At 42.4% G+C, this 144179-nt stretch overlaps 2 protein-coding genes, 1 long non-coding RNA gene and 1 pseudogene across 5 annotated transcripts in view; 1 reads left to right on the top strand and 3 right to left on the bottom strand.

Moving 5' to 3' along the window:
• LOC147610873 (nuclear pore complex protein NUP50B-like) overlaps positions 1-704 on the bottom strand; it is a 3227-nt gene extending 2523 nt beyond the window's left edge. Inside the window, exons 1-2 of one of the 3 annotated variants that reach the window (XM_086785512.1) lie at positions 503-704; positions 1-367 (exon numbers count right to left, since the gene is read on the bottom strand). The exon at positions 1-367 is cut by the window's left edge and continues 2523 nt beyond it. In XM_086785512.1, the coding sequence (XP_086641638.1) occupies positions 1-367 (367 nt within the window). In that variant the 5' untranslated portion in view covers positions 503-704. Of the gene's footprint in view, positions 430-502 lie in introns of all 3 variants that reach the window. The other 2 variants (XM_086785514.1, XM_086785513.1) reach the window with 2 other exon arrangements.
• A 17580-nt stretch (positions 705-18284) lies between these two features.
• On the bottom strand, positions 18285-20713 carry LOC147610872 (uncharacterized; annotated as a pseudogene).
• Positions 20714-57659: 36946 nt separating this feature from the next.
• Positions 57660-123673, top strand: LOC147610871 (uncharacterized). Its single transcript, XM_086785511.1, has 15 exons — positions 57660-58205; positions 98993-99395; positions 99501-99678; positions 99849-99988; positions 100327-101293; positions 101429-101529; positions 101628-101772; positions 101964-102032; positions 102120-102165; positions 102441-102910; positions 103036-103115; positions 103224-103359; positions 103505-103685; positions 122676-122758; positions 123208-123673. Exons 1-15 carry the CDS (start codon positions 58097-58099, stop codon positions 123328-123330), a joined length of 3231 nt encoding a protein of 1076 aa, XP_086641637.1. The 5' UTR covers positions 57660-58096; the 3' UTR covers positions 123331-123673.
• Positions 123674-127746: 4073 nt separating this feature from the next.
• On the bottom strand, positions 127747-131276 carry LOC147610870 (uncharacterized). The gene is made up of 2 exons (XR_015263920.1): positions 130222-131276; positions 127747-129367 (listed from the first exon to the last, which is right to left on the bottom strand). It is a non-coding gene; the product is annotated as an uncharacterized LOC147610870 (long non-coding RNA).
• Positions 131277-144179: the final 12903 nt, after the last annotated feature.

Raw genomic sequence — 144179 nt, 5'->3', positions numbered from 1 at the left:
CTGCACCTCCTGGTCCCTCCTCATCAACTTTATTTGGTGTTGCAGCTGAATCCTGACTACGACCCTCCTCTGAAGTCACGGATGCAGATGCAAGGGGGGGAAATGGAATTAGGGGTGTACCCACTGCAGTTGAGGGGGCCACCAGACGGATGGAAGCAAAAGGGTTGGGTGCAGCCGCCGCGGCAGGGGCACGGCGTGCTTTCACAATTCTGCGACTGGCCAAAACCTCCGCCGAAGCTTTCCGGAAAGATCCAGACTGTAGGGGAGCAGAGCTATCACCTTCCGAATCAGAGCCATCATCCTTAGAGATCTGCCGCGAAGCTCCTCTCTTCTTGGCAGGGGGGCCAGCAATGCCATTGTCACCCATCTGAAACGTCTGCAGTTAAGATTTCTTCTGCTTGGAAGAAGTAATTATGCAGATCTAAAACCCTAGCAAAAGCGACTACATCAAAACCACAGAACACAGAAGCCCAAGAACACAGTAGAAAACAGCAACAAGTACCTGTGCTGAAGAAGGGCGGACGCAGCCACTCCATCACCTACTGCTGCGCATCAAGAATGAGGTTTGTGTTTAGTGGGTTCTTAAGAAAGGCCAAACCCTTGCTCGGATTTGAGTCTGTATACATACACCTTGGAAGAAATGGTGCTAAGCTATGTACCTTGGAAGAAACGGTGCTAGGCTACACCTTGGTTTTTTTTCTCTCTTTTTTTCCCTTTTTATTTGTGTTTTATAAATGACAGCTCATGGGATGCTTGTGGTGGGCAGGGAGTTGGATGGGCAAGATTGTTCTCCCATGCCTTATCTACATGCATCCTAGATGGTGGATAGATACACGCATTGTTCTATAACCAACCTTATGCTCGATTCTATTCACCTAACTGAGCTCTAGAACCTTGCAAAGGAGGGGAATGGAAGAAATGCAAGGGTTGTTTGGGGGTGTACCTTAGCTACATGAGATGCAACTATCCATGTGCTGGACCGCTAGGGATTTCACTAAAGCCTCCCCTCAATAGGTGCGTATAGTAAGGGAATAGAGCTATGGAGAGCTCCACTCAACCTTGCTACCACCATGCCTACCTTGCAAGGAGGGGAATGGAAGAAATGCAAGGGTTGTTTGGGGCATAGCTTAGCTACATGAGATGTAACTATCCACGTGCTGGACCAGGAGGGACTTCACCAAATCACTCAAGACTAAATGGAATTGTCAGTACTCAAAATGTATTATATACAAAGCAAGCATGCAAACTTCAAGACAAGAGCACAAGAAACAACTCAAGACTAAATGGAATTGTCATTACTCAAAATGTATCATATACAAAGCGTAAAAGTTTACATTTGGCTACCCATGAAATGTCCAGGTGTCTTATTAAAAAAATATCACTACTTCTAGGCTATGTACATTACAAGGATGATTGTCACTTGTTATATAAGCTTTTCTAAGCTCGACATTCCATAATATCATGAAGCATATTTTATGAGTACAAAGTTGGAAACATATCGCATGTTACAAAATGATGTTAGCCAAAAGTGGATAATATACCCCCTCCCTAATCTAGATTCCATCCTCAAAAATCATTCAAGGAAACAAAGATATCTATGAGAGCCTGTGTGATTGAGGAAGAGTTATTGGGGAGAGCAAGCCATGTGTGGTTTTTTTTAGGACTCCCCATGATGGCCACACTGTGCTCTCGAATATATTCTCGAGTGTGATCAAGTAGAGGCCAAGGAGGTATTGCACCCTCTTGTAGTGGCTAAAGCAAGAGCAAAGTTTGGCCCCTTGTTGACGCCAAAGGCCATTTAATGAACCGATCATCTAAACATGAAATTTGCCAATCAGTAAAATACAAGCTTGAAGAATCTAAATGTCACTAGTATTACTGGATCAGTCATGTCTGTGTAATTTATTGAAGCCGTGCATCACTTTTAGCATCCATTGGTCATCAATGATTTCTGGTAGTTTTGGTAGTGGGAAGTACATAAAATTTTATATCATGTTCGGGTGCTCAACGTTTTGTGCATAATTCTCTGTATTAACAGCCACCTATGCTCTATGGGGAGGTAGTTGGAGTTGATGCTCTATGGGGAGGTAGTTGGAGTTGATGCACTTGTAAACTAGTTGCTAGTCATATAAGAGGTAAGGACTATGCCACCCATGTTGTATTCCCATGGCCTTCTTTGTGATCACATCAATGTTTTCAACATGGAGAAATAATGAATAGCACAAGCAAAGAGACACTGTACTACTAAAAGTTCCAGCTTGTTACATTGATTGAGAGCTTCTCTTATATGCCAAAACACAAGTGCAAGAAGATGAAGATGAAACGCCTAATGGGTAATCGAATAATCATGTGAGCTATAACTCCCTTTCTAAGGTTAAACATCCTTACAAGAGTCTTATCCCATACCTTTTTAACACTTGTGTATATGACTAATGTTTAAGGGTGCATTCTAAGGTTGACACATGACTAATGTTTAAGGGTGCACTCTAAGGTTAACATATGACTAGTGTTTAAGGGTGCACTCTAAGGTTAACACATGACTAATGCTTAAGGGTGCGCACTCTAAGGTTAACATATGACTAGTGTTTAAGGGTGCACTCTAAGGTTAACACATGACTAATGCTTAAGGGTGCATTCTAAGGTTAACACATGACTAATGCTTAAGGGTGCATTCTAAGGTTAACACATGACTAATGATTAAGGGTGCATTCAAGGTTAACACATGGCACCTAATGGGTTGGATGCTTGTGTATATGACTAATGCTTAAGGGTGCATTATAAGGCTAACACATGGCACCTAATGGGTTGGATGCAAAGCCAAAGATAGAACCAATAAATACATCACTTTAGGAGTATATCCAACACTAAGCAGAACCCATAAATACATCACTTTAGGAGTTCACTTTAGGAGTATATCAACACTAAGCACCCATCTAGTACACATAGTACCATGAGAGATCATACAATATGAAAACATAAAAACTACATTAGAATTGAATGCATGTTGATATTCACTAGAATGCATATCTGCAAAGAATAGATATCTACATAAAGATCTACATGAAATTGGATTATATGCAGATCGATGAAGGAACTATATAATATATAAAACTTCCGCCCATGTGAGAGAAAACCATTTGCTGCATATAAGCATAAATATATAGATCATCACATAAGCATAGATCTCGATGAAGAATATCCATCAAAAGAATGATCATGCATTACATGAACAATCATAAGATCAGCAAACAAAAGTATAATGCTTATGCATGAATTTCGCATCCTCCAAGCATCCCAAAAGAAATGGAAATACTGACTTAAATAGGCATAAAGCCCCCGCTTCTAGATCATCAAAGTCTAGAACATCACCAAGAATATCACCACCCCATGAATGAATAAGCCATCCATAACATGACCGTCAAGCTTATCCACAATAAGTACATCATCTTGAACATAAGAATCAAGCTTGTCCACAATATTTACATCATCTTGAAAATAAGAATCAAGCTTATCCACAATAATTACATGATCTTGAACTAAGAATCACTCACATCACCAAGTGACTACAATGAAGCATCATGAAATCATCCTAATGACTAGATTAACATGTGCATCACTATCCTTCATCGTAACAACTCACATAGTAATCTCTTCATCACATACATAGCAACTACATGTGATAAGAGGAACATCATATGAAATCTCATAATCACATGCAAAGCAACTGCTTGCGGCGGCGAGGAACATCATATGAAATCTCAACATCAGTGCATGAAGGGCATGCATTCTCAACAAAATCAATGGGTAAAGGACTAGCATCGTGAACAAGTAGGAGTAACACCATCATTCTCAAATATAATCCTCGACCATTCACCTCATTCTTTGTAATGGGAGCATTTACCTCATTCTTTCCAATGGATAAAGGACTAGCATCATGAACAAGTAGGAGTGACAACTCCATTCTCAAAATGCATAGAATCCTCGACCATTCACCTCCTTCTTTGCAATGGTAGCATCTGCAACCATTTTCTTAGCCAATATCTGATGATGCAAATAATCCACTTTGTACTTCAAATCAACTATTTTCTTCACTAGTATCTGATGTAAGTGTAATCCACTTTGGACTTCAAATCAAGCAAATGACTCAAAATGCACAAAGATCCACTATGTCCTCCACTGCCACAAAAAGCACAAGCCCACACTCTTGATTCCACTTAAAAGCTTCATTTAGCCTCTGATCAAATTTGCCAACACATTAGTAGAGCAAGAGCATGGTGTAGATGGGACAGTGCCTAGGAAACAAAGTTTCAAATCCGTGGACAATTATGACAAAACTTCGATTAGGTTAGCAAAGCAAACCCCAAAGTGTGGCCCACCAAATGAACAAACAAAAAATATCCAATGAAGCCCTCATAGTGTAAAAAGTAAAGTTTTATATTCATCGTCGATAATTTGCTTTATTTTATATTCATCGAGTTACTGGTAATAGCGATCGATTGCATTATTTGTTTAATCGTGGTTATTCGTAAAATAACAATCGATTGCATTCTTTGTTTATACTTCACGTATAATGAGTCATTCGTTTTTTAGTCTTACACTTTATAAAAAAAGGGAAAAAATAGAGAAAATGCATTTTTTTAAAATAATTCTAGTTTTAACAAAAGAGTTGTGTTTTATTGTTTGGTGTGCATACTCACACTTTTGTTTAGTGTGCATTAATTTAATGCCACTTACATGGCATTAAATCGATTCAATGTCAGTATATGAGTGGCATTAAATTAATTCAACGTTAGTATATGACTCGAAATAAATTAATTTAACGTCAGTATTTTGTTTTAATTTTTGGTCGATTACACACAAACATATTGTTCTATCACACAATGTATTTATAGGAATAAATTATTACTAGTCCTACACATTTTCTTTTGGGTGGCAGGGGGACATAGTCTTATCCACTTATTATTGCCTCTTTGAATATCGAGGTTTTTCTTGAACAGACAATTAATTTTCGATGTAGTCTGCTTCTTCAGCGCCTTCCTAAGCATTAACAACAATGGGATTCCGAAGGTTGCCTTTGTGATTACCTTCTTCATTTAATCTATCATCTACACCATTTTCATCTTCTCTGTTTCCTCCATAAAAATACCTTCTTGCTAGTGTATCCATGTAGAAATATGTTTATGTAAGAACACTGCATGAGGTGTGGGATTTTCATCACCTTCCAGATCAACGAAGCTCTTTTTCTATCCATACCATTACCTATTTTTTGTATTATCCAAGATGCTGTAGGATAGTACTTTACGGTTCGCACCATTCGAAGTAGAGTGTTTTCAAGTGTCACACCAAGCTTGTTTGGAATGTAATTTTCCATTTTGCTGCAGGCGGCAAAAAAAATCACCACCCCCCATAAAAATTTTATATAAGCTTTATATTAAAGCTTATTAATATAGTTTTTTTAAAATGAGTTTTTTATTTTAAAAAAAGCTTTTGAAAATGTAAAAAAAAGCTTGAAAAAAGCCTGAAAATTATGAGAAATTATGGGATTTGAGGAAAAAATCTATGGAATTTTTGGAATTTTTTTTCTCTTTTTTTTTTGGCTTTTCATCTTCCGGAAAACCTTTGGCTTTCCGTTTTTTCCGAAACCTTTTGGCTTTCCAAATTCCGGAAAATCTTATGACCTTCCGTATTCCGGAAACTTTTGACCTTTCACATTTCGATTTTTTTTGTCTTTTCATTTTCCCGAAACTTTTGGCTTTTCGTATTCCAAGAAAACCGTTGGGATTCTGAAATAAATTTTGGGAAAATGTGGGGTTGGTGTTTGGCATGTGGTGTGTCTATTCGAGCGCCCATGACCATTCAAATTCCTTTAAAATATATTTTTTAACCCAAAAATTTTAAAAATCCATTAAAATTGTAAATTTTCATTGGATTTGAGAATTGTTGGGCGGAATTGGAAATTTTGTGAACGATGGGATTCTCAGGAAAAATTAGGAATTTTCTAGGAATTATTTTTTGAAATCCTAGAAATTGGTATTTTTTAAAATATCAATGGTATTTTAGCAAATTTATTTGCTGAAATTTTTTTGGAAAAATATAGGTTTGGAATGCCATAAGATAGGTTTGGTGGAATTCAAAATTATCATATTTTGAGGTCCTAGAAAATTAGGGAAAATTAGAAAAAAATCATGATAATTCTTTTTCTCCAGAAAGTAATATTTTTGAGGGTTATTTAATGTTGAAGTACGTTTTCTCATGCTGACATTAGATAGATGCAGGGCTCAAGATTGTTGCTTTGCTTACATCACTTAGCATGTTGACCTCAACATTCAAAGACAGACTCATTTTCTAAATTCACTAGAAGTTATAGTGTGGGTATTCTCTAGATAAACTTCTTTTATCTATAGCCTGCATGTTTTGATGAGTGTAATCTCGTCGGCATTTTCACTTGTTGAAATCTTTTTCTTTAGAAGTTCAACGAGTTTATCTTGTTGTGTTCGGATTAAGGAAATTTGGATTTTTCCTTTGTTGGCATTTCTTTCTCTAGTTTCGTACTTTAGGTGATTTATAAAGTCAACCTGATGGTTTACGGATGGACATATGTAACTCATCGAGACGCTGATGACTCCCTATGTTGATATGGGTAACTCGGGACGTCGATTATTCCATATGCAGATGTGGGTATGTCGGGGCACCGATGAATCCCTGGTTTCTGTTGTTATAATGCCATGTTTTCCTACTTTATTCCGAATGGTTTACAACGAGGAAGTTACTTTGAATGTGAATTGCTCTGATCATCCGCCGCAGTCTGATGGGAAAACAGAGTGTATGAATCAGATTGTAGAGTATATGCTTCATGCATATGTCTCTAGAAAATCATCGTATTGGGAAAAATATCTTCCAATGATGGAATTTGCCTATAACAGTTTTAAATATACGGCTATTGGTTTTAGTCCGTGCATACTTATGTATGGGTATCAACCTAGGGCACCTATTGATGTCGATCTTAAGGACATCGAGCTTGATGCATCGAGGGATTTCTTGCGAGATATGCAGGGAATGCTGACCGAAGCTTAGGATTCTATTAAGAGTGCTCAGGATAGAGTACGATTTTATACTGATAGGGGACGCTCATCTCGGTCTTTTGAACCAGGAGCGTTGGTTTATTTTAATGTTCCTAAAGATTCTCAGACTTTGTCATTAGAAAAATGCTCGAATTTATCTCCTAAATATTGGGTCCATTTTCGAGTTATACGTTGGATTGCCACGGTTGCGTTTGAACTATAAACTACCTCCACATGTTAGAGTTTATCCAGTCTTTTATATCAATAGATTGAAAGGGAAACTGGGAGGTGGGGATAACACAGTTACTCCTCAAGAACTCGTTGAAGTTGAAGAATTATCCTATGTTCCACATGAACCTGATAAGGTACTTAAATTCAGGGAAAGGAAACTTTGTAGTTGATTAATCCCTGAGGTTAAAATTAGGTGGAAAGATAGGGAAATAGAGGATTCGACTTGGGAGCTGGTTGATATTGTTCAGTGCAATTCTTCTTCTTTTCATTGCAAGAGTGCAATGTTTTGAGAGAGGGGAAGTATGTTATATGCACATTATGTGTGCATATACCAGGAGGCTAACCCACATTAGGCTTGTGAGCATGGGAACAAGCTCTAGTGGAACATGGGCTAGGACTAACCTTAAGGGTTAAGGTTAGGGTCAGGCATCCAAGGGTCACACATGGGAAATGGAGAGTCAAGAGTCACTTGAGGGCCCTCCTATATAATAGGGGCATGGGGCACACTCAAGGGAGGCTTGGGGGCTTGGAGGCTTGGCTATGGTCTCTTGTGTAGAGGTCCATATCTTCTCACCTACCATTTCACACTATAGCTACATGCTATTGGATTGGAGTTATACCTCTTGATGGTATGGGACATTAAGATAGAGGTATGATGTATTTCATTTATAATTCATGTGTGCATCCCTTGGGCTCGTGGGTGGTTGGGTGGATGAGTTTATGCATGTTTATGCATAGCAATTATCTAGAGAGATCTTAGGGTTTTAACAGTTATGTTTTGATCAATCAATGTTGGAGATGGATTAATGTAAATCAAGTCCAATGAGCATACATCTTAAAGCTTTTGGCTCAAACTTTGTTCGTATCTTATCTGGCACATGTGGATAACATTAGCATCTAAAGATCTTCAAGTTTACCACATTAGGATTTTGTGACCTTCTCTTCAAGAGTTGTGTTTGGATCAATCAAATGTTGGAGATCGATTAATGAATAAAACTGCTTAATTATATGTCTTTGCACAATAGTATGAAGAAACATGCGTTCCAACCGCCATATCGACAATCCACATGTAAATCATCAACACAAATCAACAAAATAATATTTTGATTTAGTAAATATTAAAATTTAGTTCAAAAAATACCAAAAATTACAATAAGAAAGAAAAAATAACAATAATTAACTAGAGATCGCTCTGATACCACTGTTAAAACCCTAAGATCTCTCTAGATAATTGTTATGCATAAACATGCATAAATCAGGCATAAACTCATCCAACCCGACCACCCCCAACAAGCCCAAGGGATGCACACATGAATTATAATGAAGTACATCATACCTTTACCTTGATGTCCCATACCATCAAGAGGTATAACTCCAATCCAGTAGCATGTAGCTATAGTGTGAAATGATAGGTGAGTAGATATAATCCTCTATACAAGAGAACATCATATCATAACCTAGCCTCAAGATAACATAGCCGTAGCCTTCCTTGAGTGTGCCCCATGCCCCTATTATATAGGAGGGCCCTCAAGTGACTCTTGACTCTCCATTTCCCATGTGTGACCCTTGGATTACTGACCCTAACCTTAACCCTTAAGGTTAGTCCTAACCCATGCTCCACTAGAGCTTGTTCCCATGCTCCCATGCTCCCATGCTCACAAGCCTAATGTGGGTTAGCCTCCTAGTATATGCACACATAATGTGCATATAACAGGTGCTATGAGAGCGGTTAGGTCATCTTAAGGCTCTTCCATAATAGGCTCTAAAGGTGGCATAACCTCCTCCATTGCTAGTTCAACTTCTCTAGTACTAATTTGTGCAACCAAATTCTCATCATGTCTCAATCCCCTAAGATTAGCGAAATCCTCTCCACATATTGCCGTACCATAGGCATGCCTCTCAGCCATCTCCCTGGGTGCAGAGGCCTAAGCTGGTCTTTTCTTGTTCAAGCCTTCTAAGTTGGGCTTGTTCTTCTCTCATTTTTTCCTCAATCTCTAGCTCTTTAGAGGTGGGAAAGTAGGCTTCCCCTGTTCTTTGGGCACTCACAGGATCCCTTCATATTCTTGGAGTATACTGTACAACGAGTTAAGGGTTGCTCATCCCTGGTAGTAACGGTTCCTCCCTTAGTTATCGTGTTCTTCTAGGTCTCCCAGTACTTGCTTCTCGGTTTGAACTTGATGGTTGTCCCTTGGCAACTTGTAGAGATTCTCTTTTGGGTTCTTGTCCATATACAAGGATTCCTTGGGCTAAGCCCATGAACCCTCCAAACAGTGTTGGTGGAGAAGAAGTGCCGTTCTCCCTCGCCACCTCCTTTTAAGAAGGTTTTCCATGGATTCCTCACTACTTAATGAGTTAAAAGAGTCAAGCCTCTACAAAGTAAACACACTCCTTTGTGCTAATTATGCAAGCTGAAGGCTTCTCTGGTAGGAGGATCCTAGTTGGTTAGACGCACTATCATCACAAGAAATGTCGTTTCACCAACAAGCCTTATCAACCTTAAGTGCATGAAATTGTTTTAACTGGCCAAAATTTTAGATTTGTGCACACTTGGAGTTTTCAAATCTACAATTGATAGTTTTCTACAGAATCATGACAAGGGTCTGAAGAATCACGGGCGCGACATGATTAATATAAAGAGAATGTGGGTGAGAGAGAGAGCTTGAGTTCCTTGCAAAAGAAAACACACACACAAGAGAGTGCAAGACACAAGAGCGAGAGATGGATGGCTTAATTTTCTTCTATCTTCTTCTCTTCTCTATAACCATATAACTAAAAGATTAGAGTACATATATAAAGGAAAAGTACTCTCCTACAATAATAACATACAAATGCTCTATCCATAGTGTGAACCCAACTATATGAGCTAGAGCTATAACTATGCCATAACTCTAGTACTCCAAAGTGGTTGTCACACACCATGCTATCCACTCGCGACATATCAACCATAATCTCACCAATCATGCCAGTGGCATAAGTACGGAAGCTATCACCTAGGCGGGTCATCAATGTCCACCATAACACTAGTTGAGCTCCATATCTCATGTCACCAAGTAGCTTCTGAAACCAAGCTACCTCACAAGATGCCATAGCAGCACTCCTGTACTTTGCCTCTGTACTCGACAAGGCAATTGTTGGCTGCTTCTTACTTCTCCAACTCACATCAGCACTGCCAAATGAGAACATATGAGCTTTGCAAAGGGAAGAAAAAGGTTGATCAACCTTTTTCTTCCCTTTGCATGATACATGTGTACCTATCTATCCTCAACCTGCCTGACCATGGATGTTAGATACCTGTAACACCGCTACGGGCGTTACCACAGGAGGGGACGGCCTCTGGCTCACCACCCAGCCATAGAGGAAGAATGAGGATTACCTCCTCATTCCCGGGCTATAAAGTGTGTGGCCTGCCGTCCACACTAGCCCGACCGCCTATGTCTCCGCACGGGCGTCCTCTCCCACTGAACCCCGGATGGCCTCGACACTTCGGCCGAGCGCTGCCATCCGGTCCGCCGATGGTCACAGGCATTACAGCCTACGTGACATTACCCCCCCTTAAGAAGAGTTTTCGTCCTCGAAAACAAATAGGGAAAATCTCTTGGAAATTGCACTACGGCGTTCCCAAGTAGCTGATTCTTTGTCTCTATCCTTCCATTTAACTAGTACCTCAAGGTACAATGTATGGCGGGTTTTGTCGATCTCAATACCCAAGAATCCTTTCCGGTTCATGTGGTATCTTTGGTGGAGTGATCAATTCCACCAAAATATCTAGAGAAACTACGTTCTCTAACCCGTGAACTGATTTCTTCAGTTTACTAACTTGAGAACTCTCCGGTAACTCAAGTTTGTAGGCTACGTCCCCAATCTTCTTAAGGACCTTGAAAGGACCGCAATATCTAGGAGAAAGTTTATCACACTTTCCCGTTTTCATGGTTGCTGACTGCGCAGGAACCTTTAAAAATACAAAGTCACCTTCTGCAAAGGTCACTTGTCTGCGTCCTTTATCGGCAAATGTTTTAGCGCGATCATGTGCGCTACGAATGCTCTCGCGTGCAGCTTTGAGCATATCATTCATATCTTCAAGGAACTCCTTGACAGATTGAATCTTCTTCTTATCTAGGCCTACAGCCAACGGAGACCTCGGCTGAAAACCATACATCAACATGAATCGTGTAAAGCCAGTTGTTGAATGCTTGGAGCTGTTATAAGCAAACTCCAATATGGGCAAATATTCTTCCCAATTTGATTGCTTCTTACTTACATAAGAACGCAACATATCCTCGAGTATTTGGTTAACCCTTTTTGTTTGACCATCAGACTCCAGATGGTCCGCCGTACTCATACTTAGAGTAGTATCCAGCTTTTTGAAGACTTCCCTCCAAAAGTGGCTGTTGAACTTTCTATCTCTATCTGACACTATATCTGCGGGCAAGCCATATAGCTTGTAGAGATGTTCAATAAAGAGTTTTGCCAACTCTGGCGTTTTTACCGTTTTCTTGGTGGCAATAAACTTTGCCATTTTAGTTAACCTGTTCACTACCACCCACACCGAGTCATTCCCTCGACTGGTCTTAGGTAAACCAGTAATGAAATCTATGGAAATGCTTTCCCATTTCCCTTGAGGAATGCTTAAAGGATGGAGCAAGCCCCCAACCTTTAGCCTTTAATGCTTATTGACCTGACACTTATTGCATTGCAGCACATAAGTCTGGACGTCCTTGAACAAACTAGGCCAATAAAATTATCGTTTGACTAGTGCATAGGTCTTTTGTATCCCGGGATGACCAGCACTTGGACTATCGTGACTTTCTCTAAGATTGCATGCTCGAAAGTCACCAATAGTTGGTACACACACCCTACCCTTGTAGAGTAAGTACCCGTCGTCAATGGAGTAGTTAGCATACTTCTCCCCCCGACGAAGTTTAGCATCAATGTGACGTGCGTGTAGCACCACTGCGGGTGCCCTCACAACGGAGGGATCGGCAACTAGTTCACCACCCAGCCATAGAGGAGAATGAGGATTACCTCCTCATTCCCGGGCTATAAAGTGTGTGGCCTGCCGTCCACACTAGCCCAGCCGCCCATGTCTCCGCACGGGCATCCTCTCCCACTGAACCCCAGATGGCCTCGACACTTCGGCCGAGCGCTGCCATCCGGTCCGCCGATGGTCACAGGCATTACAGCCTACGTGACAATGGACTAACATTAGATCCACTGCTAGAGAACTCTCAAGGTCCACTAAGAACCTCTATGATTCTGCTTCTCTTCATGTGGTGCAACATCAACACTTCTTACATCTACATCTTCTATTGCCTTCATTACCGGTGTAGACTAGCTACATCGGTGTAGACCAGCTACTCATCTCATCAAAGATAATATCTCTACTTACTCGCGTCTCACAAGTGGTAGGGCTATAATATCTATAACCTTTATGCTTCATAGCATAACCAATAAAGATGCATTTCTCTGCCTTTAGATCCAACTTTGTTCTTACTTCGTCAAGAACATACACATATGCAATACACCCAAACACTTTCAAGTGAGACACATTTGGTCTTATGCCTGTAAACTTCTGTTCAGGCATCATACCATGAACAGTTACAGTGGGTGGCCTATTCATAATGTACACAACAGTTTCTACTACTTCTGGCCAAAAAATAATGTGCATATTGTTTTCATCCATCAAGGCACGTGTCACTTGTGTAATGTGCCTATTTTTTCTTTCTACAACACCATTCTGTTTGCAGAGTGTACCTACATGTAAATTGTCTCTTGATTCCTTGTTTTCTTAAGGAAAACATTGAATTTATTAGCGGGAGAAATATTCTCCCCCACCATCTGATCTCAAGAATTTTATTTGCATGCCTTTTTCCTTCTCTGAAAGTGAGCAAACACCTCACTTTTCTCCTTCATGAAGTAAACCCACACTTTCCTAGTGTGGATAATACTTGCAACCTGTAATTGTTGCAGTCTTGGTCAGTCCCCATACATTTGAATGTATAAAATCTAATGGCCTTGCACACTGACATACTTTTCATGTAGGAAAGCATGTTTGGCCTACTTATCGAGCTGGCATGCTTCACATACTTTATGCATACCATCAACCTTAAATTTTGGCAAACCTGCAAACAATATTTTAGGCCTGCATAGACTTCAACTATATTCTCACATAACCAATGTGCTTGTGCCATATATCAGTATTTGACACCTCTTCCATGCGCAAACATGGCTACCTTTACCTCAAGCATGTTCAAATCCAAATTAAACATCGTGCCATTTATGTTACCCATATATCAGTATTTGACACCTCTTCCATGCGCAAACATGGCTACCTTTACCTCAAGCATGTTCAAATCCAAATTAAACATCGTGCCATTTATGTTACCCTTTCCAACCAAGTGACACTGATTTTGAAGTCTTCCACAAAACATCCTTGAGGATTAAACTTCATTGGTTTGTAGACCCTGCTCAACCATATGTCCAATAAAAAGGGGGTCTTTGTAATATTTGGAGCATGAAGTACATTTGCCAAGTACTTCATTTTTCCATCCTCCATAGACTGGCACTTACCACCAACATGTGCAATGGGATGCACAGTATCATCACCTGTTTCTACATAACCTAGCTTCTCCATTTTCTACATGTCTCTAAACCACTCACCATGATTGGTCATGTGGTTAGAGGCACTAGAATCCACATATTATATATCTTGAAATCTTGACACATCTCCTATTATGGAACTCAACATGTGCTACATCCCAAACAATTGCTCACTTTTGTCATCACCACCCTGTTTACTAGTAGATGATGCATAGTTTCCTTATTGCACCTTTCCACTTTTAATGTCATTCTGCTTTTTATAGCAGTCCTTTGCTATGTGCCGTAGTTTGCCACAATAATAGCACTCTATGCTATTTGCACTCTAGTTTCTTTGCCAACCACCTCGGCCTCTTTGGCTCCCCCTGCCTCTAGATTAGCCTCTTCCACTTGTGTATGAATGTTGCTGCTGTGAATCATTAGGCTATTGTTATCTAGAATTTTGGTTTCCTTATCAACCACCACCACCTTGGCCTTAACCACAACCTCTACCTCTACCTGAATTAGAGTAGAAGGCATATTTTCATGTGTTTTTGCTTTGTGAAGTAGAGTCCTCACCTAAAGACTTTTCTCCAATGATCAGCATAGACACCAAGTCCCGAAAGTTGGGAATATTCTCTCTGATTGCAAAATGGAGGTATTGAATGGTTTGTACTCTTTGCCAAGCCCATTCAAACAAACACTCACCAAATTATCATCTTCCACCAATAAATCAATAGGTCTAAGGGATTCAACAATTCCCTTGATCTTTAAAGCATACTCATTGATAGACATACTTTTCTTTTCCATTGTGTGCAGCTCTTATTTTAGCTGCAATTTCCTTGCCTTTATATTAGTTTGGAATATTTGAACCAGGTTTTGCCATGCAATTGCTGGAGTGTTGGCATCGTGTATGTGTCCTATCATTGTGTCTATGACACTCATTAAAAGCCAATACATGACTTTCCTTGCACCCTAATTCCAATCCTTGAATGCTTTTGTATCTGTTGGAGTGGCATTCTCTTTAGACAACTCTAGAGGCTCCTTATTTTCTCCTTTGACATAGTCCCAAAATCCTTTACCCATCAAGAAATTAGCCATTCTGAACTTCCAGGCATAGAAGTTGTTCTTTTCTAGCTTCTCATTGACAATCTAATTGAGTCCATTTGTCGACCAGAGATAGTTCTCCACCCAAAAATACCTTGCAGTGATGACGAAACGGAAAGATAACTCCTCAATCAGAGATGTGTAGCTTTCGAAGCTGCTGAGGGGGTGTTGTACCTAAACCAAGAAGGGAAAGAGATGATAATGCTCTTACCCATGTACCGCTTCCTTACTTGCTTGTTTTTACCTTTTGCTTGCCTCCTTAGCTCTCACACAAACCAGACCTCTGATACCATAAAGAGAATATGGGGGAGAGATAGAGGTTGAGTTCCTTGCAAGTAAACACACACACAAGGAGTGCAAGAAGACACGAGAGAGAGAGAGAGAGAGAGAGAGATGGATGGCTGAATTTTCTTCTATATTCTTCTCTTCTTTACAACCATATAACTAAAAGATATAAATATATACATAAAGGGAAATTACTCTTCGACAATAACATACAAATGGTTGATCCATAGTGTGAACCCAACTATATGAGCTGGTACTATAACTATGCCATAACTCCAGTACTCCAAAGTGGTTGTCACACAGCTTGTCATCCACTACTGGTGACTTATCAACCATAATCTCACCAACCATGGCATAAGTGTCGAAGCTATCACCGAGGCGGATCATCAATGTGTCCACCGTAGTTTAGCTCAATATCTCAACATAATAATCACGGGCATCATTTTGAAAGAAATCATGGAATCTTTTATGGGTATTATCAAGTGTTTACCACTTGTTGTGGTGTTAGGAATCTCTTAAGAACCCTCTTGCACAATTCTCCTTTTGATTTGGAAAGTAGCCAATCAACGTGATTTTACAAGGTTGAGAATCACGATCATGATTCTCTGTAGAATCATGGCTACAGTTTTTTCCCAAAATGGTCCAAGGATTGTTTAAATGAGTCTTTTGATACCTTTAGACTTGTTTTAGAGGTTTATCTGATCAATTGGTCAAGTTTTACTACCGTGATTTTGGGTGATGTGGTAGTCACGCGTGAAGGCATGATTCTTATCATTCTTGGGTTGTGGCATGATTCTTGGGCCATGGTTGATGACATGTCAAAAATCACATCGTGTTTCTTAACCGTGACATAATTTTTTGGTAACGTGGTAGTTGGCCATGATTCTTGTACTATGATTTACGAATGGATAAGATGGAATCTTCCAAAATAAGGGTGCATTTGATGCGTAATCCCTGAAATTTCAGATTAAGTAAGTTATTGGACAAACATGCCATGAATAGAAATCATAGTGATTTTACAGTTTGTAGATCACGCGAGTGTGATTTTGCAAGTTTTGACCCAAAAATCAATGTTTCCTTACAACATGGATGTTCCAATGACAATAAGCAATGGAATCAATGGCTCTTAATTTTTGTGATTTTGAAAAATGCAGCAAATGGGTGTTCCCTGCATAATCACGGCTATGATTATGGAGTTCTCACCATGAAAATATTGGTGGAAATGCTAGACTGGTTGATTACCTAACCTACAATTATCATCAAGGGGGGATGCAAGAGCGGATATTTCAATGATGCAAGAGAGATTTTCAATGCACCCTTTGATGTTTCTCTATTCGTTGACCATTGTACGGAATTCTTGCATGTAGTGTGGATAAGGTTTGAAAACCTCATTGAGCAACATACAATGACTTTGGACCATGGTATTTATGTGCACATTTCAGCCATAGGTGCTACCCCATCAGTAAGGGGTAAGATTATAAGGAGATACAGGACAATGGCAAATAACGATATGCTAATGCCGATTAATGTGAGATTCCCATTGCACACAAAGTCTTGCAGGTTAGTTTTGAAGTCCCTTGCCTTCATTCTGTTCCTCTATGCACAAATCGATATGAAAGAGAGCTTTTATAGGACAATACTGCAGACGAAAAGGAACATTTTTTAATCATCAGTGAGCTAGAGGAGGGGGGGGAGTCTGCAGATTTGGAAGAGACTATTCAAGTCAATGATGAAATAAAATCTAGTACTACATTAGATGTTGCTATTTTCAAGGCTTAGATAGTCATTATCGCGAGCCATTTGCTAGAGAGGAGGAGGTCGAGATTTCAGAGAGCTCTTTCACCCTTCCTTCCTTACCCTCATTACACATCAAAGGGAAGGACTTCATATCAATTCCCCATATTCAGGGTCTCTTCAACTTCAAGGAGGACTACTGCTTGTCCATTATTGCAGAGGGCTGTGAAGCTACTTCAGGGCTTATTAATATGAAGAACGAATCTTCGGAAGAGTTTATTATTTAGACACAGAGAAATCCATTGACAAGTTCATAGATGCATCTTCGTCTTTAGCGCTATGTTTGAGAAGGGCTACCGAGGAAGATCCAACTCTGTCGAATGAGGAGTTTGAGGAGAGGTTGGAGGAACTCAGGATTGCTCACATTGGGAGAGAGAAAGGTAGAATACGTAGAGCCTAAAGAGAAAAACCGAGGCTCCATCAATTTATGGAACAATGAAGTTCTAGAGGAAGATGAGCATCAAAAGGTAATACTTTTGTCCATTGTTGTGTTACTTCTTTTTTACTATGGTTGTTTAATTAAAATCCTATTTTGAATGTCAAATCAAGATAGAAGATGTAGATAACTTTTTGGGCAAGGGGAAGGGGTCTAGAGAAGAACAAGACATGGAATCAAACAAAAGGGATACTGCTCTAGCTCATTATTTGCCATATCTTGATAACATGTGCTTATCATCTACCATAGTGTTCTCTTTGAGAATCTTGATATCTCTTTGTTTCCCTTGAAGGTACTTTCCAGGTTCATGGGATACACATCCATTAAGTGGAATGAAAATAAGCTTATGCTCTTCGAGAAGACAGATGCCATAAGGATCTTTGGTTATGGTCCTAGATTCTAGCCTTCATGGGCATGATACTTTTTATGCCCTGGCAGATAAGAAGTTAAATATAAACCTACTTGGAGGATACAAGAGAAAGAAGTTTTTGAGATATAGAGGCAAAATGCATGTTGACACCACTGTGAAGAAAATCAAAAAATAGTTTTGTATTAAAGAAGTTTGTACATTGTAGGGATTTTTAAGCCATTCTATGTTGACACCACTGTGAAGAAAATCAAAAAATAGTTTTGTATTAAAGAAGTTTGTACATTGTAGGGATTTTTAAGCCATTCTATGTTTTTCAACTATTTTTGTATTTTCTCTATATAGCCATTTGCCGAATTTTTGTATCAAGATAGTTGGTTGATGTATGCCTTTGATGAAATATAATCAGCTTCCTCTCTTGTTTTTGTGTTTATGATTGATAAATAGCTAGAATTCTTTGAAGTTGTCTCCTGTAAAACCAGTTGAAGAGCTCTTTTAATGCATTGCTCCTTTTTCTTCCGCCTCCATGTTACGTACTTTGAAAGAATGATGTTTGGGCTTGGTAATGTGATTTCTCCATGCCTTGAGTACTCCATGTTGCAAGTGGTGGTTGGTTCTCAACAAAGAATAGCCCATGAATATAAAGTATATGCTACATGAGCAATGGTAGTATTTTAGTTTTTTTATATACATCAATAAGTTGTTTCACAAGTGTAAACTAAACAATATCTTGAAGGCCTTACCAGGTAGTATGTGATGTCCTTTTCTCCCCGTGCAACCTTGATTGGCTAAATCAGACGTGTTATAGTTTCTTTGTACTCATGAGCATATTTATTTGTTCTCACTTGTTTCCCTTAGAAGCTTCAAAAAGTCGTCAAGTACCATCCACACTTCCATTCTTTTTTTGGCTACTTGAGGATTGCTTGAAACATTTGTTGTTATTTGGCATAGCTCTTTCCAACACTCCCACATTGCATTTACCTGTTTTTGGTCATGATTGCTCAAAAATTTTCTTGCCTTTGATCCTCCCATTGAAACATCTGCAAGAAAATCACTTGTTTTCCTAGAAAGATTAGGGTCTTTCCTGAGGTGCACTTGACCACCATGGAAACCCATGCTTGATAGCAAATTTTCACATTTATCTATGAATTCATTTGTAATTTTTGTAGGCTTCAATGAATATGCATAGTCTAGATGAAGATGAAGAAGTTTATCAAGTATTCTAATTTCAGCATGCAACGTGCAAATACGAACATTCATAAGCTGAATTGGGAGTATATGATCCCAAATCATTTTAGTGTTTCTGAATTTTAATAAATCCACATTGTTTCTTGTTGGAGGCCTACCAATAGCTTTTGTGGTACACCACTCATTTGTCCCCATACTAGCCATGCAATATAGGCAAGGATACATAGAGTTAGCACCACCACTAATACTATACATTGATTTTAATGCCTTTAAATCAACACTCATATGCAATTCAACTGAAAAACTACCAACACCATCAACATTCAAGCATTCACCTACACTTTGGGATTTAATAATGCTAGGAATTTTAGTATGAGAGAAAAGTGTTTAATGGCTTTCAACCAGTACTTGGGCAGAGCCAATCCACCATAGCTCCATCTCTGATTGGACACTATGACCAGGAACATCCCTCATACCTTGGTTGTACTCTAATAATGGATTCATAAGAGAAATGCTCACTTTTTCCATTTTCTACCACTTCTAAATCCGTGCTTCATCTAACTTCAAAACAAATTTAAGTTTCCCACTAGACTCATCTACAGTTATTCCATACAACTTAACCATAGCAACTCATCTACAGTTATTCCATACAACTTAACCATAGCAACTCATCTACAGTTATCCATCCAAATGTTATTAAATTCATTGTATTCAAAAACACTCTTTCTTTTTTGTTTTTCAAATGCCATAGAGCCTTCTATATGATAATAGTTTCCAAAGTAGTTAGGAATTTCAAGATTCAATAGGTTTCGTGCTTTAGGGACCTTATGTGGCCTTGGTAAACTGAAAGGCCTAATTTTTTGTTGTTTTAACTTTTTGAGCCATAATTTGGATAAAGCTCGATATCCATTTCTACTTACCCCAACCGTGTCACATGTCTTTACAATCTTTGATGGGTCTATGGTAGAGTTAAAATCCTTAAGCAACTCTTTAAGAAAAAAAAATCAAAGCTAAATTTTTTGGTAACTTAAGAACTTTAACAATATCCAACTTATTCATTGTCTCGTTAAGCAGTTGTATCCTATCTTATGAATTATAGATATCTAGACCTAAAATCTCAGCTACGTATTACTTAGTAAGTTTCATCCTCCTTTTTCTTGTCCCACATGTCTCTAGAAAATTATTAATCTACTTCGTTTGCTTTAATTTTTCTCTCATCCCAATGGGTATGTTTTTTAGCCTATTTAGCATACTTTGCAAGTGTTCATTTGAATCTTCAAGAAATTTTACTTTCTTCTGAAGTTCAAAAACTTGAGTTTGAAAATTTGATATAACTCTATGTAAGTTATAGATATGATTAGAATGTTCATTATAAGACTAGCATAATCTTAAACAATATCTTAGAAAACCATTATTAACACCATCTCCCACAAACCTTATTAGATCATGAAAAGATGTAAAGGAAGGACACCTACCAGTTAAGGGATCAATAGGGTAGAGATTACCATCCACCGATAAGTCAATGTGTTTCCTCCCTCCATTTCGAAGTCGGTTTGCTTCAATTGAATCTCTCAATGACCTTTGATTTACACTTCGCCAGGTTGCGTATTCAGAGTCAAGCTTGATGTTCATATGAAACCTCCTTTGAGAGGGGATATCTAAAGTGGACATGTCTAAAGAAAGAAAGGAGAGCTTGTAAGGGAGTAAAACTATGATGGTCATAGAAATAATGAGCGAGAAAATAAACGTAGAATAGTGCATTGAGCAAGAATAGTCAAGCATAAGGTTGAGGTAGAAATAATGAGTGAGAAAATAAATGTAGAACAGTGCATTGAGCAAGAATAGTCAAGCATAAGGTTGAGGGAAAAAGGTAGGAGGGAATAACGTTGGAGGGAAATGAGCTGGGATGATTCAAATTATCCAAACTACAAGAAAGGTACGATACACAACATAAGGAAAAGTGACCTCTGAAATAAATGTATCTTTGCAAAGATATGCTTTATAGACCAAAAATATCCATGAATCCAGTCAAAACAACCGTATTTGGAGGCATTTGACCCCTAAAACCTCTACTAAATTAACAAGTTATTCACTTTCATTCAGCCCCCTTTTTTTCATTTTTGGCCCTAATGTGACTTTTCTAGCCCAACTCCTATAATGTCATTTTAAGGTCTAGGGTTCTCCTTATGTCCTTGAAGCACGTATGTTCATGGGATAGTTTTATGGAACTTATTAAGCTAGGTACACCCCTTCTATAAATTCTAAGATGATAAAAGTACCTCTTTTTATATTCATTTTTTATTTTCAAATTAAAAATCCACAATATATTTTTTGTAACTCCACATGAGAATTAAACTCCTTATACTGAACTCATGTGATATCTTATATGTTAATCACTAACCCTCTCCCCCCCCCTCGTGAGACGGTCCTCATAGGCTTGTCAACATGGTACCTTTTAGAGCTTGGAAATTAACAAGTAATCATGCATCTTAGAATCTCATACCTCTCTTTGGAAGTAAGGTAATAATTTCTCATTAGTTAATCTTTCTCTGGATTTACACCTAGAGTTGAGATTTTTTAATCGAGAGACATAATACCTTATTGATTTGTGTTCTTCTTGTTTTATGTTGTATAGTTAAGCTACTGGACTCCGTTTCCAAGTGGGTTTCAAACAAGATTGAACTAGATGCATATCTATTCCCAAACCACCCTTGCCTCCATCATTCGAAAGTTCTTCTAAATTTAGCTAATTCAATTCACTTGGAAATTTGTGCATCTCTTGCTAAGTATTGACCCCGATGCATGTCTAACTTACATGGCTTGAAACCTCATGTCCACATCAACTCAACTTGCTAGTCTCCATCAATCTAAAATAGAAGACAAGATCCCCTTTCTTGGATCATGTGCAGTATGGGGTTAGTCAATTATGTTACATGTAACACATTTGTGAGTAAAATAGGTTATATTTTCTCCAAAAAAAAATATTTGGCATCTTTGTTTAAGGGTTTTTTTGAAAACATTGTACTCATAAGTAAAGCATGTCCAAAAAATGACATACTTTTGGGTACTGTTTACAAATTTGATATGATACAAAATGATGAATAAACTCAAAAATTTGAGATTTTTTGACAAAATGTTATTGTAGACAGCTTCTCGAATGGGTCTTACATTAACAATTGGAATGTCAATAAAAACCACACTCTGGCCAGTGGAGCTCCCACACTACTTATTCTTCACTACTACTAAGTCCTCTACTATCACTACTAGTGGTAGTCTGATCCCTTGAGGAAGTTGATGATGCGTACTCCTCACTATCCATAAGTATATTTTCCTCCTCTAAGTGAACTCTTGGAGGAAAAACTCCACTACTTCGTTGGTGTGTCCACGGCACATTTGGTGATGAAGTATTTGCATGCTCCCCAACATTCAAAGCAGGAATTTTTTTCTTGAGAATTGATATTGATGAAATAAAAACTCACTTATATCTTTTTAGGTTGAGTTTTGTGGAAATTCGGATGTTGTACATCCAAATTGCTACAAAAGTTCATGAGAGGCCACAAACCTTTTGACATAAGTCAATACTTAACCACCATCACTTTCCAAGTGAGAAACCTAGTGCTGACAAACTTCTTAATGTCCTCCTCCTTCGACATCGAAAGGACGGTAGAGGTGAATGGATGAAGCTGGGCTTAAATATGGAAGAGGCTTAAAAAAAGATTATCAAGAAAAAATATGTGCTTTAGGTCAAAGAGAAAGCCACCATATGAACATGGCTTGTAGAGATTTAAAAATAGATTGTATTTTTTTAATAGCTTCTTCATAAAAGCACAAGAAATACAAAATACGAACATGGCACCACATAGCTTTTTCTTCCTTTGTCTTTCCTTTTGTTGGTTGTAGCTTGGCGTGCATCATCCTCCATAGCCATGTCTGTTGCAAGTGATGAAAGGTAAGAGTCTCTCTCAGTTCGTCTCTCTTTCCACGCTATTACAGGACTAAGGTTTTAACCTTAGTCCTGGGCTAGGTTATCTCAGCTCTCTTGTATTCCTTTATCTCCAACCTCACTTAGATCAACCCTTGTTCACTCATTGCTTGCTTGTTTGCTTGCAACTACCAGGCGCAATCGAATGCCAAAACCATGGTCAAGGGAGTCAAACCCAACCTTCTCTTCTGACAGACGCCAGCGCTAGTTTGGAGAATTGCAATCCAAATGTTAGTAGCGGCTCACACAAGCATAAGATGCATAATTTCCCCAAGCCCAGCGCAACCAGCTAACGCCACAGACACTTCTTCACCATCCCAACATACTAATGGGGCTGAAACTACTCATCTTAGAAGGGCCCGGGCAACTTCACCCAAATTTATGTCCCTCCAGAGGTACTCCAGCACACAATTCCGTTAGTGGATGGTTCTAGGCCGGTTAAACAAAGACCAAGGCAATCAAGCATAAAGTCAACAAACTTATCAATGTGGGTTTCATTTATGAGATTAAGCTTATAGATTGGGAGGCAATCAAGCATGAAGTCAACAAACTTATCAATGTGGGTTTCATTTATGAGATTAAGCTTATAGATTGGGTATCCCTAGCTATGATTATTCCCAAGAAGAATGGTAAGATTCACGTGTGCTTTAACAATAAAGAGATTATTACCTACTACCATACACTGAACACATTCTTGAGAGAGTGGTAGGAAAAGAAGCCTATATCTTCTTAGATGGATTTTTTTAGTACAACCAAGTATCCATAGACCCAAGGGACCAGCACAACACAGCATTTGTTGTGTAGAATGGGAAAGATTCACATATAAAATAATGTTGTTTGGTTTATATGCATAGTGTACAAAGATTTCCTAAAGAAATTCTTAGAGATCATGTCTACGTGAACTCAAAGTTGAGACGAGAGAGCATACCTCATCTGAAGCTAGTATTGGAAAGGTGTCGATGATATTCATAGATAAAGAAAAGATTCAATTAAACGTGGAGATTAAAATACCTAAAACACTAGAAGAAATTCACATATTTATAGGTCACACATATTCACGTATGCAGAAATTACTAGACTGTTATATGCCTTGTTGGTATGTTTTGCATGGAGTGAAGAGTGTGAAGGGTCATTCCATAAGCTTAAGGAGTTCTTGATAATAACTTCTCTAATTCTCAAAGCACCAAGGTGGGATGCCATCTTCCATGTACATATAGATGCATCAGCTTATGCTATACGATACATATTAGCCCAAACTAGCAAAAAGAACATGGAATTTCCTATTAGTAATGTCAATAGATAACTCAGCGATCCTGAGAAGAATTATACCACCATAGAGAGGGAAGGCTTAGTAATGGTTTATGCAATTAAGAAGTTTTGCCATTATCTTTTGTGATGAATAAATTTATATTTTTCTCTACCTTGTGAACAAACCAGGCGCCATGCACCACATGGAAAATTATTCGGTTGTTATTACTTCTTCTTGAGTTTGATTTTCACAATGTCAGTTCACAAAGGAAGGTCACATGTCATAGTTGATCACCTGTTTAGAATTTCCACCAATGGGGAGGGACCAACAAGGGTCAAGGACAATCTTCCAAATGTGTCCTTATTTCAAATAAGCTTAATGCCGAGTTGGAGTTTTGAGATTGCTGAGTATTTGAGAAACGAACTTCCCTTAAATGAGACCATGTCCCTAAGAAGGAAATGTCAATTAGTGAAGGTTGCAGCCCTGTACAATCTCATTTCTGGATAACTCTATAGAAGAGGGAAAGATGATGTCTTAAGACTTTGCATATGTGAGGATGAGTATGCTGATATTCTAGAACAAGCTCATGTAGGATTCACTAGAGGAGGGCACATCAAAGGAGACATCATAGCAAGAAAAGTCATATATATAGGACTATTGTGGTGGACAACACTCTTTGGTGATACAATGGAGTATGTCAAATGTTGCAATGAGTGCCAACACTTCACCATTCCTCAACAAAAGGATAGAATTCCTTTATAGCTAATCATGTCGGTAAGACATTTTTCCAAATGGCACATTCGTAGTAGGAACCATTATCCCTCCCACCACCCTAGAAGCACACTTATGCTATCTATCGCCCCTCTCTGACTCACCATAGTTTATGCATGTATGAAAAGATAGAACCGCCTCAACCCCTACCTTTGCCTACATTCTGCACCATGACCCTCATCAGTCTTCACACCCCCAATCTTATCAGCTCTATTCATGTACACATGATCACTTTTGGCCCACCTTAAGGCACCCCAACCTGTGCTATCTAGACCACAACACCACCCTCGCTCTCACTATTACACCTATGCCCATGTACTATCTATGTTCGCCCATGCATTGTCACATCCACGCTTGCGCTTGCCTCCTCTGCTATAGCTTGCCCACACTATCACCCCACCTGGGCCATAGCTCATGGCTTGCCTTAGTAAAGGCTCCCTCGCCTTACACCACTAAAGTTGGTGCAATGTTTAAATATTGTCGCAGCTAATGTCAACCAGCCTAAACAACGCCTTCTTTGGTATGCTCTACAACCCCACCTATGTTGACTAGTTGATAGTAACACCATCAACCTGCTGATAACTATGCGACCCTAGCTACCTACAATGTTGACTTACTACTCTTCATGCCACGTGCTCTACACCTAGCACATACTGTCAGGATCTTATGACACTTTGGAGAAGAATTACTCAAACTCAAACATAAAAATCCATAGAACATATACTTTACACAAATTGAAGACCAAAACCTTACCTAAACAATTCAACAAAATAGCATAAACCATGAAAGATTGAAAGTAGAGAAGTCACCCATCGACACATGGTTGGTTTCAATCTCCCCTGGGGGTGAGTGTGGCCCATCGTACCACTCACCCATATTTATATATTGATGCTTGCTTTTACAAAAAGATACTCCAAAGATAAAGCCTAATAGCTTTTTGAGTCTTTGGGCATACAGGCTCCTTCCAAAAATATAGCAAGCCTGATTATAGAGTCTTGGGCAGAGTCTTGGGCCAACCAAAAGCATTAAAATACTATTTGGTATGTACAAAGGTTTGAGGCTAAGGTCTTCGAAAAAAATAAAAATGCCAAATATGAAAACCTAAGAGGTGATCACATGTCTTCCAAGATATCTCATTGTGGTCCAACATATGTTCCACCCATGACTAACACATAGTCTGCCACTCAATCATCGCCTACACCAAGATAATATTAGTTAGTGCACGTAGTCAATATGTACTTGCTTATGCTATCATCACTATTATGTTTCACCTTATACACACACTCACATCTAATAGCTTTCTTGCTTTCAGGCAATGGCACCAAATCCCAAGTCTCATTTCCATATAATGCATCCATATCCTCATCCATAGCTTTTCCCAATACACATTTCCAATAGCCTTATCAAAACATGTGGGCTTTACAACTTGCACAACTTTTGCCATGTAACCATAGTGATATGCCACATAACCATCATAAGTCAACCTCTGCACAGGGTTTTGACTCTTCCAGATCTTCATAACTTTGCATGACTTCCAAAGCCTTCTTTACACCAAGTGTCCTCATTGCTGGAATCCCAAGCTCCTCTCATCAAGGCTCATCTCCAAGCCACTAGACTCTCCATCAACAAGAGAATGCCCTGCAGAAATATCAAGCATACCAAGGGGCTCAATCACTTTCCCTTTGCATTTATGTGATGTACCAACTATATTTCTAGCATTGGTATTATAACGCAACTTGCCACTCCATGGTTTATCAATAGAACCGTTGCATGAGGACTCTCCTGGTCCATTCAATGACTATGATCTAACTTGCATTCTATGCAACCACATTTCCACTTACATCAGCCCCAATAACATCTTTTTCAGCAGCATACCAACTACTCATCTCATTAAATACAACATCCCTGCTTACTCTCAATTTACGTGTAGTAGGATTATAACATCTATATTCCTTTTGCTCAAGGGAATACCCAATAAATACACATTTTTCTACCTTTGGATCCAACTTAATATGCAACTCATCTGGCATATGCACATATGCAATACATCCAAAACTTTCAAGTGAGACAAATCATGTTTCTTGCCAGTAAACTTCTCCTTTGGCGTTAAATCATGTATGGCTGTAGTAGGAGTCCTGTTCGTGATATAAACTATTGTAGACACAACCTTAGCCCAATATCTATGTGGCATATTCTTCTCTGCCATCAATGCTCATGTTATCTCTGCAGCAATATGCCTATTTTTCCGCTCAGCAACTCCATTTTTTTGTTGTATCTACATGTAAGTTATCTCTGAATGCCATTATTTTGCAAGAAATCGGAGAACTTATTAGAGAAGTATTCTCCCTCTCCATCTGACCTTAGGCACTTCATATGCTTTCCTGTCTGCTTTTCTGCCACCATCACTCTGAAATTCTGAAAATGAGTGAAAACTTCACTCTTCTCCTTCATAAAATACACCCACACTTTCCTCGTGGTCAATCAATGAATGTTACATAGTACCTGCAAAACCACCCATAGACATAGTCTTTGCAGAACCCCATACATCTAAATGCAAAACATCTAGTACATTCCTGCTCACATTTCTGTCATGTGGAAATACATGCTTTGTTTGCTTTCCAAATTGACATGCTTCACATACTTTCTGCATACCTTCAACCTTAAACTTAGGCAGCCCTATCACAATTTCTTTAGTCAGCATAGACTTCATTCTTTGCACATTTACATGCCCAATTCTCTTATGCCAAATGTCTATATCTGCAACAACTCCTGAACCATTTGCAAACATTTTAGCACTCACTTTAGGCATATTTACATTCAGTGTAAACATTCTTCCCACTTTGTTCCCTTTTGTGCAACCAATTTGCACTTATCTTTAAAGTCTTCTACATAACAACTATCATGGTTAAACCACACCTACAAACCCTACTCAATCATCTGGCCAACAAAAACTGGATTCTTTGTAATGTTCGGAACATGAACTACATCTACAAGTTACTTCACCTTACCATCCTGCATAGACAATGGCACATCTCCAACATGGGTAATTGGATGAGTAGTGTCATCCCCTATTTCAACAAAACCTGGTCTTTCAAGACTCTTCATTTCCTTGAACCACTCATTATGACTTGTCATGTGGTTTGAAGCACTTGAATCAACATACCATACATCATCCTTAGATGCTGCTACATCATTTCCAGACACAGCATTAGCTACATGTTGCATAAGGAACAACCTCTCATTATCATCATTATTTCTGCTAGAGGACACATAGTTATTTTGCTGCACTTTTCCATTTTGCATGTCATTCTGCTTCTTATAGCAATCTGCACATGTCCAAGCTTACCATAGTAAAAACAGCCTCATGTATCATTATGCTACCTTTGCTAATTTTACCACGACCTCTTTAACTCCCCCTGCCTCTAAACTGACCTCTTACAACTGTGTATTGTTGTTGTGATTCATGGGACTGTTGCTGCTGTTGTGTTGACCATAATTCTGATTACATGTTTGGCCACCACCTTGGCCACGTCCATAACCTCTACCTCATCCTCTACCTGAACTTGTGTAGAAGGCTTGCTACTCTGAACTGTTTTTGCTTTGTGAAGACTGTTGATCTTCACCCAAATTCTTCTCTTTAATGATCAACATTGGCACCAAATCTATAAAGTTGGGAATGTTTTCTTGAGTCTGAATAGATGTCTTGAATGCCTTGTATTGTGGGCCAAGAACACGTAGACATACTTTCATCTTATCATCATCATCAACAGAAACACCAATAGATGCAAGGGATTCCACAATGCCCTTGATCTTCAAGGCATAATCATTCACATACATGTTTTTCTTCTCCACAATATGAAGCTTATTCTTCAACTAAATCTTTTGTGCCTTGGTGTTAGTTTCATACAGCTTCACCAAGGTGTCCCATGCCTTCTTGGGTGACTTGGCATCCTGTATATGCCCAATCATGGTGTCCTATTTGTATGCTAATAGAAAGCCAATACATGACTTTCCTTGCTCCTTGATTCCAATCCTTGTATTCTTTTACATCTGTACATTTGTTGGATTAATCTCTGGTATCTCTGGTGCCTCCTCATGTTCACCTTTAATGTAGTCCTAATAGCCTTTTCCCATCAAAAAATTTGTCAATCTAAACCTCCAAGCATGGAAGTTATTCTTTTTGAGCTTCTCTGTAACAATCTGGTTAATTTCATCATTTGATATCTTGCCTACAACACAAACTCACCAAAAAGAGCACTCTTGGTTGACCTACACTGTTGTATTCTTTGTAGTAGTGCTATGCTACACCTAAACTGTCACAACTAGTGACCTCAACTTGCATACATACACCCAATAGCACCTGTAAGACCTCTTTATAGTACACATAGTGTCTGCACAACCAACAATCGCCCTTCCTACAGTACCAAAATAAAATTCTACAGAGAATCAAAACTTACTCACAGTGCCTGTGAACGCCTACAAATTGAAAAACGGAGGTCCTAACGCGCCCAAAATGCATTCTTGACCTAGAAAATCAAGTCCAACAGACAAAATTGTTACCCTTAAGCCCTGATCCCGCCGCAAAGAAATCTCCTCTCATTAGAGTTCATTTACCGGTGCCTCCGAAGAGCTCGTGTGACAAGGGTGTAGTAGCCAACACAAAGGGGGAAGAGTAAATGAAGCTCTTACCCTCGTACCGCTTCCTATGCTTCTCTTGCTTACCGCTCAACTCTTAGCATGAAACCAGGCTCTGATACCATGAAAAGATGCAGGGGAGAAGGGAGCTTGAGCTCTTGCAAGCACACACACACACTCATAAACCCTAGAAGAGAACACATAAGGTGAGAGGCTGAAAATGTTCTTCTTCTTCTTCAACAAAAAGAGGCCTACAAAGGAGATAAAGTGACTAACACACATACTAGAGTATATACAAGCAGTCCATAATGTGAACACGCTAAAGTGAAGTGGGTAGGTGTGGACTAGTTGGTGTAGTCGAGCTGTAGAATCTCTGGCGAAGATATGTGCCAGCTACCAAACCCGCCAGTAATGTAAATGTCAAATGATCACACATGCGCCTCATGATGAGTGTCAGCTGATGTTGAGCTTGACATCTCAAGATTGCATGTTGTGGGGGCGGGCTAAAGGGATATAGCAAGAAAAAGGACTTGTTCTTGTCTTAAAAAGGCACATATGTATCCCCTCCTTACCAAACACACTTCTTTTACGTGTGTTAGGGGATGCACAAGAGCGAGTGGGCTTATTCTTGTTTTGAAAAGCCACCTCCTCGCATAGGATATCCACTCCTTAACAAATACATAGGGTGAGGGGATATAGTAAGTGAGAGGGCTTATTTTTGTTTTTAAAACCCCCCTCCTTGCATTGTGTATCCCCTCCTTACCAAACACACTTCCTTTACGTGTTTTTTCACATGTTGTGGTGGGATGATGGGATGCATCAAGTGATACAGCTTATTCTTATTTTAAAAAGCTACCTCCTCGCACGGTGCATTCCCTCCTTAAAAAACACACTTGTTCTTTACGTGTGTGTGTGTGTGTGTTATTTGAGAGAGAGAGAGGGAGGGATAGGGAGACCCTTCCTAATTTTGCAAGATGAAAGCATGGAGGCCATACCACCTACTCAAGACTTCCTAGAATGGGCTTCGGAGACAAAATCCCCAACCTGAATTTTTACAATGTTCAGCCATACTTTTGACTTAGAGAACAACCTCAAGCACTACAAGGAGGAGGTCACTGACATAGACAACGATTTCTATGAACACATCGGTGAGACAAAGCCTTTAAGTGGCTGGGCCAAACTTTGGTACACCTCAGCCACATATGTAGTGGTTTCAATGCCAATAAGAAGAAGAAGATATCTTGATTACACAGACTTTAACCAGGCAGTACTACCAAACCGTAAATGGCTTGTGCAATGACCACCCCTCTGCCAAGTCTCCTTGCCACCTTGTGGACATCAACATGACAAAAGTTATTTTCATGCTATGTTTAGAGGTAGAATGTGAAATCCCAGAAGAAACGGCCAAGGATAAATAAATGACTACCAAAGGAGTGTAGCTCTAGTAATGCATGCATTGAAGAAGAGGACATTCACACTCAGTGTGAGGTGGAGGTCACAAAGGCAGAGCTAGAAAACTCTGAACACATTGCCTTAGCAGTAGAGCCTTTAGAAGTAAGGCAAAGAAGTCTTAGCACCATGAAAAACTACCCTGGTTTTTTACATTGTGAAAAATTACCTTGGTTTTTCATACCACACTTTTGAGAGAATTTAACATCGTCGCACCCACTTCTATATGACTTATTGAATGTCTAGATCAATAATAAAAAGGGGAAGAAATCTTAGCACCATGAAAAATTACCCAAGTTTTTCATGCCACCACTTAAGCTACCTAATGTTACTGATCTATCACATCACAACTATGTTATACTAACATGGAATCAAAGTTGGTTCACCATAAAAAACTCTAGATTTTTAAATCATAAGATGGTACACATTAAGCATCAAAAGTGCATCTACATGGCTTTCCAACTTCATCATGGTGGGTAACATAAAGCCAAAATAAATTTAACCTTGACACCATGAAAAACTCAAATGCTTCATGGGTACCACAAAGCCAAAATAAGCTAAACCTTGACACTGTGAAAACAGCATGAAAAACTCAAATGATTTTTCACACTAAATTATCGGCGATCAAAAAATACCATGTTGCAAGGATGATATCTAACTTCAAAGCCTAAATTAGCTTAGCTTAGACACCATGAAAGACTCTAGTCTTTCAATGAAAAACTCAATTGGTTTTTCATGCCATAAAGGGTCTTCCAAAAAATCAACATACTGACATTATCAAGACACAAGGTGAAAAGATTAACGAAGGGGAGTCCTAACATTATCAAGACACAAGGTGAAAAGATTAACGAAGGGGAGTCCTAACATTATCAAGACACAAGGTGAAAAGATTAATATTTGACCACATGATATCACCATAAAAAGGTCTTAATTTTCATGCTCGTGAAAATATCTTGGTTTGCACGCTCGTGAAAAAGTTACTTAAATCATGAGCCTACAAGTAGGAGTAAATCAAATACTTTATAATAATTTATTAAGCTACTAAATCATTAATAGCTAGGCATATCAATAAGTAAGCTAATTAGCTTGATATTCTTCATTTCAAATAGTTATTAGATTAGGAAATAACCCTTAGTGTTATTAGTCACTTATACATAATTCATTTATACCTTAGCTTAGGGATAGCTTAGGACATAAATGGTCATGACAAATCGTAGGCAATGCTTTGTTCATGTAATATATTGTGCTAAGCACTCAAGATTGTAAGAAGAAAAATAATCATTATCAGTATAATTATCATCACAGAGAAATAAGTAGTTATGTGTAATTCATATTATATATTATCCTATTGTTTTTGTGGTGTCTAGTAAACTGTGCATAGATGATTCTTGAATATCTAAATGATAGCTTGTATGTAATTATGTTTAATTTTTAATTGGTAATTTTTGTGTTTGTTTATCCCTGCCAACACTTTTAGTGATCTTGCTATCACTCGAACATGCTCTCGTCGTTGTTGTGAGCATCATGTAATTTTTTGCATGGATTTGGCTTGGGTGGATCATCTTCCCTTTCCAGTTAAGTTGTGGATTGATAAGTGTCTCCTTGGTCATCCTTCACTTTGTCTTTTCTATTGTTGTAGATCCTATTAATGGTTTTCAACATGTCATCTCCCCTTACATGTCAACATGTTCTCTTTATGTGATGTTATTTCACCTATTTTGCATGTTTCTATCTTGTTATCCTATTTGTGGTGCCTTGTTGACCGCGTTGAAGTGGTCAATTTTCATGGGTGTTCCTTCTAGAACAACTTTTATTTTCCAAGTTGTTCACGGGTGTTCCTTCTAGAACAACTTCTATTTTCCAAGTTGTTCATGGGTGTTCCTTCTAGAACAACTTCTATTTTCCAAGTTGTTCAAGACTTTTCTTCACTTTTGTGTGACTCGCCGGTGCCATTTCTAATAAGTGTTCATTCTGACATGGCGGGTCTACTTTTTTTGGAGACAGGGTGTGGAATAGTAGTTTGCATGCCATTTGCCAACCAGATATTCTAAAAATTTGCTACATGGATATCTGGATCCTCCTTCTTAGCATGAAACTTTGGGTACTTGAGGGATACACGATGAGCCATGATCAAAAACTATAGAGGTAATGAAGTGCCCCCACAAGACCAACTGGACCTGAAGATACTAGTAGAATAGCAGCTATGCAGGACCAACTAAGCTAAAAATCACCAAATATTGTGGCAAAGGAATCACTCGGATGTGGAGTTGGATTCAAAATCCAAGTACAAGAACCAGAAGAAAAAAAGCCAAAAGCCAAAGACAGTTAAAGAATGACTGGTGGTAGCATGGGTGAAGATTCAAGGTGGAAGTATAGGAGGAATTGAATCTTGACCTATGACCAGATATCTGGTGCACAAAGTGTTTGAATCAAGGTCATACCAAGGAGGAATGTAGGTTATACCCTAATATGTTTTATGCCAGACCACCACTCATCATGTTACGAAGGTTTGTTGTAGTCCTAGTTCAATAGATGGCACCACATAAACACAAACATACTGCAAGCTTACCCTTATGGTCAATGGTCATGGTTTAAAGAGAATGTGCGGAAGAGGGAGGCTTGAGTTCCTTGCAAAAAGACATATATACATAAGAGAGAGCAAGACACAAGAGAGAGATGCATGGGTAAATTTTCTTTTATCTTCTTCTCTTCTCTACCACCATAAACTAAAGAAATAAGAGTATATACTATAAGGAAAAGTACTCATAAACTAAAGAGATAAGAGTACTACTATAAGGAAAAGTACTCGTCTACAACCATAAACTAAAGACATATGAGTACATACTATAAGGAAAGTACTCTTCTACAACCATAAACTAAAGAGAGAATACATACTATAAGGAAAATTACTCTCCTACTATAATATTATACAATGGTTGGTCCATAGTGTAAACCCAACTATATGAGCTCACGTCATAACTATGACATACTCTAGTAATCTAAATATGGTTATCACATAGTCTGTCATGCACTAGTGTTGTATCAACCACAATCTCAACAATCATGCCAATGGCATGTGTGGAAGCTATCATCCATGTGGGTCATCAATGTCTACAACAGCACTAGTTGACCTCGATATCTCAATACTCCTCCCTGAGCTCAACTCCATACATTGCACTCCAAGTAAGCTCCTAAACATGTGGAGCTTCTCTCTATCCAATTCCTTTGTGAAGATGTAGCCATTTGTTCCAGTGTGTTAACATATACCAAATCTATATCACATACATATACCATACATTGCACTCCAAGTAAGCTCCTAAACCTATGGAGCTTCTCTCTATACAATGCCTTCGTGAAGATGTAGCCATATGTTTCAGTGTGCTGACATATACCAAATCTATATCACATACTAGAACCTTCTTCCTCACAAAGTGATAATGCACCTTAATGTGCTTCATCCTAGCATGGTATATTGGGTTACTGGAAGGTTGTTGGCCAGTTGTGTGCTACTCGTATTGTCACAATAAATTATAATAATCCTATCCACCATGGGCTCACCTATATCACCAATTAGTTTTTGAAACCAAGCTACTGCACAAGCTTCCATAGCACTGTCCATGTACTCTCTGCCTTTGTACTTAACAAGGAAATTGTCGGTTATTTCTTACTACTATAACTTATAGATAGTAGCACTTCCAAAAGAAACCATAAAGTCACTAGGTAGATCTCCTATTTGGTGACACTACTAGCCTAATCAACATCTATGTATTCATTAATCAATTATTGACTTTATGTACCTAAGAATTCATATGGCGACATCCAAGTGTGGCTTCCTAGGGATCTACATAAAGTAACTCACAAGTCTTACAACATAGCTCAAATCTGGCCTAGTAATGTTCATATAGATCAAGCTACCCACTATAAACATGTACATATAGATCAAGCTTCCCCTATGTTCCTATATATAGTTGTCCTCTAAAAGCTCACTTGTATTTATGGAAAGCTTTATGTTATGCTCTAATGTGACATTGAAATAGGCTTACAACATGTCATAAAATACTTGGACAATATGTATCTGAAATCCAATGGTAATAAGATACTCCCCGATCTTATTTGACCATGCTCTGGGTGCCTGCATTAAGCTATACAATGCTTTGCATAACTTACACAATCTAGGTGCGCATCACTCTCATAGCCCGATGATGGTGGTTGTATCATGTATACTTCTTCTTGTAAATCACCATGCAAGAAAGAATATCCATCTAAATGTAAAGACCAACCCTTCACAACCATAGTAGTGATATCTCTCATGATTCATCATTCTTACAACAAACAACTGGGTTGAATGTCTCCTCAATGCCATAGGTCTATGCATAACCCTTGGCAACAACCAATCTTACCTTATACCTTCATCATCACAATTGTCTTCTTTTTCTTAGGTGAAGGCACTAACTCCCATGTTGCATTTGTATCCAATGCTGCCATCTTCTCATTCATAGTATCTTTCCATTTTTTATTTCCAAGTGCCTGCTCAAAACAAGTGGGCTCCAACTCTTGTATTGCTTTAACCATGCAAATCATAATAATGGGTTATATATCCTTCATATCTCAACTTGTCAAAACAAGGTATCTAACTATCATAGACCTATGTCCACTTGGATCACTGCCAAATGCCCTCAAAACAACCCTAGTTCTCCTTGCATCAAGAGTAACCACACTACTAGAATACCAAGGTTCTTATCAAGGCTCTATTTGAAGCCATTAGTGTCACCATCCATATATGAGTATCATGTTGATAGATCGTGCACAAAAGGTTGATCAACCTTTTTCTTCCCTTTGCATAATACATGTGTATCTACATCGACCCTTAACCTACCTAACCATGGACTAACATTTGATCCACTGCTAGAGAACTCTCCATGTCCACTAAGCATCGATGAGATTGCTACTCGACAATGTGGGGCAGCATCATTACTTCTTATATCTACATCTTTTGTTGCCTTCACTAGTGTATACCAACTACTCATCTCATCAAAGACATCTCCATGACCACTAAGCACTTGTGATTGTTGTTGCTGCTCTACAATATGGGGCAGCATCATTACTTCTTACATCTGCATCTTCTATTGCCTTCACTGCTGGTGTATACCAACTACTTATCTCATTAAAAATAACTTTTTTCTCCAAAACATAATCAAGGACCCTCCAGGACTACTTCACAATGTGGGGTAGCATCATTACTTCTTATATCTACATCGTCTGTTGCCTTCCTTCGTGTATACTAGCTACTCATCTCATCAAAGACAATGTCTCTTCTTACTCGCATCTCACAAGTGGTAGGGTTATAACATCTATAACCTTTCTACTCCAAATCATAATCAATGAAGATGCATTTCTTTGCCTTTGGATCCAACTTTGTTCTCACTTCATCAGGAACATACACATATGTAATACATCCAAGCACTTTCAAGTAAGACACGTCTAGTTTTATGCCTATAAACTTCTATTCAAACGTCATACCATTAACAGTTACAATGGTGGGGATCCTGTTCATAATGTACATAGCAGTTGCTTCTACTTCTATCCAAAAACAATCTGGCATATTCTTTTCAGACATGAAGGCACATGCCACGTCTATTTTTCCTTTCTATGACACCATTCTATTTGTAGAGTATGCCTACATGTGAAATGTCTCTTGATTCCCTACTTTCTCAAGAAATCATTGAACTCATTGGAGAAAAACTCTCCCCCACTATTTGATCTCAAGCATTCTATTTGCATTTTTACTTCAAACGCCTCACTTTAATCCTTCATGAAATAAACCCAGACTTTCCTGGTGTGATCATCAAATGAATGTAACATAACACCTATAACCTACAATTATTTAGTTTTGGTCAGTCCCCATATATCCAAATGTATAACATCTAATGGCCTTACACTCACATGCTTTTCATGTAAGAAAGAATGTTTGGCTTGCTTACAAGCCAAATGTTGAGATATCGAGCTCATCTAGTGAGGCGATGGACACTGATGACCTGCCTAGGGGGGATAGGCCCCACACTTACACCACTGGCATGGTTGGTGAGATCATGGGTGATTTAGTTGGGTTCACACTATAGAGAACCCTAGTATGTATTTGGTTGAGTACCCTTTCATATTGTGTGTACTCTTATCTTTGTATATAGTGTGTTGAGTGTTGTGTGAAGAAGAAGAAGATTTTCAGCCTCTCGTTCTCTTTTAGGGTTTTGTGAGTGTGTGTGTGTGCTTGCAAGAGCTCAAGCTCTCTTCTCCCCTGCATCTTTTCATGGTATCAGAGCTTGGTTCATGCTAAGGGCTGAGCTGCAAGCAAGAGAAGCACAGGAAGCGGTACGAGGGTAAGAGCTTCATCTACTCTTCCCTATTTGTGTTGGCAACTACACCCTTGTCTCAGGAGCTCTACGGGAGGCACCGACAAACGATCTCTGACTGAGGAGCTTTCTTCATGGGAGTAAAGCTATAGGGAAACTATACTGTCCTATCGAACGTGTCTTCTCGGACAAAATTTTTCTTGCCGAAAGCGCGTTTCGGGCGGGTTAGGACCTCCGTTTTTCAAAAAGCAAGCGATTTCGAGCACTACGGGTAAGTCATCGATTCTATGCAGAACTCTGTTTTAAGAACTGCAGGAAGACAGATTGGTTGTGCAGACATTGTGTGTGCTGCAAGGAGGTCAATAGTTGCTATTGGGTGTATGTATGCACATTGAGGTCACTGGTTGTGACATTTGAGTGTAGTACAGTACTGCAGCAAAAAAATACAGTAGTTTGCTGTATTTTTTTGCTGCGGTACTGTACTACACTCAAATGTCAGTGGTTGTGACATTTGAGTGTAGTACAGTACCGCAACAAAAAATATAGCAGTTTGTGCAGGACAAACCAGAGTGATGTTTTTGGTAAATTTGTGTGTCTGGCAAGATGTCAAATGATGGCATAAACCATATTGTTGCTAAGAAGCTTGATAAGAACAACTTCCATGCTTGGAGGTTTAGGTTGACAAATTTCCTGATGGGAAACGATTACTGGGACTACATAGAAGGTGAGCGTGAAGAGGCACTGGAGATACCGTAGATCAATCCGACTACTGCAGATGTGAAAGTCTTCAAGGATTGGAACCAAGGAGCCAGAAAAGTTATGTATTAGCTCAGGATACCATGATTGGGCACATACAGGATGCCAAGTCCCCCAAGGAGGTGTAGGACACTTTGGTAAAACTCTATGAAACGAATACCAAGGCACAAAAGATACAGTTGAAGAATGAACTTCATATTGTGGAGAAAAATAGTATGTCTGTGAATGACTATGCATTGAAGATCAAGGGTATTGTGGAATCCCTTGCATCTATTGGCATTTAGTAGATGATGATGATAAGGTGGAAGTCTGTCTACGTGGTCTCGGGCCACAATAGAAGGTGTTCAAGACGTCTATTCAGACTCAGGAAAACATTCCCAATTTCACAGATTTGGTGTCTATGTTGATTATAGAAGAGAAGAGCTTGGGTGAAGACCAACAGTCTTCACAAAACAAAAATAGTTCAGAGCAACAGGCCTTCTACACAAGTTCAGGAAGAGGACAAGGTAGAGGAGGCCATGGACGCGGCCAAGGAGGTGGCCAAACAGGTAATCAGAATTATGGCCAGCAGCAGCAGCAACAACAACAATCCCCCCTAGAATTCACAACAACAACACGCAGGTGGAAGAGGCCAATTGAGAGGTAGGGGGAGTCAAAGAGGTCGTGGAAATTGGCAAAGGCAATATAATGATACACGTGGATGCTTTTATTGTGGGGTAAGCCTGGACATGTGTAGGCAGATTGTTATAAGAAGCAAGTTGACGTGCAAAATGGGAAATTGCAGCAAAACAACTATGCATCCTCGAGCAGAAACAATGAGGATAATGAAAGGTTGTTTGTTAAGCAGCTGTCGTTAATGCCATGTCTGAAAATGTTGAAGCAGCACATAAAGATGATGTATGGTATGTTGATTCAGGTGCTTCAAACCACATAAGTCATGGGAGTAGATGAAAAACCTTGAAAGACTAGGTTTTGTGGAAACAAGGGATTACACTGCTCATCCAATTGCCCATGTTGGAGATGTGCCATTGTCTATGCAAGATGGCAAAGTGAAGTACCTTGCAAATGTACTTCATGTTCCAAACATAACAATGAATCTAGTTTCAGTTGGCCAGATGATTGAGCAGGGTTTGCAGGTTTGGTTTAACCCTGATAGTTGTTATGTTGAAGACTTTAAAGACAAGTGCAGATGTACTTCATGTTCCAAACATAACAACGAATCTGGTTTCAGTTGGCCAGATGATTGAGCAAGGTTTGCAGGTTCAGTTTAACCTTGATAGTTATTATGTTGAAGACTTTAAAGACAAGTGCAGGTTGGTTGCAAAAGGCAACAGAGTGGGCATAATGTTTACATTGAATGTAAGCATACCTGAAGTGAGCATAATGTTTACATTGAATGTAAGCATGCCTCAAGCGCATGCTGCGATGTTTGCAAATGGTTTAGGAATTGTTGCAGACACAAACATTTGGCATAAAAGAATTAGACATGTGAATGTGCAGAGAATGAAGTCTATGTATACTAAAGGAATTGTGACAGGGCTATGTAGACTAAAGGAATTGTGACAGGGCTACCAAAGTTTAAATTTGAAGGTATGCAGAAAATATGTGAAGCATGCCAATTTGGAAAGCAAACAAAGCATGTATTTCCACGTGATAGAAATATGAGCAGAAATGCACTAGATGTTATGCATTCAGATGTATGGGGTCCTACGAAGACCATGTCTATGGGAGGCTATAGGTATTATGTGACATTTATTGATGTCACCACACAAGGAAAGTGTGGGTATACTTCATGAAGGAGAAGGGTGAGGTGTTCACTCATTTTCAGAATTTCAGAGTTATGGTTGAAAAGTAAACATGGAAACATGTAAAGTGCCTAAGGTCAGATGGTGGGGGAGAGTACTTCTCCAATGAGTTCTCTAAATTTTTGAAGAAGAATGGTATTTAGAGATAATTTACATGCAGATACACTCCGTAGCAAAATGGAGTTGCTGAGTGGAAAAACAGACACATTGCTGAGATTGCACGAGCATTGATCGGAGAGAAGAATATGCCACATATCTATTGGGCTGAAACTATTTCTATAGCAGTTTACATCATGAACAGGACTCCAACTGCAGCCATACATGATGTAACTCCAGAGGAGAGATTGCACGAGCATTGATGGGAGAGAAGAATATGCCGCATATCTATTGGGCTGAAACTATTTCTATAGCAGTTTACATCATGAAAACAGGACTCCAGCTCTGCAGCCATACATGATATAACTCCAGAGGAGAGGTTTACTGGCAAAAAACCTGATTTGTCTCATCTGAAAGTCTTTGGATGCATTGCATATGTGCATGTGCCAGATGAGTTGAGAACTAAGTTGGATCCAAAAGCTGAAAAATGTGTGTTTATTGGGTATTCCCTTGAGCAAAAGGGATACGGGTGTTATAACCCTGCTACACGTGAGTTGAGGAATGTTGTTTTTTATGAGATGAGCAGCTGGTATGCTGCTGAAAAAGAAGCTGTTGGGACTGATGTGAGTGGAAATGTGGTTGCACATAATACAAGTCAACAATCACAGTCTTTGAGTGGACCAAGAGAGTCCTCATCTAGTGGTTCAGTTAATAGACCATGGAGTTAATAGACCATGGAGTGGCACGCTACGTCATAATACCAGTCCTGCAAATGTGATTAGTACATCACATAAGGCAAAGAAAAAGTGGTTGAGCCCCTTAGTATGCCTGACATTTCTGCAGGGCATTCTCATGTTGATGAAGAGTCTAGTGGCTCAGAGATGAGCCTTGATGAGGATCTTGGGATACCACCTATAAGAACAACTAGTGTAAAGAAGGCTATGGAAGCCATGAATGCAAAGCTGTGAAGATTTGGGAGAGTGAAGAATCCTGTGCAGAGGTTTATCTATGATGGTTATGTGGCACATCACTATGCATACATGGCAAAAGTTGTGCAAGTTGTAGAGCCCACATGCATTGATGAGGCTGTTGGAAATGTGTGTTGGGAGAAAGCTATGGATGAGGAGATGGATGCACTATATGGAAATGAGACTTGGGATTTAGTGCAATTGCCTGAAGGCAAGAAAGCCATTGGATGCAAGTGGGTGTACAAAGTAAAACATAACAGTGATGGAAGCATAAGCAGGTACAAGGCTAGATTGGTAGCCAAAGGATATGTGCAGACATATGGCATTGATTATGAGAAAACTTTCAACCCAGTTGCCAAGATGGCAACAGTGAGAGTTGTGATAGCAGTGGCTGCGTCGAAGCAATGGTCTTTACATCAGATGGATGTAAAGAATGCATTCTTGCATGGGGATTTACAGGAAGAGGTGTATATGTTGCAGCCACCTGGTTATGAGGATGTGAGTCACCCCGAGCATGTTTGCAGGTTGAAGAAAGCCTTGTATGGCTTAAAACAAGCACCAAGAGCATGGTCTAACAAGATTTCTGAATATCTTATCAGTATTGGCTTTCATGTAGCCAATGCAGATTTCTCGTTGTATGTGAGACACAGTGATAGAGGGGTTGTGCTTGTTGTCATCTATGTAGATGACCTGATCATTACGGGGGACCATGATGTAGAGATCTTTGATGTAAAGATCTTGCTTAGACAGAAGTTTGAGATGAAGGACCTGGGGGAGCTCAAATATTTCTTGGGCATTGAGGTGATTAGGTCACCACATGGTATTGGATTACTGCAGAGATAGTATGGCTTGGACATGTTGTCCAAGTATGGTATGACAGGCTATAAGCCTATCTCAGTGCCATTGGATCAGAATGGCAAGTTGAGTGCAGATTCAGGAGAGATTTTGGAGGATCCTACTATGTATAGGTGCATAGTAGGAAGCTTGATCTACATGACGATCACCAAGCCAGATTTGAGCTATGCTGTTGGGTTGGTGAGTCAGTTTATGCAGGTTCCTCGGAAGCCATTTGGATGCATTGAGACGCATACTGAGGTATGTGAGGTCTACTTTGCATTGTGCTCTTGCATTGTGCTCTATTTTATGAAATTGGGATAGAGATATGTGTACATGGGTACACAAATGCTGATTGGGCTGGTAGTATCTCAGATAGAAGATCTACTAATGGTTTCATGTTTTTATTGGGGAGTGCTGTTGTGACTTGGAGCAGCAAGAAGCAGCCTACGGTTGCTCTATCCACCAGTACAGAGGCCGAGTACAAAGGTGCTGCTATGGCAGCATGTGAGGTAGCTTGGTTGAGAAAGCTACTTGCAGATTTGGGTCTATCAGTGGATAGACAAGTTGTCATTTTCTGTGACAACATTAGCAGTATACAGTTGGCCAGGAACCCAGTTTTTCATGCTCGCACGAAGCATATAGAGGTCCACTACCATTTTGTCAGAGAGAAGGTTTTGGCAGGAGACGTTGACCTTGTTTATGTCAGCACACAGAATCAGGTCGCTGACATCTTCACCAAAGCATTGGGTATAGAGAAGCTTCGCAGATTCAGGGCTTCGCTTGGTGTACATGAGATGGAGTTGAGCTCGAGGGGGAGTGTTGAGATATTGAGCTCATCTAGTGAGGTGGTGGACAGGTGGACACTGATGACCCGTCTGGGGAAAGCATTGGGTACAGAGAAGCTTCGCAGATTCAGGGCTTCGCTTGGTGTACATGAGATGGAGCTGAGCTCGAGGGGGAGTGTTGAGATATTGAGCTCATCTAGTGAGGTGGTGGACACTGATGACCCGCTTGGGGGATAGGCCCCACACTTACACCACCACTGGCATGGTTGGTGAGATCATGGGTGATATGCAGCCAGTGGGATGACAGGCTAAGTGATAGCCATTCTAGAGACTGGCATAGTTATAGCACCAGCTTATTTAGTTGGGTTCACACTATAGAGAACCCTAGTATAATGTATTTGGTTGAGTACCTTTTCATATTGTGTGTACTCTTATCTTTGTATATGCTATGTTGAGTGTTGTGTGAAGAAGAAGATTTTCAGCCTCTCACCTTGTGTGTTCTCTTTTAGGGTTTTGTGAGTGTGTGTGTGCTTGCAAGAGCTCAAGCTCTCTTCTCCCCTACATCTTTTCACCAAACATACAGGAAAGCATGTTTGGCTTGCTTCAAGCTAACATGCGCTTCACATACTTTGTGCATACCATCAACCTTAAACTTCGGCAAACCTACAACAATATTTTGGGCCTGTAAAGACTTCAATCGCTATATATTCATGACCAATACGCTTGTGCCATATTTTAAAATCTAATGACAAATTTTCCATGTACAAACATGGGTGCCTTCACCTCAGACATGTTCACATCTAAAGTAAACATTCTATTACCCTTTGCAACCAAGCGACACTTATTTTTGAAGTCTTCCACAAAACATCTTTGAGGATTAAACCTCACTTGTTGCAGACCTTGCTCAACCATCTATCCAACAAAAACTTCATAATGTTTGGAACATGAAATACATCTACAAGTACTTCATTTTATCATCATACTGCATAGATAATGGTACTTTACGAACATGCACAATACTATCACCTGTTTCTACATAACCTTTTTTTTTTCTTTTTTGCATATCTCTAAATCACCACCCATGACTAGCCATAGAGGCACCAAAATCCATATACATAATATCTCTTGATCCTGACATATCTCTTGCAGAACTAAGCATGTACTACATCACAAATAGTTACTCACTTATGTCATCACCATGTTTACTTTTGATATTGCATAGTTGCATTGCTGTAACTTTCCACTTTTGGTACCATTTTGCTTTTTATAGTAGGCATTTACCGTGTGTCCTAGTTTGCCATAGTAATAGCACTCTATGCTATTTGTATTTGATTTCTTTGCCAACTACCTTGGCCTCCCTCTCTCCCTCTCTCTCTCTCTCTCTCTCTCTCCACCTTTAGAGTGGCCTCTTTCACCTATATGAGATTCATTTTCTTGTTGTTGCTACTAGTTTTGATTTTAAAACCAACCACCACCTTGTCTTCTAGATGATGACTTGCATGTGCCTTTAACTATATTTGAGTAGAAGGCCTGTTCATTTGCATTTCCAGAGAATGAACCTCCCCCAATATTCATCTCTTCACTGATGAGGAGAGCAATCAATTCTAGAAAATTAGGAAAGCTCTCTCAACTCCAATGGAGGTCTAAAATTGACTGTTTTCCTTTCTAAGGCCATTCAAGGTCACGAACACCATATCATCATCATCTATTTTAGTACTCTAATAGAAGCAAGGGAATCTGCAAGCCCTTTAACTTTCATCGAGTAATCATTTATACTCAACTTTCCTCTGCTCACATTATGCAGCTCCTGCTTTAGTTATATCTTCGAAGCTTTAGCGTTTGTGATATACATCTTCACTAAGGTGTCCCAAGCCTCCTTAGGTGTTTATAGATCATGTATATGCATAACCATAGAATCTATCACACTGATAGACAAACAATACAACACTTTTTGGCTCTTTCATGCCATACTTTATTAGCTACCTACTGTGGGGTCGGATTTTCTTCAATAATAGTCAGCTTCTTTTCATCACCTACTATGAACAAACTCCTAATATCCTTTTCCCATAAGAAAATTTGTTATCCTGAACTTCCATGCCTAAAAGTTATTCTTGTCTAGCTTCTCGATCACATTTGCGATACACTGTTAGACATCTTTACTTTGCAGAGCAACTTACAAACAATGCTTGCAAAAAGCTTTCTACACTTGCAGTAAATATATAATCTTCAACAAAGTGGTGTTGTAAACCTCTTATAATGCCACTGTATGTGAACCAGGCACATAAACATACATCTACCAACACCAATAACGCTTAGATTCTCTACATATAGATGGCACTTTAACTAAGCCATACTCTAGTAATCCAAATATGGTTGTCACACAAGCTATTGTCCACACTGGGGGTGGCATGTCTCACCAACCGTACAGGTGGCATAAGTATGCAAGCTATCACCCAAGTGGGTCATCAATGCCCATAACAGTTAAGCTCGATATCTTAACATGGTGGTATAGTAGGAGTACCCTTTTGAGTGTTACTATTGCAAAGCAATTGGTCATTATTATAAGATGGAGTGTTTGATGTAGCAGTGTCATCAGTAGGAATTGTAGAAAACACAATCAGAGATGATAATTTGATCAAATCTCCAGTAATTAATTTAGTAAAAATTGAGCCATATGAGGTGGCATTAGAGACACCAAATGCACTTATGGTAGTCATAGGGCACAAGGCCCAATGGTGTACCCAAAGAATTCAAATGGACTAAGGACAAAGGAAAAACCCCAAAATTAGGAGGAGCAGTGCTGTATCCAAGACCAAGTTGCCAACATGGTGTAGGAAGCACATGACATGGTTCGAAACCCTCAAAAAATTCCTCATCCCCAAGGAAGGTGGTAAAAGTCAATCTGAAGGCCATTCAACCACCACAAGAGTGTCAGTGTCCGGTCGAGGCACTTGAGTGGTTCCAAACCACCTGGTTGGCTCCAAAGGAGACGCGACTAATGCCACTGTGCCCAACACGATAAGCCAACGCTAGCGCATTACGTTACCGATCTGCCTATGCTAAGGGATTTAATACGATAGCGTAGAGATTAGTTCCTACATCTGATAAGATTCCTGACGTGGCTCCTAATTCTATTTCCAGATATTATCGAATAAGAATGACATTGAACCCAGATTCCAGTGAGAAGACATATCCAAACAGAAAGCACTAATGCAAACTAAGAATTAAACAGACTTGTACAGTACAGAGAATGGAGAATCACACCAACAACCACTATATACCAGAGTGAAGGCTTAGCCCAAAGCATAATGTAATAGCTCATAGTTTACACTCCTTACTCCCTTCTCTATCATGTATCCTGGATGGTTCCCCTTTTCCCTTTTACATCTGCCCGGGTATTACAAGGTTGTTACAAGAAAGTTGTTGCTCAATGGATATACAAGGTGGCAAAATCGGCGGGCGGCAAGGTTGGGCAAGTGACAATTGGATGACCCCCAACACCTAGCGATCATGATGTACATTATGCCAGTAGCGAAGCCCACATGATTCCTTGTTATTGCCCTCCAGACTGCTCTTCAATCCTAAAATTTTTCATTTCTGGAATTCGAGTTTGAACTTAAGACCTATTCCAACCCTCATCCTCCAGTCCTTCCTCCGTGGGTGGCAAGGCCCCCAGAGACAAACTTTATTAGCTTGTCTTAGGCATACCTAGGCTTGTAAGCCCTCTTCCTGCATGCTTGATCCCCGTCCTTTCATCCGCCCATCGGAACTGTACTTCAATGGACTTGGCATAGGGGTACTTCTTCCTAGCCCTTTCCATCACTTCAATGGCCATCCCTACTGTAAAGGCGTGTGGCTCAATTTGCTCTGGGATGATAGTTACATTCTCGAACACTATCTACTCGGGCTCTCTTGATCTCCTTCTTCCCCCTTGACTCCACTTCCACCCATATGGTGGTTTTCGTGTCGATTCTGATATGATGGCATATGCCCTTCCTTCGTCTGCTAGGTGACTCTGTTGGTCAGGGGGGGCAATGGCAATCCTACCATGTGCATGGGCTATTGCCTCCTCACTCGGATCCTCACGTCATAAGATTCCTCAACTTCCTCGCACTACTCCGGATCCAGTGGAGGGGCTTTTTCCTGGCGCACTGATTCTACCGCTTAGGAGTTGCTCTGCCCTTTTTTTTGGCTGTGACACATCTAACTAGGTCATGAATCTAGCAATATCCTCCTAGTTAGACGGTTGTACCGCTCCTGTGCCTACACAGCTCTTCTTTTTCCTTCTTCTCCCTTTTTGCCTACTTCTTGAATTCTTCAATCATTTGTCTTTGTTATGTATCTTGGAAGTATGGGCCTTCCTTGTGGTCTCCACCAGCAGAGCTGCTCTTGCCTTTTCCTGAGTTAAGACTTGGACACCTTTAGCTCTTCTGCCTATGTTCTCCTTGTAGCATCCATGTGATCCTGATCGGCATGGGTTTTTGCCAAGGCAACATTCAGCTCATTAATTGTCACCTTTCCTCATTTTTCTCTTATGTTCTTGGTAGGGGTTGTGGACTTAATCTCCTTCTTGAGGGCTTTTATAGCCAACCCATCCTACCTTTGTTGTTCTTTTAATCTCCACCAACTCTTCAATATGTGCTCTGAGGGCAGCCTCATCTCCAACTTTTTCAATATGTGCTCTGAGGGCAGCCTCATCTCCAACTTTTTCTTCCAGCCTTTTTGTAATTTCCCAAGCTTCTCCTGCGTCTTCTTCCCATGCCCTTTCAATTGGGTGAATTTTTTTTTCCATGTCTCTACTTCTAGCCTAAGCTGCTCATTTTGAGCTTGCAGCTGACTCCACTGAATCTTGCCTCCTTGGCTATGGGCAGTAGTCTCCAGGGCTCTTGTGGGGAAAGCTCCTGTCAGCTTTCCTACATCCGGATTTCTGGAACCTCCCTTTGGATTTTCATCTTTAGAAGGGGACTATTTGCCTCTGCAAGTTGGTGTGGGGGGCTACACTACCGCTGTCAGTTTTTCCAGATATCCACCCCACACCTCCTTTAGGTCTTCCATGGTGTGGCCTTCCCATTTTTCCATTTCTTCTACGTCTATTTCATATCCTTCTAGTTCTTCCTTGGCATCCAGGACTGCAAGTCAGAGTTTTGCCTTGACTAGTTCCACTTTGTCTTTATCCGCCTTGGCCTACACCTCTATTGTGATTTTTATGTGTTCTTCTCTGATCAAGAGGATTTGGACCTTTGCCCTAGTCTAGCTCTCCCTTGCCCTATCCATTTCCTCCTTTAGCTATCAATTGGCCTCCTCATTCCTGGTAAGCACTCCTTTTATTATTGTTATTTTCCTTTTTGTTTCTTCTTCTTCTTCCTAGAGTTTTAGTAGCAGCTAATTCTGCATTTTTCCCACCTTGCTTCTCTCCTCCTTCTGTTTAACTCCTCTTGCATAGGCTTCTGCTGGCTCTTCATGGTCTGGATGATTCAATCATGTTCCCTGACCATAGTTTGTAGCTTGGTGATCTCCTTAAGTCCATCTGCCATGCACTTCTTTAAGTAATTGAGGCATCCCTGCACCCAGTTTGTGTCAAAGGACTCCGAAAACTGTGTAGGATGGGGTGCAAGGAGCTCAGCTTGTGCTTCCACTTGCAAGGGTTGTGCCTGCCTCAGTTTTGCAGTCATTATGTGTCTTCAGCCTCCTACTGTGCCTATCCCAATTGAGGGCATCATGTAGTTGCTATTTCATGTGCTCTTCCAGCCTTTGTGTAAGTATTGACTTGCCGATGTCCGCGAAGTCCTCCTTTAGCTTCTTGTTACTCTTTTCCTCCACAGTCTTGCCCTTCTTCTTTTCTCCAAACTCAAAGGTTCTCTTCTTTCCAATTATTGCCTGTTCGGAGCTTCCCTCTTTGCTGGGACTTTGCCTCTGTCTCCTCCCTTCATCCTACATCTTTCTTGATGCTTGTTTCTTCCTTTTGGCTCTCCTCCTCCATCACCATTGCTGGTTGTACTTTGAAGAGAGTTGTTAAGTAGGGGCGGATCTTTGTCTTGGTGTTTGGGCGAGTGATCTTCCCGATCTAGTCTTTTAGGTTATTATATAACACCTCTGCCCAAGCCACCTTTGCCCCTGCCTCTACTGCCTTTACCAAACCAAATGCCTTTCTGGACATGCAGTATGGCTTGTGGGTGAGGTTAATCATTTCCACCACGAAGCGCATATGCTTCTACCTATCCTCGTGTAGAGTTCTTGTGATTTTGAACTCTTTGGCCTTACCTTCCAACAGGCCGAACTCCTTAATTAGGTCTTCTTCATCACCTGGCTTGATCTCTCCGTCTCCTTCACCTAGTAGTTTGAAGACTTCTGCCATGTATAGGGCATCATGTATAGGGCATTGAACACATTTTTCTCCCCTTATAGAAGTGTAATGGTGTCTGTCTTTTGCACAGCTGCTCCGCGGCCTTGTAATTTTGTTGTAGCTCCTCCTAGGGTAGCTTAGTGAACTTCTTTAGCCCCATCCTCTCGAGCCATTTGGGATGTCTATCCACCTCCTTGTATATGGTGGAGGATAGAGGCTCAAACTTCAGCACCATGGATCTAAATGGGAATGCAGGGGCTAAGCATGAGAAGGCAAGGAAAACAGAGTTTAGTAGAGAGGGAATCTAGTATGCACTAGGCTTTCGATGAAGAAGTACTCGGCCATTGTTTTCGCCTTCCCTGAGGGCGACCATAATTGCTTCATATTCTCATGATTGCCCCAAATCCTCCTTGCTACCCAATCATCAATGGTATGCACACTATTCACAAGGTTATTAATGGCCATGGCAAGATTAGGAGTTGGTGACATGGTGAGTTCCTTTTCACATCCATGCACCCCTTTTGTGGTGGCAACCTCGACTTTCCCGCATGCGCCATGCTGCTGCCACCTGGCTCCTTGGTATCTATACATACCATTATCATATTTACACATGGGAGATCTAATTTTGGGCTCTCTCTAATGGTTTCAACTTCAACACAACAACTACATCAAGAGTTCTTTCATTTGCCTCTCTAATGGTTTTAACTTCAACAACAACTACATCAAGAGTCTGAATGACTCACCTTTATGCACTTCATGGTATATCTTCTTGTGATGAGAGCACTAAAATACACTTAAAAAAATAAAATAAAATAATGGATGTAGAAAGCAAGAATGCATCCTCCTCAAGTTCATTTGATAATAGCCCTGGGATGATGTAGAACAATGCATCCTCCTCAAGTTCATTTGATAATAGCCCTGGGATGATGTAGAACAATGCAAGGACGAGTCTTCCTTAAGTTCATTTGACAATAGTCCTACAAATAAGGGAAGTAGTCAACTAAAGATTGGGTACCTGATCGACCATATACTAAGTGTGTGTAAACACTTTTGGCCTTTTATATAATTCAATTTTCTACTAAAGATTGGGTACCTGATCGGCCACATATTAAGTGTGTGTAAACACTTGTGGCCTTTTTTATAATTCAATTTTCTACTAAAGATTGGGTACCTGATCGGCCACATATTAAGTGTGTGTAAACACTTGTGGCCTTTTTTATAATTCAATTTTCTATCATAATACATCACACTCTCCCATTGTGTCTTAATCTTACTTCTCTCCTCTATCCGTATTCTTATGTAGCTATCATAGACATGAGAGAGAGGAGTGTGTGGCTACTACCCAATGGACTCCAACTAAGCTGGTGTGACAACGGTTGGGAGCAGATTGAGAGGAGTACATAGAGCTCTCTAAAATAAGAGAGGTTTACATCCATTGTGGCACATTGGCAAGTTCACCACATCATGTTGATTTTATTCTTGCTTTTTGTTGTGAATGCATTTCTGTTGGATAGGTGTCATCTCTAGATGGTGTCACCCTAGTGGCACACTCTTTAGCCTCTAGGCATTTTTTGGATTTATAGCATTCATTTCCATTTTTTGGATTTATAGCATTCATTTCCATTTTTTCCTATTTACACACATTTTTGGGTGGAGGAACTTTCCTATATATATGAGGCATTGTAGTTCAGTTCTAATCAAGTTGGCTAGTGGTTCATTGATGAGTTCTTGAGTACATTGTCTCTTCTCTCATCTCTTCTTTCTCACAATTTCTAGGAGAGACTAGAACGGGCCATAACAATCGGTTAACTTGTTTACATGACCAATAATAAGGGTGATTTAAATTAAATAAAGAGATAATGGGTAATGTAAAACACAAGTTTGTATGCATGGCATTGCTTTGACTCCCAAGTGAAAATTTTTATTGACCTTTCATTAGAGATGGATAAACTTTCATAAAACAAAGCGTAATTACTTCTTCTTGTAATCACTCAATGCAAATACATCCTCTTATATCTCACAATGCAAATATGATTGTACATCCTCTTAAAGACATCTTCATAGCCAGATAAAAAGTTTTATTGCTGGACCATTAAGCCAAAAGTTATGACCATTTTTGTAATTACAAAGTATGCTATGGAGATGATTAGTCTTCATAGTACGACCCAACTAAAAGTTTTGATTGTGTAGATATAAGACCATGAAAAGATCTTCAAAATTATAAATTTTCTCCCCATGGTCCTCCTCTCTATCTATGTCGATTTCTATGCTTTTTATCGTTAGCTCCAAGTGCCTGCTCATGATCATCCATCTAGCCATGCTCTTCCTATGAACGAAATTTTTTAAATAATACAACTACTTAAATCTACAAAATAAGAAAAGTTAAAATATAAGTAATCAATGAGATAAAATTTGCCTCAAATATAGGACATAAAGATGAATGCTTTGTATCCATGGATAATAGCATGACACGTCTCCTCAATATAGGACATAAAGATGAATGCTTTGTATCCATGGATAATAGCATGACACGTCTCCTCAATATACAACTCTTAGTTCATTCTATTTTTTTATTTATCAAAAAAATAAAAAGTACTTGTTGCTAATTATAATTTTAAATACTTATAGAAATCAAAATACAATTTTACTTATGGAAATTTACTTACGAGCCATGAAAGAGTGGATTCCTCCCTTCTATTCTTGTTAACTATAATGTTAATCCATTCTTGTCAATAAAGAAGGAGCATTTCATTTTAAACTTATTAATACTTGGACCACAATAACATGGATCTATGTTAGTTAAAAATTTAGAGACACTGTAGATTGACTACAAAATCATTGACATTTGAGGCCAATAATAAAGAGCCAGAGGTGCATGCTTCATGATGTTGTAACATGGACAATCTATAACTATTTAGAGTTATCACTTTCTTCAAGTGCTTTGATTGACCAATTTTAATTTTGAAAAAAAGTTCTTTTGTATCTAACAACTATCTTTGATAAATTCATTCTTTAGCCTTTTAGCATTGTAGATCTATCAAAAAGTAGTCATAAGGCATGCCCAATGTGTGGTGAGATCAGTAGATTCTAGATATAATAAAGATCTTAAGCATATGGTATATATAAATTACAAGAAGTTCTTCCAACTTAAAGTTTTAAAAATGGACATTTCTTTTCATGGCACCATAGAGTCTTAGCCATTTCCATCCATAATGGCTCTAAGAGATTGGTACACAATGTGTTTATGGTATGAGCAACAACATGGCTCAAGTCATATGGATACACCTCAACAAATGAAGGGAATTAAATCCATTTTCTATGACCTAAGTTGTGCATCTTTTATGTCCTATGCAAATTTTCAAGAATGTAGGAGAATGTTTATGGTGACATTTGAATGGTGTAGACAAATACAAAGCCAAAACAAAATATAGATATTGGTATCACAACATCTCAAATAGCTCAATAAGTCCTCACAAATATGGACTATGCATCAAGGAAAGGATATCTGCTCACTTATGGGTTTTGAATCTTTACTTTCTGGTTCATTCATCCTTCTTGAGAATATTGCCTATTAGGTTTAAAGGCTCAACTTCTTACATGTCCAATCAACATTTCACTTTTTATCTATACACAATAATAAGTAGCTTTATCATATTTTTTAAATATCAAGTTTGCCTTGTATGTCACATCAAATTTTGCCATTACTCAATGTTGCTTGGTTGAATGTATACATGATATAATATATCAAAATTTTCCATTACTCAATGTTGCTTGGTTGAATGTATACATGATATAATATATCAAATTTTTCCATTACTCAGTGTTGCTTGGTTGAATGTATACAGGATATAATATATCAATTGGGATAATTCAATTTTTCTTTAAAAAAAAAGATGGAATGCATAGAGGAAAGGACTTTATACTAAATTTAGCTTCTATTCAAGTGCATGTATCGATACACCTTGGGGATATGATATATTCGGCAAGTGTTATTAGTATCAATACACCTTGGGGATGCAACATCCTTGGCATGTATCAGTACACCTTGGGGATGTGATTTCCTTGGTTAGATGTCATTAGTATCGACACACCTTATGGATGCGATATCCTTGGCAAGTGGTGTTATTTGGAATCGATGGATGCTCTTCTTTGAGAGATTCATGTAATCATCAAAGGGTTTGTCCATTAAAGACCAAAAGTCTACATGACAAAGGGATGGGTGATACTCATGTTGTATATGTAGATAGCATACACGGATGCTCCGCCGCAATTATGGGATGGATGTGGATGATAAGATAAGAGATGAGGTGTTGTGTAGTAAAAGAGGAGACAAAGCTCTCTCTTGAAAATCACAATCAAATAAACAACTCTAATTTTCATAATTTAGAGTGTATGCAAAAGTGGGTGAGTATATATGAAGAAGAGTGCTGGCTTAAGTAGAATGTGCAAAGAAAAAGAGAGAAATATAATTGCAATAGACATACATTGATTCTTGCCAAATGTTCCCTAGATTGAAGTAAGTACCAATCAAAGAAGGCACAATTGTTGGTATTGGAGGAGATTGAGACAACATCCATAGGAAGACACGATTGTACTCTAAAGGAGATTTGAGACTAGCATGAGCTTTAAAATGTGTTAATTTCTTATTTCCTTTCTTGTGTTCCTTACTATACTTGAATCTTATTGCTTGTATCATATGGGCACTATTTCATGTGCCCTTTTTAGTAGCACGTGGGCGTGTTGTTAAACACTTATGTATGAGAGAATTGATCAATGATGAGTCACTGTGAACTCATGTGTGGCATCATCCCACAACAAAGCCAAGCAATTGTTAGAGACATAAATATTGTTAACAATAATATAGGATATGTGGGGCTTCTTGAGCAAACCATCAGAGTGAATTATAGATGCCTTAAGCAAGTACTTTTAAAAGTATAATGGTTCTAAACAACTTATAGAGGTCCCGATGCAACTATCAGGAAGTTATTAATATGGATTCTATGCAATTGGCTCATTAAATTTACTTTTGTAAATGGAGGAGCCGTGTGTCTTTCCTAGTTATTGTTTGTGAACGAGCATTCTTCCACAAGAACATAAACGATAACATGTGGTGGTATGTAGTGCACTATCACATTTTGATGCCACTAACATGTGTGCATATAGATAAAGAAAGGATTGGTTAAGTGGACAAGTTTACACACATGTTAGTAGTCATCGTCCATGAAGGCTTAGTGCTATATTTGGATCTTTGGATGAAGGCTTAATGCTATATTTGGATCTTTTTGGATGTGACAAATGATTACATGAAAGGTATGAAAGCTAAAATTGATGAATGTTTTTTCAAGTTTAGGGTTCTTTTGTTATATTTATCATATGACTTATAATCTTATCATATTGTCTTTTACAACTGAAAACTAATACATCTTTTTTCCCTACTAGTAGGCTTCCTGGTTGGGCAAGCCATTTTGGCTACACGAGGGGTTTAATTCTCTATGAGCCTTTATATGTTGGTCGCATTATTTTTATCACATGCAAAGATGATCTGGTCATAGTAAGTCCTCATTCAAAAGTTAAGGACATGCACCCTCCAGAAAATGCTCTTTCTTAATGTGACTTTGGTGTTACACAAAAGACACAATCAACAAATCTTTCTTCTTTACTCCTTCTTTAGTAGTACACGCTCTCCCATAGTATTTAACCTAAGCTTGCTTAGAGATGCCCACATCATTATCTTCTAGATGTCATATAGGCTATAAATTGAAAACATTGTAGTATGGATAATAATGAAAAGCACACAAGTTGAAGCATTGACATAACACTTACAAAGCATTGTTTGAGTGATGCTTTTACCCCTTGCCCCAGAGGTAACACATTTGGCTCTATGAGTCTTTGCATCGCCAAGATGAGAATTAAATGTCTTTTTTTATTAGACTTCCTTATAGAAAGTGTGGACAATGCTATGGATACCCGGAGGGTTCATATTTTCCTTGCAACTCTATTGGTTTTATCTCTAATGTGGCTCAATAGTTCTCTCTTCTCTTTAGAGATGGCTTTGGGGAAAGATCTTGCTTACAACTACTCCTCTAGTTGTATAACACACAAAGTTTTGATTCTTCTATTTGACGTCTCCAATGCCATGTAATCCACAAGATACATTAGATATGGAACTTTGAGAAGTCAAAAATATGGACACATGGGTCTTAACTGGCCACCTAATTCATTGTAAGACCAAATGACATTTTCCCATATGAGATTGCCTAACAGTTCAACATGATGGTGGTGGAACGATGTGTAATGAGAAGGAGAAGATAAGTGTACATGAGGTAGATGGATATTTACAAGCTATTGGAGGCATTTCCAAAATACGTTGCCCGTGCCATGTAAGCCCATAAGAATCTCATATGCTAGTGTTGGACTTGGGTTGCGAGATGAGGAGGAGGTGGAGATTTCAATGCATGGAATAACAATAACACTATCAAATTAAATATAAAATACATTAAAGATATAAAAGTTAAAGTATTTTTCATCAACTAGGCTCATCAAATACATTAAAGATACAAAATTATGTCGAAGAACCTTTAAGAGATGCACGGTCCTACGCATCTCACCACTACTTCTACATGCTAGTTCTCTATACATTAAAGATCTCTATACATTAAAAATAATATAATTTTAGCCATTGTATGGCTACTTCTAATCTTGATGCTAATAATATAATCTTAGCCACTATATGGCTACTTTTAAATCTTGATGCTAATAATATAATCTTAGCCACTATATGGCTACTTTTAAATCTTGATGCTAATAATATAATCTTAGCCACTATATGGCTACTTTTAAATCTTGATGCTAATATCTAATGTATATAGGTATGGTTGAACTTGTAAGTCATATACTTTGATAATATATATACTAGAAACTAATTTATTTTTGACCCATTATTTTAATATTTTTTATAGTGACTCTATGCTTCACAAGTCTTTTCACAAACAATCATGCACACATAATAGGGCTATGTGAGTGCTATCAAGTAAAGGAAGGTTCAATAGTATCCATGCCGACTATTGCTTTCTTGATGCTCTACTACTCTCTTTCCCTTGTTTCGAGATTTGTCGGGCTCTTGTGTCGTGCATCATGACTACCTTAGAAGGCTCTTGAATAGTCACACAAATTTACAACTCTCTCCTATTTGGTGCCAATAGTGCATCATAATTGCTTAGAAGGCTCTTGAATATTCACATAAACCTTGAACTCTCTCCTATGTGGTGCTACTAGCGCATCTAAAAGCAACTAAATGGTACCTTTTAACATTGCATGTAGAACGTGGAAGTGTCTTGTTGGTGAATATATCCTCCACCTCCAAATCCAGATATGTAGGCTTAAAAGAGGGATGAAAAAGAGGAAGATGTAAGCAATCAAGATGAAGCAATCAAGATGTAAGCAATCAAGATGAAGCAGATGCAAAAAATCCTAAATATACAAGTGAAACACATTGCTAGTAGTGTTGGTTAGCAACATATTCTTGTAAGTGATGATATGTATTTTTTAAATTGATAACATCACTTCACCATTTTTATGTAATATCATGTTTGTACTCATGGAGCAATAATAAAGAAACGGATAAATGTCATGCATTGCCATGTGGTAGTGCTTCATTTCCTTAAAAGTAGTATGGATATACCCTATGAATGCTACGTACCATGTAGGCTATACCCTTCATCCATATCATTACAAACATTCTCCATTCTATACTATCAACCTTAGAGATGCAAATGTAAATCACAAATACACAACACATGAATGCTACCTACCATGTAGGCTATATACCCTTCATCCATAGCATTACAAACATTCTCCATTCTATACTACCATCACAAAGCTTCTAGTCCCTCTACATGTTTATTTTTTTTGCATTGACCAAGGTCTAAAAAGTTTGAACAAAATCTACTACTTTATATACCATTACAAGGAAGACCAAAGACTACATCTATCAAGAGGAGGAAACATGATAATGTAAGCCATGTTTTTTTTTTGGCAAATGTACCACATTGATGTCATTTTACTAGTTGTGGCACTCACGTTTGTACTCAATGACCATTCGTAGCCTTCTGGAAAAAGTTGTGCATTTTCACCCCATTCCCAAGTCACCTCTCTCTCTCTCTCTCTCTCTCTCTCTCTCGCTCTCGCGTTGAAAACCGTTCTCTTGTTTTAAAGGGCACATGCTATAGGTTGATTCCCCTTGCAAGAAGAAGTTTGTAGGTTTCTTGGAACCTTCTCAAATGAAGGACCTCTCATGATTACTTTTTGCTTGACTACGTTGCAAGCATCACAATGGATTCTAGGATCGTTGGAGTATCATTAACATTTCTTATGAGTTTCAAAAACTCCAAACATTGTTTTTGGATATCAAACAATACATTTATTGATATAAGCTTCAAGTCCATTCAAGTTTGCCCATCTTTGCAAACCTTGACCAATTGTTTTTAAAGAAAGCTTTATTATTATAAGGTCCAATGATTACTAAGCTTAGAAGTTTACTTATCGTTATGAGATTCGTAATCATTAACCACCTTAGCAAAGGTCTTTATTGTATTATATCACTAATTAAGTTTGCCCACTATTATAACACTAAGTAGGTATGTTCACCACCTAATCAAAGCTTAGCCTCACTAAGTAAGTACTTGATCATTAAGTATGCTCACACTGATCCGCTAATCATGGCTTAGATTAAGAACAATATTTTCAGAGATCGTCCAGCTTTGGATCTTGACATTTTTGGCCGATTGCAACCTACGAACGCCATTTTTCGGGGGATTGGCATAGACAGGATGGTACAGAAGGCAAAGTGACCGCATCAAAGCCACGGCGGGGTTTTCTTTGTTGGAAAAAAACACACACACACACACACGCAAAGAAGAATAGACGCGGTCTTCTGCATACACAGAGAGTGGATGATCGGCAGGTTGAATGAGCAATTCGATGTTATTGGGCTCGCAAGCACAAGAAGCAGAAACAGGCAAAGAAGAAGAGGATGACGAGGAGGCGGAAGATGGAGAGAGTGCAGGACCTTGTGGAGGAGGCCAACAGGCGCACCATCCTCTGGGTCATCTTCGTCGCGGGCTTAGCTTACTTGCTCTCATGTAAGCTTACCCCAGATCTCTTCTCTCTCAGTTGCCTCTCTTTCATTATCTTTTCGGTCAATTTGGACCCATTTCTTAGTGTTGAAAAGTTCTTCAATCAGAAACTTGGAGGAGTCCTATTTAAGGGTCAGATGATTCTTGAAATTTTTTACAAGATTAGTTAGCTTCTTATCAACCCTAAGCTAGTGGGTTCTTACCCAAAACCAGGATCCTGTTTATGTCTCGGATGAATATCTGTTGCAATTCAAAGCCTTTTAGGGTATTGTATTTATTTTGTGATAAACAACGTCGCATCCAACAGCGGCAGTCGCGACCCAGCGGGAGTTCACGGGGCTGCAGCCAGAAAGGCTTGAACTCAGACAGCACCCACCTAGAGATTCAAATCCCTTAACAACTGGGCTACACGGCCACAGATGCAACTCAAGCTATCCTTAACAGTGTAACCACGCTTACCGAAACAAAGAAACTTCTTAGTACATATGTTTACAAATAAAGTTTAGATGTAATCCAGTACGCAAACAACAAAACTCATCTGGTACAAAAACAAGAACACAGACTACAATACTGCTGAGCAGTTCCAGCTGTCTGCTTAGACCCACCTGTGCTGTAGAGATTGAGCAAAGGATGCTGGAGGCTGAACAGAAACTTTTACGTTCTGGAGTATGATATTTTTGGCAATCAACTATGCTGATTAGAAGATAGTTGAATGAGGGAGGTGGGTGTGCTTAAAGGCTGCCATAAAGAGAAAGAGTTGCATAGGATGGCGGCAGGAGCTGGGCCACGTTGCAGTTAGCTGACCAGTGTTTAGGTAATGTTCTGAGGTCTTGCTGGCCTTGGTGCTGCAGCCTGCTTGTCTGCTGTGGCATTGAACTTCTGAGGCTGTTACTTGTCCTCTTTAAATTGGGGCTCACAATGCTACACCCGAGCATAGAGGCACGGCTACAGTCTCAAGCGCAGAGTACTCTGCTTGGGAGGAGTTGATCTTGGCACTTAGGCGACGGGACCATTGGCATCTGCCAGAGTTTGGGCGCAGCCTCAGGAGCCTGTGCTTCTCGCGGTCCAATGAGGAGCACTGGCCCCAAGCTCTCTCGACTTGATAGATTCTATGTGGATGAGTGGGCTTGCGATCCGCGAGGACATGATTGTGGCATCTTGGCAGGCACCACTTTCTCAGATCATGCTTTGGTTATTCTGTCCTTGGAAGACCCTTGGAGGCAGGACAGGCATAGGAGGCTAGGAGCACCAAGATTCTAGACAGCCTCATACAGGACCCTGAGATTTGACGTAGGATAGAGCAAATATGGGAGGGACTGGATTTTATCGCAGGTTCTGCCGCGCGCACCTTGGCCTTGGCAAGAACAATAGCTTTTTGTAGGAGGCAGCACAGAGTAGATTGGAGGATTTCGTGATCAAGAGAGGAGCATTCAGAGGGGTCTTTCTTCTCTTCAGCATCTTCTCAGTAGTTTCTTTGATCAAACTAGAAGTTACCAAAGAACCATGCATAGCACTGAATAGAGAGCCGCCGAATACGCCAGCTACACCCAACATGCATCTTCAGGAGAGTTCCCCCCGACAGCCTGTGGATTGAGAGTCAGCTTGCTGGCGCTCGTATAGAGATCACATCCATTGAGGAGAGAAGGGTAGAGTACAGATACCATGCCAAAGCTTCCTTCTAGACCTAGGCCGGAGATAGAGTCACTGTGGACTTCTTTGAGATTGCAAGCCCCTATAGGCGGAGAGATGGTATTCGCAGGTTGTGTAGCTATGATGGAGCTATCCTTTCTGACCTCCCCCTATGTGAGAGCCATTGCCACGGATTTTTTCAAATCCCTCCTCACGGTTGCCCCATTGTGCCCCATTATCCTCACAGGTGGTGGACATGCGTGAGAGGGTCTCGCGGCACACGAGAGAGGTGGTTCCCCCCGCTCTCTAGACCTTCTTATTGACTTCCTAGGGGCAAATGCCCGGGGGTGGACGGGCTTCCAGTTTCTTTCTTTCTTCGCCACTGGGATCTCATGGAAGGCGGCTTTCAAGCAGCCTTCAATGAGATTATGACTACAGGCGCCATGCCAGAGAGGCTTTCAGAGGGTTTGATTCACTTGATTCCTAAGGAGGGTGGTGACAGATTGGAGATCCAACAGTGGAGACCTATCCCCCTCCTCAGGACCGCTTACAAGATTTTGGCCAAGGCCATCAGTGAGAGACTTCAGCCTTTCCTCCCTGACTTGATCCATGACACTCAGACAGGTTTTGTTCAGGATCGGAGCATTCTGGACAACATCTTCACTTTCTAGGAGGTGACAACTTCGGCTAGGATGCGGCAGCAGGACCTCATTGTGCTCCTTCTAGACTTTGAGAATGGTAGAGTTGATTGGAGTTTTCTGGAGGGCACGATGTACCGGATGGGATTTCCAGATGCCAATGCACTCTTCTAGGCTATAAAGCTGGCCGACTGTAGCAATTAATTGCTACCTGACTTGCTTTATGTGATAAATGATGGAATAATGGTCATAATGCTAGAAAATATGGAATAATTTTGAATATTATTCTAATGCTTCTGCAATGATGTATATGCATTGGGATGAATGCTATGCAAATGCAGAATGCTTTCTAATGCAAACCCGAAGGTTTCTAGTGACTCTACATGCATGAATGATTCCCTCCAAGTGAGTTAAGGGACTTGATTGACTGACTGACACTCTAAGGCTGAGGAATGACCTACGTAGCTCGTGCCTGACGTATCCTGGACCGAGGATTACAATGGGGCCACGACATACAACAATATCATATCCTAAAGGATCCTGCTGCTGTACAATGAAGCATTGATGATGAGCCATCTTGTCACCATGCACTACAGTGCAGAGTGCATGTGACATTCCAGTGGAGTGGATTTGTGGTATTTCAGGCCTCTACTTAGCCTCTCACAGGTGGGTTCTCATTAAGGGAGCCCGAGGTGACAGATTTTCCCTTTCTCGCTCGGTCGAGTAGGGCTGTCCGTTGGCACCATACCTCTTCCTATTTGTCGCCGCTGAGGCCATGAGCAGTTTTCTCTCAGCTCAAGAGATGGGGCTCCAGGGATTGCGTCTCCCCATCTTTACTCGGGAGGAGCTTGTGGACTCAGAGTTCCAGACGACACATCAGTATACAGATCTGGAGATGTGGGGAATCTTCAGAGATTCCCAGAGGCGATTGAAATCTTTTGCAACACATCAAGAGCGCATATTAATTGTCACAAGTCATGTGGTTTTTGGGTAGGCTCCATACCGGCCCCGACTTGGCATCCAGTTGAGGCTTTCTAGTGGATCCCGAGGGGCACTCTAGTCCGCTATCTGGGATGCCAGGTGGGCATTGATATCTCCTCGGAGCAACAGCTCACCCTCTTCTTCTGAGCATTCGGAAGAAACTTTTGTACTGGAGTTCTGCGAGGCTCTCCTTAGCTGGCCGAGTGGTGGTGGCGAACCAGGTCCTTCTTGCCACCATGTGGTACATTACTTCTTGTTGGGCCTTCTCCGGAGCATGCATTGGTCAGGTACAACAGTTGATCCGGAACTTCTTGTGGGCCAGTAGCGATGGGAGGCTTGCCTGGGCCAAGGTGGCTTGGAGAGTGATTATTCAGCCGTGACGCAGAGGGGGCCTAGACATCATTGACTTCGCCATTCAGAGCGGCGCCCTGCTGGGCAAGTTGATTGTTCGAGGACTTCTTACAGGTGGTGAGTCTTGGAAGGACTTCCTCTTGGCCCGGATCTCAGCCTGTACTCCAAGCCTGGGGGGCCCTTGGCAGCAGAGAACCATATGGATCTTCATAGTGATGCTGGCCCGTGGCTTTAGCCCAACTTTTGAGGACAGATTTGCAGCCAGCCTACTCCGAGTTTGGGATCATCACCTCAGGCCGGCCCTTCCGGTAGCCTCAAAGGAGCGTCTTCAGCAGCCCTTGATCTAGAACCCCCTGATCCGTTTACCCAGTGGCCACATGTTGGGGGTCCGACTTCATGTATCATGGGGAGCATTGAGCATAGGACCTACCAGGTCCCTTGGAGATTGGATTGCATTCAGACAACTTCCTCCGGAGGCTCAGGAGAGAGGCATGGCTAGGATTCGGGGTAGAGACAGACTGAGCCTCGACATCGACTTTGCTATTCCCCAAGAGTGGTTGACCCCTATCCTAGACCTGACCCGCCCGCAATGGTGGCTGGGCGTGTCTACTAGGCATGATATTCTCTTGGTAGTCCATGGCGCGGATGAGAGTTGTGCTTTGCTCACTTTTTCTATTGGGCCCCATCGCAAATTAGAGAGATCAGAGCCCCCTCTGGATGACTTCAGTGGCTGCACCTTACAGAGGGTGAGGGTGATCGAATTTCAGGCACATGAGTGGCACATTGACCCCTCACTGGCCAATGTTGCAAGGGAGAGACTCTGGCGGCTATGCATTTGGGAGAGCTGGTCCCTCACATGCCTCCAGTGGGACCCGGGGGTGGTGCGATGCAGTTGATAGGGAGGAGATGCTGGGTACCCCTTTCTTTGCATACACTGCACGATGATCCAGATGCCCGAGGTCGAGGGCACCCCGGCAGCAGCAACACACTGGTAGTCACAAGGCCTCTCACAGTGTTTTCTTAGATTTTTGGAAGAGGCTTTAGGACAGCTTTTGGCCTCGAAAGATCACCCTCTTTCGTTGGCTACTGGCACACATGAGTTTGGCGGTTGGCACGTGGTTGGCCATAGGTGGTCGACGAACAGCTTGCTCGAGGTGCGGCCACCCTCGGGAGTCTCAGAGACATTGTCTTTGGTATTGCCCGAAGGCTCACCAGGTTTGCCAGTGGATTCTTTGCATTTTCACGATGGATAGGACCTCAACCCGTATCATTTCATGGGGCACTGTCGCTTGGGCCATTGAGGTCATGGCTTATGAGGAGGAAGGTGGGGGAATAGCCCTTCAGGTCTCTCACCTTTGCACTATGGCAAGACTAGTCGTAAAAGTTGCCTCACAATTTTTGGATGGAAGCTATAACGTGTGCAACTCATGTGTTGAACAGGTATCCAACAAAAGTTTTGAAAACCATAACACCATTTGAGGCTTGGTATAGCCGAAAGCCAATAGTGGATTATATGCGTACATTTGGGTGTTTGGCATATGCACATGTGCCAGAACAACTCTGAACAAAGCTAGATGACAAAGCAATGAAATGCATTTTTGTGGGCTACAGCAACGAGAGCAAAGGATACCGTCTTTATAATCCAACAACACGAAGGATTTTTGTCAGTAGAGATGTGGTATTTGCTGAAAATTCAGAACAGCCCATGTACAGCTTGTATAAAAGTAATGATACAGGCATACAGGACATGTTTGATGGACTATTACCCATTGCAATTAGGGGGGATTCAGATCAGCCAGCCCCTACACAAGAAAATCTTCATGTAGAACATGTGGAACAGCCAGCCATTCAGCCCCCTTCTATGGAAGAAGTGGAAGATCTTTTCAGGGAAGAGCAAACAGCCATAGACACAGCCAAGTCAGTGCCAAGATGGTTGCTGAAAACGTTGCAAGAAAGCAAACTTGCAGCTCCACTCACAAGTAGAACAAGGGCTAGTTCCAGCCATGCATTAGAGATAGGGACATCATCTTCTACTCGGAGACACATCAGGCCCCCGGCAACACATTACCGAGTGGCGGAATACAGATGGGAGACAACTTGTAGACAGGAGGCCCGTTCGAAGCATGGTGGTCGCAGATCTGGAGGAGTTGCAGTTCTTTTTAGAGAGGAGCTTCAGCCACTCATCCATGTTATGCGCCGTGATGAGAGCGCGAGGTACATGTGAGTCAGAGTGAGGGCAGATGAGGGTAGACCCCTATACATTGCTATATGTTACTTTCCACCCAGCACATCTCATTATGTAGCGCCCAAGGGGCAATCTCCATATATGATTCTAGATGAGGACATTTGGGAGTTCTCCAGGGAGGGAGATGTTATCATACTTGGGGACTTTAATGCTCGAACGGCTCAGTACCAGACCTCCTTCTTTGACACTTCGGAGGAGATGTTGAGAGAGATAGATGTGGAGGAGATGTGTTTGACCCGGAGATCACAGGATGAGGTGGAGTGTACTGAGTATGGGAGATACCTCTTGGAGATTGGGACCACACAGACAGGGGGCCAGCACAGTGGATTATGTTCTAGCCTCGCCAACCTTCATCCCGAGTATCTTGGATTTTGCGATTGGCCCCAGGCCCATCGGAGTTACGGTGGATCATGCACTTCTCTCCTTTACGGTGGATTTCCACTACAGTACCCGCCAAGTTGGGCAGTCCTCCTATCACCCGAGATATACCTTCTGTAGAGAGACTGATGGTGGAGTATACACCGCAGAGATCTACAGCTTGTTGAGTGCAGAGGATCCACAGAGGCCATTAGCAGAGCTCACACAGATCCTGACAGAGGCTTTACATACAGCTGCAGCGACGGCCTTCCCACACACGCAGCCCACAGTACGACCACGTCCTGGGAGCATGCCCCAGAATAGTTGGTATGACGATGACTGTAGGGAGCTCAGAGCCCGGCTACAGAGAGAGGTGGCCACAGGTGTTACTACATATAGACAGTCACACATCATCTTCCGATCCCTCATTCGGCGGAAGAAGAGAGCATTCTTAGCTCGGCTGGAGAGAGACATCTATCAGTTGTTTTTGAGTCAGGATTCTGGGGAGGCCTGGAGATTGCTTAGAGAGCACCCCCCGCCTCCGGCCATTACCACTCCAGATACATGGGGCGAGTATGCAGCCTCCCTCTACACAGTACCATGGCAGCCACCACTACCGAACCCTCCAGAGCCTTGTCCACCCACTTCTATCTTCTTCACAGCAGAGATGGTGAGGAGGGCCATCAACAGATTGCATACAGGGAGGGCACAGGATCATGAGGGTATTGTAGCCAAGTCTGGAGACCTGAGCCTGCCGACTAACTACCGCACCATTATGATTGGTCACTCGCTGGCCAAGCTATATGCCTCTATTCTTGAGCAGGAGTTGAGCAGATGGGCAGAGAGACAAGGGGTCCGAGCTCAGGGACAGGCCGGTTTCAGGAGGAGATTCTCTATTTTGGATCATATCTTTATCCTCAGGGCTATCATTGAGGAGGGCAGAGCACATGGGAGGAGGATCTACTGTGGCTTTGTGGATTTCCACAAGGCCTTTGACACAGTGCCCAGAGCTAGACTGATGCGCAGGCTGCAAGACTTGGGGGTTCCATGTGAGCTCATTCGGGGTATTATGGCACTTTATGAGACAATAGTTAGGCAGGTGCGGACTTCAGAGGGTCTCTCCCAGCCAGTACACTCCACTATAGGGGTGAAACAGGGCTGCCCGCTCTCTTCGACTCTATTTGGACTATACATTGATGAGATCTCTGATTATATTGGGACACGAGGGGACAGAGGAGCCCAGTTGGCTGGCACTTGGATACCTCTGCTCTTATATGCTGATGATATTGTGCTTATAGCAGACTCACCAGAGGGTATGCAGAGGCACTTGGATACTTTACATGCTTATGCACAGGACAGTGGGTTCTCAGTTAACCTTGGTAAGACCAAGGTTATGGTGTTTAACACTACAGCTCAGTGGGTTTGGAGATCAGCGCCTATTTTCACATATGGGTAGGAGACAGTGGAGTATGTTGACTCATACACATATCTTGGAGTGGTGTTCACTGGGCCCACATTTTCCATGAGGGGGGCAGCAGAGGCTAGATTGACTAGAGGATATGCAACACTAGGAGGTCTAGAGAGGATGTGCTCACAGGTACAGTTTCAGGAGCCACGCACTAAGTTGTGGCTTTTTGACACGCTGGTCACATCGGCTATGCTATATGGAGTACAGATCTGGGGGCCTAGCCTAGATCGTCACAGTCAATCGGGACGCACATACGATGGATGGAGATCGATGGAGAGATCACTTGTGTCCATGATCTCCAGGATGATTCGGGCTAAGGCCTCGGTACCCCATGAGATTATTAGAGCCGAGATGGGAGCACCACCGATCGTAGTCGAGGCTCTTGCCAGATCAGTGTCCTTCATTCATAGCACCTGGGAGCTTCCCCGACACCGGTATGCACGACTTGCTTTAGAGTCCTCTCATCAGCTAGCCATGGAGGGAGGCACTTCATGTTGGTATGCGTAGATAGCATCCTGGTTTGACCTCCACGGGTTCAGTTTAGACAGACTTCCACCCTTCCAGTACTCTCTAGAGGCACCCTCTCTCACCTTGACACATTCTGAGATTATTAGAGTCATCAGACAGGACCTCATTCAGTTGGACACTAGGAGGACATGGCTAGAGCCCTCACAGGAGTTGGGGACGAAGATGGCTTTCTATAGAGACCATCTTCTTCGCACCACTGAGGATGGCTTTATACTTAGACCGAGCTACATGGATACCCATCTGTCTCATGGATTGAGGTGCGCCATTGGGCAGATCCGCACCTCTTCACATCAGTTAGAGATAGAGACAGGCAGATTTAGAGGCATACCTCTAGGGGACAGGATTTGTCAGATTTGTTGGATAGAGCCAGAGACGGAGGAGCACTACATCTGTCGCTGCACAGCATATTATGAGATTCGAGGGCGCTACCATTGCCTTTTCAGAGAGGGATTTGGACCACTGGCTAGAGTCATGGACTATTGTGATCAGCGATGCTTGGGTTTTTATCTCCTGGAGATCCGTAGGCTCAGAGAGTCCATAATTAGGAGCAGACCCCCGAGTCCCGACTGGCAGGGAGTCCACACAGAGACAGATTACTGACTTCTTTAGAGTGACTACCCGGGAGGACATGTTGGGTTTTATGCTGTGTATGCACCCAGAGGAGTGCTAGTGATCATCAGTAGATTACTGGGGCACTTTTTACTTCAGTTAGTGGAGGTTTTTTCCCCCAGTTTAGCTTAGTTTCACTTATAACAGTTTATAAGTGTTTTGGTCCACCCGGCACACTTTATGGCCGGACATGTGAACACATCTTTTAGGTCACTTCATTATGTGGCTATTGTACTTCACATTATCATACTGAATACAACAAGAGTTGTGTTCTCTCTCTCTGCTCTCTACGTTTGTGTTTGCAGTACCTCCAAACCCTAACCCTAACAGCTGAAAGCCTTCATTTGGTATCAGAGCAACCAGGTTGGCGTGCCCTTGCCCTGCCCATACTGTTCCACACCACCATCCGTACAGGCCATCTTCATTAGCTTCGCCTGCAACTGCTCGTACAGCTTCGCCTGCAACTGCCCGTACCTTGCAACTGTCCGTACAAGCTCGCCGACAGCTACACAGCACCGTACAGGCTACTGTCTTGCTCCGTACACTGTGCCTGTCCGTACTGTTCCACACCAGTGCAGACAGTGCCGTCAACCTCCGTACACACCTGCGCAGACAGTCGTACAGCTGTCCGTACAAGCGACCTGCACCTGCATCATTCCGTACAGGCGAACTGCTGCGTACCTGTTCAGTACCAGTCGCGACTGTACCTGCTGCGCATATTTGAAGTCAACAGTCGACTGCAGCTTCCGTACCTATTTCCGTACAGCACCACGACTGCAGCTTCCGTACCTACTTTCGTACAGCACCACGACTGCAGCTATTGTGTACCTGCACAGTACAGTCGACTGTACTTGTTCCTTACAGGACACCAGAACCTGTTCCGTACAGTTGTGGTAAGCTTTACAAGTTTTGAAATTTGGGCATTTTTCTCTGTGAAAATCTTCTGGCAGATACAAGCAGATTTTCTTGCAAAGAAATCTCTACAGGTTTCTTGCAAGGTTTTGGGTGCAGTAACTTTGGGCATTTTGGCACTGTGTAAGCCATTTGTGCTGCTCTACTCAGTCAGTGGTGCATTGTTTTGCACATTCAGAGGATTGAGTGTGCAAGCATATTTGGGTTAGCTGTATTCAGTGGAATACAGTTGCTTTCAGGGTTCTTGCTGTTGGGTTTTTTGATACACAGGTACAACATTGTGCGTTGGCATAATGGCAAATGAGTTTATGCTGAGAAATGTGCTCGTGGCAAAAGGTCTTTGGGATTTTGTTAGTGGTGATGAACCACGTCCAGGTCCATTGGCTCCAGACACTCCTCCCCAAGGGGGTGCTCGTGGACGAGGACAACAGGTACAGGCACCAGGTCAGCCATTGCCTGTTCAAAGAACAAATGCTTAGAAGACATGGGATGCCAGAGATGCACAAGCCTTGTCACTCATTGCATTGTCAGTACAGAGGTCTATTATACCTCATATTCGTTCAGCTGGCTCTTCACGGAATGCATGGGTGACTTTGGAGCAGATGTATGCTGCTCGTAATGAGGCTTGAATCTCGTTTTTGAAGAGAGAGCTGGAAAATCAGAAAATGCATGAAGGAGATGATATGTCTAGCCACTTAAACAAGCTGCAGGATTTGAGAGAGCAACTCATCAATGTGGATGAGATTATTCCTGAGACACAGCTTGTGTCCACCATCTTGCACTCTTTGCCAAGATCTTACTTGGCTTTTCATACCTCTTTGAACCTCAGCATGAGGAATGCTGTTGAACCCCTTAAGTATCAGGAACTTGTTGCTCTCTTGCTACAAGAAGAGCAAATCAGGAAGAATATGAATATGAACACAAGTGCTGAACAAGCATTTACTACAGGTCAAAAAGGGAAAGGCAAATCTCAGCCAAAGAGTTTAAATCAGAATTCAGGTGATGGTGGTTCATCTCAGGATACCAAGAAAGGTGATGGACAGCCCAAGAAGAAGGGCAAATGTCATTACTGTAAGAAGCCAGGTCACTACATCACAGAGTGTAGAAAGAGGATTGCCAAAGAGAAGGCAAAGGAATCTGGCATGTCTGTAAATGATGCCTCTAAAGCTCCTCCAGAGACTGCTTCTTTTGTTGAGGACATGGATTACTGTTTCTATACATGCAGCTATGATGCCTCTTGGTCTTCACAGGCACTCAGTATGACAGAGCATGCATGTACTTGGTATTTTGATAGTGGTGCTTCAAAGCATATCACATCTCGTAGGGATTTGTTTTGTCACGTTGGCCCTGTCCCTGTTGGCAAAACTGTTCAGCGTGCCAACAATGCTTCATATCCAGTTCGTGGCATTGGGGAGATTCAGCTCACAGCCATTGATGGCTCTATCTTCGCCTTACAGATGCCTTATATGTACCAGGGATAAAGAAGAATTTGTTGTCCATTTCTTCTTTAGCACACTGTGGTATGCAAGTCCACTTTGATGATGACAAATGCATGGTCAGAGACAAAGCTAATGCTTTGACCTTGATGCTTACTGGTACATTATGTCATGGACTTTATCAGTTGGATGCATTTCAGCCAGTGGATCAGTCTGCTTATAATGCATTCACTCTTACTCCAGCTATGGTTGATGCGGAGTTATGGCATGCTCGCATGGGGCATGTAAATTTTGGTAGTCTTATGCTTATGCAGCGACATAACATGTTTACAGACCTACCTCTTATGGAGAAGCCTCCAGATCACATTTGTGAAGGATGTATTTTGGGAAAAATGCATCGGTTTTCCTTCCCAGGTGATCAGGCTCTACGAGCAACTGCAAAGTTGCAGCTTATACACAGTGATCTTTGTGGTCCCATGCAGACGAAGTCATTAGGAGGTTGCTTCTATTTTGCTACATTTATTGATGACTTCTCTCGTATATGCTGGGTCTATCCTTTGACACAGAAATCACAGGTATATGATGCATTTTTAGCCTTTGTAGCACTTGCTGAAACAGAGTCAGGATGCAAGGTTAAGACTCTCCGTTCTGACCGAGGGGGAGAATATATGTCACACATGTTGAATTCCTTTCTTGAGAGTAGAGGTATAAAACATCAGTATACTACTCCTTATACTCCACAGCGGAATGGGGTTGCAGAAAGGAAGAATCGGTCACTCATGGAGATGGCCAGATGTATGCTAAAGGCAAAGAAGCTACCACACATCTTTTGGGTGGAAGCTGTTGTGTGCTTGTCATTTTTTGAATCGATGTCCCACAAAGGCATTGGTTTCCATTACTCCTTTTGAGGCTTGGCATAGCCGCAAGCCTTCGGTATCACATTTTCGTACTTTTGGGTGTCTTGCATATGCACACATACCCAAAGAGTTGAGGAGGAAGTTGGATGATAAAGCCACAAAATGCATTTTTGTTGGGTATAGCCGTGAGAGCAAGGGCTACCGGTTATATGACCCACTATCCAGGAAGATATTCACTAGTCGGGATGTGATTTTTGATGAAAAATCAGAAATATCCATGGCTGGTTATGATGCAAATCAGGCTGAAAATGATGTGTTTGAAGGTCTACTACCTATGGAGTTTCATTCCACAGTTGGTGATCCAACTCATGAGGGTACAGGACAGCCAGCAAATCATGAAGGTGGTGCAGAAATTCAGCAGCAAATTGAGCCAGAAGCTGAACCAAATATGGGGCAGCAGGCACCACAGGTCAGACACATACCTAGATGGTATTTGAGGACATTATAGGACAGCCATCTAGAGGGTCCTCTTGCTGGTCGTACTCGTAGGGAGACACGGACCAATGAGCATGCACACATCATGGATTTGAATATGGTTATGGCAGCCAGTTTACAGGATGATGATGAGCCTGATTCATTTGTGGATGCACGAGACAATGTGCATTGGAACAAAGCCATGCAGGATGAGCTTGATTCTATTAAAAGGAATCAAACATGGGATTTGGTTGATCTGCCCAAAGGCAAGAAAGCCATTGGTACTAAGTGGGTCTATAAGTTGAAAAGACATGCAGATGGACCCATTGACAGGTACAAAGCCCGTCTAGTTGCAAAGGGCTATGCACAGAAAAAGGGCATTGATTATGAGGAGACATCTCTCTCTCTCTCTCTCTCTCTCATTTCGGTGTGAGCTTCTCCATCCTGCACCCAACCCTAATGTGCAGGTTTGTGTGTGTGTCAGTGTGTGAGTCCAACACCAACAGCAGCTGTATTTGGTTGATATGCTGTTGGCATGGCACGATAACTAGATAGCTACCCTCAAACACCAGATGGCAGCCTTGCCCTCGACTCATGGGACTCTGGACTTCAACTTGACAACCACTTGCAACTATTGGGAGCGTAATCACTAGAAAGTTTGGTATCCTAGGTTCACACTTAATTGTAACGGAAGCCTTGGACACATTCTTTTGAATGAAGAATGTATACGTCTCCCAATCTATTAGGGTTGTGGAACCAACGGATGATGAGTATTACGTCATCTCCAACAAGTGGAGTGACCATAAAATCACGCACAAATTCCATGCCTTGAATGACCACCTTGGCACAACGGGCTTCAAATTTGATGCTCGCGCTCATACATGTGTGAAATCCCTTAACTTTTCGTTCCACAAGTGGCACGGGCCTACCAAGCAGCTTGCTCCACAATCACGTCATGTGTGATGCGACTCTTAAAGAGTATAACCACGTGTTGGCCACCAATGTAGCCAAAAAAACTTAAGCAACTCATTGTGGTCATACTCATGGTCTTGGTTCCCCTTTTACAATTGTCACTATTTGGCCACCCAAGTGGTCCACCCTTGCTTTCTCACTGTGTATGCATTGGACTGGCATCCATGGCTGTTGGTTTATGCTTATGCTTGGGATTGCCGCCTATCATGTGATACTGTGGACATGATCTTTCTTTGGGACTTGATTTGTCTTCATGCCCAGAATGTCATGTTTGGGATTAGATGTTTTGGTCGGAATATCTGGTGGGCGTGTGCATGTGCCTGAAATATCTGGTGGATGTGTGCATGTGTGTACATGCCTGGAAACACCTGGAGGATTGGGTTTTCGCTGGGACTTATGCCTGTGTGTACATGCTCGGAAACACGTGGAGGATTCCGCTAGGTCTGGTTCCTCATTTACTTGCTTGGAAACATCCCTTGGGTATAGTCTCATGAATGGGAATTGTCCATACCAATGTTGCATTGCATAGCATCTTTATGTGCTTGCCTGCAAATTGAATTTGCATGCTGCTTTCATGCTTGCATAACTAATGTGTAGTTTTGGGTAAGTGGATGCCCGCTTGTGAACTGTATGTGTGAAACTCTTGCTGACATGGTTATGTTGCATTTGGACAGGTGGCAAGTATTGGCCAAATTGCATTAATTTATCTCTTAGGACTTGGTGTTAATTTATAAGAGAGTGCATTCACACTTTAATAAGTTTTGGGTGACCAAAACTCACTTATAAATTATGACCAGCCCCGTGTACACAGTCGTTGAAGCCCTGCGGCAGTCAGAACTCAATGTCCAGGTGTCCAAAGTAAGTATCCAACCATGTGTCACCTCCACCTTGCACCCCTTTGCACTTACCTTTTGTGGATGGACACCTTTCTTCCTTCTCTCCTCCCTTCTCAAAGTGGGCACCTACTTCAAGAGGGCTAGATGGTTGTATTTTATGCACCTTAACTCTCCCAACTCCATATCCAAGCTTGCTGCTAGAGTGTTTCTCAAGCATCCAAGGTTGTTTCCGGGTCATATTCTTCCTCCTACACACTCCCAATGGCTCAAATTCAGCAAAACAATTCAGCCCATTGAGCTTTCCGTCCTCTCAAATCATTCGCATCACCCACATACTTGATTGACTGATCATCAGTCAATACCACAAACTTGGAGCCATATAAATAATGTCTCCAAACCTTGAGAGCGTGAATCACAGCATAAAGCTCCTTCTCAAGGGTTGGCCAACGAGATTGAGTGTCGTCTAGCTTTTTACTTTCAAAAGCAACAGGTCTACCATCTTGAAATAGAGCAGTCCCGATGGCATAGTCACTGGCATCAGTTTCAAGAACATAAGGCCGACTAGGATCGGGTAATGCTAAGATAGGTGCTTCCTTGACTTTATCTTTCAAAAGTCTGAAGGCCATATCCAGATCGATATTCCAAGTGATAGGTTGATTTGACTTACGTCCACGACCTTTCAACAAGTCGGTCATCGGTAGTGTGAGTGAGAGTACTCCCGCACAGATTTCCGAAGAAAAACAACAAAACCGAGAAAAGAACGAAGTTGTTTCACCGTTCGTATAGGTCAGGCCAGAACCTTCTGAACTCGGTCATAGTCAATGCTCAATCCATCTCTAATGATCTTGTGTCCCCAGTAAATGATGTCTGTCATGAAAAACTCACATTTACTTAATTTAGCATATAGTCGATTCTGTCTTATAATAGTTAAGACAATCGTGAGGTGTCTAACGTGATCCTCAAGAGTACGACTATATATCAAAATATCATCCAGGAACACAACCACAAATTTTTCCAAATGTTCAAAAAAAAGATCTTTCATCATCTGCTGAAAAGTGGCTGGAGCATTGGTTAATCCAAAAGGTAATATGAGAAACTCGTAATGGCCATATCTAGTTCAGAAGGCGGTTCTTTCGACATGCCTTTCATAAATACGTATCTGGTGATAGCCAGTACGTAAATCTATCTTCGTGAAATATTTCGCTTCTGCTAACCGGTCAATCAGGTCATCTAATCTAGGGAGAGGATAACAGTTCTTAATTGTCAGCTTGTTCAATCTCTTGTAATCTATACACATTCTTCAGGTGGTGTTCTTCTTTCTCCTAAGCAACACAGGTGCACCCCAAGGTGATTTACTTGGACGGATCTGGCCCATCCTCAAATAATCTTCGAGTTGTTTGGCCAACTCATCTTCCTTAGCTTGGCTCATCCTGTAAGGTGGAATACTAACAGGGTGAGCACCTGGGATCAGGTTAATGCGATGATCTATTGCCCTTTCAGGTGGTAAGCCCGATGGCAGTTCCTTAGGAAATACATCTTGAAACGAATCAAGTATCTCTTGTAATTCTTTGCTTTCAAATACACTTAATTCATTGACATCCATAGAAGGTATGAGAAATAAAGAAAGTGGAATCAATACACAATGGAAAGCAGTATATAAAGAAGAATCCATTATATTACCAAAATCAAGTGTATTTACAAGAGGTCCCTGAGAGGGATGTATACAATCACCTAAGATACTATATTGGGTGTTCTTATGTTTAAAAGAAAAAATATGACTAGACCAATCTATCTGGACTTGAAGAGTCTTAAACCGCTCAATCCCTAATAACAAGTCTACATGTTCTAGGTGCATAATATAGCATTCCAGAGTATCTTTGTAGTCCTGAATCCGGATCAGTAGCATCTCCACCTTTCGATCCCATACTTGCTGACCCGCAGGTAGGCGTACCTTATAGGTATGATCGCTGGGTGTTGTGTCTGAAAGAGTGCACAGAGCGGAAGCAGAGTGGCACTAGAATGTGCTGAACAGAGAGTGCAAGAGAGAAAGAGATATGGAGCAAACTATGCTGAATATACTGAACCAAAACAGTCCCAAGCAAGAGACAGTGATAGTCTCATAAGTGAGGGAGCAAATAACTACAAGACTCTATGAAAAATGAGAGGCCAGCACCCACTATTTATAGTGGGGAAGAGCTGGCCGACTGGAGCATGGAAACAGGCCGACTGGAGCTGTTGGACATGGCTCCCTAGAAAAAATGCCAGAAAGGCTGGGAAAAATCCCAGAAAAATACTAAAAAAGGGGTGGCCAGCCCACAAACAAGGGCCATGCAAAAGGGGACCAAATGGGCACCATACAGAGCAGAAACTGGGGATGAAAGTGCTAACACCCCCTCTCAGCACCAGATGCTGAACAAACTCCGAGAATCCGAAGATGAGGAGCCAAGGAAGCCTGAGAAACCGGCTTGGTGAACAAATCTGCAGCATTCTCCGCGGAAGGACAATACTCCAAACGCAAATCTCCAGCAAGAACCCGTTCACGAACATAGTGATACTGAATCTCAATGTGTTTCGTACGAGCATGAAACACAGGGTTCTTGGCGATGGCGATGCAACTCTGATTGTCACACCAAAGAAGAGTAGATCCGGTAGGAGGACAGCCAAGCTCCTCCAATAATCTCCGCAACCATATCGCCTCACATGCAGCATAGCAAACTGCACGGTACTCCGCCTCGGTAGAGGAAAGCGCCACAGTAGGCTGCTTTTTACTGCTCCAAGAAATGGCTCCAGACCCAAGTGAGAAAACACAACCAGTGGTCGAACGCCGTGTATCTGGATCTCCAGCCCAGTCTGAGTCAGACCATCCAACAAGAGTGCGTCCTTGGCCATAAAAGATGCCAAAATCCAGAGTGCCACGTAAGTACCGAAGAACTCTGAGAGCACACCGCCAATGCTGCTGACGGGGTTTGGATGAGAAGGAACTCAATAAACTGACTGCGAAGCATATGTCCAATCGGGAGTAGGTCAACCATACCAAACAACCGACGAGAACCCGATACTGGCCCTGATCAGTCCCTGGAGAAGCATCAAGTGAAGAAAGCTTCTCACCAATATCCAAAGGAGAAGATACTGGTTTGCACCCAGTCATCTGAAATCTGTCGAGAATCTCCCGAGTGTACTTCTGCTGAGAGAAGAAAATGCCCCTCGAGGTCTGCCAAATCTCAAAGCCAAGAAAATAGTGCAAGAGGCCCAGATCCGTCATCTCAAACTCTGTCTCCAAAGCATCCATAACAGAACGGATCCGCACAGAATAAGAACCTGTAAAGATGAGGTCATCAACATAGACCACAATGATAACAATCAACCCCCTCTCAAGGAGGATATAAAGGTTCGAATCTGCATGAGAGCGGCGCAGGCCGAGCTTCTGAAAGAACTCATCAATCCGCTGGTACCAAGCTCGCGGAGCCTGCTTTAGACCATATAAAGCCTTCTTCAGCCGGTACACATGATCCTGTTTGCCCGGAACAACAAATCCTGGCGGCTGATCAACATAAACCTCCTGTGTAAGCTCTCCATTCAAGAAAGCCGACTTGACGTCCATCTGGAAAACGGGCCATCTATGATGTCCTGCAAGTGCAAGAACGGTGCGAATGGTAGTCATTCGGGCCGTTGGAGCGAAAGTCTCATCGAAGTCGACACCGGGGCGCTGAGCATAACCCTTGGCAACCAACCTCGCCTTGTGCTTGTCCAAGCTGCCATCAGCTCGGAACTTTGATTTGAAAATCCAACGCACACCAATCACCTTACGCTGCATAGGCCGAGGCACCAAAATCCAAGTGCCATTCCGTTCGATAGCATCCAGCTCTGTCTGCATAGCATGACGCCAAGACTCATGTGAAAGAGCCTCGTCTACAGAAGTGGGATCAGAAGGACCATTAATGATTGTAGACATAAGAGCATAATTAACAAACATGTTGCCCTCATGAATTTGTTTCCCTGTAACTCTGGAAGAACGCCGAAGAGAACCAGGCGGAGGAGCAGAAGGAAGCTCACGTAACCCAGAGTCACGAACTGTCTGATAATACCAACCAGGTACAGATCTGCTCGAACTCGCCGGAGGAGGAGCAGGGTCATCATCATCTGACTGGGAATCCTCAGCTGGAGGTGTGACAGTAACAGCGGGAGCAGGAGGAGGAGTAGGAGGAGGAGAAGGAGGTGCAGGAAGAAGAAGCTCACCACCCCCCTCTGAAGATGTAGGAGTCTCGTCGAACACCACATCACGGCTCACAACAACTTTACCGGCTTGAGGATCATAAAGACGATATGCCTTGGACACAGTGCTGTATCCGAGAAAAGTCATGCGCTGAGACTTCGAGTCCAACTTGGAGCGGTGCTCCTTAGGCACATGAACATACGCCGTACATCCAAATATCCGTAAATGAACAACGGAGGGCTTCTCACCATGGAAAGCCTCATATGGAGTTTTGTCGGGAAGAGCAGCAGTAGGAGACCTATTCTGAATGTAGACAGCAGTGGAAGCCGCCTCAGCCCAGAAACGTCGAGGTAATGAAGAATGCTCAAGCATAGCACGGGCCATCTCCATAATGGTCCTATTCTTCCTCTCGGCAACTCCATTCTGAGATGGAGTATATGCTGTAGTAAGCTGTCTCCGAATGCCATGTGTCTTGCAATATTGCTGAAACTCCTGGGATGTAAACTCACCCCCTCCATCGGTCCTGAGAGCCTTGACCGAGTGACCGGTCTCTTTTTCCACCTCGGCTTTCCAATCACAGAAGTGATGAAAAGTCTCATCCTTGGTCTTCAGAAAGAAAACCCAAGTATATCTGGTAAAATCATCCACCATCACGAGCATGTACAACGCCTTACTCAAAGACGCGGTACTCATAGGACCACATAAGTCTGCATGAATGAGAGCAAGTGATGTCGAAGATCTGTGTGTCGCCTCCTTCGGAAAGGCGGCTCGGTGCTGCTTCCCCTGTAAACAAGAGGAACAAGGAGAAGACGGAGCCTTGATGGTTGGTAATCCATCAACCAACCCATCCTTCGAAGCTCGCTGCAGAAGCTGATAGCTCAAATGGCCAAACCGAGCATGCCAAAGAGCAGAAGAAGCACCAGAAGAAAGCAGAGCGGTCAGTTTGTAGAGACCACTATCTTGGACTCCCTGAGCCAAGATGCTACCAGTCGCTTTATCACGAATGGTAATCTCATAACGGGAAAAAATCACCTCCGCACCCTGAGCTGTAAGAGCACTCACTGACAAAAGGTTAAAAGCCAAATCTGGAATATACAGAACGTCAGAGAAGTACCTCTTGTCCTCTTCAGAACGGAAGATGGGGATAGTGCCATGACCATGCACTGGCACAGAAGAAGAATCACCCAGAGTGATCTCGCCTGATCTGGCAGTAAAGTCCTCGAACCAATCTCGATGGGGTGTCATATGAGCAGTAGCACCGCTATCAACAATCCAAGACCGTGACTGAGAAGTCACAAGAGCAAGTATACGCCGAGTACCTGCTAAGAGAAGAATTCCATCATCCTTCTTGGGTTGAGACACCGCCGTTGAGGAAGTGTTCTTTGCTGCTTCATCACGCTTCTTCTTGTGACATTGGGGTGACTTGTGACCCTTCTTGCCACAATAATGACATTCAATGTCCTTATTCTTTGAAGGTTTGTTGTCTTTATCCTTATCGGAATCCTTGGAGTTCTTGTCAGAACCCCCTTTACCTTTCTTTTGTTGAGACTTCCCTTTATCTCGTGCTGCCAAAGCTCCATCAGGGCCACCGGAGGTGCCAGTCCGCTCCTCAAAGCGAGACTCTATCTGCATAATGGAGGGGAGTACTTCCTCCCAAGTAACTGGAACAGGACGAGGAGAAGAAACCAAAGACTGAAAGTATGCATCAAACCTCTCTGGAAGTTTGGAGAGCAGCCGAATAGCCATATCCTCTGTGGAGATGTCCTTGCCACAAACAGCAAGCTCGTCCCGGAGATCTTTCATCTTCGAGATGAAAGCGGATAAAGATGGAAACGCAGAAACTGATAAGTTCATAAGTTGCTTTTCCAATGCCAAAATCCGACCCGGAGACTTAATCTCATAGAGATCTGCAAAAGCCTTCCAAACTTCATGTGCAGCATCAGCTGTACGCACATGAGAGAGAACAGCATCCTGACAGTTCAACATCAGGAAGGAGTAAACACGTCGATCATTCGACTGCCAAATATCAATATGTGCCTGAGTCACACCACCGGAAGCAAGGGTGGGAGGGGTGGCATTGGCTGGTGTAACAAGCCAATCCCAGAGATCCACGCCACGCAAGGCCGATTTCACCTTCACCTTCCATAGGGTGTAGTTGGAACCATCCAACTTGGCAGACTCTGCAAACATATGAAGAGAAGTGGGAGCAGCCATCACAAGAGCTTGGGCTCAATCTCAAGAAATGCACAATCTCTGAAGAAAAGGTGTCCTCCACAGGTACCAAGAGTGCCACCAAAGCCTGCAACACCACAAGCCCCCTCTGCAAAGGGAAAGAACCACTGGAGAGGAAAACGCAGCAATGTAGAAGTGCTGTCCTGTAGAAAACAGGCCGCCTGCAGTCCAATCTCCAAGTGGGCAATGAAACGCTGATCTCCAAGAGCCAGACGGCTGAATCGGTGAAGCCAATCTGAAGAAAAAACGACCAGCAGAGTGCTGTCCAGAAAACGCAGCAGCAAAAGCTATGGATCTGGAAGAAAACGCAGAGGAGAAGGTGCTGAAAACAGGGCTGAATCTGGGGCAGCAGAAAGGTTGCTAAACCTAGAGCGATGATACCATGAAAGAGTGCACAGAGCGGAAGCAGAGTGGCACTAGAATGTGCTGAACAGAGAGTGCAAGAGAGAAAGAGATATGGAGCAAACTATGCTGAATATACTGAACCAAAACAGTCCCAAGCAAGAGACAGTGATAGTCTCATAAGTGAGGGAGCAAATAACTACAAGACTCTATGAAAAATGAGAGGCCAGCACCCACTATTTATAGTGGGGAAGAGCTGGCCGACTGGAGCATGGAAACAGGCCGACTGGAGCTGTTGGACATGGCTCCCTAGAAAAAATGCCAGAAAGGCTGGGAAAAATCCCAGAAAAATACTAAAAAAGGGGTGGCCAGCCCACAAACAAGGGCCATGCAAAAGGGGACCAAATGGGCACCATACAGAGCAGAAACTGGGGATGAAAGTGCTAACATGTCAAGACCCAATTTCTGCACAAGTTTATAATTAACAAAGTTGTGTGAGCTGCCAGGGTCTAGAAGAATGTGAATTCTATGGCCATTCACTTCTCCATAAACTCGGAGAAGATCATGCAAGCCAAAAACTTTAGAGTTGAACAGACAATCAGAACATGTACTAGGGCGAGAAAGTAGAGAAAGTACAGTAACTGACGTACCTGTCAAAGACAACTGGTTAGCTGCCTTTGGCTTGGGTCCTGCGTTGGTCTTTGCATCCTTTTGCTTCGGGCACTCATTACGCATATGTCCTTTTTCTTCGCAGATGAAGCAACGTCCCTCTTTCTTGAGCTTCAAAGCCTTAAGGAGACGTTTCTTCTTCGCTGGTGTCGAAGTTGAATTCTTCGAAGGTTGGTCCGAAGACTTTCCTTCAGTCGTGCTAGCCATTGGTGCAGAGAACTTCCTTCTGTGCTTATTCCCTTGCTCGGTAACGGGTTTATACTTAGAATAGACCATTGTATCATCATAGATACGAGTGGAATGAATGGCCTCGTCCAAAGTTTTGCATTTATTGTTTTTAACCTGTAAACGGTATGAGTCGGGTAAATCGGCTACGAAGAAACCCAAGAGAGTTGTGGGATCCATCTTGGTAGCTTTCATCCATCTGGAGATAGACCTCATAAGTGAGGTTCTGCGAGGTCATGGTCAAAAACCGGGCAACACCATAGTCATCCTCTTTCTTGAGGAATTCTTTCTTGAAGACGAACTGTGCCCAAGTCGTTGGTTTAGGGTTGAGTTCCTTCCACTAAAGCAAAGCTTTGCCTGAGAGGAAACCTGCTGCTAATTGGATCTTTTTTTATCGTCATATGGATGAAACTGAAAATGGACTTGCCACTTATGTAGCCAAGTGTCCACTATCTCCTTGGTACGCTGCTTTTGCTCGCCCCCAAACTGTTCCGGAGTAATATTGGGGCCTAAAGCAGATGCCAAGGTATCCATACCCGAAAGAGTAGATAGGGTAGTGGTCAACAAAGAGATGGAGTTCTGTAAAACCTGCATCTGCGCGGCGATTTGTGCTTGACGTTCCGGGAAGAAGCTTCGAGAGCAACTTTAAACTCTTGGAAATCTGATTTTGAAACAAAATCATCGAAAAGATTGGCATCAGTGGCTTCCGTAGCCGGCAGGTCTTCACGTTCGAGAATGGGCTACAACTCGGATTCTTGGGTCGACATCTTAAAGAGGGCAAGAGGAGAGAAAATATTTATCTTGCACAAGGAGAGTGCTAGAGAGCTTGAGAGCTTGAAAGATGTGTGGGAAGAAGCCCGCTTAAGGGGAATTTATAGGCGTCCCCAAAAGCCAACTTAGCTTTTGCTTTTGTGTTAAAAGAAAAAAACCAATATACATACATACATACATACATACATACATACATACATATATATATATATACATACATATATATATATATATACATATATATATATATATATATATTTGGTTTGCTTAAAAAAACCTTACAAAGCAATAAGTGGGTTTTTTAAACCCTCTTCTAAAGTGTGGGTTTAATAAAACCTTTAGGCGCATGTAAAAAAAACGAAAGCAAAGGTGATTTTTTTTAAAATAAAAAAAACAAAAGCAAAAAAAAAAACACCCGACTATGCTTTTCGCTATTTTCTGCGCCACCTGTTCGTCTGCCTACGTGCGCTGCCTGCAATCGTACCTGGCCGCCTGCAATCGGTTGTTGCCTGCGCACGTTCCTGGTAGCCTGCGCCGGCTGCACGTACAGTTGGCCGCTTGTGTAATGGCGTTTGTCCCTTCGACTGTCTGCTCGTACAATTGGCCGGCTGTGCTACCTGCGCATACTAGCCTGCGGGCAAGATTACTTGCTTGGTTGTTGCGTGTACAGGCGACTAGCATACACGTGCCTGCCGGCCTACACATACCAGCCCGGCTGCGATTGGAACAACCACACAGGCGTTACTTTCTTTCTCTCTCTCTCTTTCTCTCTTATAAACATACAGGCGATAGACTTTTCACTTCTTCTCTCTATTTCTCTTATTGAAAAAATACAGCCCTTCTTCTTGCTAAGCAAACCAACAAGACTCAAAACCTGCAAACAAACCAAACAAACATGACGGGGGTGCAGGCCTGACTCACCTCCCAACCTTGATAGCCGTGGGCAAGCCCACAAGACTTGTCTGTCCCCACCGAGCCATGAGCTGAGCTAACTAGATGGACGTACCGACCAATCTCTACTTCGTGACGTCCCATACCGCCACGAAGCTACCCTTGTGAGCCTCGCGACTGCTGCCGGCCTCGGTTGCATAAAGCAAGTGCACGTCTGCACTAGATCCAGGCTCCTGACCATGGAGCTCTCACAGAGACACGCGAGACTCTATATCACTAATGACTAACCTTGGCCACCCTTTTATAGGCTCTTGGCCGGTCATCGGGCGTCCACACTTGGGCGCCCGCTCATCCATACTTGGGTGCTCGCCCGTTAGTCTATCCCTAACTCAGCTCGTCAATTAGCCTGCCTAGCTCCAAGCTTCCCCAACCTCGAAGCTAGTCTTGTGTGTGTGTAGCACATGGTAGATACACACTGTGCACATGACAGGTCGACAAGCGTTGGATTGGGCTTCTGGACTGGCTGGCGCATTGATATCATTTCATGGGTTTTTTTTGCTAGCCAGCCAGCATATGTGGGGGTCCCAAGGCTCTATATAAGGGCTTAGCCCATAATTCATAGGGCATTCGATTTTTTATGGGTTGGGTCAGTAGACTGGGACTTTTTGGAGTCAAGAACCTTTTTCAATGGCAACCTATGGCTTGCTAGATTTGTACCCTTTTTGTGTATTATGAATATATCAAAAACTCAGCTCTCTCTCTCTCTCTCTCTCTCTCTCTCTCTCTCTCTTCTCTCCATCTTTTGTTTGCGTTTTGCATCCAGTTGTTCTAGGAAAGTGTTTACTGAAAGAAGACTCCCAAAGCTTCTGCATGTGACATTGGTATCAGAGCTTCAGGCTGGTTCTGAGATATTGTTGCCGCCCATGTCCCACCCGCCTTTACTGCATTGCGCATGGATGAAACCATCGCCTGTGTCTTGATCTTTTGGTGGTGTGGTGACCGGGCAACATTGTATTAGCATCAGGCTCAACAAAGCTAAACATTGATGGTGTCCCAGTCTCGAGATGAAGGTGCACAGTTCCTTCACCCAGGAGGATGCCTCAATCTGAGACGAGAGTAACACAAGACATGGAAGAAGCTCCTAGGAGGTTGGTTGGTGGTGTTCCACAAGACCCAAGGGGAATGGCAGCCCCCTGTGAGTTGGATGCCACTTGGGGCATACCAAGAAAGGCTTTCAGGAAAATGGTTCCAAGGGAGGATGATCTTTCAAGGGGTGGAGTGAGAGTGCCAGACTCAATACTCAAGAATAGAAGACCAAAGAAAGTGTTCAGGAACAGGGCAAGAAGGCAAGGGGACAGTGGAATACATGCACAGATCTTCATCAGATTTGGAGTGGAATTGGAGAGCGGGCAGGGTTTTCAGTGAAAAGGTTACCAAGAAGGGAAGGATGACAAGTTGGGGAGTCCATGAGGAGACAAGGGGATGATGATAGTCATCCATGGTCAGAAGTTGGAATCTCGCCATCGAGTTTAGTAGAAGGGAATGTCATGTGCATGCACATGGACATGCAGATCATCCCAGTGCTATTCTCTGAAAGGCAGCAAAATAACAGATGCATTAGGGCATGAGCAGGGCAAAGGGAATCCCAAGAGGCATCTTGTAGGTGCAAGATCAGGTCGGCAGGCCCTGGAATGGGCTTTTGCGGCCAGCATATGTGGGGGTCCCAAGGCTCTATAAATGTCATGTGCATGCTCATTCCTAGGGCTATTTTCTTGAAGGGAAATAGATAAAGAATCAGTTTAGAATCAGATACAAGAGCTTGTGTTGCTAGTGTGGGCAGGGAAAACTTGTGGAGGAACCAAGTGGCTATCGGCTAGCACATAAGGGAACATGTTTTTGTCGGCTGCAGCAAACGAAGGATTATTTGTCCAAGGACTTGGCCGGCAGCAGGTTGGCCAGTCCACAAGGGTTCCCAAGGCCTATATAAGGCACACTTTGCTCATTGTTTAGGCATTCACTCCTTTAGGGAGTAGGATCAATAGAATAGGACCCTTATGAGTCTAGACAATCTTTTGAAGGGCAGCCAAAGGCTAGCCAAGTTGTACATCATTTTTGTACTATATGAATATATTGAAACTCAGCTATCTTTCTCTCTTCTCTCCATCTTCTGTATGTGTTTTGCATCAAGCATGTTCTAGGATGGTGTTTAGGGCTGAAAGAAGACTCCGAGAGCCTCAGGGAAAGAGTTATTGCGACTGAAGAGACAAAGGTCAATCGATTATTCACGTGACACACGGCTTAACATACAAAAGACCAATAATGAAGCTAGAAATAGGGAGGCTAATAGGGAGAGTATTGAAAGGCCGAGGAGAGGAGCTACCTCTCTAGAATTGCATAATTCTAATGTTGAAGCTTTGAGGTATTTGGCCCCCTCCTTCGTTGTGAGGTTAACTTGTGGAGGAACTAAGTGGCTGTCGGCCAGCACATAAAGGGGACTTGTTTCTGTTGGCCGCAGGAAATTAAGGATTATTTGTCCGAGGACTTGGCTGACAGCAAGTTGGCCGGTCCACAAGGGTTCCCAAGGCCTACATAAGGCACACTTTGCTCATTGTCTAGGTATTCACTCCTTTAGGGAGTAGGATCAATAGAACAGGACTCTTATGAGTCCAGACAACCTTTTGAAAGGCAGCCAAAGGCTAGCCAAGTTAAACATCCTTTTTGTACTATATGAATATACTAAAACTTAGCTATCTCTCTCTCTCTTCTCTCTGTCTTCTGTCTGCGTTTCGCATCAAGCATGTTCCAGGATGGTGTTTAGGGCTGAAAGAAGACTCCGAGAGCTTCCGCATGTGACAATTTAAGGGATCAGCCTAGAATTCTGTAACATGCGGAAGCTTCGGGGGATATCGGTAACTTCAATGCTCAGAAGTCAGCACACGTTTCACGATGAGAACAACGCACAAAACTGAAAATAGATGTGCAGAAAATAGAGAGAGAAAGAAAGAAAGAAAGATATATTAACGTCTACGAGAGGCCAAAGTCGGCCTATGAGACAAAAAATTATTCAACTGTGTTCTTCCGGTCATCGGAAGAAAAGAAACAAAAGAAAAAGTGTGCATGTGTCTGGATACAACTGTGAATCATCATGGATCGGTGGAGCCCATATACAAACAATATAAGGGGGGTGGGGATGTGGATGGAGTGCTAAGGCAAGATGCATCTCTATATGCTGAAGGGGTAGTACAAGCATGTTATGCAGATCTATGTCTAACTCCATCCAGTGCCATAAGAGGGATATAAGATATCATACATCGCCGATGCTGAGGCTGTGAATGGCATGAACATGTACCTTGAGTCTGAATGAAAGCGAGCTAGCCTCTCCTGTGTCTCCATCTGGTGTCTCATTCGGATAGCTGCTATCTCTCGGTGACAGAGTCGGGATGCTCTTTGTCCAGTCTGTCTAGGTCTCCTCCTGGCTCTCAATTCCTCTGCTCTCTGTGCGGTCACCCCACGTGGTACATCAGCTGGCATTGGCATAGCTCTCTGGAAGAAATCTGTGAGCTGAGACTGTCTCCCACTCCTAGTGGGAGCGGGTGTCTGGAGGAGTCTCTCTCGAGAACTATGAAGCTCTAGTAGTAGTCTGCCAAGCTGTCGCTGGTCCGAGGCCTCCATCAACTGATGTAGTGAAGAGTGCTCCTCAAACAATCCTGCATATCTATCTCTGACCCCCTGGTGGGCTCTACATCTACATACAAAGTGATCCTCAGTCTCCACCTCCTCGCGGCACAATCTGCATATCCGCTCAGCTCTAGGAACCTGTGCCGCTCTCCCAGCCTCTATCTCTAGCTGATGTGATGAGACTCGTAGCTGTCCAATAGCAACGCGAGAGCTGTGTGGCATGTATACATCTATGTACCGCGGTCGATGTATAAACCCATCCCCTGAGATGTTCATAAAGTGGTCTCTGTAGTACAGCATCTTTGGTGGTAGTGGGCTCTCTGGTGTTGTCCATGTCTCCTGTATGTAGTGCTGCCATATGTCCTCTCTCATCACTCTGTTCCTCTCATTGAGAGAGAGGTAACCCCGTGGAGCAGACTGATCATACTGAAAAGGTGGCAACCGCTCAATGTCTATACCATGATGTGAGAACCACTGTAGCATCTGTGCATACCAAGATCCAGTGTGTCCAGCCTCGGCCAGCTGTCTGGATGCCTCAAAAGCTCGGCGGGATAATCTCTCCATGGGCATCTGCCTCATCCTGTATATAAAGGAGATCGTCTGGAACAATGCCTCCACTGCCATAGGTGGTGCAGCAAACTCAGCTCGAACAATGTCGTGTGGGACGGATGGTTTGCTGCGTATCATCCTCGAGAGCATCAAGATCTATGGTCTCTCCAGCTGTACCCATGTGGAGGCTGCAAGCCCTGGTGCCCAAACCGCTGCTGCATACATCAAGGCTGGTGTCACTAATGTATCAAAGAGCCACCCCTTCGTGCGGGGTTCCTGAAAATGTGCCTGATGACACTGACGCTCAAGGCCAGCAAGAGTTGCATACCCCCGGGTCACTCTGTCTCGGACTGCCTGAGCCATGGAGAAGCGTCCAGCTGAGCTAGTAAATGTGATGCCAAGGTAAACATAAGAGCTCACCACCTCGACCCGCCCTCCTGCTAATGTGAGAGTAGTGTGGCTCCTGACTGCGGGTGAAGTGTGGAAGATCATAACCTTGGTTTTCCCAAGGTTCACTGTGAGCCCCTGCTGTGCATAGAAGTCATCAAGAGCCACAAGGTGTCTTTGAAGCCCAACCTGCGTGTCGGATACCAAGATGATGTCATCAGCATAAAGCATAGCATGGACAGTAATACCTGATAGCTCAACCCCAGAGCCTCCTCCCTGTGTGATGTAATCGACCACCTCATCAATATAGAGCCCAAAGAGCGTGGGGGAGAGCGGGCACCCCTGCTTCACACCAATGGTGCTAGCAACTGTGTCAGACAAGCCTCCTAGGCATCGGACTCTCCCAAAGACCTGCTCATATAGCCTGTATATGCCCCACATCATGTCTGAAGGTATGCCTAGTGTCTGTAGTCGCCGAAAGAGGCGCTCTCTGGGCACAGTATCAAATGCCTTGCGGAAATCCACAAAGCAACAATTGAGCCGTTGCCTCCGTGCCTTGGCCTGATCAATCAGGCACCTCAATGTAAAAATGTGGTCGATGGTCGAGAAGGCTCGACGGAAGCCTGCTTGGCCTGCTGCTCTCAATCCCCCAACCTCTGCATGAGTGCTCAGCTCTGCCTCCAAAACTGCCCCGTATAGTTTGGCCAATATCATGATGGTCCTGTAGTTCCCGGGGTCTAGTACATCTCCCGCTTTATGGATCGGCACAATAGTGTGCATCGTCCACTCAGCCGGAAACCCCTCTGACAGAGCTCTGTTGAAGAGATGAGCAAGAAATGGTGCCAATGTATCAACAGCATAGATGAGATGCTCTCCCTGTAATCCTGTATGATTTGTCGCCCGTCCATGTACACGTGGATCGTCGATATGGCAATTGGAACGCGTTTTACTACTATTCAATGGACGAATCAGAGTCGGCATATGGCCCTCCTAACCATAGGTGGGGTGAAGAAGGTGGAGACTGTGGAGCATGGCTCTGTGGGCTTAGGTATAGGGGGTTGTGCAGGCACATCATAAAGTCTCTCTGCATATGTCTGCCAGGTCTGAGGATCGGCAATAGGTGTGGGAGGACGGGGCTCTTTGAGTCTCCTCCAAGCAGCAGCAGCATCTCTGCTCATGAGCATGTGATATGTGTCCTAGTACTGAGCCTCCTCATAAGCTCGCCGCTTACGGCAGGTGAGAGTATGCATCCTCCTGCCTGCCTGCCTCCGGGTGATCTCCCCGCGAGCCCTCTGCACTCGGAGACTGCGGTAAAGGTTTCTGCACTCATCATCATACCATCGGTTCTGGGGCATGCTCCCAGATGTAGGTGGCCGTCCTGTCTGTATGTGGTATGGGAAACTCCTCTCGGCTGCGGAGTGAAGTACATGTGAGAGCTGGGAGGTGAGCATGGCCATGGGTGCCGATGGATCTAAGGCAAATAGCTGATCATGAACATGATAGTCGTACACCTCGGCTAGGTCCTGAGTGAAGTGAAAAATAGTGCGTGGTGGCTGTATGATGGGTGGGTGGGTCTCCAATAAGCTCCTGAAAGTGAGGGATAGGTATGTATGATCCGCCCCAATGGGGCATGGTGGTACGGTGAAGTGAGACACCATATCTGCTGCCTCCCGGGATCCCATCACATAATCCACTGTACTACTGCCGCCTCCCACTGGAAAGCAAGTCAACCCACCTGAATCTGGCCACTGAGTCATCCCATTATAAATAACGAGATGGTGTCGGGCCCCAAGCTCCAGCAAATGTTGCCCATATCCAGTGCTATCAGCTCCTCCATCAGCAGAGATCCGAGTGGTCCCTGTATCCTCTGTAGCTAGCGGCTCTAGTCTCAGGGGATCCTCAAAGTCATAGATCTCGCACTGTCTGCTCTGAGTCCGTGCATTGAAGTCCCCCATCAAGAAGACTTCTCCCAGTGTCGAATAGTGTAAGATCTCCTCAGATAAGACAGAGTATGGAGACTCACTAGCCTCTCCTCCACCCGGCTCCTCGGTGGTGGCAAACCGCGATCCCTTCGGAGGAAAGTAGCAAAGGGCGATATAAATCCATCTGGTCTCCGAGAGGCGTAAGCTAATCCACATGTATCTCGCCTCCGAGTCTCGTGCTACGACTCGAACATGCTCATGTAACCCATGCCTGAAAAGCACTGCAATACCTCCTAAACCTCGGGAGGTGGCCTGTCTCATCCCCTGTCGGTGAGCTGACTCCCACTGATAACCCTTAACCCGTGGTAAGCCCCTCTCCGGGCTCTCATGTGTCTCTGTCATCAAGATGATATCCCGGCCCTCCGTCACCTCCTCAAGTCTCCCTGGATGTGTCCATAGGACTCCATTACAGTTCCAGATTGCTATGTGTATCTCTTTGTCCTCATGTTGTTTCCTCCGTGTCTCATAGGCCAGATGGCACTATTCGACCCTCTTCCCATCAATGTAGATGTGACCATCCCTATAATGTGCCTTCTTCCCTTCTTTGCGTGCCGCCTTAATCTTCGGCATGCATAATCTTCTATGCTCTAGTTGCATCCATGTGAGGTCATCATCGAAGTAGATGGGGTCCCCTGGCAAGCTCCTCAAGATAGCCCGTCTTCTCATAAAGCTCATCCTACTCTCCTTGTCCGAGAACTGTAGCACTAAGGCCTTGCCTTTGGTGGAGTCCTTTGGGGTTGTCCTCCATACTCTAGTGAATGGGAGCGGCTCATTCTCCTTTAGTCCTAGCTTGGTACATAGGTTCCGCCCGTCAATCTCGGGCGTGGAGGTAGTGCTCTCTGGTATCCCTGTGACTCGGATGTTGAGGCGCCGGATCCGTCGCATCTTCTCTTCATCAAGAGTAGACTGCATCATGTGTACATCTTCTTGTACCTCCTTCTTGATGTTCTTCTTCATCACTTGTACATCTTCTTGCACCTCCTTTTTGATGTTCTTCTTCATCACTTCTACCCATCCTTCGCGGGCCGCCTCCATTTTCCCCTCGATTGAGAGAGAGAGAGAGAGAGAGAGGGGGGGGGAAGAGGACACAGTATTGGGTCTCGAAGACCATCTGTAGGCCTCAAGGTAGGGTTCATCTATACTGTGGATCGGGTGGAATGCTTATCACCAATAGTCATCTATCCTATGGATCGGGTGGAATGCTTATCACTGATAGTCATTGTTCCAAAAAATAATGGGAAGCTTAGCGTGTGTATCAACTAAGCTGAATGCTTCCATTGTATCCGAACCGTTCCCATTGCCTTTCATTGATTTCTTGCTTGATGCAGTAGGTAAGGCATGAAACATATTCTTTTCTAGATGAATTTAGTGGGTACAGTTAAGTGAAAATGCCCTAAGAAGATAAAGAAAATATTGCTTTTGTGAAAGAATGGGGGGCATTTGCCTCCAATGTGATGACATTCAGGCTGAAAAATGCTCCTACTACATTCCAAAGGATGGTTTATGAAATATTGTATGAATATCTGACCACCTTCATGAGGGTGTTTGTGGATGACTTTAGTGTGTTCGGGAAGAAAGAAGAACACATTACACACCTCACAACGTGCCTGGAAAAGTGCAAGAGGGCCAGATTCACCACGAATGGTGTATTTGCTTTTATTAGAATGATGCAAAATCTGAAATAAAAGACTGAACCTGAACCTTCTTGGCTGAGATAGATCTTTGCCCTTGACCTTCAATCCTTCACCCTTGCATTAGCTTCTCCCTTGGCTGTTCTGGCCCTTGAGTAGCTTCAGCACCTTGTGAATTATGAGATAGCCTGGACTGAATTATGCCTTGGGTTTATATACCCCTTTCCTAGACCTGGTAGGCTGGTCGGCTGGCTATCTGGGGTCGGTTTGCTGAAAAAGACTTTGTTTCACACTGTACCTTCTGATTTGACCTGACCGCCTTGTGGGCTGCTGTCCAGGCCTGCGCAGGCTACCTTGGCTGACTTGTCCCGGACTGGGTTCACATGGGACCAGTTTTCCACTCTAGGTCTTGCACCTTCTTGTTCAGATATGTCCACGTGGCATCCAAGAGCGGGATGCACGTGACATCCCCTTCTGCTTAACTTGACGGAAGCTGCATAGTCTCCAAATAGTCCGTCAATAAAGCCGGATAGTCGTCGAAGAACTCTTTGTCAAGCCATACTGCTTCGTGGGTCCCTCGGTCCTGAAACTTTGTGAGGAACTGTCTTTGCCTTCGGCCATGCTTGAAGCGGTGCAAAAGGATCTGTTCTGGAACCATCACTTCAGCTTCATCAATGATATCTGGTTCCGCTTCATCTTTCACTTCTGAAGGGATCGGACTTGCATATGGTTTTAACCAACTAACATGGAACACATCGTGCATAGTCCAACTCGGGGGTAGCTTCAACTTCATTGAAACCTCGTTGATCTTTTTCTGGATGGGAAAAGGTCCGAAGCTCGTGAATGACAACTTTGGGCATGGCTTGCCCACGTGTTTCAACCTTCGCTTCATGATCCGAAGATAAACCCAATCACCTTCCGAAAACTTCATATCCCTTCAGTCTTTGTTGGCTCGTCGAGTGTAGGCCTCCTGTGATTTAGCCAACCTGTCTTTTATTGACTCCAAAATCCCCTGGTAAGACTTCGTCAATTTGTTCGCTTCATGTAGATGAGGTTCTGGTCAATAGCGATTGGAATGGTCTTCCAAACGCTGCTTCTTATGGAGTCCTGCCAATAGCTAAAGAAAAAGAATCATTCAAAACAGCTTGAACTAAAGGCAAATAAGATTCCCACTTACCTTGCTGATCGTGGACATAAGACTTCAGCACATTAGGTTGCAGATTTCTGTCTGGCCGTCCGTCTGTGGGTGAAATGCACTGGAAAAATTATCAAACAATGCCCTCCAAAAATGACTCGTAAACTTGGCATCTTGGTCTGACACTATGGTCCTAGGGATCTCGCCAATCGGGTACCAATGCCGAATGAACAAATGGGCAACATCTTCGGTGGTCACATTGGCCCTGCATGGAATCAGCATAACAAATTGGCTAAATCTATCAACTATAGTCAAGCATTGAGTATTACGCTTACCCGGACTGGGAGGCAGATTCGTGACAAAATCCATCAATGTATCTTGGAAAGGGCTCTCAGGAATTGTCAAGGGCTATAACAACTCTATCTTCTTCCCACAAGAGCTTTCACCTTTTGACAAATATGATAATATCACATTGTTGCACATATGCAAACATATCTCGCCTCATCTTTGGTCAATAATATTGCCGTTCTAACTTCTCCAAAGTCGAATTCATGTCCCTATGACCACCAGTAATGGCATCATGATATGGTTTTACCCACTCAATTTTAAATTCAATTTTGGCGGGAAACTTTGAAATTTAAACTTCTAGCCATTTGAAGAATAAGAAGGTATCTAAAGTCAAAGAAACTTAACATTTTAACAAAAAGTCATTAAAATCATAATATGGCAGCTTAAAGGGCCCCTATAGACCTCAACCTTCCCCTAATGGATGGTGGAGATATACCCCAAGGGTTAAGGTGGAAGTAAACAAGCATACAATGTAGGATATAACTTTCAAAGAGGAACGGGAGGGCTAGGTCATAGAAGAGGTAACTTCATAAATCCTTCTAATGCACCTATGACAAGAGAAGGTCAAACAACAACAAAGGTAGAATTCATATTAGACCTCTAGAGGAAGAGTAAGATTTATAAAATCTAATAATCATGTGCTAATAGTTATGCATCATGCATTTGAAAGCAAATGTCATTATGGAAATACTTCATGACACACAGTTGGCCTTTGTAGAAAAGCCAACCATTGCGTATCAAAAAGTAGCATGGTCAGCGTAATGCCTGATGGTCACTGCGAACCTCAAAGTCACGGCCATAAAGAAAATGTTTCCAATGTTTCAAGGCCTGAATATTTGCGAGGAGTTCCTGATCGTAGATCGAGTAATTCTTTTCCGCGGGGAGTAACTTACGAGACATGATTTGCCTTGAGCATCCTGCGAGCTTGGGAGCTGCTGAGACCGGGGCTTTCTCAGAGACCTCCTACTTGTGATGAGGAGCGGGCCAGACAGCCGCTCATATGGAGCCCGGCGGTACGCACTGAGCAGGGTCATATGCTGGGTTCTCGGCCTCGTCTAGCCTGGGGACCATTGGCGGCAGGCCCAGCACGCAGTTTTGGAGACTGGCAAGCCTTCTGCAGTCTCCCAGGTGGAGAGGCTGAGTCACTTCAGAGGGGGGTTGATTATGCGGGATGACATTCAGGAGGTACTCACTGAGGAGTGGTTCACGTCTTTCGAGCCAGCGGCCCCACGGTGGATGGGAGCCTTAACACAGTTGGAGATCTTGATTGCTGTCAGAGCTTGCACTGAGGATGGTAGATGCCTCTACTATGAGATCCAGGATGAGAGCAGACTTCAGAGAGTGGAGGTGGAGTCGCCTTTGGTTGCAGAGTGCATCTTTCAGAGGATACGGGTAGTGGCTGCCGCTTCCTGGAAGTGGCATATTGATCCAGACCCTGTAGATGTGGACTCTGATTGGCGCATTTGGGCATATGATGCGCGCCCCTTGGCCCGGCTCCAGTGGGACCCTGGCGAGTACGAGTGGCATGATCCTTATGCATCCCTCGAGGCCACAGAGATTACCTTTTTCCAGTACACTGTTCGGTTGGGGAGGCATATTCTGACTGCGAGGAGGATGGTCTCTCCAGCCCGCAGCGGAGCATTGGCGGCTACAGGGACTCTCACAGGAGTTCCTAGAGGATTTTTGGGCCAGGCTCTGGGCTAGTCGAGAGGCACGCAGGATCTCGACTTTTCAATGGCTGGTTGCCCACAGGGGCTCTGCAGTTGGCACCTGGCTTGTCTACAGTGGTCTTTCGGCGGCGTGTGTCCGATGCGGCCACCCTTTGGAGACACAGAGACACTGCCTATGGGACTGTCCACAGGCGCAGCAGATTTGGCTGAGGATGCTGCGCATTTTGGCCCCCCTCTCTCCAGAGGACATGTATACGTGGGGTGCCGCTGCTTGGTCGACATCGTCAAGGCCTGCTCTGGGATACGAGACGGAGCAAGACAGCTAGGCCATCAGATTCATTAGGGGCCAGCCTCGCCTTGTTCCTTCACCGGACTTCTCGTCCGCTGTCTGGACACAGGACAGGGATTTACGATGGGAGCTCCTCAGCAGCCTCACCATCTGGTTCACCTGGAGAGCCCGGTGTTTCAGGGCCTTTGAGGGGAGACTGGAGCCACTAGCAGAGACTGTTCGGGGGATTTGGCAGGAGCTGATCCACACCCTGCGCGGATAGTATGACCGCATCCGGGGCGACTCGGATGCGGCGATCTTGCAGCGCCAGGCCTTCCACACCACTTGGCGCAGCGGCCCCTTCTATACACTACACGCGGCTGGCATTACAGGACACCTGTTTGGCTTTTCCCCCCTCCTATTGTATGATATAGCTCTCAGTTATTTGTACTGATCTTTGTACCTTTTTGCACCTAGGGAGAGTCTCCCTAGCTGCCTTGATTGGATCTCTGCTTTGCCTTATTATGAGCAGGAGAGGTTTTTGTAGCCCAGTGGGCGGTTTTTTTTTTTCTAACTAATGAAAGGATCTTCTCTCGGGGGGGAAAAAAAAAACTTACGAGACATGTAAGCTACTGGATGGCCATTCTGTTGTAATACACCTCCAATTGCAATGTTACTCGCATCGGTGATCACTTGGAACGGCTCGCCCCACGAGGCAAGTGCTAGACAAGGCGCTCCTGGACAAAGCCACCTTGAGGTTCTTGAATGCCTCCAACGCTCGTGGAGTCATTCGAATCCGCTGCTTTTTAGTCTTGACTCCCTTTAGCAGATTGGTGAGATCCGTCGAGAGGTCAGAAAACATGTCTATGTGGGTGGAGTATGCTTGGTATATACCCACAAAGGATCTGATGTCATAAGCAGTGTGTGGTACTTTCCAATTGACAATCTCGGCTACCTTGGCCGGGTCAAGTCGAATGCCTTCTGCACTAATTATATATCCAAGGTAGTGAACCTCGAACAAATTTGATGTAGAGCTCGGTGCTTTCCAGCAACTTCAGGACTTTCTCCACATCAATGTCATGCTGCTCAACCGTAGCTGAAAATACCAATATGTCTTCCAAAAATATGAACACACACTTTCCAATCAATTCTCGGAACACCTGCATCATCATGCGGTTGAATGCGGCTGGGACGTTCGTCAAGCCAAAAGGCATGACCACAAATTCATAGTGGGCCCGTTCCGTAGTACGGAAGGCTGTCTTGGGGATGTCCCCCTCAACAATCCTCACCTGGTGGTACCCACTCTTCAAATTGAGTTTCGAGAACACCTTAGCCCCGTTCACCCTCTCAAGAATATAATCTATTCGAGGCATCGAGAATCTACTTTTGATAGTCAGCTTATTGAGTGCACGATAATCGACACACAAACGAGAAGACCCATCTTTCTTCTTCACAAACAGGATTAGGGCTGCAAATGGTGACACGCTGGGGCTGATGAAGCCAGATTGCAACAATTCTTGGAGTTGGCGGTCCAACTCCGATTCCATTGCCTTGGAAAGGCGATATGGAAACTTGCGCGGGGGTTCCGAGCCTGGGAGGAGGTCGATCTTGTGGTCCTCCGGTCTGGAGGGGGGTAGCTGGGGAGGGAGATTGTTCCAAAGAAAAATCTTCTGGAACTTTTCATGTAGAGCCAAATACTACTTAGAAGCACTGGCTGCCGTTCGGGCAGTTTGGATGTAAATCATCGCACAATGTGTGCCTTTCCTTATTGCTCGTTTAGCCTACAAGTGGCTTATGAGCGAAAAGTTCGGGATTTCTGGCTCACACTTAATGGTCACTCGGACGTTGGACACATTCCGGCTAATTTGAAAAGTGTGCTTGTCCCACTTGACATTAGGAAGAAACTTGTGGAAACCACTGAATGCCCAAGATTATGTTTGCTCCTACAAGTGGGGCAACTATAAAATCACGCACAAACTCTATGCCCTGAATAACTAACTTAGCACCTAGAGCTTCATACTTGACGCTCGTCGTCATGCCTGTGCTAAAACCCTCAACTTGCTTGTCCACCGAAGTCAAGACGAAACGAGCACGTCGATCGGCATGTTCTGTTACCACGTCCTCCGTGCTGCCGCTGTCAAACAAGACGACGACTCTCTGGTCACCTATGTAGCCAAAGGTCTTGAGCAATTCGTTGCGCTTATACTCCTGGTCATGGGTGCCCTTCTGCTTATCTTCAAGCTCCTGGCTAATGATTGCTCCAACCGAAGCATTGGGATATGAAGAACTAGGGGCAGCCACTGGGGTCCGTGTGGGAGCTGGGCTCACCATTGAAGCTGTGGAGGCTGAGGCAGCCGTCTTTGGAGCGGTAGTCTTCTTAGGACACTCCTGAGAAGTGTGTCCTTTTGTATGACAAAAGAAAAACCTACCCTCCTCCTTGTACCGAGAGATCTTCTCAGCACTCAACTTACCACCGGTCTTGCTTGCCTCTGCTTTTTGGTCTGGAGTAAGCTTGGGTGCATTGGTTGACTTCTTGGAGCCTAAGGCTCCTGTGGTTTGTCCTGGGGAAGACCCCATCTGGTTCTGGCCTTTTCCCCCCGAGGTGTTAGCCCTGGGAGTAGCCGGCTGGGAAGTCTTGGGCTTTCCGCCATTGTGCTTCATTTTAGCACTCTGCGCAAGCGAGAGTGCGTATTCGAAGGTCGCTGGCCTAAACATATGCACCTCCCACTAGATTTGTGTGTCAAGGCCATAAAGAAATTGCCCTTTCTTGTCCATATCAGATAAGCCCAACTGCAAACATAAGTTTGAAATTTTATTGGCAAACTGAAGGAATGGTTGCGCGTTCTGACGCGCTTCTCTAAACTCGTCTTTGAGTCGCTCAGGGTAATGGGGCGGTAGAAACCGGTGCTTAAGGTCGTAGACAAACTCGTCCCAAACGTAAGCTGCCATACCTAATCTGGTGTGGGCATGAGCCCAGTGGGTCCACCAAGGAATGGCTTTCAAGTACCAACTAGCTAAGATTACCCCGTCAGTATCACTTTTTTGAACTGCGGCAAAGTAAGCTTCAAATTGATGCAACCATGAATAAAGAGTTGTGGGGTCGAGTTTACCATTATACTTACTGAAATTCATTTTCTCGAAAAAATGATTTGAGGAAGCTGCTGGTGTCAGTCTTGCGTCCAAAGCTGCAAGGTATCGCTCATGTTCCACGCGTCGCATGGCGTCGTCTTCACGTTGTCGAATCTCCAATGCACGCATCTGCAACTCAAGCATCGAACTCGGATGCGGTCGTGACCCTTCGAAAGGGTCCCTGAGTAGAGGATCTGGAATCTGGGAAACGGAAGGAGAGGGAGGAGGAGACGGAAAACACGGAGTTGGAGAATGGGTGCGCTCTTCTAGAGCCAATATCTACGCCTTCTGCTCTTCCAACTTGGTACTCTGGTTTGCGATTGCTCGCATCATTTGTTGGAACATCTCTTGTACACTCATGCTTGATGCCCTAGCTGGACTGCCTGGTGCACTTCGGTCCCAAGGTTCTTAGTCTCTCGCCGTCGTAGCTCGCCATAGCAGGAAAATGCACTACCTTTCCAGAGCGCAATATGACCATCCACTGTGTGTGTGGGAGACTTCCGGAGGCTGAAACCAACCGTCCTTCGAGGGACAGGAGTCACTCGTGAAAACCAACCACATGGGCGAGAAAAAATTTCTAGTTTCTTGCTGAATCTTTACGCTTGAAGTAGGCTCTAATACCACTCTAACATGCGGAAGCTTCGGGGGAGATCGGTAACTTCAATGCTCAAAATCCGCACATGTTTCACGACGAGAATAATGCACAAAACTGAAAATAGATGTGCAAAAAAGAGAAGGAGAGAGAGAGGGAGAAGAGGACACAGTATTGTGTCCCGAAGACCATCTGTAGGCCCCCCACCACGAATGGTGTATTTGCTTTTATTAGAATGATGCAAAATCTGAAATAAAAGACTGAACCTGAACCTTCTTGGCTGAGATAGATCTCTGCCCTTGACCTTCAATCCTTCACCCTTGCGTTAGCTTCTCCCTTGGTTGTTCTGGCCCTTGAGTAGCTTCAGCACCTTGTGAATTATGAGATAGCCTGGACTGAATTATGCCCTGGTTTTATATACCCCTTTCCTAGACCTGGTCGGCTGGCTATCTGGGGTCGGTTTGCTAAAAAAGACCCACGACCAGCTTTAAATAGCATTTAATGCTAATAAAGCCACTTCATTTCACACTGTACCTTCTAATCTGACCTGGCTGCCTTGTGGGCTGCTGTCCAGGCCTGCGCAGGCTGCTGGGCAGCCCCTGGGCACTGGCCGAGTGGCTGCTGGGCAGCCCTTTGGCCTGGCTGGCCCATAGGCCCTGCTGGCTGCCTGGCCAGGCCCCTTGGGCTGGCCGACAGCCTGCCCAGCCCATACTAGGGCTGGTGGGCATGGCTTGGGGCCTTTCTAGCCCCCTTGGGGTGGCTCATAGCCTTCGCCATGCCCCTACTTAATGCAAACCTACATCTACAGTTGTCTGACATCTGGTCGCAGACCAAACACACAGAGCAACTGACATCATTCCAGAGGGAGACTCACAGCACGGAGTGGCACTGATTCATGTGCAGGACAATGCACACCTAACCTCGGACGAATGGAGTGGGACCCTGGCTGACTCGTCCCGGACTGGGCTCACATGGGACCGGTTTTCCACTCCAGGTCCTGCACCTTCTTGTTTAGATATGTCCACGTGGCATCCAAGTGCGGGATGCACGTGAAAAATTCATAGGGCATTCAGTCCTTTATGGGCTGGGTCAGTGGACTAGGACTTTTTGGAGTCAAGAACCTTTTTCAAGGGCAGCCTATGGCTTGCCAGATTTGTACCCTTTTTGTATGTTATGAATATACTGAAAACTCGGCTATCTCTCTCTCTTCTCTCCATCTTCTGTTTGTGTTTTGCATCAGGTTGTTCTAGGAAAGGTGTTTAGGGCTGAAAGAAGACTCCTAGAGCTTCCACATGAGACATAAGTATCGAAGAACCCTAAGAGTGGCCTGAATGTCGAGGAGTGGAAGAGAACTGGCTGTGACATAGTAAGAAATGTCGGGCCTGGTATAAGTTAAGTGAATAAGAACCCACAAACCTCTGGTACTGCATATTGTCCTCGAAGATGGGAATAGAATCTTCTTGGGAAAACTTATTCATCAGACAGGAAAGAGGACAGCACTCTGTCATCGGACAGGAAAGAGGACGGCACTCTTATCATTCCAAATGTCTCCACCCAGGAGCTGTTGTAGATATCTGTATCGGCCAAGGAAAACTCCATCAGATGGGGTTTGGAAGGCTGCTAGTGCAGGGAGCTTTGGCTTGACAAGTTCTATTCTCTGATGCATGTGACCTTTGGTGGAAAAGTGTTGGCAACTCGTTATTGGAGGAGAATTTTACAGTACTAGATTATTCGTCAGAACTTATTTGTGATGGTATTCTTTTTTTTTTTGGGGTGGAATGTTTGCAGTGAGCAGCAATTCTTTGTGCCTCAACATCCCCATTGCAGTGGTGATACTAGCTGCTCTGCGCTATCTTTCTTTTGATCTGGAGATCCGCAAAAGAGTCGAGACTACGCACATCCCTTCTCATCTCTCACATTTGTTGAAGCATCAGATAGCTCCTGATGATCCATTCCTTTGTTCTCCACCTGTATCGACCAGATGGAGAAGGAAAATTGATTCTCCAGTTGTGGAGGCTGCCATCGATGACTTCACACACCGCATTGTGCAAGAGTTTGTTACAGATTTGTGGTTCTCGTCACTCTCACCAGATCAAGATGTTCCGCAACAGATACGATCTCTTATCAATGATATTTTTGGAGAAATCTCACAGCGGGTCAAGCACATCAACCTGATCAGTCTCATGACAAGGTATGATGCACCCAATGCATGTATTAGTTAGTAAACTTGAAATGCGTCCCTCTGTTGTTTATTTGGGGTGTAATGTATTGTGACTTGTTGTTTCTAAGGCTGCAGGGATCTTGTGGATTTGGTGGGTAATCATTTAGACCTTTTCAGACAGACAAAAGCTGCCATTGGTGTTAAGCTCTTTGAGACTCTTTCGACTGAAGACCGAGAGGAAAGATTGAAATTAATTCTATTGAAGAAAAAGCAGCTACATCCTGCTCTTCTTTCACCAGAACTTGAATGCAAGGTAACAACAACTGGTTGCCTGTATGCTGTCATGTAGTTCCTCCCTATCCTGTAGTGCACCACCTGTCTCCTCTCTAGACACATAGGCGTGGCCTGCACAACTTACCTCTGGATTACATGGCTTGTTTTGGGTTTTTTTTTTCTAGGGCTTGACATATGTTCTTTTTCTAGGTTCTACAACAATTGATGAGTGGAGTGGTCGCTATTCTTTTAAGACCACAAGATGCTCAATGTGCTGTCCTAAGAGGGTTGGCACGGGAATTGTTAGCCTGTGCAGTTTTGCGGCCCATTATGAATTTTGCAAGTCCTGGGTTTGTATACTTCACACCTGGTTGTTGAAGATTAGTTTTGTTCTAAGGAAGCAATGCCAATTGGTCTTCTTGCATTGTGAAGTAAACTATGTAAAGTAGTACTTAACACTTCCTCCCACATAGGCTGCCAACCCTTTACCTTCACTAGTAAAAATCTCATTTTTTTTTCACTAGAGCAACATCCGTTCTCCCCCCCCATACAACGTGTGTGTGCAGGCACAGTTGCTCATTCACTCACTCTCTTGAATTGAAAGTTTACCAACGACAATTTGAAAAATGACATAGTTAGAGAGAGGGACTGCAAGCCTCACCTTGCCCAACTCGTGCTGTTTTGGCAGTTTTATTAACAAGGCCATTGAGAAAGCAACAGCTTCAGCAAAGGAGAAGTCTCAGGGTAACAAATCTGAGAGAGGAACAGATGGAAACTTGAATGGGAAGTCTTCCAAAGGAGGCAGCTCAAGACCTTTAAGACCTTCGGAAGAAGAGAGTCAAAGTGAGCACAACTGGGATGCCAGTAAGCTGTCTATGTCTTCGACAGATGTCTTAGGAAACCAAGGAGACTGGGCCCAAGTTCTTGAGGCTGTGAGTAACAGGAGGAAAACCACACTTTCTCCAGACAATCTAGACAACCTGTGGGCAAAAGGGCGCAACTACAAGAAGAGGGACTTAGAGCGGGCTTTGGTGAAACCAAATCAGATGATTTCTGTGAGTGTTCCTCCTCGGACTAGTAGTGAGATACTGGCGAGACTAACTTTTGAAAAGCACAACGTGAAGCCTGCTGTCAAGGGCTCGTCTGGAACGTCCAAGATAAATCAGGATCTGCAGCCAGGGGGTGATGCTAAACTTGGAGTTCATGGGGGGTCTTTTGAGCTGCCGAAGTCGGACAAAAGGCATGAGCCTGTTTTGGGAAATCCGATTGGCGGATATGGTTTGATTCAAAGGGAGGGAGCATATAGTGGTGCTGCACAGAGCTATGGGACCTCTGAATTGCAGGTCAAGAAAAATCCATTGACAAATACAGTGACCACGGATGCTCCATATCAACACAACGAGCAGCTTCTGGAAGAACCCCTTGACTTTCATTATCCACAATCCAAAAGCTCAAATAGTGGCTTGGATGGCTGGCAGAAACTGAAAAAACCTTCAATTAACCAAGATGGCAGTCTGAACTATTGGGACAATCCGGGAATGCAGCTTTCTATGGGCAGTGTTCAGCTTGACCAAGTTGCAGACTGGCTCAATGATCCTGATGGAACAAGTGGACAAAGCGTAGCTTATTCGGCTGCCCCCAAACTAAATTGTTGGGTGAGAAGAGTTGTATAAACACACTAATTATTAAAATAATAGGAAAACTGTGTTGCCATGCTTTATAGCAAACCTGTGTTTTTGTTACCGTCAGATTTGAGTCTGGATCTTTGATTTTCAGCAGCTCATTTGCAGGTAGTCGGAGCTCATTTAGAAAAGGTTTCATCTAAGACTTTTGCTGTTTATTCGATTGCGGTGACTGATTCGGACAACAACACATGGTTTGTTGAAAGAAGGTATCATTATTTTTTTGAAATTTTAAAATGTTAAAAATTTAATTCTTATTTTTGGAAAGATTGAAGCATTAAAATGTTTTTGTGGGTGCCTGCTTCAGGTTTCGCAATTTTGAGCAGCTCCATAGAAATCTTCGTGATTTGCCTCAGTATAACCTTCAGTTGCCTCCGAAAAGGATTTTGTCATCAAGTTTGGATGACACTTTTGTCCGCGATCGATGCATTTTGTTGGACAAGTACTTAAAAGTGAGTCCCTATTTAGCTCCAAGCAGGTGCTCCTATAGCGCATGTGGGAGTGCTGTTGATTTGATGTTCTTTACCTTTGCGAACGTGCGCATGCGTGCACACACACACACACACATGCGGTTACTAATCACACTAAAGTAGAGAGATTTTTCAACCTGATCCTTGTGTTTCCTGATTCCCCTTTGTAACAGGATTTGCTCTCCATCCCAAGTATTGCAGAATTGCATGAAGTATGGGATTTTTTGAGTGTCACTTCAAAGGTAATTTTTGGATATTGCTGTGGATTGCAATAGGTTTTTAAGAGAGTAGCTTTCTATACAAATGAATCGATCTGTTTTTCTTGGCAGAAATATACTTTCTCAAAGTCTTCTTCAGTCATGAAAACCATAGCAGGTATTATTTCACAGAAGCTGTTTAGTCGGTCTCACTTTGGTTTAGTTATGCGGTGATGGTGGTGAATTTTAAGCGTCTTCACATGCCAAAATTTTGGTGGCTGGGCAATTATGAAGGTGGATGGGGGATACTCCTGGTTTATTGCCCAAAGGGACAGGCTCACGGGGAGGAGGGAGGGGGTTTGGGGGGGTGTTGGGTTGGTTATTCTCTGTATCCAGCATAAATGTAGTTGATTCTTGTCATGAAGTGTTCTTAACTAGGTTTGATTTGGACAGTAAATGTTGATGATGCGGTCGAGGATATGGTTCGACAACTCAAAGGGGTCTCGGATGGTATTCTTCGCCAGCTTGGCGCCCCACCATCACCTCCACGGGATGTGACATTTCTATCATCTACTACTGGAGATCCCTTCAAGAGGACTAGTCCCTTAGAAGCACCTTCTGGCAGCCATGTACCCTACTTGGAAAGAGAGAGATCAGAGCATTTTTCGGATGATGAGTATGGTGGGCTTCCAGAGGTTGTGGAAGAGGAAGGTGCCCATTTATTGGACAGTTGGCATTCTGACAGTGAATTGCAGGTGCCTGACTTGAGAGCCAACAACTTTGCACAGCGGCATATGTCAGAGTATGACAAGAATGATCACCGTGGCATGAAGAGGATCAAAACAGTAGGCTCGGATTTATCGCCGGAAGAGTCTATGGTAGGATCTGAAGCCTTTGAGGAGGATCCGGCAGTCCCTCCTGAGGTATTCTGTATGCTTACTTTGCCAAGAGAACTCCTTTCATCCTTATGTTGTGACATGAATGCATATACAGTGAACAAACATGAGAGTGGGCTTTATTTTTAATTGATTATTTATTTTTTGAGCAGTGGACACCTCCACAGTTGACCCTACCTTTGTTAAATTTGGTGGATGGCATCTTCCAGCTACAACGCAGGGATTGGTTAAGGTTGGTAGACTGTATTGCAAGCAATTTATTGGCCTGTTAATTTCCATTAAGGGGAAAAAAAAGTATTCATGCATGTTACATAAAAATCTTGCTTATGGGCTTGGACAGACGCCAAGTATTCTGGATGGCAAAACAAATATTGCAGCTGGGCATGGGGGATGCTGTGGATGACTGGTTGGTTACCCAAGTGCAGTGGCTCAGAAGAGATGATGTTGTGGCATCATCTATAAGATGGGTTCAAGAGGTATGGACACCTTCACAATGGAGTGATTAGTAACAATACTAGTTTGGCAGTGATTAATGATTAGTGATTAGTGATTTGTTGATTTTTTTTAATTGTGCATGAGAAGAGGTGGTTTCAACCACCAATTCACCATGTTTTGTTGCAGATTCTTTGGCCAGGAGGTGTCTTCATCACCAAAACAAAAAAAGACAACAATGTTTCTGTATCAGAAAGCACTTCAAGTAAAGTAAAGCAATCTGTGCATAAGGGATTGGATCAATCTGCATTTTTCGCGTCGCAACTAGAAGCTTCTCGTTGTGCACATGTGGTGCATGAAGTTCTTGTTGGTAAGTTTACTTAGTGATTAGTTTTTGAAGGGGAGATGATGATCATGATTATTCACACATAGACACATACATAACATACATACATGTACCTACATGCCTACCTACACGTGCATATGTACGTACCTTACACACATGCATACATAGGCAGAGGCACAATCGCAAGCTCAGGCAAAGAGACAATGTTTTAATCTTTATGTGTACAAATGCACGCATGTGTAACGTGGACTATCACTGGGCCAGATTTGAGCTATGTTGTTAGTTAGTACAATGAAGGACTTGAGGATGATGCTGAAAATTGTGTGGATTGCAATGAGCATGAGGATGATGATCATAACCATGAGCTTGGTGGGGGGTGTTATTCACGATGGGGATTATGATGATGGATTACCCTCTACCTTGTTTGTTGCGGATTCATCAAGGCGTAAGGCTACCTTGTGTTCACTGTCTTATGATGGATATGCTGGTTTGCAAAGGAACAGATACCTTGAGACTTAAAGCTTTGGTAAATGGAAGAGTGGTACATATATTGGTGGATAGTGGTAGCACTGATAGCTTTGTGAACCGAAAGTCATTGTATAATATCAAGTTGCATCCTATGGCTTTGTCTTCTTTGTATATGGTTCAAGTGGCAAATGGAGCAAAGGAGGATTGTACAATGGTTTGCAATGATGTGGATGTCATGCTCTCTAGTAAATACACATGCAAAAGTTGATTTACTAGTGTTGGTTGGACATGGGGCCAACAGAAATTGTGTTGGCTTGCAATTAGTTGTCCACACTTGGGACTTTCAACATGAATTTCCAGCAAGGTTTCATGAGCTTTATGCATGGAGAAAGATATGTTACAATGAAGGGATCTTGCTCGTCTAAGTTGACATTGATCAATAGCATCAAACTCGAGAGAGGTCATGAAAACGGAGTGTGTTTATACATTACACCTTTGCAAAGAAAAGGTCATGGATGGGGATAAGGAAGTAATGCATGACAGTATGCTAAACTCTTGAATGAGTACAAATATGTGTTTCAAATGGGCAAGAGTTTACCACCAAAGAGAGATGTTGATCATGGTATTGAGCTTGAACTGAATGCAAAGGTGGTCAACAATCCCCCATATAGACTCTCTAAGGTGGAAAACGATGAAGTTGCAAGGCAAATCAAAGAACTCTTGAATACGGGATGGATTGAATACCATTTGTTTCACTTTACTTTTGGTGAAGAAGAAAGATGGAACATTTCGTATGTGTATCGACTATCGTGTTCTCAACAAGATCAGCTTCAAGCTTAGGTTTCTAATACCGAAGTACTTTTCTAATATTAATTTGAGGTCAAGTACTATCAAATTAGAATGAAGATAGGTGATGAGTTCAAAATAGCTTTTAGAACGGAAAGAGGGCTATTTCATTTCATGGTGATGCCATTTGGGTTATGCAATGTACTCACTACTTTCCAAGCATCGATGAATAAAGAACTACAACCTTTCCTCTTCAAATTTGTATTGGTGTTCTTCAATGATATCCTCATCTATAGCAAGAACGCAGATGAGCATTTGATGCATGTAAGAGAAGTGCTTGAGGTGTTGAGGAACAACCACTTGTATGCAAAGGAGAGAAAATGTACTTTTATGGCTCAAGAAGTGGAGTATCTTGGTCACATTGTGAGCAAAGAGGGCATCAAGGTGGATCCCAAGAAGGTTGAATGTGTGAAGTGGCCTACACCCATTAATGTGATTCAATTAAGAGAACTTTTGGGCTTATCTTCTTTCTATAGAAGGTTCATTGAGAGGTATGCAGAAATTGCAGTCTCTCTTACCAACAAGCTTAAAAAGGAAGCCTTCTTTTGGGATACAATAGCTAACAAGAGCTTTGAGGAGCTCAAAAGGATGCTCACTTCAGCCTCGATTTTGGTTTACCCGGACTTCTCTAAACCATTTACCGTGAGGACCGATGCATTGGGCCATGGATATTCAAGAGGGTATCTCTTGGATGAGGAAGTGTCACAATGGTGCAGAAATTACAGCATGGTTCTCATGAAGAATTGCCACATTTTAAGCTTCACAATGGTCTCTTGTACTACAAGGAAAGAGTCTATCTTGTACCTGTGTCGAAATACAAGCAAAAGGTGATGGAGGAAATGCATTCATCTCCTATTTCAGGGCATTTGGGTCTTTTTAAGACCTATGATAAGATAAGAAAGAGCTTTTATTAGAAAGGGATGTGAAAGGATATATGTGTATATGTGTCAAAGTGCATGTCTTGTCAACTCAACAAGGATCCAACACATAAGCCTAGGGGCTACTTCCCTCCTTGTCTATTCTCGAAGGGAAGTGGACTTACATTGCTATGGATTTTCATCACATGACTTTCTCATACAAAGAAGGGATGGGATAGCTTGTATGTAGTTATGGGTAAATTGACAAAAGTAGCACATTTCATCTCTACAAAGGTCAAGGGCGTTGCATCTATGGTTGCAAAGCAATTTGTGGAGTATGTGTTCAAATTACATGGTATGCTGTAGCAAATTGTTAGTGATTGAGAGGTCAAATTCATGAGCTTATTTTGGAAACTCTATTTGAGACCATGGAAACCAAGTTGACTCCTAGTGCTGCTTATCACCTCGAGACCGATGGTTAAATGGAGAGTGAATAAGTGGGTGGAGACTTATTTGAGACACTATTGCATTGAGACTCAACATGCATGGGATAATTGGTTGGCTCTTGTCGAGTTTGCTTTTACAATAGTACTCTTCATGTGAGTATTGGCATGTTCCCATTTGAAGCATTATATGGGTATAAGATCAATGGTCATGAAGTAAGAGAGTGTTAACCCAAATGCAAAAGAAGCAGCAGAAAAGATGCAAGCATTGCTTCAACGATATAAAAGTAATATCAAGAGGTTACAAGAAAGGATGAAGCACTATGAAGGTAAGCATAGAAGGTCATTGGAGTTATGTATTCTTGAGACTTCCTAAATCAAAATATAGTTCGCTAAAAAAACCAAAAAAAAGGAATGTTCTGGAGTCGAGGTGAGCTTGCGTTGCTTTGTCCTACTCCGCCTGCCCCTCTGCTGCCCCTATGTTGCCCCCGCCTACCCCTCTACAGCCCCCGTCTGCCCCTCTGCAGCCCCTGCCAGCCCTTCTGCTGCTTTCGCCTGCCTTTCTTCAGTCCTCCCCACCTCCCCTTTTGCTGGCCCCGCCTCCCCGCTTGCTGGCCCAGCTTGCCCCTCTACTGCCCCGCCTGCCCATCTGTAGTCCCCGCCTGCCCCTCTGCTGCCCCCCTTCCCCACTGCCTTTGCCACCCCAGCTGCTCTTGCCCTTCTGCTCTCGCCTTTGCCCCTCTTCTTCTGCACGCGCCTCTTTTTCAACAGAAATTTTATCTGGATTCAAGTCGGCCGCCCACTTTTTTTGATTGGCTTTATGGCTTCTTCTGCCCCACAACCAATCTTTCGTCACCCCCACTGGCCGGGAGAATCATCAATTTTTCACAAGACGAGCTCACCTCTCTTTAGCACAACATTGACCTTGAGATCCAGACCACCCTTGTTGCGAGAGTTTATGGTTCCCACCCCTCTCGTTCGCAGGCCCATGAATGGCTTCTAGCAGCTCTCCCTTCGGAGCTGATTGTGCACTTTTAGGATACTCGTTTGCTTGGTCGAGGCTTCTTCCAGGTGGACTTCCATTTTTTAGAAGCTACTTCTCAGGTTTTGGCTGGCAGGCCCTTCTCTCTTGGTCCTAGGAAGATTTTCTTCTTTCAGTACCAGGTGGGCTTTGATCGAGTGGCGGAGGATTAGCGCCTTACCCCGGTCTCACTACGGTTCCCTGCTCTTCCCCGGTCCTATTGGAAGCTTTTAGCTTCCATAGGGGCATCCTTTGGCCAGGTTCTAGAGGTACCAGCCCTTCCGAGCTCTCCCGCCTTAGCTTCTGCGGCCGTTATCGCCACTCTTGATGGTGTACCCCGGGTCCTTGTGCTTGTTCCTGATCCATCGATTACTGATGTGATCATGTTATGCTTCAGAGACCTGACGGATCTCATTTCCACCAGAGGATGGAGATTGCAGCAGACCTGACCAGTGTCGGATTTGTCGTCGACAGGGTCACATTGCTAGAGATTGTCCCAGATCGAGGGGCCATGCTAGGAGGCGGCGTGGTCTTGCCCATTAGAGGCCTTCTGCAGTTGTCGAGACTCCAATTGCTCCTTTGCCACAGAAGACCACACATCGTTGGGTTGTGGTTAGGGATGGCAGGCACCCTCGGACCCCCGTACCTGCCCCTTCACCCACACCCCTTGTGGAGCACCCTAACCCCTATGCAGCTCTTGCCTCACAGGATGTTGATTCTTCTTTGGAGGATGAGGCTTTGTAGGCACATGATCTGGATCCTTCACAGGAGGATGCTGCATTACAGTTACAGGATGATTGTACCCTTGAGGATGATGTTGCGCATTCGCATTGTCATGGTACCTCTCCAGTTATGAGAACTAGCTCTGGCTTTTCCCCCGAGTGGGAGAGAGAGGTAAGGTTTACATTGTCAGATTTTCCCTCCCTTACCTATGCGAGACGTACTTCTGTCTCTAAAGGGGGTCCTTCGTTGACCACGAGATCTGGTCGTTCCTACTGTGAGTCCTTATGAGGATTGTCTCTTGGAACATTCAGGGTCTTTGGGGTTTTTTTCTGCTTCGGCGGAAACAAATTGTAAAAACCCAGCTTCATTGTGTAGTCACAGGTGGACCTATGGATGTATTGCTCTTGCAAGAGCATAAACTGGATGCTAGCTAGTGTGGGAGATTAGGCAAGCTTCTCTCGGGACACACCTTTTGGTCACCAGCTATTGGTACCAAGGGTGGTGTCTGTATCTCTGTGTCAGCTTTGATCTTGCCTTGCATCATTGGACATGGTGTCATTTTGCCTGCGAGAGCGTAGTGGATCCTTCTTATGCAGGGTACTATATGCATTGGTATTCTCAACCTCTATGCTCCTAACCATAGAGGTGAGAGGATTGCCTTTTGGAAATCTCTCACTACACTGATGCCTCTTGCCGACCATTGGATTATTGGTGGGGATTTTAACATGGTTGAGATGCCAACGGATAAAAGAGGTGGACATGAGGGCTTGGTGCATCCTCTTGAAAGAGCGCCTTGGGAGAGGTTTATACTCTCCATTCATGGCAGAGATTGTTGGCATGAGGATGACATTTTGAGGAGTCCATCCACTCTTCTTTATTCATGGTCTAACAGAAGAAGAGATGCAGGATGTATCTATGTACGGCTTTGGTTGTTAGGATTAGGGTTTTGGAAGGCACATCAACAGGAGGCGTGTGAGTGAGAGAGAAGAACACGCTTGCTCATATATTCATAATGATAAAATGAAGTATAATAGCCACATAAAAGATGTGACCTAAAAGTGTGTTCACATGGTCCGGCCATAAACTGTGCCAGGTGGACCAAATCACTTATAAACCTTTATAAGTGAAACTAAGCTAAACTGGGGGAAAAAACCTCCACTAATTGAAGTAAAAAGTGCCCCAGTAACCTATTGATGATCACTAGCACTCCCCTGGGTGCATACACAGCATAAAACCCAACAAACCCCCCTGGAGTGATATGTGATCACTGTACATCATCCACCAAAAGGAAACAAATTCAAAGCAGTGCGGAATGCTTCGAATTTCGGACGTGGTAGTGCCTTGGTGAAGATGTCTGCCACATTCTGATCTGTAGGGCAGTAAATCAGACTGATATCACCTGCCTGGAGTCTCTCCCGAACAAAGTGATAGTGAATCTCAATGTGTTTCGTGCGAGCATGAAACACAGGATTCCTGGCCACGGCAATGGCACTCTGACTATTAGTATAGATAGGTGTAGGCTCCTCCACTGAAATATCCATATCAGTCATAAGACGACGTAGCCATACACACTCAACGGTAGTAGTGTAAGCTGCTCTGTACTCTGCCTCACAAGACGAAGTTACTGTGTCTGTTTCTTGCTTAGCCAAGAAATACATGAAGAGCCAAGAAAGAAACAATTGCCACTAGTGGAATGTCTGGTATCAAAATCACCAGCCCAATCTGAATCGCTGTAAGCATATAGCTGTGGTCACTGTGGTCTGTTTCTTGCTTAGCCAAGAAATACATGAAGAGCCAAGAAAGAAACAATTGCCACTAGTGGAATGTCGGGTATCAAAATCACCAGCCCAATCTGAATCGCTGTAAGCATATAGCTGCATGTCACCCCCCTCAGGATAAAGCAATCCAAGAGACAAGGTACCCTGCAAATACCGAAATACACGCTTCATAGCTTGCCAATGTGACAATCGCGGGCTGTGCATGAATCTGATCAACTGAGATACAGCATACTGAATATCTGGCCGTGTAGTACACAAGTAAATAAGGCACCCAACAGCCTGAGCATATGTAGTGGCATCAAATAAAATACTGTCATCTTGTAGTGACAGTTTCATCCCAGGCTCCATAGGAGTGCTGATAGGCTTGCAATCTTGAAATTTGAACTTCTCCAAAAGTTTAGCAACATATTGAGATTGCAACAATCCAATGTCTCTGTTATCTTGCACAAACTGTATGCCCAAATAGTAGTGTACGAGCCCCAAATCAGACATGGCAAATGTCTGTTGCAGGATCTCTTTAAAAGCTGCAATTTTGTCATCATTTGATCCCATGAGCAAAAGATCATCTACATAAAGACTGATGAGACCAGCAGATCTTTCTCTTCTTTCTTTACATACAAAGTGGCTTCTGATGGACTGTTCACAAAGCCTTGAGTGAGCAGGAAAGCATCTATCTTTGCATACCAAGCTCGTGGAGCTTGTTTCAAACCATACAAGGCCTTTTTCAGCCTGCATACTTTCCCTTCATGACCATGTTCTGCAAAACCTATGGGTTGATATACATAAACTTCCTCCTCGAGGTCCCCATGTAGGAATGCAGTCTTGATGTCCAACTGATGAACAACCCAACCACAATGTGCAGCCAATGCAATGACACTCCTAAGTGTCGACATACGAGATGTAGGAGCAAATGTCTCCTCATAATCAATGCCCTTCTTCTGTGCATAGCCCTTTGCAACTAGACGGGCTTTGTACCTGTCAATGGATCCATCTGCATGTCTTTTCAACTTATATACCCACTTAGTACCAATGGCTTTCTTGCCTTTAGGCAGATCAACCAAATCCCATGTTTGATTCTTTTTAATAGAATCAAGTTCATCTTGCATGGCTTTGTTCCAATGCACATTGTCTCGTGCATCCACAAATGAATCAGGCTCATCATCATCCTGTAAACTGGCCCATAACCATATTTAAATCCATGATGTGTGTATGCTCATTGGTCCGTGTCTCCCTACGAGTACGGCTAGCAAGAGGAGTCTCTAGATGGCTGTCTTGTAATGTCCTCAAATACCATCTAGGTATATGTCTGACCTGTGGAGCCTGTTGCCCCATATTTGGCTCAACTTCTGGCTCAATCTCCTGCTGAATTTCTGCACCACCTTCATGATTAGCTGGCTGCCCTGCACCCTCATGGGTTGGATTACCAACTGTGGAATGAAACTCCATAGGTAGTAGGCCTTCAAACACATCATTTTCAGCCTGATTTGCATCATAAGTAGCCATGGATAATTCTGATTTTTAAAAATCACATCCCGACTAGTGAATATCTTCTTGGACAGTGGGTCATATAACCGGTAGCCCTTGCTCTCACGGCTATACCTAGTACGGGCAATTGCAGGCGAACTTGTACAGGCAGTTGCAGCTGTACGGGCAGGACAGGCGAAGGCAGTTGATGGCGTGGAACTGTACGGGCAGGGAGGCGAACCTGCTTTGATACCAAAATGTGGGCTTTGGTTGTTAGGGTTAGGGTTTTGGAAGGCACATCAACAGGAGGCGTGTGAGTGAGAGAGAAGAACACGCTTGCTCATATATTCATAATGATAAAATGAAGTACAATAGCCACATAAAAGATGTGACCTAAAAGTGTGTTCACATGGTCCGGCCATAAACTGTGCCAGGTGGACCAAATCACTTATAAACCTTTATAAGTGAAACTAAGCTAAACTGGGGGAAAAAACCTCCACTAACTGAAGTAAAAAGTGCCCTAGTAACCTACTGATGATCACTAGCACTCCCCTGGGTGCATACACAGCATAAAACCCAACAGGTTAGACAGATTTTATGTGGATGATTGGGTGCTTGACAGAGGTGGGCATACTTTTATTGCTACAGGCACCTCTAAATCAGATCATTGCCCAGTGGTTTTATGTATTAGAGATCCGAATTGCCAGGGATCAGCACCCCATGTACGCATCCCTGATCATTTGTTTTCAGATGCAGAGCTATCGCGTCGTATGCTTGATATTTGGAGATCTCATGATTTCTTCCAGGCCTCTCAAAGCCTGGCCTCTGCTCTCTGTGATATTAGTGACTTTTATCACACATGTGCCCTGTCTAAGAGGCAATAGGCCTTGGATTTAGAAAGGGCTATTAGACGTAGATTGGCTGCCTTGCAGAAAGAGCACGAGAAACATCCTCATGCTCAATGGGTTGCAGATTCTTTATGTATTGTTAGGGCAAAACTTCATCACTCTCTTGAGCAACGCGTGGAGTACCGTTTCCATGCCCAGGAATCCTTTTGGACACAGATGGGTGGCAGATGTAACAAACATTTCTTTGCTACTCACGGCCCATCTCATGCCAGAGATAGTGTCAGGCAGTTGCAGGATTCACATGGCACTCTTCACCCAGATCCCCTTATGGTTAGACAGATTGCCACTGATTTCTATCACCAGCTTCTTAGTGCTGAGCCGCACTCTGATTTGAGACACAGGGCATAGAGGAAGGTTTGGAATACATTGCCACATTTGATCACTGAGGAGATGTGTGCCACTCTGGATGCCCCTTTTTCTATGCAAGAGTTCAATCATGCTCTTCATGCCTTACCTCGTGGTAAGTGTCCAGGGGAGGATGGCCTCTCCCCTGTTTTTTTCATTACTTTTTGGGATGAGATTGGGGCTGAGATCACATCGGCTCTGCAGGAGATGTGGGAGGTTCTATGCCTTCTTCTCTCAGTGAGGGGCTTATTTATCTTATTCCTAAGAGCGGGGATAATACATTGATTGGTCAGTGAAGACCTATCACCTTACTTGGGACTGCCTATAAGATTCTTGCCAAGGCAGTGAGCATTAGACTGCAGCCAATTTTGCAAGATGTCATTCATGATACTCAGAATGGATTCTTACACGGCAGGAGCATCTTTGATAACATTTTCTCGTTTTGGGAGGCTGTCGAATGGGCTAAAGCGAGCAATCAGCCCTTACCCATTCTGCTCTTGGATTTTGAGAAGGCCTATGATAGAGTGGATTGGGACTTCCTTGAGGGTACTCTTAGCCATATGGGCTTCTCTCAGAGATGGATCAAGGGAGTTTCATGCATGTATCGTGATGCCCACAATAGAGTGCTTGCTTGCAGTGATAGAGGAGAGCGGTTTCAGATTTCTCGCTCAGTACGGCAGAGCTGCCCTTTAGCCCCATTATTATATATCATAGTTGCAGAGGCCATGAGCATCTTTCTCTGCTTCACTGTTGGTATTTCGGGATTGAGGTTTAGTCAAGGGGAATTGGTTGACTCTGAGTTAGCTGATGACACAGCCATGTTCTTGGAGGCTTCACATATATGCTTATGTTCCTTCTGGGTAGCACTAGAGGAGTTCTGTTTGGCAGCAGCGGCACTCATTAATTGGCACAAATCTGTTGGTTTTTGGGTTAGTGATTCGCTGAGAGTTGCTTGGGGTGTAGAGCTTGGTTTTACTTGGATCAACAGAGGATGCGCTACTAGATTTTTGGGATGCCAAGTTGGGATTGATATTTCTCCTGCACAGCAGTTTGCTCCGGTACTTATGAGTATCCGAAAGAAGTCCCTCCATTGGAGCTCCAGGAGATTAGATTCAGCTCCAGAGCTTTGGTGGTTGATCAGGTATTGCTTGCCTCAGCCTGGTTTAATTCCTCTTGTTGGTGCTTCTCTCGTGCGTGCATTGGCCAATTGCAGAGATTGATCCGCAATTTTCTCTGGTCGGGTTTGGATGGCACCTCAGACACTCGTGCCAGGGTAGCTTGGCTCACAGTTATTCAACCCAAACGAGAGGGGGGCTTGAATATTATTGATCCGGATGTTCAGTGCAGGGCTTTGCTTTGCAAACTTGTGGTCAAAGGTTCCTACCAGGCATTGAGCCTTGGAAGGATTTTTTCTTGTCTCAGATTTCTGGATGTACACCCAGGGTCGGGAGAGACTGGATGCTCAGCACACGTTTTGTGTTCACAGAGGCTGATATCAGGGCGCCATCTTCCCCTCTTATTGTAGCCATTGTCAGAGCATGGAGAAGCATGATATCTTTTTTGCGACAAAGGCTTCCTAGGTCTTTGGATGAGGCTAGCACTGCACAACAGATTTGGGGTTCTGTAGCCCAACTTATGGGCAAATTGAGTGGCCGAGTCATGCATGTGACTTGGGGGGTAGTTGCTTGGCTCTCCCAATCCAGTCCGCCGCTTTTTTATGAGGGCAGTGGTACAGATTCTGCTTTTTTCATTCGTAGAGGTATTGCCCGGCATGGTTTATTGTAGAATGTTCCTCACTCTGATTATACACCCCCCCACACAGAGGATTGACACCAGTTGGGAGATTGTTGCCAGTATTACAGCATGGCAGATCTGGAGAGCTAGATGCACGGAGACTATTGAGGGTGTCCAGATTTTTGGGTCTCAGTGCATTAGTACTATATGGGGTGATATCATTCATACTCTTATGGCTACTTGGGCTCGCATTCAGGGGTCCTCTCGTTCTGCGCAGGCGAAGCGCGTGATATGTATGCGGGAGTGGGACCATGGCATCTTCTTTTCCTCTAGTACCATAGGTCTTACATGGCATCATGATGCTCCTCAGTGGTTGAAATCACCTTACATATTGGGGTGATTCTATTCTTTTCCGGCTTATAGCTCTGATTGTTGTATGTTTTTCTTATACTTAATAGAAGTCTCTTTCTGAAAAAAAATAAAATATAGTTCTCTCAAGGGCAACACTAATACCAAGTTGGCTCATCGTTATTATGGTCCATACAAAGTTTTGAGGCAAGTTGGAGAGGTTGTATACCAACTATTGCTTCCACCGACTACCAAGATACATAATGTATTACATGTGTCACATTTGAAGGCTTATGTTGGACTGGAGGTTCAAATTTTTGATGAGTTACCACCAATAGAGGAAGAAGGAAGGGTTGAATATGTGCCGGAGAGAATAATGGGCAAGCGAGAGAGTGCTTCACAACTGTACTATGGTTGAGTATTTGATCAGATGGCATAAATTACCTCTTGAAGAAGCTTCATGGTAGGCCAATTCTATGTTCGAAGGATTTGAAGAGCTTTTGGGTGAATATCATGAGTGATATTGATGCCGAGTGGAAGCTATTTGCTTGCTGGAAATTACTGTTATGATAGTTTTGGAGGCTCTATAAGTGGAAGATTTCAGTTCTCATGCAAGAAATCTTTCATGGAACTTACATATGGATATGGGAAGCCATTCTCTCATGGACGGATTTGGAGCCATGTACATTGAGCCACTACATGTTATATAGGGCTTACATGGTCATGGGCGTTGCATTCCATCTCATGGCTTGAATGTACATGGTTTCGAGAATGAAACTAATGGGAGGGGATGGTTTGTAACGTTGTTACTGTTGATTTGTATATACTCGTATGGGCCAAAGGCCATGGGACATTAATAATGGATGTGGACATAGGGCTAAGGACCAAGGCCGCAAGGGTGGACACGATAATGTAGTGTGTAATGAGGGCTCAAGTATAAAAGGCAACTATGAGCCTAATGAGGCATCAATCATTTTACTAATCAAGATTACACATCTTCTTGCTTCTTGTTTCTGCAAGCTTCAATGGTGTCCTTCTCCCATATGAGATTGCACATGTGTACTCCATGTTAATGAGTGCAGTTTTCTTTCTTTTCTTTGCAGCTTTCCCTCTTGCAGCTTACATGCCTATATGCTTTTTCAAAGTGGAAATAAAGCTTCTATTATGTTTAAAAAAAACTACGAGGAGTTAACCCAAGGTGGGATTAACTTAGAAGCATTGGAAAAACAGCTCAAATTGGGCAATAGAAATCTGCTCCATTCAAAGACTGTCATGGAGCGACTGTCTAAGATGCACTATGAAAAAGGGATAAGGATCAAAGTCTGGCTGATTGAACATGGTAGTATTGCGCATTTGCCATATCATCCAAAGTGCCGAAAATCTAACCCAAGAAAAGAACGTAGTGTTATCTTGTAATCTTGGATTGCCTACACCAAAAAGCCAAAAGTTCTTGGAGCATCTTCTACGAGGGAAACAAGCAGCCAAATCATCAGCTAGACGTGCCAAGAATTGTTTGGAATAAGTACAATGCCATAACAGATGTGGCACAGTCTCAATGTGACTACAACATCTACAACATTTGTCAGATGCAATACCACGTTTCATAAGAATATTAGAAACGGGCAACGTTCCAATCAAACACCTCCACAGAAACAATCTTTGTTTGAGTGGAAGACCATTTTTCCATATACATTGCAGGCGTTTCTTCCACCAACTTTGAGGTTTATTCAGAACCCATAAATGATTCGCATGCTCCTATATCCATGGCCGTGGAAGTAAATTGTAACTATTTGGCCCTCCTAGCTCTTTTCGCATGATGGAACTCATGCCCAGACTCATGGACAAGTTGATGGATACATGGGAACAGGGTTCCTAAAGTTGGCATTGGACGAAGCACCATTCTTGGTCGAAAAGCAAGAAAAAGCAAAAAGTTAAACTATGTTGACCAAAAGCTGAGGGCACCATCGGAAAGTGGACATTGAACTAGATCAAAAAGCTAAAAGCCGCTTTTTCAAAAAGCAGCTCCAGGGCCAAAAAGCAAGGCCCTGAAGTTGTAAAAGCACAAATCAAGAACTTTGGCTATTATCAATAATATTTAATAAAGAAAAAGCAAAAGCAAGAAGATAAAACAAAAGCAAAGCTTGGCAAAAGCAAGCATCCCTATCAAGTATAAAAGAAGCATGTGTCTCTCCAAGTGAACCACCACGGTTGAAGGGTGTGTAGAGTTCTTCGTCATCATTAAGGCTTAAAGCTCTCCCTCCCCTTCATCATCAAGAACATGGAGAAGTGAAGATCATCATCCTCATCATCTTCACTAAGCTTTGGATCGTGGAGTCTCTACTGCCGCCTCTCTCCACTTGTCTATGCCAGTGCGCCACCACCAGCCATCTGACTGTTCGGATCATCTACGCGCTGCTGCCGCTTGGCTGACCTGGGCTCCACCTTTCATCACCTCCAGCGCCGTTTCTGCAAACAGAAGCGCCACCCTTGCCAACTGTTTGGCTGCGCCTGAACACTGCCACCTGAGATGTCAACTGCTCCCGATGCTGCTGCTATATGAACTGCCTACGCCTCTCAGCTGCTGCTGCCTGTTTGGTCGCTGCCACCTCAGCCAGCACTGCCACCCTCTTGCTATTGTTCGCTGTTGGCAGCCAACACCACCACCATTTGGTTGCGCAGCCATCTAGACACCTGATCCACAGCTGCTGTGTGCTGTTTTGGCCAGCGTTGCTTGCGCTTCTGGGCTTGGCCACTTAAAGCACTGCCTGTGTCACCCGCAACCACCACCTAGCTGTGCTTCACGTGGACGTCACCTCCTGTATTGTGCGCTACTTGCCTTCAGCACCTGTGCTGCTGCTGCCGACTGCAGATCCCTTTGCGCCCACTCTCCTGTGCGCCAGTTTTGCTGCCAAGCACTTCTGCCGTCTTTGACACCAGTATTGCCACCAGCTGAACCAATATTCTGAGCGCCATCTGACAAACGTGCTCATGCATTAAATTCCTGTTCTTCATACGTCTGTGTGTCTCTTTTGTGGGCTGTTTCTCTTCAAGTTTAAAGCAATAAACTTCGGGCTGATTCCCTTAAGCTTTATCATTGTCAAATCCCCACCGGATCTCCTCGTGGAACGCTCCTGGTACGAGACTCGAAACCTATAAACAAACAAACAACATGGGGGTGCAGGCCTGACTCACCTCCCAACCATGACAGCCGTGGGCAAGCCCATAGTCTTGGCTGTCCCCACCGAGCCACGAGCTGAGCTAACTAGGTTGACGTACCGACCAATCTCCTCCTCGCGACGTCCCATGCTGCCACGAAGCTACACTCGCGGGCCTCGAGATTGTTGCCGGCCTCGAGCTGAGCTAACTAGGTTGACGTACCGACCAATCTCCTTCTCGCGACGTCCCATACTGCCACGAAGCTACACTCGCGGACCTCGAGATTGTTGCCGGCCTCGACTGCGTAAAGCAGGTGCACGTCTGCACTAGATCCAGGCTCCAGACCATAGAGCTCTCACAAATCACGCAAGACTCTATATGACTAATGACTAACCTTGGCCACCCTTTTATAGGCTCTTGGCCGGTCATCGGGCATCCACACTTGGACGCCCGCCCGTCCATACTTGGGTGCCTGCCCGTTAGTCTATCCCTAACTCAGCTCGCCAATCAGCCTGCCTAGCTCCAAGCTTCCCCAAACCTCAAAGCTAGTCTTGTGTGCGTCGCCGTGTAGCACACGGTAGATACACACTGTGCACATGACATACTCCCCTTCCTCTAAGAACTCACTCCTGAGCTCACTAAAAAGCCAGGGTAATCTCTCTGAAGAGTAGTCAATGTCTCCCATGTAGCGTCCTCCTCAACACGATCCTTCCACTTGATCTTGTATTCCGTGATAAGCGTATTACGCAATCTTCTTTCACGAAATCCAAGAATCTTTTCAGGTTTGTGCGGAACAAATGTCATGTCCTCGACATCTATAATTTCTTGAGCAGTAACTAACTGGTCTGTTCCACCCAGTACTTCCTTAAGTCTACTGACATGAAATTCAGGATGAACTTTCACATGAGAAGGCAAATCCAATTCATATGCAACTGAACCAATCCTTCGTGTAATACGAAATGGTCCACAGTATCTAGGGGATAATTTCGGAGATCGACCTGTCCGTAAAGTCTCGAAATCTTTCGGAACTCGCAAATACACCATCGTTCCTTCAGAGAACTCTCTGGGTGAACGATGTCTATTAGAATAAAACCTATCTCCGTCTTGAGCACTTCTAATAGATTCTTTCGCAACTTGTAACATTTCTTGCATATCTTGCAAAAAATTACGTGCTGCATCATGCTGAAGTCCTGAGAATCCTACTGTAACAGGTGATCTAGGTTGAAAACCATACATAAGCATGAAAGGACTAAAATTTGTACTCGTATGCTTAGTACTGTTATATGCAAATTCTAACATAGGAAGATAATCCTCCCATGAACTCTGTCTTTTGGATACATATGCTCGAAGCATATCCTCCAAAATCTTATTCACTCTTTTAGTCTGGCCATCAGATTAAGGATGATCTCAGGAACTCAAATTCAAAGTTGTTTCCAACTTCTCAAAAACAAGTTTCCAAAAATCACTCGTAAACTAGTCCCTATCACTGACTATGTCCTGCGGTACCCGTACAGTCTAAACAATTGCTCGATAAACTGCCGTGCTAATTGCGTAGCTGTAATAGTCTTCCGGATCGGTAAATATCTAGCCATTTTTGTCAAGCGATCTACCACAACCCAAATAGAATCGTGGCCTTGATGTGTTCTTGGCAATGCGGTAATAAAATCCATGGAAATACTTTCCCATTTATTACCTGGGATTTGCAAAGGATGCAACAACCGAGCATGTCTAAAGCGTTCAGCTTTATTTGCCTGACAAATTTGACACTTGAGAACATAATCTTCTACATACCCTTTCATTGACCAATAAAAAGTGTGTTTCACTAACAATAGTGTCCTATGTACCCCAGGTTGTCCAGCAGAAGGGGCGTCGTGACACTCCTTAAGAATCTTGGACCTAATGTTCGGGATGTGTGGTACACAAATTTTGTCATTACGGAATAGTAAACCATTCCGAATCATCCATTGACCTCCTGCAGAGCCTGAATGGTAAGTTGCTCAGTCACTCCCGGCTTGGATCTTCTGCCAAAATGGACCAAAATAACTATCAGTCCTGCAAAGCCCTCTCAATGACTGAAATAAGTCAGTAGAAATCTCAATGAACGACAAAGTATTCACCTCTCTAATTCGACTAAGCGCATCTGCAACACTATTCATGGACCCTTTTCTATAACGAATCTCAAAATCAAAATCTTGCATTAACTCAGCCCAACGAGCTTTCCTTCCTCTCAAATCATCCGCATAACACACATACTTGATTGACTGATGATCAGTCAATACCACAAACTTCGAGCCATATAAATAACGTCTCCAAACCTTGAGAGCATGAATCACAGCATAAAGCTCCTTCTCAAGGGTTGGCCAACGAGATTGAGTGTCGTCTAGATTTTTACTTTCAAAAGCAACCGGTCTACCATCTTGAAATAGAGCAGTCCCGATGGCATGGCATCAATTTCAAGAAGATAAGGCCGACTAGGATCGGGTAATGCTAGAAATACTTCGTTGTTCACCACGATTTCCAGACTTATTTCAGTCTCATTGAGAGGGCTTTGCAAGATTGATAGTTATTTTGGTCCATATTGGCAGAGGATCCAGGATGGGAGCTCATTGATTGACCAAGACTCACTGATTGAGCAGCCTACGATTCAGGTTGCCGAAGGCCAGTGGATGATTCGGAATGGTTTACTGTTCCGCAATGACAAAATTTGTATACCACACGTCCTGGACATTAGGTCCAAGATTCTTAAGGAGTGTGACGACGCTTCTTTTGCTAGACATCCCGAGGTACACAGGACATTAGCTTTAGTGAGACACTTTCTATTAGCCAAAGATGAAAGGGTATATAGAAGATTATGTTCTCAAGTGTCAGATTTGTCAAGCAAATAAAGCTGAACGCTTTAGACAGACTCAGATGTTGCATCCTTTGCAAATCCCAGGTAATAAGTGGGAAAGTATTTCCATGGATTTTATTACCAGATTGCCAACAACACGTCAAGGCCACGATTCTATTTGGGTTGTGGTAGATCGCTTGACAAAGATGGCTAGATTTTTACTTGCACGGAAGACTGTTACAGCTACATAATTAGCAAGGCAGTTTATCGAACAATTGTTTAGACTGTACGGTTCACCGCAGAATGCAATTAGTGATATGGACTCTAAGTTTAGAAGTGACTTTTCGAGGCTTGTTTTTTAGAAGTTGGAAACAACTTTGAATCTGAGACTTGAGTTCTTCAAATCATCCTCAATTTGATGGCCAAATTGAAAGGGTGAATCAGGCTTTGGAGGACATGCTTCGTGCATATGTCTCCAAAAGACAGGGTTCATGGGAAGATTATCTTCCTATGTTAGAATTTGCATACAACAGTACTAAGCATACGAGTACCGGTTTTAGTCCTTTTATGCTTATGTACGGATTTCAACCTAGATCACCTGTTACCGTGGGATTTTTAGGACTTCAGCATGATGCAGCGCGTACGTTTTTGCAAGACATGCAAGAAATGCTACAATTTGCGAAAGAATCTATTAGAAGCGCTCAAGACACAGAGAGATTTTATTCTAATAAACATCGTTCACCAAGAGAGTTCTCTAAAGGAATGATGGTGTATTTGCGAGTTCCGAAAGATTTCGAGACTTTACGAACGGGCCGATTTCCAAAATTATCTCCTAGATACTGCGGACCATTTCGGGTTAAATGCCGGGTTGGTTTAGTTGCATATGAATAGAACTTGTCTTCTTATGTGGAAGTTCATCCCGTATTTCATGTCAGTAGACTTAAGGAAGTATAGAGTGGAGCAGACTAGTTAATTACTCCTCAAGAAATCATAGATGTCGAGGATATGACATTTATGCCACACGGATCGGAAAATATTCTTGGATTTCGTGAAAGACGTTTGCGGCATACGCTACTCATAGAATACAAGATCAAGTGGAAGGATCGTGTTGAGGAGGACGCTACATGGGAGACATTAACTACCCTGATTTTTTACTGAGCTCAGGAGTGAGCTCTTAGAAGAAGGGGAGTATGTCATGTGCACAGAGTGTATCTACCGTGTGCAGCAGGCACACAAGACTAGCTTTGAGGCTTGGGGTAGCTTGGAGCTAGGCAGGTTGATCGACGAGTTGGGCTAGGGATGGACTGGCAGGCAGGCGCCTATGTGTGGACGTCCAGTGACCGGCCAAGAGCCTATAAAAGGGTGGCCGAGGTCGGTCAGTCAGTCAGAGTCTCGCGAGTCCATGCAAGAGCTCTGTGGTCAGGAGCCTGGATCTAGTGCAGACGTGCACCTGCTTCATGCACCTCAGGCCGGCAGTAGTCTTGAGGCCTGCGAGGGTACGGGACATCACGGGGTAGAGACTAATCGGAGTGACTTGCTAGTTAGCTTAGCTCATGGCTTGGTGGGGATAGCCAGGTCTTATGGGTTTTGCCCACGGCTGTCATGGTTGGGTGGTGAGTCAGGCTTGCACCCCCTTCATAGTTTATGGCTTTGTTTTGTAGGTTTCGGGTCTTATTTCAGGATCGCTCTACGAGGAGACCGTGGGGACTTTGACAGATTACTTCTCCAAGCATAAATTATAGTGCCAATCCATACATTTCATTGGGAGCAATTTGGATTTTGAGAAATTTATATGTAAACCAACAGCATTGCCATACATATATAACATTTGCATAATGCATGTAAGATTAGGTGTATTTTGTGTATTCTAACTCACAAGCGTTTGCATTCTAGGAAATAAAGGCTTTCTAGCTCAGATGACGCATGCCTATATACACACACACACAGACACATACACTGATGCATTCATACGGACCTACACATACATACATACACACATACATCATGCATAACACACATACATAAACACATGTATGCATGTACACACATACAATAGCCTGTTTAACTGATCATCAAAATGTCTTGTCTGTTAGAGGGTGGTCCGGCAGCTTTGGTCAGCTTGGTTGGAAAGAAACAGTACACAAGATGTGCAAAGGATATCTATTACTTCCTTCAGGTACATAGAGAGTTCCAACAGCCATAACATGCTGAGTTTCAAATGAGTTTGTGGTGTCACACGCCTTATTGTAGCTTTTATTGAAAGTGTTTTGCCTCCGATGGCCTCGTGTGGGTCTAGCAACTTGTTGTCTTTACAAACATTATCCCTGCTTACTATCAGAAGGAGATTATTAGGCAGGAGTGCTGTGCTAAAAGTGTTTTGCTCCTAATTGCCTCATGTGGGTCTAATAATTTAGTGTCTTTACAAACATAGTCTCCACTTACTTATCAGAAGGAGATCCCGTTTTATCAAGGAGGCGGCCTGTCTGTAAAGACCTTAGAAACTGTAAAAGGGGCTACTTGAATTGTGGAAGGCTCATTTGAATAGGAAAAGTTTTGTTGCTTTTCTACCAGTGACTGCAAACTCTGAGACTAAAGTGTATCTTTTTTTTTTTGGGGTTGGGGCAGTCTACAGTCTTTTTAAAACAGTTGACGTATAGCGTTCTGGAGACGCTCCTTATGACCACTTTTCCAGAACTTACTCGCCTCATCTTTGATATAAGGCAAGGATCGGGTCAAGTCGTAATCTGAGAGGTGGCTGGTCTCATGCAATTGATGGGTTGGAATAGTTAGCAAACCTGTGGTAATTGGAAGACTAAGCTCATAAGTTCTTGAAGTTTCATCTCAAGATTTTTTCAGTCCTTGAAATTGCCGACAGTTCAATCTTTTTGTAATGAATATAACTCTTCCCTTGTGGTCCAATGATCGGCTATACAATTATGCTGAGAGAGAACATACCATACCATGATTTGTATAAAGAAAAGCTACATTTTGGGAAGAGCTTCAAGAGAAATGTACATAAAAAAGGTTTTGTGACACGTAATATATGGAGCCAAGACCAACCAGCCTGGTTGTGGCTACCTTTGTCATCAAACACTGTCTTTCCAAATGTATGCAACAAACAACATGCCAGTGTTTCTCCTCCTTTCAAAGTGTAACTAAATTTTATCTTCTCAGATCCCTGGTATATTGCATTATGTAAGTACTTTTACCAGGGACTTCAACGAAGGAAGAGATTTGTAAGAAGTCCTCATCTCCATGCTTTGCACCTTGTATCATGTGATGTAATTGCTTCCCCCCCCCCCCCCCCCCCCCCCTCCCCGAAGAAATGACTCTTCATTCGTCATAAAAGAGAATGTCCCCTAAAAGCAAACTACAGAAAACAGCTACAGGAGGAGCCTACCGTGTAAAACCCTCCTGAGAGGTAAAAAGGAAAAAACAAGAATCTCCGGCTGGCTGCTCTCAGAGGGAGGCTACATCAAGGAAGGGGGAGGAAAAATCCACTCTGGGGGTCTGTGGTGCCAAATCAGTCTGTCGCTCTCTAGTGAGGAAAGGGCCAGGGTTCAAAGTTCATAGAAAGGGGGCCTGGCATTGCTGCATTGGCTTTTGAGCCGCCTCTGAAGCGCTCCCAACGTCCTCACAGACTGTTGATGATCTCTAGCCAACTAGAATGCTAAAAGCTTCATCTAGTAATCAACTCTCCTTATATAGATTCAAAACTTTTTTGGATTGTAGAATTTGGCACTTTTGACATTAGAAATGAGCTATGAAAACCCAAAAGTGATAGAATTGATTGTAAACACGCCTATGTTTCGACCATCTTTCTCTGGGAGATGTCCAGGAAAGGGGGTGTTGTTAGCCCTTGGATCGTCACCACCAACAAAAGTGCCAAATTCTACACTCAAAAAAGTTTCAAATCTAATGATGGAATTTTGGGACTCCTTGAGCCCTCCTTTTTAAAAGTGTGCTGCTTCTTTCTTTTAAAAATTCTCCCAATGATCTAAAGTTGAAAAAAAGCTCACAAAAAATATTCTCCATTGTGGTGCAACATATCTTTAGCTTGGGCCACACTACAGAATTAGTATGTGACCAACAATCAATATAATGAGTTTTAAATTATGATAATATATAACCAATGCGAGACCAATAATATGTAAATTTTAAGGATTAATCTTTCATTAATTGAATAAAAGAAAAGGTATAGAGTGATTTCTTATTAGGGAGCAAATATCTTTGTGACCAAATGGTTACATTTTGTGTGAGTGTAGCCTCTTTAGACATGGCTCATACATTGTCTCCAGTCAAATAAGAAAATTTTATCACATCTTGAATATTGGTCTTATTAGGCCATCTGATCTCATATTCTTCTACTTTGAGATGACAACATGAAATAGTGGTGACTAAACCCTCTTTGCAAACAAAGAAGGAAAGAAGGTTTGAAAAGACATAAGAGGAGAGGGAGATAGCTAGGGTTTGCGAACTTTTATAATTATTAATTTTTTCGTGTAGTTGTTACCTGTTGCATGTCGTGTTGGATTAGGTTACAGTGATGTAATTAAGTTGTAGAAAGGTCGAGGGTTTAAGGGCCTTTTTGTCCACATTGTATAGTTGGTTTAGTCTTGTATGTCATATTTGTCCACACTATATATTTGGGACTTAGGTTTAGATGTTTTCATTTTCTTATATTATTATCAATTTTCATGTCGTGTGCTATGTAAGATGAGGTGGTGACAATGAATTATTACATGCAACGGGGGATGGGTGTAGAAGGAGCACCATGTGGGCTGGCGTCTCCTTGATGGCCCATGCAACACCCTATTATATACAACCACAAACACAACTTTAGAAGAGGGAGATGAAGAGGGGGAAGAGGAGGCAATGGAAGTGGAGAGAGAGAGAGAGAGTGCCTTGTGCACGTGTGTTGGGAAAATGGAGACGTGGAGGAGAATGGATGGGGGACTGAGGAAAAGGGAAAAAAGGGGTGGAGAAAGGGGAAAGGTATAGTGGTAGGGGGATATGTGGAATGGGAGGAGGTAGAACTCTTCCCCTAGTGTGTTGTTAGTGGCCTACAATAGAAAAGATTAATGAAGATAAGGTAAATGCTAATCTAAGGATAATGAAAGAGGAAGTTTTACTAGAAGTTGCGTAATGCACTAAGCCAAAAGTTATGGGCAACAATTTGTTGATGTTTTCATTCCCATAGTGAGGACTTCATACAAAAAGGATATAAGGCTCTTTACACACACCCTTCTAACACTACTCCTAAATACAAAGACCCTACACTTCTTCACATTGGCTAAGTCCTTTAAGCCATGTCTATCCACAGAAAAAAACACAGGACCCTTGACCCTTCCAAGCCATCTACACCCTCAAGAATTTTGCATGAAGTATATAAGTGATGCACTTCGAACTCTGCCTCCTTTTGTTCCAATGGTCCTATTGCAAACTCTTAGAGAACTTACTCATTACACTGACAAAAAAATGAATATTCGATTGAATGTTTGAGATATATGACATTGCCCATTCGTTCCTTTATGGTGGGGGGCCGAGAGGAGAATTGAGTGGATGTGTAGTTTATTTCTAGATGTTTGTGAGTTAAGACCTTAAAAAGGAGTTTTTGGAGTTTTGTACACTTTGCACATGAAACGTACTTCAGGTAGTGGGTCTTGGTGTGAATTTTCTTGAAAATCTTTAGGTTTTTTTGCACACGGGATGAAAGAAAATGGTGTGGATATGGGTTATAGAAAAGGAGCATTACAAGTCAAGATTTTCATTTCTTTGTGCATGGAGTTTACTTTTCTTGGTGCATGGTCACATTGTGAATCATAGTCGATTTTGTAGTGCATGTTTGTCGTCGTGTTTGTTTTGATTTGTAGGTCTTGGTCGATTTTGTTGTTATTATTTTACTTGGGGAATTTTTTTTTGTGAGCTTTTTTTGGTAATCCCATTGTTTGCTATTCAAAAATGTAAGGAGGTTGATTACTTGGCTAGCAATAGTATGCTCAATTCTCCATCAAACATCTTCACACTTAGGGCATTTCTTCATCCCAAGGTCGCAAATGGTATGTAATATATAGAATAGAAGGTCTAGTGCGATTCTAGAGCAACTGAAAGAATATCCAAGTATAATAAAATAGTACACTGCATACAAAAAAGGATTCACCATTCAATTCTACAAAACTATTGACATGTTATATGTAAACAACAGAAAGATTCTATAAATGCAAAATGTCCATCTATAACAAAGTTTGATTAATGAGTCCATATCCATAAGAGTAAGGTTAAATACAAAATTTTTGCACTACATACCATCAAGAATTATACAACTACGTACTTTAAAAGGATTATAGAGGTGTATACAAAAAAGGATGGTCACCACAAAAGACGATGGTGGTATTACATCTTCCTCCTAGGATTACCAAGTGCGGCAAACAAATCAAAAGTATTCAATGAAGAACATGTGCTCATTCTTGTATAGATGCTTGCATGCAAGCTATGCTTTTTGGGCAACTTCTCAATTCTGTAAGTCTGGACAAGTACATTGTGGCTCACTTTTTATATGCACCTCATAAACAACCCCCTCCTTCTCAGAGCATGTTGTTACAACATGGAATATAACATGTTTAAAGGGTTGCACTCTAATTTCTTCCAAGACAATAGTGTTTTGTACTTTCCTGTATGCCATCTTGTCTAACGTAAAGAGCTACGATCCCTTCCAAAACTTGAGGGTCCATGTTGCATGTCCAACTGTTAAGGTGAATGCAAAGAGCTTACATGAATTGTTATCTCCCCTTGTGTTATGTTAAGGTGAATGCAAAGAGCTTACATGAATTGTTATCTCCCCTTGTGTTATCCTCGACTCCCTCATAGGGATAGTTGCATGTAGTACAAAACCAGTAGCGACTAATGCCCTTGCTTCCATGGTTGTAAGCCTAGTGCCTTCCTCCACCTTCCACACATGGGGAACCTTTTCAAGAGTATGCATGATGTTGGGATCTATGTGCCATGTATGTGCAACATCATCATTGTAGAACCACATCATTTGCACCTTTGGATCTCCTTTGCCAGGGTGTTTGCGCTCTGAATAAAAGCAAGGTGCTGGCACACCTTTTCTAGAGCTTTGAATGTACTAATTACACTTGAGGCGTCCATCTAGCAAACCAAAGCAAGCGCCCAAAATGTCTTGTGTGCTCTTTCTTCTTTAACATCACCTGCTAGAAGCTGTGGATGAACTAGAGGATTATCAATTGGCACTCACACCAACATACATAGCATATACCACCAACTTTCCATACTAGCACCATTTTTTTGTACTAGCATCATTGATAACATCTAGCACCAATCCTCCCAATAATTCTTCTAGGAAACTAGAAGAGAGAAATGGGTCACTATCCCACACCTTAGGCCTTGTCTAGTCACACCAGAACGGTGTAGCCGCTTACAGCTCACTAGTGATCATAAACACGGAGAAAGATATTTGTGCACCCACAAAGACCGGGTTAACAACCCTTCTATCAATTGCTCAAACAATTGAAGGGCTTCAATGCCTTCATCTGCCTGGGCATAAATACCAATCATAGCATTATAGAAAACCAGATCCCGAGAATGAATTATATCAAAAAGCCCATGTGCAGCACCACGATCTCCACACTTGCCATACATATGGATAATCATTGTTCCTAGGACCACATTAAGCTCGTATCCATTGCAAACAATGGCAGCATGGATTAACATGCCATGTTTGAGATCCTCTAGAATAGAACATGTATTAAGAAAACCAATGAAGTCATTTTATCTACCTGGATGCCATGCTACTGTATTGTGTCGAGAAGCTACAAAGCTTCCATACCATGTTTATGCTAAGTGTAGACAGAGACCATGGCATTCCAAGACACTAGGTTCATGCTCTAGGTACATGCTCTACATGTCATTAAAGGTGTGCTGAGCTTCAGGCAAGCTCCTGCATTTGGAATACATGATGAGCAAGAGGTTCCTCAGGTATCTGTCTTGGCCTAGACCAAGGGGGATCAAAGGGGCATGGGCACTCCTTCGATGGGGCAAGGTCTTGCAGCCATCTATGCAAGACATTTGCATAGGTAGAGATGTTCAGACATGCTAGGCCAGGACCTTTACCTGCATCCGGTTCAGGAAAATCGGGCAAATAAGGCTTCGGTATCACGGCCATCAAGGGGCATGCAGAGGCAGGCATGGGACACAACCCTTTTCCTTCATCCTCAGCCTCTTCTTGTAGGTTTTGGTAATGGAGGCTGGAGAGCATTGGTTTTGGCAATGGGAGGGGCTGTCATAGAGTACCTACACAATGTCAGCATTCCACTCCTCTCACCGCTTTGCCATGTGCATAGCAGCAGCACATTCAAATGGTCATCACAATGATATGTTCATCTGTCTTGCTTTGCCATGTGCACAGTAGCAGCACATTCAGATGGTCATCACAATGATATGTTCATCTGTCTTGCTTTGAAACCTTTTAAGTAAGAGCGTGCAGAAGAGACAAAGTTCTTCAATTTGGAGACAAGGTTCTTCATGCTGCAAAACCCCACATGGGGAGCTTCATGAGGTGTCATCCGCTTCTTCTACTTGTTGTACCACTCGCCTTCTTAGTCTTCTTTTCCTTTCCTTCTTCTTTTTAGCTGCTTCTTCTCCTGCTTCCTGTGCCTTCTCTCTTTCTTCTTCTCCTGCTTTCTTGGCTTCTTCTCCTTTTGCCTTCTCTGTCATCTTGCTGTCTTTGCTTTTTTCCTTGCTACTGTGTCTGATTTTCCCATGTTTTCTGCAACAATGGGGCCAAAAAAGTAACAAGAACCACAATGGGGAGCTTCAAACTCATTGCATACTAAATTGGCAACAAGCAGTTAAATCCATTCTAGAAATCCACTTTGGTATCAACCTTAATTATCAATTAAAGCACCTAACCACTTCAAAGACATGTAGAGATCTAACATGTCCAAACCTATAACTAATTAAATTACAAATGCCATAACTTGTGGCATCTCTCCATTCTCCAAATATTCTCTTTGATATAGAAACAAGATACTCTAAATGTATTTATGCTTCTTAAGCTTTTATTTGAGTTTAATTGAGATACTTGACATGCTTATGGATGATAAAATGTAAATCAATGGTATCAAATGAGTGTGACTAGAATTTTCAAAGATATGATATGCCATATCCATATTGCAGATAACTAGTTGCAAGCACATTAACCATATCAAACGCTGCAATGCCTAATTGAAAGTCACTTATGTGTACGCGGCTAGGAGTCCCTTGGCTCCTCAATCTCCACCACTCAAACTTTACACATGATATACCTTTTGATAAGACACCTAAATATGTGTATAGGTAGAGGTCCCCAACAAACGTGCAATTCAAAGCTTGTGAGCAGAATTCAACCATCATGTAGCAGCATCACATATGCATGACTACATAAGAGGCACCAAATTTAGCACCCAAGGACAGCTCCCTGAGAGCACTCTAGAATAATAGATCCATGGCCAATGGTAAAATGACGGCATGATGTACAACATTACAATAAGGAAAGGATCAAATTTTCAATGATGGAAAGAAAGATGAAGCCTGCATTGCTTTTATGACATACAACCATGAGCAAGATGGCCAAAAACTCACCGGTAGGCATGGAGCAAAAAGCCTCCTGTGTTGATGATAATTGATGTGAATGAAAGAGAAGGGGCTCACGGCCCCCCTCTGTTTTCTCTCTCTCCCCCTCATAGCCTAGACACAAAGGAAGAACTGGCTACCCCATCATTTACATCATTATCTATTTCAGTCAGACAACGGATTTGAGCAGCAAATCGGTGGCACCTTCTCCAGTCATATTCACTGCCCTTGCTCAGAAGAAGACTGGCAGTGTCTGCACAAGCACAAGATGGCAAAAAAGGGGGCCTTGGTCTGCACTAATGCAGACTAGGGGGCTCACGGCCCCCCTCTTTTTTTTTCTTTCTTTCTTTCTCTCACCCTCATAGCACAGACAAAGGAAGAACTGGCTATCCCATTGTTTACATCATGATCTATTTCTGTCAGATAACGGATTTGAGTAATAGATTGGTGGCACCTACATGACGGGCCTCATGCTAGTTAATCTGACCAGGCACCTCATGTGCTAGGCTGCTCACCTCTCGGTGCTTCAGTCACATCCATTGCTTGTGCTGACTTCAAAGAAATATGATCAACTCCACCGAGCACCTACACCTCCCTCCTCTCCTCTCGACGGCCTCCTTTGAACGAGAAACCCCCAACTTCCAGTGTTTGCTAGCCCCCGTCTAATGCTTCTGTCTCTTGATCACCAACTCCTGCTTCCCGACCGTCCCGGTAGCCTCACACTCCCATCTCCCACTTCACGGCCATCTCACCACCTGTTTCTCAGAAGAAGGCTGGTAGCGTCTGCACAAGCACAAGATGGTAAAAAAGGGGGGTGGGGGGACTCACTCTTTTTTTCTTTTTCTTTTTTTTTTCTTTCTCTCACCCTCATAGCGGAGACATAATCAGCCTTGGGTTGGTGAAGAGCTTAGAAGAAGACTGGCGGTGTCTGCACAAGCACAAGCACAAGATGGCAAAGCAAAGGGGAGCCGTAAGCCTCCGTGGTCTGTGTTAGTGGTCTCTCTCACCCTTATAATAGCATAGACACAATCCACCTTGGGTTGGTTAAGGGTTGTATATGCGTGTGTGCTATGTAATGTGTGTAATGTTGTAGTGTGTGTTGTGTAGTGTGTCGTGTAATGTGTGTAGTTTGAGTGTTGTGTAGTGTGTGTTGTGTAATGTGTGGATGTGTGTATTTTGGTCTGCGTTAAGAGGGCTTAACCCCATCATCGATGAGAGAATGAAGAGGCAATGTAAGAGTATAACACCCATAGCATTTTCTAGCCGGACTAAGTTGCAAACAAATTTGGGATTCGAATAATCTATATCCATATGCAATGGTGATGGAAGACTCGGTGATATAAAAAATGATATTACACACACACAGAGCACAAGAAATTTTAAAAAAGTGAGGGGGGGCGTGAGTTGTGGGGCTCATGGTTCCCCTCTTTTTTTTTTTCATTTCTTGTGCTATGTTTGTGTAATTGTATGCAACAACCGAGGAATTATGTGTGTTTGTGCTTGTTGTTTTTGAGGCCACACTCGACTCAATCTGTATATCTTATGTCTTACTTATTTTTAGTTATTTTCTATCAAGATGCAATATTGATATATGCTCTCTAGAAGTGCTATATTGATAATTTTGACTACCAGCATCATCGACGAGGTAATTTTTTTGTGTATCTATATATTTGTATGTAATTATTTACATGTATGTGTTTGTGTTTTTGTGTGTACATATATGAATGCGTTGTTCAATAGAATGGGTAATGCACTTTCTTTTGTGGTACAAGGTGCAAAGTTGGCTTGAAGCAGTTGTGTGCTCTTAAAGTACAAGATGCCAAAAGGGAGGAATGGGAAACGAGGAGATAATAGAAGCATGCTTGTGGATTTGAGACATCTCTTATAATTATAACCATGGATGATCTTGCAGGTTTAGGAGTTTATCAATTATGCTCGTGCCCGTTGGGGGGGGGGGGAGGGGCAATTAGTGCCACGAGTGAAGGCTTCCTCGCAAACAACAAAAGTTATTGTTGAGGCTATTGATGTGTGTTAAAAGCACTACTACAAAAGACTTCTACATAACCAATGTTGACCGTCCTACACAACCAATGTTGACCGTCCTACAATTTTCAAACCAATTTGGTCGATGCCATCAGAAATGCCAGTTTTCACTTAAAAGTATCTTGTGATGTTTTTTTTTTGGTATGTGTGTGTGTGGTCACCGCTTGTCTACAAAGGCACGCTACACTGGATCCTAGGTTGAGAGTGCTAGCTTTAGAATAGGTGTTTACACTAGCTAGAGTAGCCAAATAAGCGTGGGGACCAAACTTTTAACTTTGGCCGCCCAAGACTATGAACCCTAGAGGTCACCTACAAAACCTTAAATGTAACTCTCACCACTCATTCTCTTATGCATTATTTAGTGTGCTCTTCTCTTCTCTCTTGCATCCTTGCCTCTTGTACTTGAGCTCTTATGTGCCCACATATTGTTGTGTGAGTGAGTGAGTGAGTGAGTGAGTGAGTGAGAGGATCAAGCTACGAGGAGCATGTGGAGGCGAGGATAACGGATCGAGCTTCTGAGTGCTCGTCTCACTAGGCATCCTGCAAGAATCTCGAATATGAGCAATCTGAGGTGAGTGACACACCACGACCCTGTTTATGTGAGCTAGCTTTAGCGTAATAGTTGTTGATTTGAGCTTGTGTGCTCTCAATGGAGGAAGAGAAGAGTCCCCCCACGACATTATGAGTGCAGCTTACACCTTCTAATGCAAGGAGCCTCCATAAGTGGCACCACTATTGGGGGAAAAGCCCCACCGCGCTTAGCCCTGTAGGCGGGGCAGTTGAATGTGGTTAGCCCCATAAGAGCAAGGAGCCCCACCGCTTAGCCCCATAAGAGCAAGGAGCCTCCATAAGTGGCACCATTGTCGGGGAAAAAGCCTCAACCGCTTAGTCCCATAGTGGTTGAATGCTTGTATTCAATTTAAATTTTTTATTTTTGCTTAATTAGAGAAGAAGAAAGCTTTAAAATCAGCAATTTTATTGTGTTTTTCTTGTTATTTCTTCAAATTAGCTTGCATTTATGTTTTAAAATCCCTTGATTTCCACTTCTTTTGACATCCTAAACCTTAAATTTCATCTATTTTTAATCTTTCTGTTATCCATGCTTATGCTTATGTTTTCAATTTTGTAAATGGAAAAATAATAATAAATTGGGCTTTGATTTATTCAAATTTGTGAAACCGGTTGCATAAATGAGTTCAGCACCCTTGAAAACCCATGATTTGATATATTGCATGACTAATTTGGGGTGAACAAACATAAAACTAGTGAGATTAATCATCATAGGTACTTTTATAGCAATCTACAAAAGTGATTAGTACTAGTTATAATAATAATTCTATCATTAATCTATACTAAGTGATAGTGGGTGAAAACGAAGTGTTTTCTGCGAATCTATCAGCATAGGTGGTGGGTGAAGTGGTGCTGAAAAGTTAAACTGACCTGTATGTCACATTGTCCCAAAACAAAAATTTAAAATAAATAAAAGAGTAAAAAAAATATTGTTTGTGGGCAAAAAAAATATGAATTTTTTTAAAAAAGTGCATGCACAAGCTTGCTCTATAGGTTTTAGACTATTGTGATCATTTTGGTGCACTTGATACAAAAACTTAAAATTTTACAATTTCCAACAAGGGACCCACCTTAACTATAGGAAATCATCTTTGGTCAGCCCGAAAAAAGCGCATGCACAACCCTTCTCCCAAAGTGTTTCAAACTGTCTAAACCCCACTTTGGACAAGTTTCTCTAACACCATATTATATATATATATATATATATATATATATGTGTGTGTGTGTGTGTCTAAAACCCACTTTGGACAAGTTTCTCTAACACCATATATGTGTGTGTGTGTGTGTGTGTGTGTAATTTGACCATTTATTCACCCCCCTGAACAACCTTAAGTCACATGCATTTAAGTCTGGACGTGTATTAGAGGCTATTTCAACAATAGTGCATCTGTCGAGCTAGGTACATACCAGCCCACACTAGGCTGAGGACCTTCAGTCTCACAGAACCTAGTTTAGCATCGTACAAGAACTTGCAATAGGGGCCAGTTGTTATGTGCACATTATATGTGCATATACTAGGAGGCTAACTCACATTAGGCTTGTAAGCATGGGAGCATGGGAACAAGCTCTAGTGGAACATGGGTTAGGACTAACCTTAAGGGTTAAGGTTAGGGTCAAGCATCTAAGGGTCACACATGGGAAATGGAGAGTCAAGAGTCACTTGAGGGCCCTCCTATATAATAGGGGCATGGGGCACACTCAAGGGATGTTCTCTTGTGTAGAGGATTGTATCTACATTCTTGCCATTTCACTATAGAGCTGAGTGCTGTTGTATTGGAGTCATGCCTCTTGGTGGTATGGGAGACCAAGGTTAAGGTATGTGATACTCCATTATATTTCATGTGTGCAACCCTTGGGCTGAGTGCTGTTGTATTGGAGTCATGCCTCTTGGTGGTATGGGAGACCAAGGTTAAGGTATGTGATACTCCATTATATTTCATGTGTGCAACCCTTGGGCTCGGGTGGTAGAATTTATGCTTAATTTATGCATGTTGATTATCTAGAGAGATCTTAGGGTTTCAACAGTGGTATCAGATCGATCTCTAGTTAATTGTTGTTGTTTTCTCTTTCTTATTCGAGGTTTTTTTTAAGTAAATTTTTATATTTACTAAATAAAAATATTATTTTATTGGTTTATTTTGATGATTTTGCACATGGATCATTGACATGGCGATTGGAACGCATGTTACTACTACTCAATGGACGAATCGACATTGCGGGGGAATTTCATGAGTTTAATGCTATTTTTTTTCTATTTTTTGTGGTTTAAAATAAGCATTAATGGAAATTTTTAACAAATACCACATATTTTATTGTGGATATTTTTGGTAGAATAGATTCCCTAAATTTCTAGAATTTTAAGAAAAATTTTTCCTAATTTTTTAGAATTTTTTTGAGCATTTTTATGGTTAAAAATGTATTTTTAATGCATTTTGCGGGTTTTTCGCGAGTATGTTTTTGATTTTCTACCAATTTTCTGCTGAAAAGCAGTGTGGGGAGGCAGTCAATTGATGCATTGGATTCTCTCCCGTGCGCGCATAAAGTTCTTCTCTTCCCCAAAATCTGGATTTTTTTCCTTCTATTTCTCTCTCGTGCGTGTGAACGCATTTTAATAGGATGATTTAATTAAATATTAATCATAATTAAACTTAATTATGATTATACAAGATTAATCCTTAATCATCCATCTCTAAATCTCTAACAGAGAAGAGAAGGAGAGGGTGGAGAGAGAAGGTATTGGAGAAGGTGGAGAGGAGAGAAGAGTGAAGAGAGAATCATCTCTCTTCCTCTCTCATTTCGGCGCATATGCCGCCGGGGGGGGGGCAGTAGCCGGTGAAAAACAATCCTCCCCCTTTAAAAATTTCCATAAGCTTTTAATTAAGCTTATTAATGTTGGTTTTTTTGTTTTTTTAATGAGTTTTGTTATTTACAAAAAAAAAGCTTTTGAAATTGTTTCAAAAAAAGCTTGGAAAAAGCCTAAAAATTAGAGAAAATTTGAAATCTGAGAAAAACGATTCTCTGAAAATTTCTAAATTTTTTTTCTTGGTGCCTTTTGGCTTTTCATCTTTCGAAAAACCTTTTGGCTTTCCGCTTTCCCGAAACCTTGGCTTTCTGAATTCCGGAAAATCTTTTGACCTTTCAGATTCCGAAAACTTTTGACCTTTCATATTCCCATTTTTTTTGTCTTTTCATTTTTCCGAAACTGTTGGCTTTCCGTATTTCGGGAAAACCATTGGAATTTTGAAATTTTTTTGACCATTCGTATTCTAAATGTGTTCGGGGTAAATTAAAATTTTTAAAAATTTTCTAAAAATTAGTGAAAAATTAGACAAAGGTTATTTTAATTTTTTGGAATATTTGGGATTGATGATTGGCATGTGGTATGTCCATTCGGGCACCCGTGACCATTCGAATTCTTTTAAAAATCTATTTTTTAGCCTAGAAAATTAAGAAATCCATTAAAATTTTTAAAATTTCATTGGATTTGAGAATTGTCAGGCGAAATTGAAAATTTCATGGATGATGGGATTCTCATGGCCATAAGATGGGTTTTGGTGGCCATGGCTAAAAGTTTTCTGGAATTCTCATGGCCATAAGATGGGTTTGAAGTGCCATAAGATGGGTTTTGGTGGTTTTCAAAATTAACATATTTTGAGGCCTTAGAAAATTAGAAAAAATTAGGAAAAAATCATGGTAATTCTTTTTTCTTGAGAATTCTTATTTTCGAGGGATATTTGGTGTTATAGTATGTTTTTTATGTACTCATACTAAACAAATGCGGGTTATTCGCATATTATTAATGCAAGCATGCCTTGTATTAATACTTATTCATTTGGATTAATTCTAGACGATGTTTTCAAGCTAATATCTAGCCACCAAATGCTAATTGAAGCATTTTTCTTATGTGCAGTTATTTCTAGTGAATTAATTTACTAGAACTTTTGGTTAAGAGGGGTCAAGAGAAAGGTGGAGAAAAGTTTAATCCAGATTCATAGAGAACTCATTTACCATAGCTCATATTGACTTCTCAATCAATGACAATGTCGATGACATGAGTGATCATCCCTACTCTACAAGGGAAGATCTTAAGTTCCATGAAGAAGAAGAGGAGGCGATAGCAAAGAGCGAATTTTTGGAGGTGACACAACGTCTCGAGGCTACGATAACAAAGTGCCATGATGAGATGGAATCACTTAAGGTGTAGATTTTAACTCTACAGAAAGCTCTTCTAGCCACCTCATCTACAACTACCAAAGCAGTTGCTCCGTCTTGCACCAAAGGTGTATGGCGGAGAGAAGAAAGAGAAGACACAAGAATGTGTGGATGCCTAGCTTAACAGGAGGAATACACACTTTGCTTTTCACCCTTTCACTGATGTGCAGAAACTGCAAATGGCACAGGGTTTATTAAAGGGGAAAGCTTTGACTTGGTGGAAGGATCTAAAAGAAGATTCTATTCCCACTACTTGGCTAGGATTTGAAGTTGCATTCAAGAAGAAATTTGTCCAACCAGAGGATGAATTCAAAGTTATTGCCAAGTTAGTTAAAAATAGCACGGCTAATCAGTCTTTTGATAACTATGTGCAAAAGTTTAGACAGTTGGCTGCTAAAGCCAAGCCTGATAATCATACTTTGTGTAGTATTTTCATCAATGGCTTATCTCATGATTATCAATACGAGGTGAAAAAGTGCAAAGTTAAAACGGCTGAGGATGCTATTCAGGCTACTCAGGTTTTTCATAAGACAATGGTTGGCACCAATTTATCAAAACCAGCATCAAGTGAAAAGAAACCCACGTTCACTTATTCAAACAGTGGACAAAAAAGGAAACTGGTTTTCACACCAAAACCAAAAAATGGTGACAATGCCAGCAAAAAACCAAAGTTTGTGAGAGTAATGAAAAACTCACATGCTTTAAGTGCAAAGAGAAAGGGCATACAAAGAAATTTTGTCCTTTGAATGAAGCTACAACAACTTTGATGTCAAAAGGCAGCACCGAAAAAGTTTATTCTAAAAAAATTTGTACACATTACAGAACTTTAAGGTAAATTCTCTGAAGTCAATATTTCACATCTTGAAGAAATCCAATGTTCAGATTGTACTTTTAGTAAAGACGTTTATGGTCCAAACAAATTATTTCGTGTTTATGGATCAGTGAAAGGACATCAGGTTCATATTTTGTTTGATCCTGGTAGTTCTCACAATTTTATTGACAATATTGTGGTACAGAAAATGAAGCTGAAAACCATGCAGAATGATCACATGTACAAGGTCAAGATGGCTGGAGAGGACAAGTCCAATTTTAGGACAAGAAGGTGTCAAAACTACTATTAGACAAGTCCAATTTTAGGACAAGTCCAATTTTAGGACAAGAAGGTGTCAAAACTACCATTAGACATCTAATTGTACTTAAATTAGTTTGATATCCATGTCATGAGCTTGGGACATGTGGATATAATTTTGGGAATGGAATGGTTTCATAGCAAAAATAAGAATTTTTCTATTGATTGGGTCAAACATTTGATGTCTTTCCATCACAATGGAAGCCTTGTAACTCTTAAAGGAAAACATTGTTGTACCCAAGGAAACTTTTATTAATGAGCTGGAATTAATGGAAGATATTTTTAACTATGAACTTTTCCAGTTGGTTATGGATCCAATGTCTTCGTGTATTCATTTTGATGCAAACATTGTTTCTTTAGATGTTTGGGAAAGTAAAGTGTTAAGTTCCATTAAAAGCGAATTTCAAGATGTATTTCCTGATGAATTGCCTCATGAATTACACCCTAAATGAGAGGTGGACCATATAATCAACATGCATAAACATGCATAAATCAGGCATAAACTCTACCACCCAACCAACCCCGAGTCCAAGGGTTGCACACAACATGAAATATAATGTAGTACCACATACCTTAACCTTGGTGTCCCATACCACCAAGAGATATGACTCCAATACAATAGCACTCAGCTCTATAGTGAAATGGCAAGAATGTAGATACAATCCTCTAACACAAGAGAACATCCCTTGAGTGTGCCCCATGCCCCTATTATATAGGAGGGCTCTTAAGTGACTCTTGACTCTCCATTTTCCATGTGTGACCCTTAGATGCCTGACCCTAACCTTAACCCTTAAGGTTAGTCCTAACCCATGCTCCACTAGAGCTTGTTCCCATGCTCCTATGCTCACAAGCCTAATGTGGGTTAGCCTCCTAGTGTATGCACATATAATGTGCACATAACATACTTCCCCTCTCTCAAAACATTGCACTCTGGCAATGGAAAGAAGGAAATCTACGCTGAACATTCTCAACCGACTCCCAAGTCGAATCCTCTATTTCCCTATCTTTCCACAAAATTTTAACCTCAAGGATTAGTTGACTACGAAGTTTCCTTTCCCTAAATTCAAGTACCTTTTTAGGTTTGTGTGGAACATAAGATAAATCTTTGACCTCAATGAGTTCTTGAGGAGTAACTCTGTTATCCTCACCTTCCAGCTTCTCTTTCAATCTACTACTGACATGAAAGATTGGATGAACTCTAACATGTGGAGGCAGTTTTAGCTCATACGCAACTGTGCCAATTCGACATATAACTCGAAATGGACCATAATATCTAGGAGATAATTTCGAGCATTTTTTCGTTGATAAAGTCTGAGAGTCTTTAGGAACTTTTAAATAAACCAACGCTCCTGGTTCAAAAGACCGAGATGAGCATCCTCTATCAGCATAAAATCGTGCTCTATCCTGAGCACTCCTGATAGAATCCCGAGCTTCGATCAGCATTTCCTGCATATCACGCAAGAAATCCCTTGATGCATCAAGCTCAATGTCCTTAAGATCCACATCAATAGGTGCCCTAGGTCGATACCCATACATAAGCATAAACGGACTAAAACCTGTAGCCGTATGTTTAGAACTGTTATAGGCAAATTCCATCAGTGGAAGATACTTTTCCCAATTTGATGGTTTTCTAGAGACATAGCCATGAAGCATATCCTCTACAACGTGATTCATCCGCTCTGTTTGCCCAGACTGCGGATGATCAGAGGAACTCATACTTAAAGTTGTTTCCAATTTCTTGAAAGCTTCCTGCCAAAAATTAGCCATGAACTTAGAGTCCCGATCGCTCACAATATCAGAAGGTAGACCATATAGTCTAAATAGTTGCTCGACAAATTGGCAAGCCAATTTCAAAGCTTTAACTGTTGTTTTTACGGGTAAAAACCTAGCCATCTTTGTCAATCTATCCATGACTACCCAAATGGCATCGTGACCCCTGCTGGTATGTGGAAGTCCCGTAATGAAATCCATGGAAATACTTTCCCACTTTCTAGACAGAATATCCAAAGGATGTAATAACCTAGCAGATTTAAGGCGTTCAACCTTGTTTATCTGACATTGATGACATCGAACCACATAACTTTGAATAAAGTCTTTCATTTTTTGCTAATAAAATGTCCTTCTAACTAAAGCCAAGGTACATTGTATGCCAGGATGTCCTGCCGAATGATGGTACGTTATGGCACTCAAATAGGATCCTTAACTTAATTTCTGGCACATACGGCACCCCACGCAAACCTTATCATTTCAAAATAAAAGGTCATTCCGAAGAAAAAATTGGTTGGCTTTTCCTTTCACCAGGTTTTGATCTACTTTAGATTTGGTGGACCCTGATTTTGCCAAATTCTAATAGTTTCCAAAGAAAATATGTGTGCTACATTTTTCTGTGAGTGAATCATACAAGTTAGAAGTAATCTCAGTGAAGCAAAGTTCATTAACTTCACCATTTCGACTCAATGCCTAAGGAATGCGATTTAAGCTACCCTTCTTGTATTTAATCACATAAAATCGAAATGCTGCATCAACTCAACCCATTTGGCTTTTCTACCTTTTAAGTCCGGTTGATCACAAATATACTGTAAAGATTGATGATCTGTCAAGACCATAAACTGAGACCCGTAAAGATATTGTCTCCATGTCTTTAAAGCATAAATGATTGCATACAGCTCTTTCTCTTGAACTGGGTACCTAGTCTATGCATCATTGAGTTTCTTACTCTTGAAGGCCATGCATCAAACCTCTCATATGATGTGGTGCCATGTGTCACGATTTCTCAGTTAGTTTGGACTGACTCTCCAATTGGATTAAAAGTGGAAATCGTCCCAAGTGGTGGATGCCCAAAGTGAAATTAGTACTCACGAATGCTAGCTTGGGAGGTAGCATAGTTTGCCAACATTTATGTGGCAAATGAGGGGTGGTTTATGCTTACATTTATGTAATTTTTTATTCTTGTGTATATGGTATTGATGCGTATATGGATGGGCTTTTACCTGAAGTCACGCATCTATGTATATAGAGTTGTCGGAGCCATGTGTGGCATGGTGCAATAGATTAGGAGGCAAGGGGGCAGAGGGTTAAACCCCACCCTTAGTGCAATAAGCAGAAGATGGATTGGTAACAAAATTACTCAAGCATGACTCCCCATTTTCATATATTTGTGGTTGATAATGCTTATCTTTTGTATTGGATTTGTGGTAGTTTAGTGGTTATGCACATGAATGGAAGCTATGCACTTGTTTTTTATGCTTGTTCATCGGGACGGTGAACTCTTAAAACTGGGGCACCTATACATAGGTAGCAAATGTGAAAACACAAGGTGTGTGAGTTATCCTACAGGAGGGGATTATAAATTCTTTTATAAAAGAGGTTTTCCCTACTCTTGAACGTAATCAATACAATCCAACGTTTGTTCAGTTTCTCTTGTTTTATGCATTCAAATTAACTACAATAGGAGAGTAGAGAAGAAGAGAACTCTATCATTATGCATTAAAAAAAAGAGTGGTGAGAGTTACATTTTGCCTTTTATTTGTGGCTGTCAAGGTTTACACTCTTGGGCAACCAAAGTTAAAAAATTAGGTCCTAGGGATTATTTGGCTACTTTAGCTTATGCTCCTCCTAAGATTGTGTGGTGTGGTGTGCCTTTAATAGACAAGGAGCGATCACACACGTAAAATAATACACTATAAGTACATTTCAATGAAATTTGACATTTTCAACCACTTCGACCAAAATTGTTGAAGATGGTAACGTGGCCAATATCGATGACATAGAGGTCTCCAATAAGAGTTAACATACCCCCCCTTCTTGATGTAGATTCCATCCTTGGAATATGTTGATGAAGATGCATCAAGGTTGTATGTAGATGCATGTTGGCATTGGAAATGCTGGAGGTCTTGTAAGGTTTTTAAGGCAACATGGTATAACCAATAAGGTGTTTTTGTGGGAAATAATTGAAATCCAAGCATAATACAAACACCTAATCAAGTAGTGAGGAAATTTTGTTGTGATTGGTCAATTTTTTCTAGTTAAGACAAGGGAAATATTAAGGTTGGTCCAAATTCAATCTAAACCTAGATGGAGCAAAGAACATGCCTTGGGTCATAACCCTAGTCTTTACACACTATCACTTTTGTGAAACCATCTCTAGCTATTATCTAGCCTTATAAATAAAACTGCTAAGTGAATTATTATAAGCTTTTGCCTTCGTATTTTTTTTTTAAAATAAGATATTATAACTTTTAATTCTAAGATAGAAATGTAAGAGTAGGGCACCACCTTGCAAAGACCCAAGTAATGGCATAGAGACCCGGCTAAGAACCGCTAAGCACCTCGAAAATGATAGTTTTTGTAAAGCCCTTTATTGGGATGTTTTTAGCCAGAAGGTCCCATTCCATGAAGATCAAGGCTACGGTCCCAAGGCTCTATCATCACTAAGAGCCAAAAATCCTACTAACCAAGATCTCACATGGCGATGGTTATCTTCTTGGGCCTTAATTTTCTTTTCTTTTCTTTTGTCATTTATTTTATTTTTTTAACTACTTTCACTTGACAATTCACCTAGAAGACTCTAACTAAAGAGGGTACACTAAGGAAGGTGGAGTACCTGGCATATTTTAAGGTTGACCTAAGTAAAGGTTGAACTAGGACCAAATCCTTAATGGTTATTCAAGTAATAACTAGAAGAAATATAGACCAGAAGGATACATGCAAGCACTCAAACAAAGATTGAATGGAAAATTTATTTAAAAAATGAAACTGAAAACAAATTTAACAATCGAGGATAGGCTTAGAATGCACTTGGTTAGCTGTATGGTTGGGAAGTCAGTCTTATAGAATTGTACTTGTAATGTTGAGAACTTCCATTGTTGCTTCCTATGAACCTTTAAAAAAATCCAAAATCATCGCAACAACAACAAGTTATTATTAAATAGCCATAACTCATACTCTGGGGGTCAGACTCCATGTCACTAAGCTCATCATCCTCACATTTTGATTCTAATAGATATGCCTCCTCTGGTATATGAGTCAACAGTCTAAGTACATCCTCACTGTGATATGAACCTTTAAAAAAATCCAAAATCATTGCAACAAGTCGTTATTATTAAATAGCCATAACTCATACTCTGGGGGTCAGACTCCATGTCACTAAGCATCCCCACCATTCTCTAAAAGAGACAAGGAGTTGGTAACATTGGTTCATAGAATGGTGGGGTAAGTGCATAAGCTTTTCCCCTCCTCCCTTGCTCTACAATCTCGTCTTGTGCATTCTTTACTTTGATAGGGTCCTCCCATTGGGTAAAGTACACTCATGTGATCATGCTATTTGCGGTGGCTCTCCTACCACATGGACTACAAGAGTCATGTCCCATAGTGCCTAAAATAAGTTTTGCCAGCATAAGTAGGACGCTACAGACAACACATGATGCTCGCGCAACTAAGACATGGTGAGAGGGGATGAAACTGTAGCGCAACTAAGACATGGTGAGAGGGGATGAAACTATAGGTAGAATAGGTCCACAAAGGTGGCTCCACAACGTTGCTCCCCTAATGGTGCATAAAAATATCATGAGTGGATCTTAAAAGGAGGAATACTTAGCTGCCCTTGATAGTACAAATCCAAACAGTCTAAGTCCAGGATAGGATCACTCGTATCAGTCAAAAAAAAGTCCATGCTCTCTTATTTTGGTATGTAATCTTTCTCATAATCTTTTTTAATTTTATTGTTAGTTAAATTTTAAGTATGTGTATAGATACTATATTGTTATAAGTGTTGGTGTAAGTTATATTGTCATGGGTTAGATTTTTCTGATAGGATCCCTCTTGATATGGATACAGGAGAAAAATATGGGGATAAAAGTAATGATACTAGAATAAATCCCCCTTACCTGCTTCCAGTCATACCTTGACTTCGCGGAAGGTATTGTAGGTTCTATGCAACCATCATTTCCAACTTTTCCCCATCATTGTTTGTTGGCTAGGAGCTCCCTTTATTACTTGTTGTGGCCTATTGAAG

This window comes from Cibotium barometz, chromosome 48 (assembly GCF_041138505.1).
Source record: "Cibotium barometz isolate CiBa-2024 chromosome 48, ASM4113850v1, whole genome shotgun sequence".
Taxonomy (NCBI): Eukaryota; Viridiplantae; Streptophyta; class Polypodiopsida; order Cyatheales; family Cibotiaceae; genus Cibotium; species Cibotium barometz.
The sequence above is the reverse complement of the archived record's forward strand: the minus strand, read 5'-3'. Positions and strand labels throughout refer to the sequence as shown.

Bases quoted from the DNA above. Each gene is read 5' to 3' on its own strand.
- LOC147610871 (XM_086785511.1), top strand. From the start codon at position 58,097: ATGACGAGGAGGCGGAAGATGGAGAGAGTGCAGGACCTTGTGGAGGAG. The intron at 58,206-98,992 runs GTAAGCTTACCC...GAATGTTTGCAG, and splicing joins CTTAGCTTACTTGCTCTCAT to TGAGCAGCAATTCTTTGTGC. The intron at 101,294-101,428 runs GTGAGAAGAGTT...GCTCATTTGCAG, and splicing joins CCCCCAAACTAAATTGTTGG to GTAGTCGGAGCTCATTTAGA.